The following is a 144,179-nucleotide window of genomic DNA, read 5'->3' as shown; positions in this document are numbered from 1 at the left end:
TGGGAAAGGCAGATGAGACAAACAGCAAGAGCTTTGGTCAATGTAAGGTCGAGGTAAAATGCAAGTTGACTTGGTGCAAGTGACTTGCTTTCGATTCTCTTCAATACTATATGTCCCCGCTAAGAAAAAGTTCTTCTCCTAAAGATGACTGCAACTGTCACCAGCCTATCATTGTGTCCTCCATCCGTTTTAGCGCCAAACCCTCTGTTATCCATACCATGATATAAAAACAACAGCGTTATAGGTTCCATCTCCCAGAAACAACCAGTGGCCATCTCATGAAATGATCATAACATTATGCCATGACAAACAATACAGTCACCCAGTTGTTTCCGAGCTTACATTTCAGTTATAACCCACACTGTAACACAGCAACACCTCAGATTTGGAGTCCACCTCCTGGAGACACCAAACGCACATCTCAAGATCACGTCACACACAATATCAACAAAACAAAAAATTCAGCAGAATAAAAAGACCTCTTAGCAACAGATACACATTATGCAAGGTTGCAGACAGGCATTTCTCGGGTGGGGATAACTTTAAGAGATTGAGCTGATGAGGCAATTCTGATGACAAATGAAGCAAGTTTACCTTGTTCTCAGACTCTTATGCTTGAGTTCAGACATTGACAAGGTTTACCCAAGGCATTTTGAATTCCTGACCCCACTTGTACTGAAGCGGTGATCCAATATCTTACGACACCTTGTTTTGTTTGATCTGTGGGCTTGCGTGTCTCCAAGGATCCTTGATATTCTGAGCAGTCGAGATGACGTTCACATGTTTTCAGGGAACGATCTGTGGGATTCGGTCTGCACTTTTGGGCTACCCAGTCATCTTCATTAGAGAATCATGGACCACCAGCTCGGTGTAATTCCTTAAACCATCCAATATGGTTCTTACATGTATTTCTACAAATTAAAAAGTTGCTTCCGGAGGAACTTGATACCTTGCAGACAACTTCACTCATCTTAGCAAACAAAAGCACCCCTATTTACAAGTTAGTGTGACAGAGTGACTTTTAGGTCCACCTTGGTAACTCCTGTCGATCAGTTGTTGTGTAGCCATCCCAGACGCTCTCAACATACATGGACTTCATGGGAACATCAATTCTGAATGAAAAAGTCTGGTCTATTCTGATCGGTGAGGAGGATTGGATAGATCACTCTGTGTTATACTGTACTTGAAATGTACTGAGCATGACGGAGTGTTTGTTGATGGGGCCAGGTTACAAGGGAAACTTGTTGATTGGAGATGGGCAGAAATATTTTATGATGTCATAGTCAATGTTCCAATGTTGTGTTTCAGATTTATAGCCTCTGATGCTTGAGATCTCAGACTGGCTGTTACCATCCTGACAATATCAGGCCATTTCACTCGATATATACTTACTCCCTCGGAAACATAGGTAAGGAGAAGTCGTGTTGTAGGCCCTGTTTGCAAGAGGATGGGCTTTTACTGCATCACTCTTGTAGAAGCATTCATACATAGTGTACTTGGATTAGAGAATCAAGTGTCTCTTGTGCCTTGACCGCTTGCTACCCCTCACTAAAGACTTGCATTAACAGTGAATAGCATGAAAGTCATGGGGTGTACCCAATAGCTATTTCTGATTTCTGACCCAGCCTTTCTGGACACTGAACACCGACCTGACCCCAGATCCCTTGACCATTGGGTACCTGTCACCATACCAAAGGTGATGATTGAAGCAAGCATTTATTAAATAGAATAAAGGCCAATGGGCACAATAGAAGACAGATGCTCATCACATCCATGAATGGACCAGGGTGTCTACAATCACAGACCAGACAAATACAATTCAGGTTGCAAGCTTCAGCGGTTGTCCTGTACTTCCTGCACCCTCTTTGACATCCGATGCAGGCTATTTGGCTGGACTTCCTGTGGCCAGTGTGAATAATTGGTCATCAATAGTGCTAGTGCTTCTCACGTTAATTTGTTAACTTCATGAGTCTGAACCTTTGATTTCTAGAGCAGGACGACATTTGGACAAGAGTTGAAGTTCATTCGAGAAAGATCTATCGAGTCTGTTTCAAGCTCTGAAGCAGGAATCGCAGCGTATTTTACAGTCGTGATATAAGTCTGATTTTGGCTGGTTATGATGAAATAGACTTCTCCGTTCTAGAGCAAGTTTGTAAAGTCTGTTGCATCCTTGATGTATTCAAGTACCCTGTGTATTTTATTGGTAAACTCACACCTCTATATCAGTATGACTGATTCTGGCTTAGATGGAAGACATCATCACTCTGGCAATCCTTGGACTTGACCTCAATCCTTTCAACAATTTCCATCACTATTCAGACCCTAAAGTGACTCAAAAGAGATAAAGGGCTTTTTCAAGGTGATATCTCCTCAGACATCCTTTCTTCCATAAACAAAAGTCCCCATCCCTTCTTTATTGTTTGACAAGCTTAATTAATTAAAATCTCTTGATGTCATTCCAGTGTCATGGCCCGGTCTCTGCTGAGTGACCGCTTCACCACTTTACAACCAAATTCCTTCACATCCTCAACATCAAAATTACAATACAGCTGAAAATGCGAGATCAGCGATTTCAGTCTGACATTGTGTAAAATAAATTTCAATTGCCATTGATTTAGATTGGCCCATTCTTGCTGAGTCATGACCTTGATGAGATACCCCACCCGGTAAACAATCGGTCGGAAATCACGCCTCACATTAACAAAATGGAAGTGGAAATTAAAGATGGAGGAACAAGAGGTGCTTATCATCAATACCTGATGAAATTAGTATTGGTTTCATCTCAAGTTGAAAAACGTCAGCAGTACTTTTGCTCTGTCTGATCAACATAAGATACAGTCTACATATCTCAACTTATTTTGGTATGGACTTGACCACAAAAGCTAAATCCCAGTTTAGAAATAACCTCTACCTTGGATTCTAATTAGCTCTTTACTATGCAGTTTGCTCTTGGGCTATTTGCCGGACCTCATTTTGGACCCTTCCTGGACCTCACCCTGCCTCATTAACAATTCGACCCTGACTACCTTTCAGGTTGATAATCAGTTGGGATCACCATATTATTTTGCCTCAGTCTCAGTGACAGGATGCATTTTGATGCCCGGTTTGAATGTCTTTCACGTGATCTTTGGCCGCTAGACAGGTTTCTATGGTCTTAGTTTGATCTGGTGATCTTACAAAGTTTTGAAGAGGAATCATTTTGTATATTACCATTTTAGAGTTGATATCAGTTCGATGGATGTGATTCAGAATAAATGCATATTTGGACTATACATGTATAATGATAAATATGAAATATGAAATGTTAGCCGGCGTTCTTTGCTATTGGAAGGTGGCTTATTCTTGTCTCAACATTTCTCTTTTCAGAGCAATGGAGGGAAGAAAAGGTAAAAGTAGATCGAGAGTTGCCAGCACCGCATCCTGACCTGGTTCTGAGATCACAGGGCCCTCTGAAGTCTTCAATATGCAAGATGTGACAGCACTATTGCTGGCTACAACAATTTTAAAGATTCGAGTGATGCTTTCAAGGCTCCAAACTAACTTTATAGCTCATTTGGACCCTGTATTTTTATCTGATATATCAAAAACTTAATTTAAGTTACCGTTTATTTTTTTAAATAAACTTATTTTATGGAATTATTTTAGATGTTGTTTCTTCAATAGCTTTAACAGTCAAGGCCACTCTTCTGCATAGAGATCTCAGAAATACTGAAAAAACTTTATCCTTGACTGCACAATATTGTACGTTGCTAGAAGAATCAAATTCAATCACTGGGCCTTGAAGACAAACTTTCCAATTCGCTTAAAATCTTTTATTTGAGCTCAAAGAAGAGTGACCTTTTGATATGGAATCTACACCATCTTTCATCAAGACATGGACCTTCAACTTGACCTCAAAGATTGTGACATTGCTATACTGGCAGTCGAGATGATGGCCCTCAGGAATGCTTATAAAGAAGCCCTCTCAAGATATTTCATTCTCTCAACAACGAAACCATCACCTGCCCCATCTAACAATCGAAACAAATACTTAAGACAAATAGCGGATCAAATTGAAAAGATACCAAAGACAAAAATCACAAAGCCCTTGGCAAGGCGTCCAGCATCCAGTCGACAGCTGCTGCAAAATTCGACTTGGCAAATTTCCAATGTCGCATGCCGTCCATCAGTTTGTTCCCATTTCAACATCTGAATCATTTTTTTGTTGTAAAGGGCCATTATTACCACAGGCTTTTTGTGTCCTGAAAAATGAATAGCCACTGGACCAGCAGTGATTTAATGGCATTGTATTTTGTTGCATTCTTCTGGTCAGCAGTTTTCTTTAGTTTGAAGGAACTACTACATTTCTATCAGGACAGTCTGTCGTTTTTTTTCGATGTTTAATTGCCTGCAGCAGAGAACAGGCAGATTTTTTCACAAATGATAGAAATCCTGTAGACCTGTAAATAGGGCCGAATCGGTAGACGTCGTCCCGGGTATACCTATGTATACCAGTAATGTTTAGGTATAAACATTACCCAGTAATGTTTAGGTATACCAGTAATGTTTAGGTATAAACATTACCCAGTAATGTTTAGGTATACCTAGGACTGTTTAGGTATAAACATTACCCAGTAATGTTTAGGTATACCCAGGACGACATCTACTGATTCGGCGTAAATAGGCTATGTGATGCAAGACCTTCCTCCAAGTTGTCGTGACCACATAGCACCCCTCCACCCCCAAGTGCCAACAACATATTACTGTTATTAGAAAGCGGAGTTTTACATACTACACCCCATCTGCAGCAAAGGGTTAATTTGACTTGAAATATCTTGTTTGGCTACCACCTGGAACAGTTGGGAGAGAAAAGTTGCAAAGTTCAGTGTGTCATGTTATTAGACATTGTTAAATGCTTTTCTCCCCTTAGGCAACGGTTTTTGCTTGAATCAAAGCTGTTCCACGCATTATAATGTGGTAAGGTTTCTTGATTTGACTTGTTGCCTTACATGATTGAGTTTCATGATTGGCAAAGGGGGATGTTGTGCAGGGGGTCAATCTCAAGTCCTTGAGTCAATCTCGGGTCATTATCCAGGTTGTATATTGGCATGAAGGGGAGCTAGGCCTATCTACTTTAAATTCAACATCACTGAGCAGCTGAGCATCTAGTTCACCTACAGGCAGAACATGAGTCACTTCATGCTTTACAATGTGAAGTTTAAGTTGACAGAGACAGCAAACTGTCATTAAATCCTTGCCATCCTGCCCCAAAACACAATGTTTGCTCCCATCTATTGTGTTAAATGTGGAAAATGACACGACTCTATTTGCCTTCTTCATCCAGGATCAGTGAGATGTGGTACAGTGGCCTCCGTGGCCTAGGCCATGTTCCTGTACAGCCTTCAAAGCCCGAGGCCAAGTACCTCAGACTGTGATGTTGACCCTATACAGCAGGCCTCAGCATCCTAACATAGGCACTAGGTAAACATGTTTGTTTTTATGACAAATTACCCCTTCTACCAGAATAAGCAGCTGACCAGTTCCCGTAGTGTCTTCATCTTTCATGGAGCCCATTTTTGAGAAGGCCTAACCTTACTAAGCACTAGGCACATGCCCATTGTACAAGAGGGGGTGGAGTACAGTGGCCTCACTGGTGGAAGATATTACCCCCTCTGCCAGAATAAGCAGCTGACCAATTCCCGTAGTGTCTTAATCTTTCATGGAGCCCATTTTTCAAAAAGGCCTAGTACTTACCTTACTAAGCAAAAGGCACTTGCCCATTGTACAAGAGGGGGGGGGTACAGTGGCCTCACTGGTGGGCTAGAGGCCACCTATATAGGCAGCTACCAAATCACCTGAACTGCGATGTTTACCTTGTTTGCAAAAGGCCTAATAAGCCCAAAGTAGGCACTTTGTGTATCCCGGCCCCTTAATTGCTGGAGTATGTGATGACCTTGACATAGTAATCATTCTTCATGACGGTGGTGGTGCTGGTGTATGTGTGTATGGAGGGGGGGGGGGGGGGTATATCTCAAACCACCTGCACCTCTTAGCAGAAGCACCCAGGCCACTTCCTGGATTCAACTAATTTGCATATGAATCCTTCTCCATCATTTCCTAGAACATTTCCCCTGCTCCAGGGTGAAATCTTGGATTATGTTGATGTAACCCTAATCATGCTAATACATTGGCTGAGTCCTTGGAGTTTCTAGTTACAGCCCCCCCCCCCCCCCCCCCCCCAAGTGACGTTCCTTTCATCTCTTGTTATCTTACAAGACACATGTGCGTGTGTACTTGTAGATGACCAGTTTGGTTAGAAATTAGAGGGGTCTGTCTTACAACAGGAACAGCCGGCAGAAGTTGCTGCAACAATTATCATTCTTTATTGATGCCATTGAATGGTACAAGTTCGGCAGCTGCCCCTTACCAATTAGCCGTACATGATAAGCCCGTACCCATAAGGTAAAAGCTCGGGCTCCTTTCTGGAGGTATTTAATCATAAAAGTCACCCGTGACTAAAACACTCAAGGATAATCAGCCAGGTGAACAGGTCAAGGCGGACCCGTCCTGTTGAATTTAGGCGAAGGGCTAGTTCAGCTGCTCTTGGCGTCTCGCCAAGCCCTGTCTACAGGGTTGTCCTTGGATTCCCGCCAAATATGGGCTTAGGAGAGGAGGTTGCCTTTGTGTCATGTTGGCCAAAAAGTGTCAGAATGTTGATAGGTTCATTTCAAGGGACGTCTATTCACGTCTGTACGTGTTCCTGGTTCATTTGGACCTCAACCAGAAGTTCAGAATAAAATAATTTTCGTATGTTCGCGAAACACGTGCGGACTTCCCTTCTTACATCGTTTGGCACTGAAGATCGCATTTCATCACTCTTCAAGAAGCCATCTGTTGCAAATATCAAATGCAAATTGATTTCTTCTTCTTCTTCAGCGTTCGCTCTGCACTTGGAGGGGTCATTCTCCTAGGAGTAATCCTCCTCCAAGGCGGGATGAGCGTATCCTGTGTGCCACTACGGTTAGGCGCCAATTGGGTTTATTGGCCTAGTGGTCCGACTTTGGCGAGAGAGATAGAGTCCACGCAAGCTACTCATGTTTCTCACTTGGTGGGGTCTTAGCTTGCCCTGGCATAGACACCAGGTACAAGGAACCTCGGTTTTGAGTCTCATTCGAAGGACTGTGAAGAGCCAGGAATTTTAGTTCCTTGAAAGCCACGCCGGTTCATCCAGACATACGATCCTGGGTTCTCCCCGGGATCGAACCCGGGCCCTATTGCGTGGTGGCCAGCAGTGTAAAATGCAAATTGATAAAACAATCGACAAAAGAAAGAACCCAGGCTAGTCTAATGCATTCCATGTTTCAGCGTTTTTCTGAGAGTGACTTGCGCCACGCCCATGAGAATTCGCGGTTTGGCGGGAAAACACACATGGTTCCTTGCGGCAATGAAGAAGCCATCTGCCTTGGAATTTCATGATAACCACTTAAGAACACTTTAAATTCTTAAGAAAGCGACCGTGACATTACCATAGTTTTCAATCCTTCTTTGTCTCAATGTTATCGGCAGGAATATGAACCAGTACTAAGCACAACTTTGGCGCATCTCACCTCTCCGTGTTTTTTCGGCGACAACCCGGTATTACCTTTCTAAAAAAAAGTGAGCTTATTGTCGGCGACTAAAGCTTATCTCTGCATGGATATTGAAATATTGATAAACTCAGTGATTTGGTTTATATAACCATTCGCATTTCTGATGACTGATATATTATACCGACCTATATTTCATTTTATGACTGAAAACTGCGCGACCCCATCACGATTGACGTGATAAAGGCGCAGACGGGCTTGCGATAGGCCACGGCCTCATCCACAAGGCAGCTGCTCTTCAAATACGAACATTAACCTTTTTTTCAATGAAAATTATAAATGTCTTGTTGGATGATGAAACAATAAAGCCCTGTGTGCCAGAATGGACCACTCCAGAATGCGCGAAGTTTGCGTTGTAAAGCCGCGAAGAATGGGCAATCCGACAAGACAATGGTCACGGCACGCGAGTTGAATGGGGCAGATGGCAAGGGTGAACTCATACCTCTACAGAACGTCATTAGCCGCCTGGAAATGCATGCCGTCACACCATGAGGAAATATCGCCCACAAAAGGGACACCTTGCTTTTTTCCACCCGGCGCAGGTTTTCATAACTGTTTTTCATCAGACCTTTGTTAAGGAAAACAAAAACCTGACAAACCTTTTTCACATAACATCTTTCAAGACGAATCCTCACTGACATAAGTACCCTTGAAGCGTTGTTATTTCTCGCATCGTTTTCTTGAAGATGATTAGTCAATTTTTTTGCTCCACCGGAGCTTTTCTACTTTTAAGTAAGATGTTCTCAAAATTACACATGTATACGTTGCAAATTACACCTTGCGCACTTCCTTGAGACCGGGTTCTTTCATATTTTATAAGTCAGGTTTGACGATGCGTATGATAACACGTATGTTGTTTGACGAAGCGTATGATTACGTATGTGGCGACATCACCATCACGGACCCGCAGCCAATCTCATGACATGAAATACCATTAGATGGACCAGAAGATAGCGCAGCAGACGACACAGATAACAATCATAAAAAGAATCAATATTTGCTTATGTCAAGTTCTCAAGTTCGTCATTAATTCTCCTGTGCGGAAGTGAATGTTACGTGGCATTTATCGTCTGCAAAGAAGAACAAGTTTAACGACCGTTTTCTATTTTCCACAAGCTGAGTCCAATCGTATCCGCCAATCAAAAGGCCCTATTTCTTATTCTTCAAGTAGAAGGCTTTTCATTGGCCGGTACGACCGGATGTCTGAAGAGAATATTGTGGCCGAGCGTCGACGATTGATGGCCAGAACTTGTTTCATGAAGCAGGCCCCACTTCCGCTTCCGCTATGAGAATCGCACTAACTTGATTTGTCCTATAATTCCCAACTTTATAGAAAAACTGAATAGTCAAAGAGGTAAAGACATGTGTCTTAAAAGACCAATTGACCGACCCCAAGCGGAGAATAGAAGCCACACGGCATCTTGCAGTCCTGGACGAAGCCCAATGACCCCATCCATCCCAGGGTCGGCCACATGTTTATAATTTTCGCCTCACAATCCTTCACCGGGTACCCTGCTACACCTGGATTGGCCAAACACCTTTAGAAATATCGCTCATGAAAATGATGTGAAAACATTCGGGAATATTTTACCACGCGGATGCCGATATATCGCCTGGAGCAGCTGGCGGGTTTCATTGGGAGGCTGTGCACCCAAGCGGCGATTGTCTCCCGATCAATGCCCGTGGAGTGTGCGCATGAATGGGAACGCACGCGGCGGTGACATTCTCCTATTGTTTCTTGGAGAATGCAACAATTGTTGGTCTTGAGACCGTTGTTGAGGATGCTGGCTAGTTTTATCAAGTCTTATTGACGTCAGAGATATTCTTTTGATATAAGGTTGTGATTTAGTTTGCCGTCTTCTTCACATGGGATGTTCGGTACATTTATGGCAGGACTGGGTCATTTTTATGCAGAGTGGACGTTCGCAGACTCCCAAACAAGAATTAATTCAGTCCACTGTTATTCGGATGTCATTCTATTAAGTATTGTATTCGGATGGGGGCAAACATCAAATGTCAATGAGTTCAAAGGCCTATAGGTCATTTTTATTCAGGAGAATCGGCTGCAGACACCTTTGCCAAGCTTTTCAGCTTGGTGGGAGGTGGTCGTCTGACCCCGGCGTTTTCTGGTTGCAACCAAAAGGGGTCTGCTGTTGCTGTTGTTTTCTCACTTTGCATTTTGATAGGGGATATAAAGGGGCCTAGTTGGCGAGTTCATGGACTCGGTCATCGAGAAAATGCTTTTTCAAACCAATCTTCCATTGGCTTATTGGTGACTTTGGACCTGGACTACACCATATAGGCACTTTACGAACACACCACTGAACCCTGATGGCCATTCTTCCACAGAATCTGAACACGGGATATCGGGAAATTAGCCCTTTTATAAACTGCTTCATCATCAGAAACCTTTGTAATCCATCCTCTTTACGGAGACGGCCCTAAGGTCATGAGATGCCGACCGTGATTTCCTGGTTCAATTCCTTGAGATTATCACTCACCTACAATCAACAGATCGGGACCGACCTGGCCTTTCATCACCGTCTACCCAGCTACCAAGCACCACTAAACACCCCCTAAGAAAGGCGGTGAAGGAGAATAGTTCAAGTTTGGGCCATCCGACCCGACCACGTGCTCTGTGACATTTACGAACCCGATACAGGGATTATCGCTTTTAAAACTACATTAAAGTCTTCAAAGCTTTACATAATGAATCATCAAGGAGTCTTGATCAATAATTCACATTGTGCCCCAAGTTAAGTTATCCAAATCTAAAAATGTCAACGGAGTAAAAAGAAATCTGCCAAGTTTTCACGGTGTTGTCTGGTAAAATGGGTCATGCAGCTCCAACGGCAGGGTGGGCTCGGCCCGAGGGAACGGATCGGTTCTCTTCCGTCCTGAAGAATGACGAAGGCGTGGCTAGGAAACCCTATATACAACAACCTCAAACCAAAGATGTCGGAACCTTTCCGGTGTCGACCTGTCTGACCTGTCCTGAAGGTTCAAAAAACCAGTCAAGGCCGAGAGTTCCTCATTCCGACACTCGAACACGACGCCCCATCTGCTGCTTCTGCGCTAGTTTATCATTCGAGCAATTAATTTGAGATGCGGGTCCTCGTAAAGATTCTTTGAGAGCCCTGAAAGGAACCAAAGCGAAGAGGGTGTGAGCGTGAACTAAATTTGGTGAAAGATCGTTTATACTCCAAAGGTATTGCTGAAAAATGAATGGATTAAGGAATCAAAGATGTGGAATATGGGATGAACGTCCTTGAGTAACATTCTGTCGCCTGCATCTGTCAGTTTGATTACCTTTCGCGTGTTTTCAAGTCAATTCCTTTGAGTTTTGATGAAGGTCGTTTATTTATTGATGCCTAACTTAAGAGGGTATGAGATGTTTGGATATTCACCTCTTTGAATGTCCCTCCATCTACCAACTTGTCTTTCAGTCTTTCGAAGGCATCCTTGATAGCGAACCTAGTACCCTGCCACACCATCTCAGCTATAGTGCTGATTACTTAGGATGAAGATCACAGTGGGAATTTGGGCAGGCCGCCTTTGTACATACTATATTGTTCAGCGTACTTTAGAGACGTTTACGTCAGCGACGGGCTACATCAAGCCCATCACAACAAAACTAAATCAAAGACCCGACGAAACGCTACCAACTGATAATTATGATTTATCTTTAACCTTTGTCGCAGATGCCCCACCGCGATGATAATGTACTAGGTGTTTGTGCCCAGTGGACACTGGTTCGAACGCTGTGCGTCGGGCAGACAGATGCAATGCTTGTCGCGGGGAGCAGATTGCGTGCTCGGGGTTAGAGGATCAGAAACGCGACGCTCGCTAACATATTACGTGAGTGATGCGCGATCTTTGCCCCTGCAGCCTGAAACATTGTTTAGAGAGTCCAGCCACCTGATGTTGATGTTCCCTTGCCCCATGCCCCGTCCCTTCGCCTAATCAGTGCACGCTCACCGCCCTCCCTCTCATTAGAGACGGGTCCATCGCATTGTTCCGGACTCGATCCTGCTGCGTTGTCACCTGGTCCTCTTGCTATGTTTGTACCCACATACCGATGAATGATACCCCTTGACCTGCCCTCCCAGGGTATATTTCATCATCAACACCCGGCTTAAACAAAATTCATTCGATAATTTACAAATATGCTAATACCGTATCCCCAGTGCCTTGATTTTTGAGAAGCTGTTGCCGAAGACAGATGCACACAATTGGCGTTGCGTCTGCCGTCGTCCCATTGTCGATTGCAGCCTTGCCCTTTTCAGGGGACTTCAAGCGAGGAAAATTCATGGATTTCCTCTCATGCAACGCCGCACTTTCCCTAATCGAAGTCAAAATAATAAGATCCACAGAATACCCGCATTATACCTTCAGTTGATGGGTGATATTGTCCTCGGACCCACCTCACCACAGATTCGCGCCATAATTTGTCGCAGACGTCGTTTCCTGATGGGTCAACGGAAAGATTCGCTATGAATCTCAGATTGTAATAGTCCAGGATTGAATGTACCAACGTCGCCGGATTGAAGATGCAAAACGCCTGCCAAAAAAGCTTTAATTTGAGCGAAGGTACATTCTTTTCACAGCTCCGTTCGTGTCTTGGGACTGCTTTTATTCGCCTTTCCCACCAAACGATGTCCTCAATTCGACCAACACGACTGGTCTTTACTTTTTTCGCACTTTGACCGAGATATTGTTGAAAACGATATAACTTTGTTTGGTTTACTTAATTTTCATATTGCATTAGCAGTAAGCCAGGTTCTAATCTCCATCACGTTGTCGTGGACATTCATGCACTTTGTATTACTGTTTCATGCCTGCAGGGAGTCTGCGTCAACTCACAAGACCCCGGATGGAAAAGTTCCAGGGCGCGTTTCTCGAATCCGGACTTTGGCAACTTCTGAAAATAACTCCTGTAATAATTTTTGGCAACTCCCTGATTTCGTGAACTGCCCACTGACCCAGTCCTCGTGGTAACATGTGGGGATTTTGATTACTCAGAAACTGTGAGGATTTGCAAGGCGAGACAAATTCCGTCACACGCATTGACCACTTGTTATGCACCGGATCTCCCCACTGCTTTTACACCCAAAAATACACCAATGCAGTGCACACGCAACGCTTCTAAATTCGTTGAATTGCCAACATGGCGTTTTTTAAATTGCTTACATAAAAATGGTGTGACCAACCCAACTGCTTTCAGTGTTTATAGCATAATCACGAAAAACACAAGTCTGGAGCAATTTTCTAACCGTGACGGTAGCAGCCGCTGCCGCACACATGCGAAACCTGTCCTATCTTTCCTCTTTCCAAGCTTTTTTGCTTGCACATATTTGGGTGTCTTTTCTGGATAAGCTCGTCTTCATATTGATTACTATATCAAGCCAAATTACATGCCCTTGTCATTTCAGTCCCAAGGGGTCTGCCCTACCCCTGGAGTGAGAAACGCCTCGTGATAATGAGTCAAACCCCAACAGATGACGAAATGTCACCAATGACTCGAATCACATGTCATCCAATGAACCATTATAATCAGCGATTGTCTTGAGCGGCGGTCGATGACTCGTGGATGGGGTGGAGCAATGTTGGAACGCCGCCAATGCGGCAACCGCCTGTTCAGCAATGTTAGACAAAGCATCGTGATGATAATTGCTGTGTAGAACTATTTGTAGACCTCAACCTCCTGATTTGATTTCACGGAGCAGTTGTGATCGTTTTGAGTGTCACCTGTCTCCGCCATATGCCTTTGTTTTGTCTCGGCAAGTGTCAACAGGGACGCGCGCCCTGCGCCATGTGGCCTTTGAAGGGGTTTATTTGATTTGGGATCCGTGCCATCATACAGATTGTGATATCGTAAGATACCTTGTATCAAACACTTTAATCGCACAGGCAACTTCCGCTGGTTCGAGTACCTCAATATCTGATTAAGAACTGGTTTTGTGACATCGGGTATGATAATTCCAAATAGGATATCAGGACTGTCTCGTTTTGATATTATCATGACCTTTCTTGTCCAGGTCCATAATTGTTTTAAATGGCCTCACCCAATCTAAAATCAGTGCAGCTGGGCTATTGTTCAATGAATGCACGGCACGAGCCGCGAACAATGTCACAGAACTAAAGAAATGCGTGCCCTATGGTTAAATAGACATTCCGGCGATAGGTAAAAAGTTTAATAGCACGTGGATGGGTTTTCATAAGGGCTGCTTTGATATGAATTAGAACGCCGGAACAATGGTCAGGAAGTAAAAGAGCTAGGTGGACATGTAGAACCAGCTGGGTCACCCCTGTGTGCTAGCCCACATCTCAATATCACCATTGGAGAGTCGCATTGTATCATGAGGAGAAGTCGCATTGTTCGATTTCTTCTCATTGACAAACTTCTGGTGTTTTTATTCAGAAATCATAGCACACCTTCTTCGACCCACTTCCGTACCTTAATACCCATTGTTCTGTCTCTTTAAATTGGCCTTTAAACTGCTCCTGGACATTTCATGGCAATTTGCATATAGATATCGCCGATTTTATGCTGGACGTGGTGTCCAAAGATGTTAAGTTTTGATAGCCTGTGCGGTGATCAATCTGGGTCCTCGGGTGTAGTGCTTTATTCCAGGTACAGTCCCTCCCCGAGTTTTCTCTCTTTATTGAATCCTTGGTAGATCCGTCCTGACGATCCTCGTGCTCTTCTAGTTCTACTCGTGAACAAGCCAATATCAAATATGGCACCTCAGAAAACATCCATTCCGATAAACTTATCCCAAAATGCTCTGGTCACCATACCGATGATCTCAATCACCTGCTCTACTGCGTCCGTTTCACCTCAGCTGCTCCTACCAGAATCCTCCACACCGATTTTTATCGATTTTGCCCAAATGATGCGGGCGTTAACAGTTTAATGACGATATGATGGCCTCTTGAGGTACTCACGAGAGCTGCACCATCTCTAATCATCTTTAAATTCAGCAGATGGTCTCTTGATTCGCGTTCAGCATTAGCGAAAGGACTTAGCTTAGAAAGACCGGTTGCTTCAATGACCTAGCGACATGTGTTGGTTAAACCTTCGCTTCTTATAATTAACACCTGTTGTTGGTCCCTGTCATTGCTCATACATACACATAATCCACTCCCGAGCCACATTACTTTGAGACAGATAATCGCAACTGAACGCCAGTTTTCATTATTTGATTTACCACAAAAAAACAAGCGTTTGTAATATTTTACTCTTTGGGACAATGTTTTGGCAACAGGTCTGGGCTGCACATGAAACGTCTTAGAGGAGTTGATACCTGAAATTTGATCCCTATTTCATGCGGTCAGAGGCCAAGTGCAGCTTCTCCACAAGAAAGTAATACCGGTACTTGTTAGACCACGCGTCTTCCGTCAAGAGGGCACAAGGCGCGGCATTACCCATTGAGAAAAAACTATCACAAGTGGGAACATAAGAGTACGGCAGTCCGCGAGGATATGTATGACTCTGTGACGGCTTGTGCACGACATATTGCCACTCCACCCAATTTTTGAGGCACCGTGGGGTTCCAGCCAGCCATCATTAATTTCATTCGTTCTTTTTGCTTCTTTTCGGGTTTTTTCTCTCCTCTGCTTCTTCAATTTAGGATAAAGGAATTTGAAATGCTGTTCCTCGTGCTAGCCGATCCACAGAGACTGAGAAACAGACTTTTGATAAAAGCAGAAATCTGATCGTTGGAACCAACGTCCCCATTACGATCCCCAGGCCGCAAGAGCTATCCAGAACATCAAGTAGCTCCAAGGCAGATGCCCCTTCCAAAAGAGAGGCCCACTCGAAAGCCCACTCAAATTTTGGGTCTCGTCGTGCCCCCATGTTAATTTTAGTGAGAGTTGAACTATACCAGAGAAAGTGGTTGTTGAATTCAAGGTTTGGCAATCTTTTATTGTTAAATTCAAATGAGACACATGGACAAATGTCATAGGCCTCATCACGATCGTCTGAGTGGTCCAACTCGAGAAGTCCCAGGCCTAGTCTGAAGCGTTGTGGATTGTCTTGTGGGATGTCGACCTAGAACATGAAATCGTTCAAAACGGAAGTCGGTGAGCCGGTGGCACTACTTCACGCCCGTGTCCTTAGACTGAACTGGTGGTTCACGTCAAAGTTTGTTTCATCTCACAGAGACCTGAAATTTGAGCATTTTTGTGAGGTTGGCAAAGAAAAGTCTTCAGAAAAATGCAAATGTCCGCCCTGCAGTTTTTGACCGAGATAAACATCCGTTTTCGGACATGGTGAAACCTCCAATGGTATGTCATTACGAGTCTGGTAAGCTCGGAACTTGACTGCATTCTTACTTGTATTTGCCGGACAAGACCATTGTGAAGACGACTCCGAAAAAAAGAAAAATTACACCTTAAGCAGAATTATTGATGACATTTTCGAAGTTGTAAGGAAATCGCACAGTTGGCCACAACGAATACTAATATGGACATCCAATGGGAGTAAAGCATTCCCTTTACTGGCGCCGTATCCACCTCTCACCTCTCACCAAGGACCCCCCCCCCAGCTTTTCTGTACCTGAGACTAGTTGATTTAGCAACCTCTAAACAAAAGCTAGATGAATGGACCGTGGGTCGTTGTCCCCAAGTTTGGGGTCAACTTGCTGTTGCTGGTCAACAAGGCTCCATGGCTGCAGCATCAATTGAACCCATCTACACTTCGCGAACTTTCTCCTCCGGGCTTGGAGACCTTTGACGGGTATTTGGCTGACACGAGACGCGAAGGTCATCATTTTTCCTGAGCTTTGGGAAAGGTAGAGTTTACGCTTTTTCTGATGAATCCGCGTTCTCGGAAGGACAATTCCGACAGTCAATTCTGATTTTCATTCCTCCAATTGGCGTCAACAGTTACGAAGGACTTCGAACGATTCATCTTTCAGAGATTCTATAATTCGGGTTGTTTCGGCAGGTCAAGGTCTGGGGTACACCCAAAGAGCTACCTTTCACTTTATTCATAAAAAAACCCTTTCACCTTTTGTTGCAGCAAAAAAAGATGAAATGATTTGCATTCATACATCCTTTGCCCGACGCTTTTTTTGTATAAGATGATTCAGTTCCTGAGTCAGCCTTCTGAAGGGGAATGCAGTTGACTGACCAAGCTAGCCCTCGCCGAGTTTCAGGCGTGTTCAGGCGGTATAAGCCGATGAGTCAGACGACATCCTCCGCGAAAGAGATAGAAGGGCTATGCGCGAATACTTGATCGCTGTTCCCTTACATAACTCAAAAGTGGGCCAAAGAAATGCTGTTTTCTCTCTGTCGTCAGTTTTGTTGCAATGGCTCGCAACAAAATATGACGGAGGTGGTTGATTGTGTCAGTCAGTAATTAATGGAGATGAACTCGACAGCTAAATATTTGGGGAAACTGCAGCAGATGGACACAGCTGCCTCGCATTTTTTCGAAGTAGATTTATGACAAATCTATATCCGACTCGTGTTGTCCAGACAGCATGCGCCCTGGGCGTGGTCTCATTGACTACCGAAGGATAACAAAATCGCGCAGCTTTTTCACCAGGTACTTTTTACAATCGCGCGTTCGCTTTGATGTACCTTGGCAGAAATGATAACTTTGATGACTACCGGAAAATCAGCTGAGGAGGTGGCCCTTGAGATAGAGGTTGTATCAATATCAATCGGGAGTGATATGTCAATACTGCCACATCTGCCGCAGGGACCAGACGATAAATCGGCTATGACGTCACATGGCCATGATGCATTGGGAAAATCAATCAAATATAACACAATAGTTGGTGTCAGTGCACATATGATGATTGGTACCAGCATTAAGATTTTAACATTAAAAAAAATTATGGCGGTCCATTTGTAATTTGTTCACAAAAAACATACATTTCTTATGTTTACAGTGTAATAAGGCCGAAGTCATACCCAAATGTGCAACACTCGTCATGCTTATGGGCCATGTCATTTTTGACGTGCAAGCAGTAGAAGTGACTGTATGTAGAAACGCCTGTGAGCCGTTGTATTAAGAAAAGCCTGATCTCAATATGTTCTGTTCAAAGCCAAAGAAATCAATGTTGTCATCGTTAACTGGTAGACAATAGCCGCACTTACACCACCTGAAAATGGACCACCAATCTTGGTTCAGGAACCAATGCCGCACCATCGAAAATCCACCAAGCGCTTACACCAGCGCTGCAGCTAGTTATAAAATCCGGCTACAGATGGCGCGCAAACAATAAGCAGAACGCGGAAAGCCTTGGCAGAAAGCGCCATTTCGAAAGCGCCGCCTGGAGCCGAACCATCTAACTAGCTAATTGCCGATCCATTTGCGCTTACACCACGACAAAGCCGAACTTTTAACAAGCCGGGCGAATTTGGACCATCAAGCTTGGTGGGACAAATTCGCTCGGCAATTTGTATCGGCAATGGATTGCCGAACCAATTTGTCGCGGCAATGTGGTGGTGTAAGTGCAATTGGTCCACCAATATTTCGTGGTGTAAGCGCAGCTTATATGGTGGCTGCATCCGAGTGATATCTACATATCGATATCTGGGCCTCCTGAATGGTCTGCATGCATAAAGACGGGGAACAGTCGGCACTATAATGCTCAAGAAACGGGCTATAATGATAAATGTGCCCAACTTTATCTTATGATTACAGATGTCAAGTATTCATGCTTTTGACCTTGCCTTCCATCAGCTATCTAGATCAGATCAAGTGCGTATTTGCTTATTTGTAGGACACTTAGTCCACTTTTGTAAACCAAACCCACCAAAAATATTTAGATGGCCTTTTGTTCCATGTTTAGCAAGGCTGACCTTCACACCGAATTTCGCTCCCTCATTTATTTATACACTTTGAATGCAGTTATCTTATGGGAGAAGAAAGGTAAGGACGAGGTTTGGAGCTGGTAGTTGCCTCCTGCCTCAAAGGCCAATTATCTCAACTTCGATTCGATTCCTGAAGTGAATGGACTACGTCCCCAAATCTCATTCCCAGGTATAGACCTTATAATGTTAGAATGACGTATCATTTCAGGATTCTACAGTATATGTGTGTCCAGTGGACGAGGTAGAAACATCCTTGAAGGAGGCAGCATCATCGAAACGATGTCAAGAAGTGTTTGTCTAGCAATTGATCGGCCGACTTCTTTCAATGAGCTGGTCTTGGGGTCACGCACGGACGACTTGCCTTTGGTCCAGCTGCCCAGCGGACCCTGACCCAGACTCCTTTTAAGTCTGCATCATCTTCAATTCGATACAGTCGCAGATCCCCTTGCCACCGGTGGCATAAATTTGATGGTGAAGTTACATTGTAATTTTTTGAAGTGATAGATTGGATATAGATAAAAGACCACCAAGAAGAGTTGAGAAGACGTTGCATTTAGACTAGACTTCATCTCCAAAACGAGAACCTTTTTACCGGTCAGCGGTTTCTTGCTTTGCCGGTCTAAGAGGGATGCGTTGATTTTCGCAGCCAGTTAAAATTAGAACTCATACTTCAAAATTGCATATTTTTCAGTATTTCCACGACATTGGGCCTGTGTCCGACGAACACCTGACGTGTCTGATGACCGGCGACTGCTGGTACACGGGACTCTTCAGACGTCTTCACGAATTTGTCAATTGAATTAGGTAGACTATCATACTGGCCACTGGTCAAGATGAATCGAATTGGATATGAAATTTTTTTCTTGCAAGGTGAAAAAAGTTGTCTAGCATTTTATAACTTATGAAAGGCCCCGAATGATGAAAGATGGCGGGGTCATGTATGTACCTCTCGTCTGGAAGAGATTCATACAAGAATTCAAAGGGAAACAAATAGATCCCGTTCTATACGGGTTATCTTTAGAAAAATATTGTAATAAATGTTCATGAGAATGTGTCCTGGCCTAAATATCGCCCTCATTGTGGGCCGAGCTATGCGAGATCACAGTCCCGTATCTTGATTCTTCTGCCGCTGTCGGGGGTGGCGATTGTGACTTAAACGAGGAACAAACAGCGAAGGTTGTCCGACGGTCATCTCGTCTGGCGAAATGAAAAAATCTAATACATGTACATGTCAAGATCTGAATAATATGTTTGCGTCACATATTTGATGGGATATTCAGACGCGGATCACTAGTCCGAGACCGAGACACCAGTTAATTTATGGGGCCCCAGGGAGTCCCACAGAGTCCATAAAAGGACGCCGCAAACGGCTCTTATTTAGGCACTGGATGAAATTCAAAAACAGTCTCAGCCTCTAGAATGTCGAGAGATAGATTGTAGCGTTCCAGAGTAACGTACAAGTATGAGTAGCAGATGGGGCTCGACCAAGCATGCTGGTACTCCTGTCTTTTTCAGAATCTCTCTGACTCTGTTGGGGTTTTCATGCTAGTCGTGAACACTGACAGAACCTGGCGGCGAATTTGGGTTCGCACCCGCAAAGATAAGCTTTTACAGTTTGTATACGATTCAGTACACGCTTTTTGAAAAATGGTATATGAACTGCGGAATTTTCTTTGGACATGCCAGAGTGCGTGTCTCACAGTTGGAGACGTTCTTCAGACGACTTTGTCAAATATCACTTTGAGTTTTCCCTCCAGATATGGTGGTCCCACCACGTAGTGTGTTTAGTGCGAACACATGGTCCGTCACGCCACGATTGAAAGTTAGCTGCAAGTTAGTGCAACCAGAAGACTACACAACCTATTCGAACGTTTGGGTTGATCATCTTAAAGGGTCAACTTGGGCATGGCTTCCAGCAGGCCCTCAACTTCTCCAAATTGGATCACTGAAAAATCATTGAACTGCGAAAAACAATGCAGTAGAACGGCGAGTAGCCGTTGGCCTGCCCGAAATTTGCAAGCCAAGTCCAAAACTGCCTTGCAACACCGGCGAAAATTATTAACAATGATCAGAATTAGTGTGATGCTACCAGTTGCTGCGCAGGCATAGTGTCAATATCCTCCTAGCTAGGTAAATCCCACGCCCAAGTTGTCCCTTTTACGAGACGTCCGTCTATGGTTAATTTAAACATGTCATGGCTCAAAATATCAAACTCCGGCGGGATTCCATATTTGGAAAAAGACTTTTTGATATTTTTGAAGTGTACCTACTAGGCCTATTTCACAAGTACATGCAAATAAAGGGTACCAACGCCGACGCGGGCTGTTCAATATTCATTTCGATCAAAAGATTTACAATACCGGCAATACTTCTGAAAAGCAAATATTTTCGTCAAATCATCAAAGGGTACCTACGCACATGACCAACGCATGAATGGTGTTTTTTTTCTCAAAGTTCATCTACACCTATAAGTCCTTGACCTCCCTCAGAATTCTCGACAACAAAAGGTTTCATTCTTCAGTGGAAAATCCACCACTGATTTATTTAGAAAGAAGTGCCATGAAGTACAAAACTACCCGCGACGCTTTCAATGGTTTGTCCTATTTCTTTTGATTCTTACCATCAACGTCAAAAACGTGCTCCTCCAAATTGTCAGCGCCCCACACCTCGGTAGAGTTATGATGAATGACTGTGTATGATGCCAGTACCTCAAAAACTGTTCCAATGGCCATTCAATGAATCTAGTCATGATTTCCATTGTCGAAGAAGCCTCCTCCAGAAACCTTCTTTTAGATTATGCATATATCTTGTCTACAAGTAATATTCATCGACTACTAGTATTAGGCCGTCGGCCAAATCCAAAACGGTGCATGTCTTTCGTGACACGAATTAAATAAATTGCCTCCTTTTAGATGTGGCCCATAGTTCTTACTCAGTGTCGTCATCAGTTTACTGCAAGACAGGTACCTTACACTAACTTTTACTGAAAAATGGATCTCCTGAAAATCCATTCAGGCTTTAATTTAATTAACCTTTTCCCCTGAGGATATGTATACAGTATGTCAACTGTTGAGGTCAGAATTTGAAGGTCATCAACTGTGATTTCGGATACCTTTCAGTCAGTCCTTGCCTTTTTCTTGAAGAACCCCTCAAAGAACACCCACCTTTCCAGCCCACTTTACCCACTTCATTGGGCCATAAAATTGGCGAGTATTCAGCCTTAGCCACGTCCTTGAGCATGCTGGACACTGTTGGGTCAGATCCCTACATGTCCTCTCCTTCAATTCCTCGCAAGTTTGATAGTACACCCCCGAACAGCCCTTGAGACACAATTCGTCAAGAACCGTACACATGGTTCTATGGCCCGACGAACCCTCTCCGTCTACTTCATATGCCTTTTCAATTGCTTCAATTGACTATACAGTGGACCTTTCGTCCCCCAGGCCCTTCTCTGGCTGGAACTCGCCATCCATTTCTGAGGTTTAATTCCGCCCAATTACTCAGTGACCCATAGATCGCTGAATTGGCCTTCTCTCCCCTACTCAGCTGCTCCGCCCGACTTTTCCTGTGTAACTCAATACGATATCTTTTGTTGGCCCTCAATGAATTGTCGCTGAGACATCCAGAAAAGTTGGGAATGATTACCATGGAGGAGGAGTATTAGTCGCCAAGAAAAACCCTAGCCCTGTAAATATTGGATCATTTAGCTGGAAATTATGTTTTAAAAGTACATGTATACATGTAATATCCAAATCGTTCTGACAAGGTTACTGTAACTGTTTCTCTCGATCACTTTTTTCGAATTAAAAGTGGATGCAGTCATTGCTCTGCTCTACCATGTGGTATAGGCATTATCGTTTCCCGTTTGGAATTCCCAAATCAATTCAAAGCCCCCAGCTATTTGTCCTTGATCAGAAGTCTCTAATTTCCGTGTCAAATCGCGACACGATTTCCTCTAAACGATTGACAATTTCTCACACGCTACCTTGCCATCTGGGAACCAATTTCCAGTTCGAAAAGGCCCCATTCTCATTTCCTCAAGTTCAGGTAGGGGGTTCGGCGCATTCTCCTTGCGCAGTGATAGAAGTGATGAGGCGGTATCGCGAGATTGGTCTAAATGAGGTGGTTCATTAACAGGTCAAAGCGCAACTACCCAAGCCGGACCCGAGCCGCATCATTCCCTTTTTCCCTTATCGGTCAACGCTTGAGATCAATAATTTGGTTGATGCTGAGCGGGCTGTGTGGGCAGTACATTTGTATATCACTGGTGCCATTTACTCGGCATTGTTGCGCATTCTCCCATATTCATGGACCCACTGCACCAGACCCCTTGCCCAAGGGTTAGTTTACCACTGATGAGGTCGCGTCCCATCACGTCGCCCATCAAGTGCGTGTCACTTTCATACAATCGCCCACCGTTCCTATTATACTCGCAGGCAGAGCTTCGCATCTTGCGCCTCTCCTAGTCCTACGTCCATCTGAAGTCCCAGCCCGAGCGTTAGGTAACCGCTGATGAGGTCACATCTCACCTGGTGTTAGCCACTTGCAATGCTTCTTAGCGTTTGTCTCACCGGTTGTCTTTCGTTGCCCCTTCTTCTTCACTCGCCTACAAACCCGCCCCTGCAGCTCTCCACCCTATAAGGGTTAGACAAGCAGTGGTGCAGTGATGAGGTCACATCTCACCACGTCGCCCATCAAGTGTTTGCCACTTTCATGCCAACGCCCCTTCAGGTAAAGACACCTGAAAGAACTACAAGATACACAGGTGGGGAGGGGGCTCCCAGGTTCGTACCCTTTGTATGTTGACGTCGTTCTCTTCAGGGTATGTAGCAGTTAAAGTTTACCAGAACGAACCGCACATTTTGGAGAAAGTGCGTACTTCTATGTGTTGTTGATTCCTGTCCAAGGTGAAGTGAACTCTGGTGTTCCTCAAGGTTGGATCTTTGAAGGCCCAGCCCACGTCATGGTCACCTCACAGCGTGATGTTCCGGTATATTCAAAAGTATCATTTACCATATTAGGGAAATATCCATTGTGATGTTCGTCCTACATTGAGATAAGGTTACGCAATATTCTCTGTGAAGACCTTTGTGATATTGCATTTGAGGGGGCCGTCGAATAAATGGTGAAAACCAACTTTGCTGGGCTGTGGATTCCTAATGGAACACCGAAGATATTTTCAAAGGTTTTCTATGTTGGGTTTATTCTAAACTTTAAGATATGGTTACTTCCAAAAGTAACTCTCAAGTCGGCACACGCTACGGTTCTGTTTGAGTCCAGCCACGGTATCTGATGCTTTAAAGGAACAGTCTTACCAAGTAGGGTGAACACCTCCACCGGCTCGCAGCGAAATGGTGGTCGTACAGTCATGTAACAGGAAATATGAGAAAATGTTCTGGTGTTTGTCTAAACCTGTGTTACATTGGAATTGTCTCTGGGTATCGACAGTAGGAGGTCTTCTTCCTTTCTGTAGGCGGTATAATATCGGGAAGGGGACACCTTTCGGAACATGATCGTTTCAAGAAAAGATATGCGATTGAAACGAACAACCAGCTAACAAGGCCGGAATATTGGACCTTCCTGCAGTCGTTACATACATGAGGAAGTGCAATGGTGTTTATAAACATAACACTTAGTCTACCCGAATCGAGTTCGATAAGTACAATAATAGACCACATTCCTGTCGTCTGATGTAAAACAATCGAATCATAGATTAATGGAACTGGGCTAAAATTACTGAACTCTGTCTGATGGTTCCAAATTAAATTCAATTTGTGGAGTGTGGGAGCGGAACAGCATTCAATCATTCGGTGACAGGGAAAGAAGACAGAGTGGAAAAGCTCTGCCTCATGTGATAGTTAACCAGTAGTTAACCGATTCCAAAGATTTCCTTCTGTTACCCCAATGACATGTCAGTAGTTCATCCAAGTCCTCCACGTTCTGTTCTTCACCAGCTGTAATATGCAGTCCTTTCGATCGGCGAGCTCGTCCCAACCTTGAACGATACCTTTAGGCCAAGCGGTGACAGGCACCAAGCATTTCACCAGCTTTCCTCCAATTTGGCAGCAGTCTCGATGCATGTATGATGACATACACGAATCGGTGTAACAACACTTGCTGTCCTTAGTACAAGAGCCTAAGACTTCAGGATGGATTTAAGTTTGTCGCTCCTCGTGCAGTTGCATGCGTGGGGCTCTACATCCCCTGTGGTTGGTGACACCATAAAAGGGAATTCGTTTCGGCTTCAAACTGGGTGGGAACTTGATTCTTGCGTTGCAATCAAAATGAAAGTACATATGCGAGCTTTTCACATGCTCTTTCGTCGAGGAATGGCAAAAAAATGAGAACTCGATTACGAAAGTTATAATATGGTGGGACGTGACGATTGATAAATTAGCTGTGCTGGGAAATGACCGATCTGGCGGCATCACACTTTTAAAAAAAGAATCTAGTCATTAAGCATGCATTTCACGTGATTTCTTTGCATACCGATATTCATTTCTCAGTCTGTATTTGGTTGAAGCGCAAGTATAGAACGTGATCAGTTAACCCTTAAGCATTGATTGCATGCCACTATAAATGACTTATTGGATGCCTGCAGATACCAGTAATCTAGGAAGTCTCTCATCACCGAAGGAAAACGGAAAGTTTGATCGATCTTCACCATTTCGTTTACCGCATCAGATATGACGTGACTTTGTTGTCAGATATGACACTAACTACTCTTACGACACCGCTTTCGTTAAGATCAAAGGCATTCGTGATCCTGTTAATTTCAACGTTTTTTAAACGGTAACGGACTTTTAATTGGTCACATGCGGACAAAGTGAATATTTTTCATCTAGTTTCCGGTCAATAACCCCAATCGGTCTGATCATTTCCATTGGCATCCATAATATTGATGAAAACAATCAAGTATTGGGCCGACACGATGAACCAGCACTGATTACGTCTTCTATACTTCACCAGTTCCCGACCCTCTTACCCTCGGGCAAAACATAGTCGGATTTTCACTTTCAAGACACAATTTGCTGATTTCTTTGATAAAGAGGCCTACTCTGATGGTCATCTCTTTTTTCAATATTGACCGACTACTTTGCCCGCCGCGTGGACAGTCGGTGTCCTTTCCGGCGGACAACAGCAGTCTAATTCTTTATTCCGGAAGTAGTACTGGTACTGGTACTCAAAGATGGCGCTGGATTATTTCGTAATTCACTCCATGGATTTACTCCATTGAATTACATGTAAATCGAATGGTTCGCTCGCGGGGCTCACTCGGCCTTACTTCTCTGGGTTCACTCCAAGTGTTCTTTCCGATAAATACTGATGGTGTTTCGGATTTAAAGACGTGTTTCGGTTTTTTTACCGAGAAGAGAACATCGATTGACAGTTGGCAGACAAACTGGTAAATCCACGCGCCTTCAAGCGAGAGATTAGTGATAAATGTATTTGGGTGGTCGATCTTCGAGCATTGGTGACTGGGGACGAGGCTTAGTGATGGAGACATATTGTTGCTTTCTAGCTTTCAAAGACCCTCAGTCGATAAACTAGCTGTGAAAGCGTGAATGCATGGCATATAGCTTATGCCTACATCCTTTCACTGCCGAATGTATTTTCCTCCAACCGTCCACTTTATCATATCTTGTTCGAAAAGAATGCAGTCAAGAGATATGGCGACGTAGGGAGGAATTTTCAAAATATGGTAACGCGAATCCAAATGTTATCGTTTGGAACCTATCGTCCTGTGCCAAAGTGTGGTTATCTAAGCTATGTATAAATTAGTTGTTGTATATATATTTATGACAGGGGTAATTGGTAATGATATCTATTAATATTTGTTTTGGTGCCCGACCTCTGTCGGCATACTGTGCTGTTTTGTTTTGATGTCATAAGTCTGTGTGATATGCCTTCTTTCATTGATTTTGTCGAAGATACTGCACAGTTTCATTGGAATGCAGGTATGTTACAGTGGTCAATTAAGTGATGTTGGCCCACACATAAGCGTATGTCAAAGCATTCCTGTCAAAACATGGTGTAACCACTTTTATCTCAATCATATCGGATGTCACATTTTATAGTGACAAATCATGCCACCCTGGGTAACTCAGTTCTGCCAGCGCGTACCGTTTCATCAACTTTCCGATGGACACTGCGCCTCCATGCACATCTTCGGGGGGCAGGGATCCCGAGGGCCCAAGAGAAGCTCAAGGTATGGGGAAAGACTGATCAGGTTTTTACTGCTATTAGCGGTATATATAGCGGTTTGCTCCTCCTGTTTTTTTGTCCCTCGCGAATTTTCGGCGAAGTAATTTTAAGGTTCGCATCATGGGCACGTGGATGGTTTTCATATGCTGGAATGTTTCACTGATCCATCTCCAACACAGGTTGCAACTTCTGCAACAAACACTCGTGGCATTACTATGGACAGGTGGCGTCGAGCGCTGATTGCATGTAACATTCCTCCACACCCTACGCCCAAGTACCATTGCCACTTTTCCCTGCTGCAACTTGCTCCACGCGCGCACGTGCGGCAGCGTGTCGGAGCCAGCAGACGTTCTGGTTGGTAACGCTTTCACCTTGATTTCGGGTGGTGCTACAAGGGAATTGATGTCATCCTCCTCACCAAATACGAGGACACCGCATAACCAGCTACTCTGGCCAGGTACTTCATCGCTTACCCTGTTTTCTGATTCTTTTACCACCATATGGCATTTTTTCACAGCACTTTCCAAAATACGTATCGCAATTCATCTAAAATAACCCCACACAAACACAAAGACCCACACTTCTGCGGTCGTGTTCATTTCACATACATCATTATAGCGTACATTTAGGCTTATAAATATGCACAATGCACACGTTTCAATGAGCAAACATAAGATGGAACCGATCTTTGTTTATTTCATGCTCCTGTCGTCTGCTTTACTTGTTAAAAAGGACATTGTGAGAGCCAGCCATCTTTTGTCTGAGCGCGGCCGAGAGCGCGGTATCATTTTGTAAATACCCCCAAGGTGCTGCTCTTCTTCGTTGCTGGGATCAATTAGATGAAATATATTATGCAGATTTTTGTAAGTATCTATCACAGTGACAACAAGTACTCGTCAAATACTCTCCGGATACTCCTCAAATGTGATCCCATCCCAACAGAATGACCAATCCAGCCTGCGGCGAGTGGCAATAAAACATAACTAAAACTTTCGAAAGTGACAATTGCTGGTTGAAATTGGTAAAAAAATGGATGGTTTAAATGGTGGAATTTCAGATTGATCGCTTGGCAACGGAAGTGAGGCCACATGCCAGAAAGTGGCGCGTGTTGGGCGCTACGCCATGCAACAAGTATGGGGTTGTCGACAGACCGATTGCTCGCAGCAGGTTTAGACTGTCTCGTCTGGAAAAAACACCCCAAAAAAGAAAATAAAAAGTGTGAAAAGGAACATTCGTACTTAGATTTTGATTGCACTGGTGAAGAAACTGGATGTTCATGAGTTGGAAACGTTCAAGTCAGAAAACGCTCACATCAGATTATTCATAATTTCATATTATTTGTTGCTAAAAGGTGTGACATCCGATTGAAGTGAGGTAATGTAACGTGTCCGACTTGCGCCACCTGCTCCCCTTCGCCTTCTTGCCTGGCGGGGAATCGCCCCGGACATGCAGTATATGTCGGCGATTCACCCCCACCCATGCCGATCCACCGTCGTTGTGCGTATATCCATCCTTCAAAGAGGGGACTTTAGGACTGATATTCACCGCCGATGAGTCGGCATGCCCCCCACCTAATTTCTCACGACTTTTCCCGAAGTAGGTTAGCTAATTTGTGGTTAGATATTATGCTGGAATGCAACAAAGCGAAAGTATCAATGACTTGCGTATCAATTTACACTCCCACTACAATCTATCATATGAACGAAATTGTTAAAGGTACTTCACTCACCTCTCATTATTTTTTACAATGCAGCCTGACAGTGATGGTTGAAAATGTTTTTTCGTATTCGATCTCCCACTCAGGGTATATTTTCTATTTTTCATGTTGTCGATAAAAAAAAAATCGAAGTTTGTTGCTGTACAAGTATATATAGGTCTGTATAATTTAGGTTGTAAAGTACATTCAATGGTACTTTTAATGATCTTGGGACTTACTGAAGTGATTTTTAAAGGCCTGCATGGTCCATCCGGCTTACTCGTCTTTTTCTCATTTTCGCTTATTAGCAACCGGACGATGTTCTTTACAAAGGAAGTGGGTTGGTGAAATTAACACCGACGGGGAAAAACGTAACTGGATTCTTTAAAACAGTGGTTTTTGGCCAATCAAAGCTTGCCGTGCTCATTTACAACTAATTGAGACTTCCTGGTTGGAATATTATTACCACTAGTTTTAACCCCTGGTAGATCACGAAAATCAACTTAAAGGCAGGATAAGCTATCTTTAAGAGTTACGTCCTGACCAAGTTACAGTGATTAGATAACCTGGTTTACCTAGTTTTTTCTCGACCCATCCGCCTTTCTGACAAGCTGCGTTACCGGGAAGTCTACCTTCTGCAATGGCCTCAAAAAATTTACGCGAAAGCAGGCGAAGATCACCAAAACAAACAAAAATGGTTCCTCATTAGCCAAATATAAAACGATCTTAACATGGGCATCTGTTTGAGACACTAATTGGCATCAGTCTCATTCCCATACACTCCGGACGCAGTGAATCGGCCTCGTGCCTCCCCTAACCCAACGAGGAGGTATGAATAGGATGACGAATGGACATATAGCCCCTGGAGTCTACCAGTAACGTCCCCAGTTGTCACTGGGGCCTAAAATCAGCTGTCAAGAAAACGGGGAAAATCATGGTAAATCATCAGGTGTCCGGTGATGCCAAGGTGTTCTTCCAAGTAGATTCCTAGTGAAAGAAAGGTGTTAATTTTGTAATTGCCGGAATCGCATGAATCTCGAAACGCAAGTTTTAAGGCGTGGCAGGCTAAGTATATTGGCCTTATACAGCTTTGGCAAACATGAGTCGCGAACCTTGCTACATGAAGTCAACAGATGGATGATAGGTTGGCATTTCAATTTGACTGAAAGAATATAACGCCGGGATGCGTAAAGCCGAGGCCTATTTGTTTGTCATTACGGTTAATTTTCAACTTGGTCGACCTTGAGTATAGCCTGTCTTTGGAGTATAGCTGGGCCCCCCGGATCGTCGCCGGGGAGCGGGATGCAAACTAAGGGTGAAGACCCTATTCACTAGATGACACCAGGCGTGCTAAAGAATAACTATCAGCTCACACTAATGCACGACCTTTAGGTGATCACGATTAAATTACCTTATTTTTTGTCGTTTTGTATCATTTATGAATTGTTGAACAGCAATAATGTAGCGCAGCATTCAAGGGGCGAAGGCTGCCATGTGGTTTGGAGGACTAAGATGCTTAGGGCACAAGGCGACTCTGACACAGCGAAATAATGAAGTCTAGGTCACCCAAAGTTGACTTAAAATACCATGCATTTCGTACATGGGGTCATACATCGATGCTAAGTCATTGGTAGTTTATTTAACCTGGAATAGACTGACTGGACTATAGCTGGGCGTGCCGATGTAGAACCGGTTTGATACATCCCGTTGGACCAACTGTTGCTCCGTCCGCGAGGTTTCAGTAAACAAATTATGAACCACACTAAATGAATATTCTTGAACATGGTTTAAGGTCAAAATGGTAAGCCTATCTTTAATCCACATGCACAGTATCTTTAATCCGCATAAAAGTGAAGCTCTCAGAGTTAAAATCATTTGTTCGACATCCTGTGGTATATATCTGGAACTCTCGATCAGCTGATTTCGGAGCCCTAGACCGTTTCCATGACCCAGAATGTCTAGACCATAAAAGTATTTTTCACAGTTCAGTCAGTAGTGGTCCAACAAGGTTACCTACACAATTGTTTTGCGGAAGAGACGAGGGAAAGAGCGAAAAGGGTACAGTCCAAGCGCCTCTCACGTCCACACCCGGGGTATAGCCCACTTTTCGCCCGAAGATCCCAGCACGTCCCTATATATCGATAAAGGGGACGCACAACATACAGCCCAGGCGACGAAAGCGTTGCGAATGTCTTGCCGTAGACTGGATTCGCCTGGGAGAGTGCGTGAGATGAAGCGAGAAATCAAAGCCCATCTTATTTTGCTGCGACAAGTCATGAGATTGCACGACCTGCTCGACAAGAGGGCTAGCATTGCAATCCCAGACCATCTTTTGGATCTTCTGCATGATTGTCAGCACCACGGCAAATGCAATGAGAGGCCAAGGCCTTCTAAATTATGTGCCAGTAAAGTTAGGATATTTGACTTGATCGGGAAGGATGAGTGGGGTGCATTGGTGACGGTCTGGATGTTGCGCTCATTTAGCACGACTTCGCTATGGGAGAACTCTTCAATCTGTGAAAGATGAGGTAAAGAGTTGTAATGAGGTTAATGACGTCACCAAAGAATGCATTGCATCAGTTAGTAGGTAACGGAATGATTTACAGTTGTGTGACATACTTTTTGTGAAAGACATGACATGAATGAATGAAACACATTCTTTCAAGTTTTTATACATGATGGTGTGGGTGGCCAATAAAAACTCCTTTTTCAACCAATCAGAACTCACGATACACAGAGTAAAGTTTAACACTTTTTCTGTCTGCCGAAATCACTTGCAGATCATTGAAATACAGCTTCACATATTTGCATTGTTGGTTTCGGCATACGATACACTTGGCTGAAATAGACTACAGCATGCATGCTCACATTTATACCATTATACGACGCCAACAATGATTTCCTGCTTCAAATTAGACTGGTACCCCTCTCAAATCCGCTAGATGTCGTGCAGGTCGCGGATGGGATTTAGACGGGTACTATCTATCTTCAGAGAGGGCAGAACTGCATGGGCTAAAAGCGGTCTGATATATAGGGTACTGCCGCAGTTTCCCTGTGAGGGTTAGAACCGGTCCAGGTGGTCCCCTGTTTGGTACAGTCTTTGGCCTCCTTGTTTCAATAAAGATCTAATCGGAATTCCTTCTGACGCACTTCTTTCCAATATCGTTCTCGCGTTGCATTTTCTGAAACACCCTGTGTTCAATACCGTGAACTATTTTTATGAATGAATGAAAAATGTTGACGGTGAGAATGTGTTGCGGGACATGGCCCTCTCTCATTCACCCAAAATGACATACTTATGTTATATCAATATGGAAATAGACAGGTTGATACACCCATGTTAGGTTGACATGGAACTTGAGTTACTTCACCTCTTTTTGTTATTTGCTGGAATCACAACCGTATCTCCTGCGACCAGACGACTGGCATACTTCGCCAAATATAGAGTCAAACGTCCATACCTTTGTCAATCTCCCCAGGCATCTCGATTTGTTTGTTTCTGCAGTCGGTGGAGGTCTTTCTGGACGTCAGTCCCCGTGTCCACATCATCGCAGTTTCGGGAAAATAGAACCATGCATGAGCATCCCCGACCATCGAAAAAAGATCAAGATGGCGTCCAAGATGACCGGCGTTAAATTCACATGACCAGGTCATCATTTAATTAGCATCAGGGCTATTTCACTCCATTGCAGGATCGAGGGATATGCGTATTCTTGCTATTCAGAGGCAGAGGATAATGGCTTCTGACCCGGATGGCTGCTCGGAGAGTCAACCAGTTTTAGCCGTCCCCTGAGCGGGAAATCTTTATGAATTCAAATGAGTATGGTCCGATGCTACAAACCATTCTGCTGGGCCTACTTTTTGCTATCGCTATCACATGCTAGGGATAAATTGGCAATTAGAAAAACCGAAAAAGCGACATGGTGTCCTATGAAAAAAAATGGTTAAGATTGATACCCTGTGGTTTGCAGGTGAATTCTGGCTTATTCCTCCCGGATTCGACCCTAGGTCTAATTAGGTGTCTTTGGTATCTTGTTTATTTTGGCTCATTACTTGTATTTCGACATCTCAGAGATAAAAACAAGTAATCTCGCGCCAGACCGACCACGAATTACCCAATGGGACATCGGGAAACAAAGAAAACGCGAACCAGACGCATGCCAGGCCACCGAAATGAAGCGAGTTATTGGCCCATATTGGCGATATGTCAACCTGTTGGTCGGGTAATTGCGATTCAGAATATCGTTTACACGTGCCAAGTTAATGTGTCGCCTGCTTTCTGCAACAATTCCAACTCAAAGTTACCCCTAAACCACCGCACGTTCCATGTACATTTTGCAGGGCAGACGACAAATGCTAGATTAAATACGTAAGGAAATCATGGTTCCAGACCAAATTGGCTTTTATTTGGTATGCATTTCATTCGTTGATGCTGTACAAATGAGTTACAGTTTCTCGTCAATTCAAAAAGCAACCAACTGCGGATGTATTTTCTTTGTTGGTATCTCGAGGTCATCGAAATATGTCACGCATTTGCTTAGGCATATATGGTAAAAAGGTGGAAGTGATCCAAACACAGGTATCCACATCTGTGAACACTTTTGGGGTTCCACACGGTAAACTTGGACAAAGAGATCTACGCATCTTTGAATACCATGGTCAACCGCATGCTCCTCCCCTCGACTATAAGGTTGGTGTTACCCTGAAGCTCAATATGGCAGTAATGATTAGGCTATCGAGGTATAGTGCAAGCAACTTGGGTACATTATCAATCGATGGTCCATTACGCGACAAACTGATTGCGAGGGATAACTAATTGACGGACAAAAGGGTTTCGGATGTGGGAGACCTGGAAATACCAGCACAATCAAAGAAGGACAGTCCCTGTTTTTTTTCGTAATTTTTCAAGGACGATTGGTGACAACCGCTTTCGAAGCCCGGGAGTTATAGTCGCAGCCATCATCAGCAAAGACCCGCCACAGAGAGAAACACAAGCATCATTCTCACTCTGCATCTTGAAGCAAGGGGAGGAGCATGTGAAAGCCTCTGGTACGCGACTATGTCAAGTCATGAAGATTTTTGAATCTACACGGCATGGGAGTGTGCCAACGTGGCCTGATGGGTAGCGAGCCCCGCGCACTTTTGTTTTTGCTCTCGGCTGCACATCAAGGTCAGGTCGCACGCTCCTGAAGCATGTCAGCTTCTGATGCAGCCAATCTCGGAGCAATCACGGGGAGAAAAAAAACAGGAAACGCGAACTTCGACCTTATTGAAAGAAAGAAACATCACTTGTTGAATTTGTTATTTGAGGCCATCCAGTTCGTATGCCACTTTTTCACCACCCACGGATTTGCGTCTAGGCCTAAACAAAGGTCTGGTGTTTGGCGAATGGCTCCACGTGGCTAGAGCCTTTTTTCTTTGCCGAACATAATCTGACTTGATCCCCAACACACACTTCTAAGTTTACATTTCCTGTCAATTGGAGAAGAGGAAAGCGAACAAGCTGCATGCATGCACACCGAAGGTGTTCGGTGTTGACCCACCCATTCTGTCGCTCATCAACAGAAAAACATTTAAATGTACCATTCAAGTCCAGATTTAAACGTATTAAAAGAAATTTGCCAATCATACTCTTCGGGTTGCTTTTCCACATCATTGGATGATCGTTCAACAAAAGTCAGAGAAGGAGACTTCAGGACTAACGAACAACAGCCGATAAATCAGCGTGATATTCTCCCAGCGATGGCCCGCATTCCAGACTCGGTGTCCCAGCTGAATAAGTTGTCAAAATACCTGCAACCACCCTGCTGTCCCACTTAATGAGGTAGATCGAGCTTATCATTTTGAACGATGGCTACCATCTACCATCTGATCAGTCCTGTTTTATACCGCAACTTTCACATCGTTTTTGGATAAAAGAAAAGAAGGGGTTTTCAATGGATTGCACGCCTGAGACTACCAGCCAAAAAACTTTCAGTAGAACCTCTTGACAATTAGGATTACACTTGAGACTGATAAATGCTGACCCTTTTGGGAGATGTCATGATACAGAGAGGTAAATTGAATAGAAACAATCCATTTGCGGGCCCAAAACACTGTAATTTCCCTTATTTTTCTGCTTACAGAGGTGTCCGCTGAGAAAGGTTCCACTGTATATAATTCAGAGTTTTCCAGAGGGAGGGGTTGGATCCCCTGACGACTGACACAGATGCCCTAAAGTGACACTCCACACGTGGCCATTGTTCATGCACGTACCAGCCTCACCGCCCTATATACTATCATCAAACTCTCTCATACTTATCAAAGCACTTGAAATCAACGTGTCTGATGTAAAGGAACGCGACCAATGAATACAACAGGTTTTTCCATTGAAATTTCCCAGCGAGGGCTGCTGGGTGGAAAACCACCTGACAACGCCTGAGGTTTTAGCGGCACCTGCCTCACCCGCCCAACCCGCACTGAACCCCGGGCCCACGCGTATACCGCTTTGATCCAAAAGCAAGATTCTAGATTATAGGTATTATTCGGCAGTTTTTTACAATAAATTCCTTTGCAATGAGTATGACAAAGATCTCATTGAGGTTACTGAGAACAATACAAACTTGAACATTTGATTAGTATATCCCGGTTTTACAGTAGTTTCGGGTGTCGGAGCATTAGTCGTGACGTCATGAACGCGGTGCAGATGTGCGCAGTTGTCTGCAGAGAATGACACGGTGATAATGTACTTTCTGGATCCAACTCGACTCAAGAGAAAGCCAGTCGATTACAATTTGACACAAACAGGTCCGGTTAACCCTTTTAAAGACTTTTGCAAATGGGAATCGAAGGCATCGCTTCCTCCCAAAAAGCATAAAAGGGAAAAGCGCCAGAAAAACGGGTCTTGACCATTAAGGTTGGGACGAAGACAACACTGTGTGTATTGGACTTGTCATGCTTGTAAGAGGCTGTGTGTCTCATCAAGCACGTAACAATAGAACAGCTCGAGTAGTTGGCCTTTTCCCTCTGAGACTTTTTTTAGTGACGCGATTGCGGGAAAATGGACAAAGAGAAAAAACGGTGGACTGGTAATCTGCATGTGATCGGGAAAAAAACATCCATTTCCAATAAAAACCTTGCTGGTTCATCCTATCTTCTCTGACCATATTGTAAATTCCAACACACTTTTCTATTAAAAACTAACAAAACTATTTTCTTTATCACATGGCACTCTAACAGACAATGAACACGCTCGCATCACTCATTCTCGTGGCAAACCAGAACATTGCAAACCAAATACTATTTTTTTCGACCAATATTTCACTAGCGAAGATGAGTCTCGTTTGTCCCCGAGCGAGTTGCAGCTCTGGGTGCATGGTAACCGGGCTGCAGATACGATTGAAGACAGCCGCCCATCATCAGCAACTTCGACACAGGATGTTGTGTCGCGATACCACATATCGGCTGTTAAAAGTGTTTATGGGGATAATCTAAAAAATAATTATCTCCTAAATGCGAAACTGACCCAGACGTTTTCTGAGTCTGGTAAAGTGTCTCTCCATTTCAGATTTCAGTAACGTTTGGCTCCAAAAATTGTACCTTTTGTAATATAGGAGATGGTGTTTGCCATGGATCATCGATAAGACCAAGTGTTGAAGACCACATTATTAACTCCACCACGTTTCTAAGCCATTCTTCGTCACATTCTCCGATACATACTATATAGTGCCTTCTTCACTTGATTCCAGCACGCCTAGCTGAGAATTGAGTTCAACCTTCTGGTTAGAAAGCTTAACGAAATTTAAAAGTTTAAGTCCCTTATACCATTGCTTTTTTATCTCCCTCGTGAACAAACTAAGCAGGCTGGTCGCAACACTGCGGATGACGAGCCGAAGGGACTTTTACTCTCAGTAATGCTCGTTTCTTCCACTGATAATGCAGCAATCTGTCACCCATAGGGAGACGCCCAATGGAGGAAAAACGCCGCTTTGCAAACACACTAACCATAATGGTAAAGAGGCAACGTTACGTAAGCACCACGCAACGCCGGGTAACGCATTTTTGGCTGTTGGCTGCCGCCTCCGACACCCTGATGGTGGCATTGAGGTCTACTTGTCACTAACAATACCAACACCATCAGCTCGATGGGGCGGTCAAGGAAAAATGTTGCGCTGGCTTGAGACTCAAGTGTGGTTAGACGCCAGGGATTACAAATTAAGTGGGAATTGAATTTTGTTAATTTTCGTTTTTAGCATGAAGGACACTCCTCTTCTGCTAAGGGTGCCTTTAAAATCTGTTTACCCATGAGAAGCTGGAAGGACATCAGCTTAAACAAACACTCGGAAAAATTGCCTGTTTTGGCATTTTAGCGCTTTTGCTGTTAACATTGGTAGAAAGAATAACTTGAGTAGGGAGAAAAGGCATTCAGACATTGTCGATTTCACACAGAAAATATATGTGTAGTATACATGTAGTTGAATAAAATGTTATGTTTCATCTAAAACTTCGAAATGAAGTATACTTTGCCGGAATCGAACAAACCATGACCAAAAACGAGCAAAATACCATATAATAAGGTTATATGTATAATCCTCGTTCGATGTTGCAAGCGATAGCAAAGGCAACGAAAAAAGGAAGTCCGAAGCTGTTTCGTCGAAGGGGGCTGTGGGTCGAAGTCAACACAAGACGCGGTCGGGTATTTTGAAGAAGAAGACCACAAAACGGGTCCTCAGCTCGGGAGGGCGTCTAATGTTTATGCTTGCCAAACGAGCTCAAGCCACTGCTGATCGTGACCGCTTCAAAGGCGGATGGGGGTCTCAAACCTTGCATGCTACAAACCCAACCGAATTAAAGAAAAGGACTTGCAATTTGTAATGCTTCTCAGTGACGTAATGAAAGTGACAGTCAAAACACCAAAGGAAGCGCATCTTTCTATGCCAACATTTTTGTTTTCCGCATTTTTTATTTCTAAATTTAGTAACACTTTTGCGTGGGACGTGTCTCTGAGAATTTTGACTGTGCTTTGTTTCATTGTTGTTGCATTGCTGCAGCAGACGACATTGGTGCTATTATAAGAAACACCCTAGACTTTTGGCGCGAAAATGTCAAAAGACGACCGCATCGACCCAGATCTCAGATATTTCGATTTCCAAATGTCATGTGATCTGAAATCCAATTAAACAATAATCGCTTTGATTGAATGCAATCTGAGTTATATTTAGCATGCTGGAGACCCGGATGTCCGCCATTTCTTTGATGATTTCTCCCCTTGATTGTCACGCCAAACAATACCATTAGCTCCCTGATTAGCTTGTTACGCTAGCTGTAAAACTCCTCAGATTGTCCGAGGAGCGCAAAGCCGGGATTTTCGTCACCGTTCGTTGATATTTTTCGTTATTTGTAAGAACCCAGGTCTAATTGCCTTGGTGCTATATTAGGAGACATTCTCCCCGGCGGGATGGGCAGAGAGATTACTTAATGGTGGCCTGGGCAAGCATGCGGCAAATGGCAGACATTTGAATGAAGAATGAGATCTTCCAGTCGAAAACCGTCAATTAGCATAGAAAACACACACTCGACCCTCAGCAAACTTACGTAATGTTTTTCACGGAGAAAAATGACTCTGGATGAAACCGTGTCGGACCAGGAGTTAACTACCTGTGTTATTTTATATGGCGTAACCTCAATGGGCAGGATTTGGATGACAGGCCAACAGGTACATTGTCCTTCTAAAAAAATCTCTGCTTCTCCCGGGTGGCGGTGGTCAAGGAAGCTGGGCAGCCATTGTTGTTTTAACACCAAGGGCGGGAAATCGCAAGTCGATGCCTCGGGTGTCGCGCCTCACACATGAAAGACTCGGTAAAGCGCTCCAGCGTGAGTGGACAGAGCGAAAATGAGCTGATTTTTCTGAATGAATTTGTTTTTATCAATGACTGTGCTCCCTCTCCTGGCCGACCGCTTTCATTCACATTTTTCTTGACTTGTGGAAGAAGCGGCCGAGAACTTTTTTTGATAAAATGGAAATTCTAGTTAGGCCTGTACACTAGTTCCAGATGGTGTAACATTGACTTGTCCTCGCTAGTTACATTGCCTTCCAGTCGGGCAAAACTATGTTTTGCTTTTGCAAATGCGAGGTATGATAAAGAACCAGCTAGTGCCTCAGTCCTCCTCTGATCTCCCCATCCTCAGCAACCAGTTTTCAAAAAAAGGCCAATTGCTGATTTTGGACACTTTTTCATGAAACTGGCTCCAGATAGTTTCGGACAAAGACATTTTTGCAGCTCATAAAAAATACTCCCCCGCGCTTTTTTGCTCATCGAAAATCTGATTGGTCGTTGACGACGAAATTTGGCGCGGAATATTCGGATCTCGCGCCAAAACTAAGGCGACCAATTAGCGGACCAAATATACCTGCTGCAGCTTTTCACTTTGGCCATTCACAAAGAAAACAGAAAGACCTCCCCCATGAATGTAAAATCTGAAAATAGTCCCAAAACAGTAGAAAGCAAAATGTTTTACGCAAGTCCATTCTGCTATCAGTTCTTTTCGGTCAACACCAACAAATGTCGTTGCATCACCATTCTTCCTTTGATGGCGAAAGATGCTCCGCTTCCCATATGGTTTTCGCGGAATTGCGCTGAAAATATGGTTAATTGACATTCTTCATTTGCAATCTTTTGAAGAGTTGATTGAGAATTACCACATTATCTTCTTAACGAGCAAAAAAAACTTTATTTCAAGAAAATGTTTCATGGGGTGTTCAAAAGTTTGGTTTGTAAGCCTCAGAGAACCCGATGATGGCACTGAACCATGCCACAGGTAGGCATATGGCTTGTTTCTTTGGGATAAATGAGCTTTACGAGTCCAACCCTGAAATGCCTAGTGGCAGTCATCATTTATTCCACGGCTAAGGATTTTTCAGTCATCCCAAATAATATACACGTACTAGGTAAAGGATATCATTATATAGGCCTACCAATCAGTCTACAGTCCAGCCAGCCCTTTTTTTAATATACACTCACATTTCATCATACCATTTTTGCATGCATTTGAGGTTCTGGAGTATCTAATGCTCTCCCTCTCAGCAACGAAGCTCCCGCCTTGGCCGATAGGCCTCTAGTTCCTTCAGATCACTTCTATTCGGCAACCAAGTGGGAGCACTTGTTTGATAGTCTGTAAAGGGCTCTGAAAGCTTTACGCGCCAAAATGCAGGTCAAGGAATAAAAGGGCTAAAAATAAGGATAATTTGGTAAATGATTACAAAGAAGGGTCCAGGCCTCATCTTCATGACTCCTGTCTCCTTTACTAAAAATAGGCAACAACACAGGGACATAAACAAAAAGTAGATAAAGGGACCGGAGTTTTTTGGTAAGGAAGGGTCTAAAATCACGTGATCGGGTCACATCTTTGACGAGCATTGCGTCACAATCACTTATTACGTTTTTTACCTCTGTCTCCTCTCACTTCCGCTTCCCACAATTCGGAAGAAAAAGCTTTGATATTCAAGTTAAAAATATATTTTGGCCAAAAAACGTATTGGCAATAAAACTAAAAAAACAATGCTCCGATGAGGCAATGTCCCAATGGCAAGGGTCCTTCCTGTTCACGTCATCCGAGGATGAGGATAAATGATATCAAACATTTGCACCGACAACTTGTTGACACTTTTTGGTAAACATTTAGACGCATATGACGTCACGACGGGCGCGCACTGGGCGAGGTCATTGCATCATTGCATGTGCATGCCAGAGCATGTTTAATGAAAACTGTGTTGAAACAAACACGTCATGCGGGGAGTGGCCAAAAAGGGTCATCCAGTACCTTCTGCTCGGTCATCGGCAACAATTTCCCTCTGCAAGGTCAGACTTATTTGTGCCCTCATAATGTTGCATAGTACCTATGTGCCACTTTCCTCAAGCTGACAGGTATTGACCACTCCAGAAGAGAGCTATTATGCTTGTTGGGCACAGACAGCATGGCCGTGATCACATACGGGGGCTTTGATTGGTCAAAACAAGTCACCTGACAGGAGGTCCTACTTGATTTCTGCTTGAGGAAAGTGGCAAATGGCGTCTACCATGCATCAAGTTGAAACCGCGGTTTTCATAGGAGCTGGATTAATTTCGATGTATAAGTTATTGGCTTTGCAATTGTAACTGACCACAAAGCCGGTATAAGCGGTAAGCCACGACGGTTTCCCGCTGGAGTTGAATCCGACCCCAAAGTGGTTCTGATTTCAATGCATTTACCTCAGATTGATGAGCATTGTCAGTTCCTTATCAAATCACTTCCCAAGACACACCTCTATCTCTGATCTTGTTGAGCCCGCACACCAAAAGAAATGGTCAAGTTCCGTCGTCCTAAATATACTTCTAATGGTGTAAACGCAAAGAAAAATCGCTCTCTCCCGAAACTTCAGTCGCAAGATAATATCACTTTGACTTTCTTCACCCGAGTTATGACTCAGCCGTGACATGACGTGCGCAATGGCACCTTCGCATCCGCTAGGTTTCAAGCTCGTTCGGCCCTTTAAGATTCCAATCAAGATGCGTCCCTATCTTGTCCCAACTATTTTGACATCCTATCTCCCCTGTCTCTCTGCGAGATCTCCAGCCATTCATGAGATCTCATTACGGGACTATCTTGTCTTAATCATTCTGACACATCGCAAAAATCTCAGTGGACGTTTTTCTCCCTTGTTACATCACCGCGGAACCGGGAGTAAAACAACACTTTATGGTTTGTATTCGGCGCCGAAATCTCCTCCATCGTCTGTTTGAGATTCTAAAAAAGATCTCCCAAGCGTAACTTTGTCAAAGGTCAGGAAGCAAGCGGAAAAATGAAGGATTTTCGCGAGGCGTTTGCGGGGGGAGCCGTAATTCGGCATAAGGTAGTGGGTGAGACGGAATGCGCGCTGTGCGGTCAGTCCACTTGTTGTGCCCTCTTGTTGCTCTTGAGAAGTTAAGGGACGTGGGAACCTGTCGTTGGGTTGTCTTTGAGAAGGGCTTCAAGACAGTGACATATTGCTGCCTTTTCGAAATGAAGTGATTTAACCTGGCAGTGCCAGTAGTGCACGTTGTTCGTCTCATCATCACGATGTATAAATAAGTTAATGATCTGCAAGTCTAGGAACTTAGCTGCAATTGGCAAAAGGTTCAGTCCATAATTGACAGCCTTTTCATCAATCGAGTTGCAAAAGACTAATTCACGAAAAGATCTGATAGAGGGATACATATCAGAAAATTACATTTTGTCTTTTAAAACTGAATGAATTTGGTTAGGTTTTTAACAGTTGGCTCCCTTTCCCGCAAATCTATAAAAAGCTTGCATTCACTTCCTCGTGTTTGCAAAAAGCAGCTATAGCAATGCCCTTGTCAAATACAATCTTAGGTAACTCGATGCAAGGTTAGAAGTTTTTGAGGGGGTGCGGTCTTGGGCTGTCATACTCAACCACATTGCACCCAGTAGCCTAACCACGGACCCTTGATAAGCGGGGCCCTGCATTGTGTTGCTTCCCTTGAAGTGCAAAAAATAGAAAAAAATCACTGCTCCGTGATAAGGGTTTTTTGAGGAGTTCTATGGGTCCTTTTCATGGGCAGATGCCGATTTTGCTCTAAAATAACACAAAAAGGCCACAGTTTACAAAGAAGTACGGTAGAAGAAAGAGGTTAAAAAACTGATTGCGGATAGGCCTATAGTTTAGTTTATTCGCGGATACATTTACACAACATGTTGCACCAAGAAGGAGGGGCGACAGAACGAATATTCGACGTGATGACGATATGTGCGTCCACAGCTAAGGCCCTATCATTGCAGTTGTAAAAAAATCGTTTTCACCAAACAGTATAGAAATTCTCGGTTTCTTTGGATTATTTGCTTTGATCAATGATTTCATTCTTTTCTCTGCTGTGAGTTACTGGACACAGAAAGAAGGAAAACTCCGGCCAATTTATGATAATGTCAAATATTTTCCTATCTTAAGATTTCTTCTTTTTTCACCGAGATTCATTCTCTTCTCTGCTGTGAGTTACTGGACACAGAAAGAAGGAAAACTCCGGCCAATTTATGATAATGTCAAATATTTTCCTATCTTACGATTTCTTCTTTTTTCACCGAGATCCTGTACCATTCCAACATCAGACCAATTTAGCAATGCCACCTACGGATAACTTATGCCGAAATCAAAGACATTACGTAAATGAACACAAGAATTGAAAGTAAATAAATGGAGGATGTTGGAAATTCTTCAGGTTATCTCACCCTAATGTTATTACGAGATTCATCTTTATCTGCTGAAATCCTCCCAATTTATTTAGATGCGTTACAATCCCTGCATGTTTTTACAGTTAACAGGAGCAGGATGCGATGACAATGGGTGACAATCCCAAGTTGATAACTGATTCCCTGGCGCAAACATCAGAGGGTCTAGAGTTTCCCTCCACCTCCATAACGTAACAGTGGCACGTACCATCAGAGACATGACTTGGATTCGACGGCTTGGGAGTCAAGATGCGGACTGCAGGCCCTTACCTAGTATTTTAGTTGGGGCAAAACAACCCTTTTGTCCTCCGCCAGTCTGAAAACAGGCAATAATCTGCAGGGCAAAATGCCCCCCCCCCCCCAAAAAAAAGCTATTGCCCCGGATTCGAAGGGCCAGGGTGCTGCGGGTAAAACAAGTCGGGAATCACGGAATTCTGGTCTCTGCAGTCGAACTTGTGTATGATTGCTCCCCAGACCACGCGACACTTGCTGACTCTTAACATCAACGTTTTCATTTCAACATTTTGCTTCATCTTCAACCCATTTTTTATCACAATGATTCATTGACTTGCATGAATGTGCTAAAGTCTTAAAGCAGCGTGCGATAGTTGAGTACGATACAGCATTTGGCCTTGGTACTGGCGCCATGACAAATAGAAGCTAAGAGCTTTAATCCGGTACTTTGAAGTGTAACCATCGACATGATATAGAGGTGTCGTTGCCAAGGCTCCTTGATATTATGCGCAGAAGGCGTTCCTGTATGTTGGTCCAATGGACCAGAATGAAATGCTTCAAATTGTCAAATTCGTTACTGGACAGTTAACCGAGGAATAGGGCTACCTGGACCATCGTCGCCGGAAGGCTTGTCATTCCAGCGATACCATGACAAGGGCCTAACCCTTCCGGACGTTTCATGCTCATCAGACGGAAATGGTAATACAGCGTCACTTGCATATATAGGATGATAATATGTCATCCATCTGACACTACACTTTATTAAAGGGAGAGTTTTCGTTCGTGCACTGATTGTGGTTAGATGGAAATTAGAAATGTTTATACGATATATATATATATTACTGTATCAATGCAGCACGATGAAACTTGGCATGTATATGTTAATGTACACGACAGCATTGTTCAAATTTATATCGCATTTAGTCTTACGTAACTGGAAAATCTCAAATTCAACTTCAATTTCAAATGTGAACGAAAGACCTGGCCTTTAACAGTAATTTATCGTGTCAAATTTGCTCTTGTGATGATGATGGAGTTCACTGTGAATATGTGGGAACATCCCGTTTAGAATGTACACACAATAATTATGTACGTGCTCCACATATCAATTCATTAAATGTAACATTCATTCATGTTAGCCTACATTGGTGGTTAGAATTCCAGTCTGCATTCTGTGGAATATCTCATTCAGATGCAAGGCAAGACCACCACTCTCCAGGCAGAGATGCCAACATCTTTTGGTAACAATGGTTGGAGTTTAGGACCCTATTCTAGTATACACACCGAAAGAGGGAAGTCCATTTCTTTCCTGCATCACAAAGAAATAGCTCACAGGATAAGATGGCAATATAATACAATGTGTGACAACCCCTTTGAATTATCTGGTATGCAAGGGAAGGAGCATGTGAATCAGCCATGAAAACCTGAAAACATGGATCTACGTCATGAAGCAAGATGGTACTACATCAGTGATATGTGAAATGATATGATGTCATCCGTTTCTTGCTTGTAGCCCTGTCTCGCAGTTCATTTAGCCGCAAGCAAGCTGTGCAACACGCTTTGTGTTTGACGTGATTATGGACGCTTCCTTGTCGAAGTTCCTTGTCAAGACGCCCCCAACATGCGATATGGCTTTTCTTCGAAGGTAGTCCATCAAAACTGCGTATCTCATCACCGTTGGCACCCGCGTACCCCTCTGGCCATACATTTGCCCCCCTCACCTCTTGGTGAATATGGGGTTCCTGCGGCTACAATCTCCTCCTGTGATTTTTGTGTTATACGTCCGCTGTATCTGAATTATTAACTCCCACGTAGATGGCAATGAAAACAATCCACACATTGGTTCTTTGGCTGATCTTTTCCATCCACAACATCCAGTTGACAGAATGGATAATGGGTCCTTGTTACATGAACGCATTCGTGCAAACATGGAAGGCTATGATCCACTGATCATGCTAATGAAAAGAAAGACAGTCACACCCAAGTCTAGTCACACCCTAGTCCTAATCTTTCTCCTACATCCAGGGTGTCTAAACCATCGCTATTATGGTAACGTGTTATCAAGTATAGATTAAATCTACTTTATGTTATATATGTTTGAAGTTTGAGTTATACATGTACGTCATGAAGTAAAATTACGGTATTTCTATTGATATCTTCTTACATGCTTACATTGATTCAAACATTGTGTCTCTAAGCAACGCTGTCAAGGGGGTAACTTCTACCTTTTCGGTCAGACTTACAATGCATCTGTCACATTCCTTCGGTCAAAGATCACTGTGGTACATCAAGGTGGTACATCGTTACTGCGCCAAGATATCATAAGGGAATACAGTTTATTGTATGTATACACGGAAAGGGATCCCCACAGACACCTAAGGGCAAAGAAGGGCTAAATTTACTTTCACACCTACGGACGACAGGGCACCAATGGCCCCAGGGCCTTCCCACCGCCCAGCGACTAATGCTCAGTGACCAGTGGTGGACGACAGAAACCAATCGCTAATAAAATCAAGGTGATTTGAAATGACACAAACAATTTGAAATCCAATGACATCATGAGACGTCATTGACGCATTCCATTGGCTGTCGTCTGGTCATTCGCGACCACGGAAAAGAGACAGGTGGTGATTGCGCCCAGGATCACGAGGCCACGGTCCGTGTCCTCAGAGCCCACATAAGCCCCTTCCCATTGTGTCGCACTCATTAATCTATTAGCGGGTTTCATGTTGTTCTAACGTCTCGGGTTAATAAGCTGTCATTTGGTTCACGGTTGTTTGAAGTTTCCGGCGAACCTTGGAGGAATTATAATTCCTCCAAGGGCGAACTAAGTCAATGTTTTACCCTTGACTATTAACGGGGCTACTTTTTCTTAAAATCGGAAGTCAAGTTGTTGTCGACTTAGGGTAGTGTTTTACACATCCAGTGAGAGACGTCTCATCTTGACGAACACAATATAGATGGCAACTGATCACTATAGGTATGAAGCTATAGCTTCATGCTATAGGCTTCTTCGCACGTCGTCGACTTCGACGTTCATTCGACGTATCCTGAGCTTCTGTGCCTTTCACACGGTTAAGTAATGCAGGCGAGGAAGAAGCATGCAACTGACACGAGGTGCGAGGATGTCATACTAACAAGATGGTGTAAAGACAAAGATGATGATGAATGGATTCTCCGAGACCAGGGAGTTGTAGAAGAAGCCCTTGACCACAACCTCACCAGCCGCCCTCCCTGTGGACGGATGATTTCACGGCCGGCCGAGTCCAGCACCGTGTCCCATTCAGTCAAGTGGTCAGCATTGACAATAGCTTACGTAAGCATTCATTGAAGGAGCATACCAGAACTCATGTTCCCAGACTCAACCTGTTACGGTCGACCAACATTTGGCTGATTGGTTTCTAAGGTGGACATCGTGGACTTGAGACATTGGCAAAATCAGTACTGCCGATATTTCAATATCTCTACAAAAGGCTGAGGTTTGATAGCCATGCAGGCATGTACAGATTTTAAAAACGTGTCCTTTCCGACATCGGATTATTCCTAAAGCTTTGGTGGCCTGAAGGTCGTAAAAAGGGTAATCAAATGAAACGATAAGGGGTAAGAATGACAGGAAGGTTTTGGTAAATGAAAAAGTAAGAACGACAAGAAAGTAATTGGTAATGAAAACGTGTAACAGTGTCAAGAGGTAAAAGAAAGGTCAGAAGTAAAAAGATCAAGAAACTCAAAAGCGTGACAAATTTCATGTAAAATGATAATTTTCCTAAATTAGAATGTTGATGCATGTGAAGGTTACTTCCTCCCATCATTTATCCATTGGCAATGTGCCAGGTCCTTATTCATACTCCCATCCATATCGGGCCCTTTTACTTTATGACAATATATTTCTATTATGGCCCGTAAGATGTCGGAAACAAATGGAGGGGACACATTTAGCCCTGAATTTCTTAAGTTCACCTGTTACCCTTACCCGATTGTCCGTAGGACCATCAGGTCACGAAGAATTAGGGGGTCACAGAAGTTTGTCGTAGCCTCCATAGTAACGACAACTAAAATTAAATGACCAATATAAAGGTTATGATTTCTCTGTGATGTGATATCACGATTGTCCTCGTAGTCAGGCGTGACCGACTCATCCCCACGTCGCGAAGAGAATGTCCTTGTCGGGATTATCCCCCTTGACGGCATATCGGATCGCGTCCCGACAATAGGCAAGATTCCCACCTGTCATAAGCAGGAACTTACTATTACCACGCTGAGGAATCTGGACACTGGGCCGAAAGGCTTCGCAGGTCCCTTCAAAGATTCACAGATAATCACCCATCATTCAGTCATAACACAGGACAACTTGGTACACTGATTGTTGGTGATACCTCATTGTCGTCCAGTATTGTGACGAGTGTAGGGTATATGATTTTCTCGCATTAAGATGATGGACCAATTCAGTTATGAAATTCATTGGTGACTGGGTCAGCCTCCTTGCAATTCTCAATACAGCTAAGAACCCCTTCTTTATTACGACTCTGCATTGTTTAACCCCTTGCAGACTGAAATCTCATCTCAAAGCCGCCGGTGACATACACCATTGACAAGATGGGCTGAGACGAAAAGAACCCGAATTGAATAGGAAAGCCTATATACTGTATAGCATAGTATGCAGAATACATACCGTAGCTGCGCGGATTCGGGAAACTATGTCATCATGGTATATGTACAGCCATACAGGCCCCTCTAAACCCAGGGACTGTGCCTATATACTTTGGATTTCAGGATAAAACTATGAACAGTGATAAAGTGGCGATAAAGATCTTTGGCGTGAAAACAGTCAAAGAATGAACTGAGTGACTCTTTCCTTTTTGGCCATGTTGTCATAGGAATATTTATCATTAGTATTACATTATATTTATACTCATTGCGCTTGGTGACTCAAGGTTACACAAGCTCAAGTTCTTGGGTTCATTTGTCGTGAGAATGTTTTATTAGGCTACAGGCTAATTCCAGTCATTACAAGCAAGCTGTAGAAAACGTATGTTCAATCATTGCTGTTTTGTTGCCGGCGTGTATAGGCGTTGTTCACGCTGTTGCGGACGGTAATTGCAGCGCATGCGCATGATGCAAAATACTCTCCGTTTTTGATGTTCACAGATTGGAAGAATCGACTGTTGTCATCCCATTCAGTTGTAGCCTAGAGTACGGTATATGTTGCACGATAGCAAAAGGAAGGTGGTAATTTTACAATAAAAAGCAGAACTTCCAACTTGCAATGTATCACATTCGTCACAGAGTGCTCGTACTGGGCAGAAAAGTATGCATCCTTTATTAAGCTTTTGGAATCTGATTATTGAATAAAGCCAAACTTGACGGAGTGCGCCACGGTATGCTGTGCGTCGAAATTTCAGAACATCTTGTCGACTGGACGCCAGCAGTATCACCCACCAACATGACCCACGATACTAAAACATGTCAGGGTTTACAAACGTTTGCAATAACTGCATATGTGCCATATTTTGGATCCCGTAACTACTCTAACTACACCAGTTCTAGTTTTTGATAAAGCGTCAAAGCCTTGGCGTCTGGACGCCACAGTATATCGTGATGTCCCAACGATGCTGCGTGCAATACTTGATGATATCTTGAGTTTGGCTACTAGTAGTTTTTTTAGGGCTACGTGTCAATGCCTGGGCGGTTCATGTTGTTTGCCGCGGTTTTGTCGACTTGCCGCATGCATGGATTCAGGGACTTCTGACATGTGATGCCTCCAATTTGGCTACTTAATTGGAACCAATAGGCGTAACTGTTGCAGCTGCGATACAAATATGTTTCATTAGCAAGAGATCAAATCGTCAGATACATGTATCTATTTATACCTAAATCTATCTCCGAGATCGATGAATCATTATCCTTTATTGATCCCGGGTGAATTCTCACGGTTTCGTGCTGGATACGAGCAGGGAGTTGCGCAGTTATGTACATGGATACTGCTTGTAGGAAATTAACCTCTCCCTCTGGAATACCTTTGACTGTGGGGTAAATCGTATACGCACGTAAATAGATACATAGTCCCACACTCATATCCCTGGACGCCAGGTTGTTCAAATACCTGCATTTTTTCTTATACATGTATTCTACCTCTGATCTTTTATCTCGTCCATCCTTCATGGTTACTGACTCCTCAACAAAGCTTGCTCACCGAGCGGAACAGCCTCATTGGATCGAAACTGTAGTGCAAAATGCGTCGTCATGGTATCTCTGTTTTTTGACTTGGACGTTTTTTTTTATAAGAAAAACGAATCTTTTTTTCATGCGGTGCTCTTAGGCATGCTGCGCAGCACAAATCAATCCTGTGCCAGGTCTCTGCCTCTACTGAACTTCGGCAAAGGTATTCCCTCCAAGCTCCACAGCGTCCGCCGGCTCTTGTCAAAACACGGCCTCAATGAGATGGCCTCTCACTGCTGAATTGAGTGATGCACATGACGGAGACCCGTGGTTTTTTAATGCCCGGACACAGACGTCACCACTCGGACAATGATTTTGTAAGTGGAATTTGTAACCAAGCTCTAGGAGCCGGGCAACCCCGCATGGCCTATGCCTGGGTAAACTGCAGTGTTGGATTATTGGGTGGAGCAGACTCGTTCTAAAGAGAAAAAGAGATAGACAATATTAAAGCAACAGTATTTCTCGCTCAGATGTAAATGATCAAGCATTCAGATTTACCTATTAATTTGGCCAGAACCAGAGAACTGTTTAGGAAAGAAGCCATGCCCACACACCAGGTCGTTTTCCTGATCACCAGCTTGGCAACTCGTCACTTGTCTGGCAGACAGGCTTCTTTATTCGGAGATAATGTTTCTTTTTTTAATTGGTGAGTGTTGCATCTGGTCTGTTCATCCTAGCACGGGTTATCTGTGTGTATTGACCTCAAATTATAAGACCAGGAACGTGGAAACAATATATGATACACGTGCCGAATTCCCGCCATATTTTAAGTACCTTGCTATACGTCATTGCTCTGGCGCGTGCTGATTGGATGGACAGGTGTTAAAACAAGGCTTCTGGCCAAAGTACCTCACCTGGTCCAAATTCCAATGTCATCGGCGAATCGAGCTTTATTACCATTTTCGATCCAGAATTTGGCAGAGCAAACTGATTCCCCCATTTTATTGGCCTGTTTAATACACAATGACCAAAAATAAAAATATAATTAGGCCCTATAGGCATGCAATTTTACTTTTTCTCTAACAAACGTAAAAAAAGCTTCTATAATTTAGGTGTTTTTCATATATATCAAATTGTGTAATTTTAGTGGCCCAGGATTTTAGAATTAGCTTGCTCAGGTTGGCACGCTTTTGTGTTTTATCACATGTAGCATAGCATTGAAAGTAACAAATCAGCTGAAGCTGCTAAATACAGTAGCGGCGCCTGGTGATAACAAAATTAACTATTTTGACATGAGTTCTAAAAATAGTGGAGTGGGCCAGCAACCTCACAGCCTTTCAGCTTTAGTAACTACTCACGAGAATCCGAAGCATACGATGATAAAGTTGCTAAGAATGAAATTAGTACAGAAAAATCAAGTTGCCTTGACTGGGTCTTTTGATAAAAGCATAAGTAGGGCATTGGAGTCTAGTAACAAACTTGCAAAACAATTATTAGTCATGAATTAATTGTCAGAAACTACCTGATTTGGCGATTTGTAATAATAACAGGCAATTTTTATCAAAAAAGCACAAAAAGTTATTTTCTACCAGTTTTCCTTTTCCTTCCGATACAACCCAGAGGACAACCAGTGAAGGAATGCTACTAAAGTTGCCTTGCATTCCGCCACGGTCACGACGGGTAATTGGACGTCACGTGACCAATCAAGCTGTCACCGTCGGTCTGAAGGCCTTCTCAAAAATGACCAATAAAACCTATCAAACTCATCCAAAAAGTAAGAATTTTCCGTATTGCAATCACAAGATAGTTATCAACTGTGATATAGCTCAAATCCCTTGTTCTAGGAGCATAAATGTAAGAAATTTAGTCGCAAACCGCATTCATGAATGGAACAATTACGCGGCGCTGATTGGTCAAAAGTTTGGGGAGGCGCGGCTCGAGAACAGCTGGTGCCTGGAACGACGTAAAAAGGTCCGCGCCGAGCCCATCGGAATTATTGGCCAAAGAGGCATCACATTATCAACTTCGGCACTGTACTGCTCAACAAAATTCTTCAAAATCAGGCCCTTGTTTCGGAGTTCGGCCAATCATCAATTATCAGAAGTTCGTGCCTCAGGATCTAACATCACTTACGAACGAAATAGAGCAGGAATATATCAGGGAAAACATCGCAAAAGAGGAGTTTACTTGGTTCAGAATGGACTACGGTTTGCTATGCAGCGAGGGGGAAGAGATACGAAGGGCCGTCGCCGACCCAGTTTTGCTACACGATGATCAAGTGCTACAAAAACTCTTAGAGGTTGAGGATAAATACGTGAATGCCTCATCCTATTTCAAATTTGTACAAACAGAATTAAAACCTTACATGAGAAAAATGGTAGCTACGTGGATGTTGGAAGTAAGTACTGTTTTTGCTTCAGGTTTTTCTCTGCCCTCGTCTTGGGTGGAATGGGGGTGGGGGAATGGGGCCATTGGGAGGTGGGGGGAATGGGGGTGGGTGCGAGGAGGAGGGAATCGCAAGGACGAAGATGTACTGTCTGCTTTGTGGGGTTGATGCACTGTTTCGCCACTTTTTCGTCGAGGGTCATCCTGGTATCAACCTGAACAAGTCGTTGCTTGAATGCTTATATGCCGATTGATAGTTAGCTATAACAATGTTATGTTGGTTCATTTCTTTATTTTTTTTCGATAATGTAATCTTGTAATTACATGGTTAGCATTGGGCGGTTCATTGACATCAGTAAGCCTGATGAAAGCATTGACTGATTGGTAGTTCAAGTTGTTTGCCCCCTTTCAGCCATTTTCTGGTAAACTGTTTAAAATACCATGACTTATATAGTTTTTGCCTATCTTTTACTTGCAGGTTTGCGAAGAACAGAAATGTGAAGAGGAAGTCTTACCGTTGGCATTAAATTATCTAGATCGCATTTTATCTGTGATCAACATCAAGAAGAGTCAACTACAACTCCTGGCATCAGCATGCATGTTCCTTAGTTCAAAACTCAAAGAGACAATTCCACTTACAGCGGAGAAACTTGTGATATATACGGACAGTTCAATTACATTAGAGGAATTAATGGTACATATCGTCTTATTAAGTGTTGGCCTTTACGAATAACTGGAATATAGTGTGATGATGTGGCTGTTGAACGACCTAGTAAAAAATGGATACAATTAAAACACAGCTGCATAGGCATTTTTAGGATTACGGATAATTTTCACTTGCAGTATAAGCGCATTTCAACAAACTGCGAGGTTGGCGAGGGACTTGGCTGCAGCTCAATGGCTTCAGCAGCCATGAATATGTAATCATTAGCAGTTTATACCTATTTTCTTAATCGCAAATATTGATGTTTCCTCTTTTGTTTTTCAGGAATGGGAACTTTTGTGTTTATATGTGTTGAAATGGGACTTATCCGCTATAACGCCAAACGATTTCTTAGATCATTTACTGAATAGACTACCTTTAGACAGCCATCGGCGTCAGGTGATACGAAGACATGCACAGACCTTTATTGCAATATGTTCAACAGGTAGGCAACGTTTAACAAATGAATATCACATCCGTGGACAGAAATTATTTGATTGCTGCATTTTAGAGCCTTCAGATAATAACAAAATGAGAGAGAAAACAAATGGATGGAAAAAATACTGTGTTGGAATTTGGATTAGACGTTCGTTTGTGTTCAGTCATATAATTTCTGTCCCTGTATTAATAATTATTTAAACTGTGGCCTACAGTGGCAGTGAATTACACTGCTGCAGCGAATAAGATTGAGGAAGAGGTTTTAGATGGCAAAGTAAATCTATTGCTTTCTTTTAGAGCTTGATTCTAAATGCAATGCCAATGAAATAATTGAACAAAAGTGAGTCACTGCAATGCTTCAAGATATTTGGTTTCCCTTCTATTGATATGAATATGAATCAACGAAGCATACATTCCGTCACGTGGATTAAGCCAACAATGAAAGAAGAAAAAAAACGTCTCCGCATTTCGTACTATCTCCACAGCAACTGTGTTGCCCATGCATGGAGAACGAAATGATAAATAGCCTGAATAAAGTTTGCTTTACAAAATCAAGAACAACTGTCCCATAGAATAGTCCCCACTGCATCCTATTGTGCTGTGTTCAGCTTCCGTATCTTCCGGCATGGTTGCTATTGAACTTTCCAGGTCTTGTTCGCCTTCTTTTGATGGTTTGACCCAATTCCTGTTCAAGGGGGTAAATAGTGCATTGCAAAGTGGCCGCTTTTAACTCCTTTGGTTGAAGCATATTGGCAGTGAAAAAACCCTTTAAACTCCACTTGGAGGAATATTTAAAATGTTAGTCATGTTTAAAATAGTAGTACAGTTGAACCTCTCTATTAAGGACACCCTCTGGACTGACAAGTGCTGTCCTTAATGGAGAGGTGTCCTCGTTAGAGAGGTCAAATTGAATGGAAACAACCACTTTGGGACCAGAATTAGTGTCCTTAATAGAGAGGTTGTCCTTAATAGAGAGGTGTCGGCTAAGGGAGGTTCCACTGTACTTGTACTGTACTGGTTTAATATGAAGATTGCATATTTTGAACTCCAATCATATTCATGTCATTGAAAAGTAGACAAGCGTGGTTACAGCTGGTTACTTTGTCGTTCACACCTTGAACATGTTGGAGAATTCTGCCTATAACAACTCAAGGAGAGGTAGTCGTTCCCACACTGTTTCTTTGTCACACTCTCAATTGTCTCTGTAGTGAAAACGTGAATTCATAGCCAAGCAAAAAAAAAAGCCAGGCAAAATAGAATGTTGTCGGGCCCCATACCTCTGCAGTGTTTGCTCATATTTGGCGGACGTAATTTTTCAGTGGCCTGAGAGGGTTAATCTTCATTTGTCAAAGACTGGTGCAGATTCAACCATTCAGTAGTTCAGTAGTGCCGCAGTGATAGGTTTTAGCTTAGAAATATGTTCCTTGGTCATTTTTAGCATCATTGTCAAATCGGTCAACTGATTTTCAGACTGGTCAATACATTTTGTTGGGAGAAGATGAGAATCTTTGCTGCAACAAGTGCATTTCTATTGTTATTACCCCATCATTGTTATCCTTACAAATGCGCTTGTCAGGGTGTTACAAAACAGGTTTTGTGTTTCGTTTCATAACCTAAATTCCAGGACATTTTCACGATTTTCTCACAGGAAACCTTTGGTTTTATTACTAAACTTTCCCTGAACTAATCTTGAGCCGCTATATTGAAAGTAGCAGTTGATCAGCGGCAAGCCCATCTGTTCAGTTTTGACTGTTTGTACATGTACTGACTACTGTACATTTGTCATCGTTTTATTATCTAAATCAGCTGGTGGACATCCCATATTGGTTACTGCACTTCCTGCCATTAAGATTGACCCTCTGCCTCTTACATAATATGTAAGATAATACATTTATAAATAGTACCAGTTTAGTGTATGATAGATGTCCAGCTAAATTGATACCATAATTTGAGAAATCATGAAAAAACTTTAATAATTGGATTTTACTCTAGTCTATATGATTTTTCTTGTGACATATAAAAATTGACCTAAATTCAACGTGTTTTTCACTGATTTTTGAGGCGTGGGTGGGGTCAACAAGTGCTGGGTATTTATAGATTGTCTAAAAAAGAATAGGCTACATGTAGTCAAACTGCGTGGTAATGAAGTCTTTTTTAATTGGAAATTGAAGTTTTTTGGAACTGCCAGCTCAATCCTTTATCATCAGTGAACTGTTTTCTCCCAGCTGTCATCCGTCCTGGAATGTTGATTACTCAAATACTGCTGGCATTAATTAAGAGTTCTAATTAACAGGAGTGTCTCTGTTACAGCAATTCTGTCACTTCATTCAGCAGGCATTTGAGTGGAGAACTTGCCAACATAGGGGTCGCTTATGGGCCTATGGTATTTATCATTACCATTAGCCTGATATTCAGGGGCAGTCACACACTTCATAATATGAAAAAGTGATTATGGTTATAACTGGGTCTGGAGTTGACGATTAGTATGAATAGAGCAGAAAAACTTGAGTGTATTCGTTTGATGTTGGGTAAAATGCAACCAATGTAATGTGTCTAGGCCAGTTTGAGTTTGGTGCAAACAGATGCAGCATATTTCCAATGAACACATTTCTTTTGACCCCAGGTTTGGGTTGAAGGGGGCATTTGCGTTGTTTGACTTGAGAGATCTTTCGGTTTAAATTCCCATAGAGATCGGAACAATGGCTGATATGAAAATTTCTGGGAACAATTCTTCCAGCGATATCTGCACGTGGCATGCATTGTCATTCAGATTTTGGCAGCATGCCACTTCTTTGTTGGTCCAATTTTAGAAAAGCACACCAACAGATTAGGCACATTGTAGACAGAGTTTTAAAATTATCCTCCTGAAGCTAAAAATATCAAATTATGGTGTCGACCAAATGTCCTCACTTAAGATTCAACATCTTGCATGGTCCCATTTGAAACTAAACATTTTCATTCCATAGACAGTGTAAAAAATTCGTTTCGTTTTTCATGAAAGTCTCATTAGACAAGTTTTCAACTTGATAATTCTGGGTGGGATATCATACTTGTATGCTAACCTTGAAGATCTCACAAGCTTTCGTGTTGTGCTGAAACCCTTGCACGGTGGTGTCCTCTATAGATGTTATATATTATTTCTTCTTTCGAAATCTTGTTACCCTTTTGTTAACCCTTTCTCTACATTTATCTTTTCAGATGTAGCATTCAGTATGCACCCTCCCTCCATGATAGCTAGTGCTAGTATAGCAGCAGCGATCAAGGGTGTGTTTAGTCCAATGTGGTATATGCAGAATGGAATAGCTGATCTCATCCAAAGAATAACGGGAATAGAAGCAGTAAGTGTCCAAGCGGTGTCTCATTTTTCCTCTTATCACAGAACAAAAACAATCACAAGAAGAATATCAAAATTGAAAAATCTGGTGTGGGTTACACATAAATCTTGGCCTGAAAGGGTTGAGAATAAATTCAAGTTTTGGGATAGAGAAGGTTGCAGCACTGAGCACTTTTACTCCCAATTCTTTGTCTTTCTTGTGTCTAAAGTTACATTTGGCCATTCCCAGTGAAATGTGTAAATACTTCAACAGTGGCAGTTGGTCTGTTGTTAATACCTACTTCCTGTTGTAAGTGGGTTACCAGTGAAGCACATCAGAATATTGTCTTTCATTCAATCTTCAGCTAGAAGTGTCCAGGAATTTGGTACAAAAATATACTGCATTGTATGAATGGCACGAGAAGAATATGCTCAGCTTGACCATAGCTTTGGTGGCAGTCTGTACTGGTTATTGCACCAGGATTGGTTTATGGCTATCTAAGTTGTTGTAGTGTTTGAATGAGTCCTGTGGATTCTCTCTAACACCTCACTTTTTTATACAAGACAAAATAATTATTTTACTTATAGTTCACCATGTGGTGCTGTAAACCGTTAATCTCCTAGCTATGTACCAAGAGGTACCACTACCAGCATCCAGTTGCATCTGATACAAAACCAGACTTCCGGGTTTCAGTTACCTGGACCTAATCAGCTGTGATTCCTTCATCATCTCTTTGCAAATTGAACTGACTGACCACCTTAAGACTAGAAAAATATTTAGATAAGATTAAAGTGTCTTTCAAATTAAAGCTATATCATGATCAGTGCCAGTGATTATCATCAAGAGCCTTCTTCTTTGTCCAGTTTCTACTTTCTATATGTAAATGGCTATCCCACACCTACAGGTGACCTATAACTAAATGGTCAGCATATCAATTGTTGACACAACCCCACTCAAGAACTTGACCGAAATATCAAAAACACTTCACATACCATGGCTCTCAACATTTCAACTTCCTACTCAACGGCCAATGTCTGTGACAAAACTGTTTGATATCGCAAAAGACCTGACGCCACTGTGGTAAAGATTTTGCTGGTTACCCTTAGATAAAAGTAACCTGGAGAAAAGGCTGTTCAAATAGGCTCTCCTTGAACTACAGCACTGCACCCACAACTTCTTTCTTGTCATATTTGAGATAACGCCACACCAAACTGTTGTGGGACAATTTTACATAATGCGTCTGTAGTTATAAAGTGTTGTTCGGTTGGTACTTCAAAGAGTGATTTTGATAATGTGCCCCTACATCAGGCCATAACCGACTGTGGCTGGCCTTGATCATAGTTCGGGTCCGTACTGCCACTAAAGTTGACCAAATGAATTAACCCTCTCACGTCTTCTGTCTTTTCAGGATTGCTTACATTCTTGCCAAGAACAAATCGAACAGGCCCTGTCAACAAATCTGCCTCCACCACAAGCTCAGACGCCACCATCAAAATGTCCGCCAATGGAGCAGCCCTCAACGCCAACCGACATGATCGACATACATTTCTAAGCAAAGGACGGGGAATTTAACTCGCCACCAAGATTTCTTCTGGGACTTTTTTGCCCCTGAGTGGGACCCTTGGAGATTTTCTTGGACTTGACTTGTTATCTACCTATGGGAATGTTGTCTCGTGTTGGACGAGATTGCTATTGGACATTTTTACCGAGAATGGTCTTGTTAGGTGATGTGATAAAGAAATTGTGATACTTATTTTTTTATATATTTGGAAAAGTTACGCTTGGTACTATAAGTAAAAATACTGCCAATTTTTGAAGACTGCTGTCTGTAAGCGGTTTTTGTAGATCATAGAAGTAATGCTGCAGTCATTTTGCAGTGTTGTACAATACTGCAGTAAAGGATGTAACGTATTGATCACCAAACTGTGTTCAAAGATCAGTTTCACGCTGTCCAAAACGTTAGTACGTTTTATTATATTGGGCGTTTTGGATGAAGCCTACCACTTACCTCACCCTTACTGTGATAAACTGTTGCTTTTACGTGGCAACTTTATAGCGCGGTGAAATATTGGTCTTCGATGATAACGAATTCGGACGTAACTTTTGTACATAACCTATAACTATGATACAATTTTAGTTTTTATCTGATTTGTCCAGGTTGTTGTAATTAGTATGTGCAAAAACGTTTGTGCGCTCTTTCCGTGTGTCCAAGTACCAAGCACCCTGGAGTGTGAAAACTACCTCAGCAATTTTGGACACTGTGATTAAAAACGGCGACTTTTCATATCAATGGTTGTTGTACATACTGTCAAACCTGGAGTAAAAAAGTTCAAAAGATATTCACTGCCTCTAACATATATAACTGGTTTGCATTTTAGTTTATCTTGCATCTAGCGACTCTTTTAATACTGCTTGTCTTGTTGCATTTCCAAAAAAAGTACAATATTCCAATATCATGCATTTCCGCAATTACTCCAATATTCCTGCAATCCAGAATTATATTATTCCAGAGATAAACTTTGAGTGATTTCATATATTCCAAAAACGCATTTATCAAAAGTTTAATCTGAGAAATTCTGGCATTATCCACCGACGAATATTTTGTGATCAAAAGACAAGTGTTCTTTCAGTTATAACCCAATCGAATTACCGTACAATGTGACATGGTGCTAAGTCAACGCATTTCTAAACGATATATATTTCCCCTCAACCAAACATTCCGTGTCAAATTTCCATGGAATTTTTTTGGGATGGGGAGAAAGTGGTCTCTAGGGTTATTGCCATAAAACGCGTTTTTCTTGTCTGGCTGTATTCGTAACTTATGCAAAGGGCTAGGTATAAATAGTAATTAGAGCCCGTGTATTTATTATCAATAGTACTAGTTCTGTACGCTGTGTAATGAATGATATACCTCAGTAATTGTTTGTCTCCATACATCCATTACAGTAGAACCTCCCTTAGCGGACACCTCTCTATTAAGGACAACCTCTCTATTAAGGACACTAGTTTTGTTCCCAAATTGGTTGTTTCCATTCAATTCAACATCTCTAATCAGGACACCTCTATTAAGAAGAGCACTAGTCCGTCCTGAGGGTGTCCTTAATAGAGAGGTTCTACTGTATTTAATTAATCGTTTGGTCGATCAGATGTCCGTTTTAGTTCTTGGTCAACATGCCAGTTTATTCTGTACCAAGTCGGTACAAGCCATTTGTATATTGGCTCGCAAGCTACTTTCTCTCCAGGGCTTCCTCTAAAAAAAATCAAGGGGAAATGTCCCCCTAAAATAACTTTGTTTTGTAATCTGAAGATATTATCATGATTTGTGATCTAAAGGGCATTTGGAGTCAATTTAAGGGTTTTGGGTGAAAAGCAACATCTCAGGAGGGTAATTCACCATAAATACCATTGAAAATTTGCTTTTCCAAATTTGTATGTCCCACCTCAAATTTAATCCTGGCGGAAAAACTGTCATTGTACCTCGATATTAAAACAAAGCAAGCTGATTTATATGTATTTATTGGTAGTGCATGATAAACAGATGGTCGAGTGAGAACTCAGAGAGCTCAGTGGAGAGCCCTGCAGTTTGGAATGTTCAATTCACTTTGAAGAACAAGTCAATTTGTCCTGCATACATGTTCAATGATTCAATGATTTGACTGTCTTTTTTTCATGCATTATCCATGAATCAAATGATCCAATTCCTCTGTAGTTTATTTCGTATTTATTCAAAAAGAACTGTACAGGTTGGCGTGCTTTGATTGAACTGGCTCCTGCAAATCACTGTAAGAGGTCAAATAGAATAGAGAACAAATAATGTTAATTTCATCGGTAGTCTTGGTGATTTCCTAAGCAGCTCCGTAATTTTAACAACTCTAATATTGCGGGTGATGCAAGAATTATGTTAAAAACTGTTGGCATTTGAATTTAAAAATAAATCGAGTTGAAATTTGTTTTTAAGTATGATGTTTGTTATGTGATTTGAAATTTATCAGTTGAGATTTTGCAAGTGCTGTATTCGGGCGTGAATTTCCAAAGTGGCCAAATTGTCATTTACTCCACAGGTTATTACTGAATCATTTTGTGGAGGAGTTAGCCGTCTGTTGCATGCACATTGTTGTTAAAAATAAATCCCTAGATTGAAGTTATGTTGAACTCCTCAGTGAGACAAGACCACCATTTGAATATTCATAGGTTGGAATTTCCATACCTATCAATTAGACACGAGTGTGTTTATGTTTTTAACTCTCAAGTGCATATTTGGAGAGATATTGAAAAGATATTTGGTGTGGCAAGTCTACAGATATAAAGAAATTCTTTGATGAAAAAACTAATTTTGAATTTTGCTAATTTGGCAATCGTGTTTTGAGATTTTTCTGCCAGTTGGCTGAAAAGAGTGGAAATATCAACTTCTGTCCAATTTGTCGATTATCAAAAAATTTCCGTGGTCAACTTCCAGTTTACTTTTCACCATTTACTTGCCTGACTATCCAGAAGATCATATCAAAATTTCAGATTCACAACCCCACGCAGTATTTGATGCGTCGCGGTCAAACATTGACAATTGAACTGCGAAAAGGCTTAAAAAATCAATGGTGGTCTTGTCTCCAGTAAAATCATTAGAATAGGAGCTTTGAAATTTTCTATCCTCAGTGTTGCAAAAATGAAAATTACGCTTTTTGAAATTTCTCTCTTGTTGTTCTGCATCCCAGTTATGAGAAGTTCTAAGTTACTTTGATGTTGACTCCTGAAATCATTTGAGTCAGAGTTTTAAAATTTTCGATTCTTGAAATATGTCGTGTTCTATTCAAATATTCTGAAACGTAGTTACTGTTGAACTCCTTTATAGTTATGTAATCATTCAAGTAGGAGCTTTGAAATTTTTTATGAAAAATTAGGTTTTAAAGTGTGTTTAGTTGCTCCAATTATGAACTCCTTTTAAAATCATTATTCCAGTTTAAAGCCTTGATATATTTCGTGAGTCGCAAAAGTAAACAATTAGGTTTGAATTATCTCTTGTTAAATCCCAATTATGAATAAATCAAGTTTTTAAATCTTTCACACGATTCGAGAAAAAGCTCAAATCAATTCCTCTGCAGTTTCAAAAATAAAAAATCAGCTCTCAAAAATCTCTTTTATATCAAAGTTTGTTCTGGGATTGGCATAGCCTAAGTAAGAATCATTCTGTTTTTGAAAGCATGGAATATTTCTAAATCAGTTTTTTCTCAATTTGAATTTTCTCTCCCTTTTTTCTTAAACAGAAAAAAACCCAACTATTGTAGTTCTGATTAAGATATGTGTGTGTAAAAAAATACCTCAGCAAAAAAAAACGAGATAAAAAATTATGATTCTGTAACCGTATCATATGAATATACATATATTATAAGTGTTAGGTTTGACAGAAGTTGGCTTGCTTTCGTAACCGTAAAAATATGTCAAATTAGTTAATGGATGGTTAAAATTTTATCGTATCTGCCATGTGTTCAAAGAATGCCATAACGTTAAAAAAGTAAAAAAGTTGGGACCAGGGCACGGTTGCTCTGTTGGCATAGCAGTAACAAATTTACTGAAGGAGATAACGCTTTTTGAGTTATTCCTTATATGCCGATTGAGCAACAGGTCCAAAACATATCCTACGAGTAGCGTGCACAGATGACCAAACGGACCAAATGTACATGACACAACAGTGAATTTCTTTGTTGGATTGTCAGTTCTCTAGCTTTGACCAACCGGCGAAGCCAGTTAGTGTCAGTCTGATTTTCACTCTCGTTTAGTTGCCTGTGTGCCAGATACTTTTATAGGGGACAGATAGGTTCGGATTTGATGGGCATTTCAAGTTGATTTCGCATACTTCTAAGATGGCACGTTGGTGCATCTTTCTTTCGAATGTTTTAAAAAGTTTGAAGCAAAAGGCTTACAGTTTGATGCACAGTTTCTGGCGTTATCAATTACTATTGCATGAGTTACGATATTTGCAATCTTAATTTATGAGTCAATTTTATAAGTGCTCATTGTTTGCCTTTTTCATTCGATGTTTTGATGGTATTTTTCTCACCGTTGTCCATTTGAAATTTTGTTTGAAGAAAACCGAATATTTCTAATATTAAGTGTCATCAGCAGTGTCATACCGCTGGCAGCGCAGTACCCACTTTTTTGTCAAAGTTTGGGCCTGTAAATCTGGCTATTCCAACTGCCTAATGTCAAGAAGGCTATTCTTCTGGCTGCTTCAATGGACAATATGGTTATGTCAATCAATACCACACAGTTTCTTGCTCCAAGTCGTCGCAACCACATGTCAATTCCCATAATATGTGCCCAATTCAGCGCACGTGAATTTTTTTGCTGATGCGTGCACTGTTTAGAAGCATTAACTGTAAAACCGGTGTGACAGTGATATGGGTGCGACTTGGCAATGATTCTGTCAGCAGGTTTTCAAGTCTTCTCAGTCCTTAATTCGTAGGAACAACAATGATAATTTCCAAATGAAAAAATTACCTTTTCGTAGGGTTATAGATTTTTTTCATCATTTGAGAAAGTTGTGGTCAGTTCTTGCACAGTACATTATAAGTTATATCATCATTGGTGATGATGGGTTAAAATGAGATTCATGTCACCTTATAGATGGTTATAAAGATATATTTTGTACATATTTGAGATGGGAGCAAATAAAGTCTGCACTTTTTAAATTTTTAAAATAATACTTTGTTGTTTTGTGTGACTGGAAGGCGACAGTGATGAAGTGGACACAGAACAGAGAACCAAGGAAAATGTTATTCAAGGATGCCCCCTCTCCCTCTATCAACGACAAGGGAAGTTAGCGAATTTGCTTGTTTTCACTGCAAACTCACTATTCTTCAGAAGTAGGGGGTTGATATCTGCTACCATTTGCCCGGCCCCCACTATGATTTTCTATCAAATTTAGATAGTAGTCCGACAGAAAGGGGTTACGAGGCTTTCTGGCAAATATATGACTGTTTGTGGTCAGTCAGCTTGCAAATAACTCTGCCATAATGTGGTGTAACCTTACTAAAACCAACTCAAAGGATACAGGTGAGGTCAGGTTCACAACTAAAGTACACTGTAGCAGAAGTTACATTAGATTGTATCAGGCTGTACAATTTTCTTGGCAGGACATAAGGCATTCAAGGCCATAACAAGAGTAATCAGGCAGCGTATTAGTCAGGGGAGGTCCAGACAAGAGGATTAAAAGTGATTCTGTACATGGCCAGCAATCTTTCTGTAATAATGCCTAGCCCTGGGCAGGGAAGTGGAAATTTAGGGAAGGAGTGAGATTAACCCATTTCTAGGGATCCAATCACTCACCACCGCTAATTAGCTCAGCTAACTGAAATAGTCGGACTGTGAGAATTGCAATACCCATAGAATGGTATCCTCTATCAATCTTAGGCTAATTGTGGGGCTATTGAAATTTGTGTGTGTCCGTATCTACAACGGTTTTAGTAAAATTGGACAGCAGTCAAAGGTCACTAAAATAACATGATATCTACTACGGTTGGTTAGATTATTAGGAAATACCACAGGCTTTGGAAATGAGTCGCTAGTGCCAGATTGCAGCGGATAGACTACCGGGGCAGTCCGTTTCGTCAGCCTGATCGTTGGACGAAGTCGGTCAACTGCGTCCGAAGTGTGTTGCAATTCAATGTCAAACGTTCATTCCGCCACAACTTAACATGCTCTTACATGCTGTGCATCCATAATAGTGTAGAACCATCCCGTCACGCTTGGGATGAAATCAACTTGGACAAGTCCGCTTTGATTGATAGCAACACCAAGCACACCTGAACAGATAATGCGCCGCAGAGGCCACTTCCTCCCCCGCATAATGGGGAACATCTCTCCCCGTAACCAACCAAGCGGTCAGATGGTGCAAGCGACACGGGGCACCTGTTCCGCGATGAGCTACCACTCGACTTCCTCCAGCAGTTTCTTCCATTCATTACCGATGTACCAGGCCCCTTCATTATCCCTCCCGTTGTCGAGCTTGTAGCAACTTCTGGTTTCCTACCTTTTTGCACGGTTCGTGAGTTATGGTAAACTTGTGGATAACACCTCCGGATAATTCTCATTGATCATTAATTGATTATGAAGCATTAATTGAATGAAGTACTTGCTGACCGATCAAACTCCCAAAAACTAAAAACAGCGGACAAAGTCACATCCATATTACGCCGCGCTAGAGACCGACAACCCCGTAGTACAGTGTTCTTCTCATTGTTTGTGATGAAAGATGGATAGACGCGTCTTCTCAACGGAAACACTGAAATATGGGGAGCAACCACCGATGTCACACCGGGACCGACTGAAGTTTACTATACAGAGCCTTTGTAAAGCTTGCAGAAGCTTCTGTCCTCGATTGGGACGAAGACGCGACGTGACGTCCCTGCTGCCCACCTCCTCGCGAAGACGGGAAAATATTTCTGTAGCCACCTAGGCTTCAGCTTTGTAATCTTGAGGGTGCGCCTGAGCTTTGCCAAAATCTTTTATCGACCAACAATTTCATCCCCAGCAAAGGGACGAACTGGGCCGTGCCTGACGCGAAGACGATTACAGTGAAGCATTACGTCGCGTACCGAGACTATTTCAATTTAGTCTCCTATGCAGTCTATTTCGTCATTCTGATCGTACATCATCTTGACCACCAAGGCATTGCATCTTATCAAGATTTGAATCTCGGCTATGTTTAGAGGAAGTAAAGACCGTGAGGTTCAGGATGATTGTACATGTATTTCCTTATTTTTTCCTTATACAAAAATGGTCCGTCCCATGGTCATTGCGCCGGGCGACTGTCTCGAGTGAATAGTCATCCACTACTCGGCGGCGAGCCAATCCCCTCACCCGCTGACCTCTCCTGGCTAATGAGAAGCCGATTGCTCATCCTGGTCATCAACGAAATTGGTGCACTTTTGAATGTTCGTTTGGTAGATTCAATCTCACAGTGCGCTCATGAAGGCCAACCAGCCGAACGTGACCACTGCGACTACTGCTCAAGTATTTCATGTGTCTCCGGGTTGTACAGCTAACCCAAGTACATGGCACAATATCAGGACCTTTCTGCCTTTGGTAGAGATTCAATGACTATGCTCTTGCAGACATACCCTTGGCAACCCAAGCAGCCTAATGCAAGGACAATTGAATAAATGTTCCTGTTTGGCTTTTTCAAGACACCCAAATGTAATTGTACCTGTACAGACCATGTCGTACATCAAACCCTTCTTCGTTTGGTAGAGATTCCATCTCGATGTCCTCTTGAAGACAAGCACAATACCCTTGGCAACTCTTGTAGCCTACTTGGAGTAAACCATGCACCTTGGACAGCATCAGGACCCTATACTGGTCAATGCGACAAATCATGTCACAAAATGACATCAATTCACCACAAGAATTACAGGCAGTGCAGTTCAGTCACTACCATGTCTCAATCACAACCAGGCACACATCAATACGGCATTATATGGCAAGGTCATAACTAGTCTTGGCGTCTGGGTATCAGTCACCACCTGGCTATTGGCTGATGCCTCCCCCGGGGTCCCGGGGTGTCACCTATCTGGCCTCGTTATCTGAAGTCTGGTGATTACAACATCGTTTTGGGGCAAGTACCAGATATCAGCCTAGGCCTTTTACCATAGAGGATTGGAATAATCTCATGATCTACAATGTTTGTCACAAGCTTTTGTGTAGTCTAGCATCGTAGTCACAACCTGTGGTCCTTTTCCCAAACGTTATGTGGCCAACTTTCCATCTGCACGGGGTTAAAGTCTAGGTATTTGGAATGGGTCATAGTCAAGGAGCACTCAGTCTGAAATTTTGTCATAGAGTGTAAACTAGTTCTCACTGTCCCGGTGTCTCTCAATTTGGGGGCCATCTCAAAGGTATTTGTAACAATCTTTGCCCTCCGAAGTCATTTTCTTCTTACTAAAGACCCTCATTTGGTGTCTTTGATGATGCCCATCAATACAAGGAAAAGTGATTGAATGTTCCTTCAAGATAGAAATGGTTGGCTCTATCAAAGACACCCAATTCGCTTCTGTCCTTGTGTTAAAACCACCTTTCTTACAGCACTCCTCTGCGTCGTCTGCTATGGATGTCATTTTGCCGGTGATGTCATGCCTCAGACCCTAACGAATATGCACCATGATTTCAATGCTGAGCAATAGTGGTTGGCCAATGACTTGTTTCTTAAGGTGAGCGAGGGTGGGTGGGGGGGGGGGGGTGTCTGCAGTCAAAACAAAAGCCAACGCCTATGTTCCTTTGTGAGTATAGATGCTATATATAGAAGCTCCGCCTAGTGGTGTCAAGTGAAAAACTGAGGTAAACAATGTCATGGACGAATCAAAACAACCTAAACTTGCTGTCTTCGCATTTTGTTCAGTCACAACCAGCTTGACAAGGTTGAGATTAACCAAGTAAAGTTTCAAAACAAGGCTCTTAAATAATGACTTTGATGGTGACTGGAGTGCATGAAAATGATTTGAGATGGCCCCAAATAATGTACCATAGTATTACATTCCATTCATAAAACTGCTCTATTTAGCAGACCCATTTTATGAATGGGAGGTTGCTGGTATGAATGAGTCTGGCCAGGACAATCCATATTAAACACTGCCTTTATGTTTCTGAATCAGGGTTGATGTTTAGATGTAAATTTTTTGAACAAACGCATTGAATGGCGGAATCTCAAAGAATCCTGAGCAAGACAGCTGATGGAATGAAAACTTTGGTCACCATTTTTTTGAAAAGAAGATCTTTACAAACCTAGGACATTGACTCCTTTTGACCTCCATGAAGATTTAGGTTTTCTTGTAGATATCATCTGAATTTAATTTTTTTACACGTTCCAAGAATATTTGCTGGTGTAGCAGTAAGTTGATTTTGTCCCCATTTCTCTTGATGGCCCCATCCCAGCGGCTTGGACCCTTTCGGTGGATGCAGCTGTCAGGAGAGGGACAATGATTCCATAGATTATTTTTCATAGCTGTATGGTAAACTAATTCTATCTTTGTAGGCTGCCGGTATATATACAGGGTGGCCCAGAATTATTTTTCCGCGCACAATAGAATTCTATTGTGTATCCATTGTGTGAGGGAAAATAATTATGGGGCACCCTGTAGAGAGCAGGACAAAATACCGACAGACACATGAAGGTAGGCCTGCAATTCCTAATCGGAGGATGTTAACATCCATTAGCGAATAAAAACAGTTGATAGAATGTTTGTGTACACTCTCAGATACGTACCATGACTGCCATCTACATTATGTAGACCTAGTAATAACAACTGGTAATTCCAGCTGAGAAATCCGCTTTTTAGAGGGCTTTCCACAACTGCGCAGTATACTGTGGAGGTGACATTGTCTTTACAATCACAACCAGGATGCAAGTCTGAACAGTTTTTGCTTGTCTTGTCACCAGGTAGAAAGTGTGGGTGTCATTAGAGAATAGAGATAATGTTCACCACCATAACACCTGAACGTCTCGCATGGATAGAATCCAATATGCCTCTCGTTGAGGGAGTGGTTTTGTATAAACTAAAAGCAGAATGTATGGACGTCATTTTTTCCTTGACGGATATTTGATTATGTGACTGCATTATTGCTGGTGGTCATGATGGTAGACTGAATGGATGCAATTATTACTGGAATTCGTATTGGCCCATGGCTGATCAGATTTTTTAGCCTAAATTCCAAATTTCTATCATGCTGGCCCTATTACAGTTTTCCTCCGAGTTTAACCCTTAACAGCCCAAGTTTGCAAGTCAGTGTAATGGTATCTGACCAGTTTTATTGCAATTGAATGAATGCACAGAAAAATGGTACATACATTGGTCAGCGAAATCTGCTTTTGCATGATTTTTACAATTATGACAATTTCTTCAAGTGTGTCCATCTCATTACTCCTCCAAATATTCTACATACTGAAAATGTCCCGTTTTAACTTATAGGACAAATTGTGCTTTCTTGAGATAATCTTGAACAACACTCGTTTCCATGTCAAGTAGTATAAGTTATAAGATATTTGGATAACCTTATGGACATTCTGGTACAGTTTCCATGGAAAATAGAGGTGAAAAAAATAGTCTGTTTGTCCTGTTATTAAGATATGTACCCACAACGGTGTTAAGTTGACATTACTTTTGTATTATCTTAAACTAAAGTAGGGAGACGTATCTTAGTTTGTTGACCACTAGGACAATTCTGTTATTGAGATGTAAATAAACTGATAAAAGCCCTTGTATAAAAATTTATGTAAAAACTAAGTTTCGCTTGTGTGAATGAAACGGCCAAGGGCCATTGTGCTCACCGTATGATATTTGGTGGTTGGGAATTCATCCTGGTTAAGTATAGTACATCGGCCAAACCAAAGTCGGTATGACATGTGATGTATCGTTGCTTGTAGTACTTACCATAAAAATATCTTCGAAAACAAGTCACTGATCAGCGAGATATTGCACTTTTTACCTTTTTTAGTTTTGGCCTCCTAGTGGCCAAGTCGAGAATCAAATCGGATCGAAATTCGGTGTCCGAGGTTACATGGCGTAAGGAGTCATGTGTACCAAATTTCAAGTTCATAGCTTTTGCGGTTAAGAAACGTGCCATAGTGAAAAACAGTTGAAGGAGTAAACACCGCAGAAACCATTTTCACTTCCATATTTTTTTACATTTTCTCGGGTATTAAAAGGGTCACCATGTTTCGAGTTGACGTCATGTGCAAAATGCAATAATTTTCAGGATTGACCAGGAGGCAATCTACCCTTAGTGTGACACAACATACGAGGCACACTGGCAAACGGTTTCATCAGGATTTATGCAAGAACTATCACAAATTGCGGAAGGCTCGAATTGTCCTAATTCATGAATTACAAAACTGACAAATTAAATGGTGGAGATGGGCTCTTCCTGTGTAGACAAAGTACAGGATAACCGCAGCACTGCAGATTTGTTGGAGGGAAATTAAAACAATTCAACTTTGGCTCGAGATCGATACCCAATTTCCTTTCAAAGCGGTCAGGGTCATTCCTTCCGAGGACCTGTCAGCCTGGTAACCCATATCCAATGAAACATGACCTCTTGTTTGACCTCACCATGAACATTTGTTAAATGAGGAGTACCAGTCACTTTACAAATCATGATTGAGTTCTTGAGAAGAGGATGCTGGAGGGATACAGTCTGAAAGTGTACAGCTGAAAGAATGTACGTTTTCTCTTGCAATCAAGAACCACCTTCTGTCATCTTGACCCACAAGTCTCCAAGACTGCAAAGTCCCAATAACTGGCCCTTAAGGAAGACCTTTTATTTAGGTGGGGGTTTGGCATATTTATTGGGGCAGGTTGCTATCTACAGAAACTCTGTAGAGGAACATTTGTGACAGCTGGCCCTTCCTACTGCCAGGGTTATTAGGGACCTTCAATCGGCAGGGGAAAGTGTTAACCCTTGACTGATCAAGCATCCTGGCACAACTTAAGGTAATTGATCTGGAGACAGGTTGGATAGGCTTTGCAATCTAAGAGCCTTGTGTGGCGTAGTGCAGAGCGCTGACATCACTAGAAGCCTTATGATAGTGCAAGATTGCCAATGCCGCAACATCTGGAAGAGTTATTGAAACATCTGGAAGAGTTATTGAAACATCTGGAAGAGTTATTGAAACATCTGGAAGAGTTATTGAAACATCTGGAAGAGTTATTGAAAACAATAGTGTTACAAACTAGGCCTATTTTTCAACTAATGAATTGTTTGGTAAGGGCTTAAATAAAATGGAGGTAAGAATGATATGGCAACAATCTTCCCATGATCAAAAATAAACTATAGACAGTCTTCCCAGCAACAGAATCGGGAGCATCTCAAGTAGTTGATTCAGCATTGGTTGTTATTTTCTGCAAGGGCCTATTTCCTGATACGCCCAGTATTTAATTTCATTAAACTAACATGGTAACTTTCATTCATAATTTACATTTACATCCTGGTTGGAAAGGCCAACATCCAATTGTGCATTGATTAGCATTAACTTTTCTCATCACTACTTAATCAAAGACCACGAACAATAATACTAAGGATAAAGTCAAAAATTCACACTTGGTGGGTTAATGATAGGGACATAACAAAGAGAGGGACCTAGTAACCTTCGAATGAACAGGAAAGTTTGCCTGGGGGTAGCTTGCAAGCGTCCAGGATCGTGGGGGTGGCAAAGAATTTCCTTCTTCAGTACCTGGGATAGGTTCATTCATATCATTGTTGGGACTGAATGCAACTCCTCTACACAGGAATGTAATTTTCTCCTTCAAAGGGGACTTTAGCCTGCAATTAAGTTGAGACCCTTTCGAACCCAGGTGTTTTTTTCTCTGTTTTGCAAATTCTTTGGGAAAGTTTAGTAACTGCTTGTTCGAGAAAAATGGTTTTGTCATATCAAATTGAACAATCCACATCTTATGGGCGTTGAGGGGTACTATAGTAAGTTTGACGAAGAATTTGTGGTAGTTTTAAGAAACTGAAGTTAAGAGGGCTGTGCCTTTACACCAGGAAGCTTGGGTGGGGATTTGTTTTAGATAAGACCAGGACAGCTGTATACAGCAAGATAATGAATACGGTAGGCTCCCCTGGTGTTCAGAACACTTCCAATAAACCCATACTGAAAATTCAGAAATGTGTGTAATGGGTCTTCTCCATCCAACACAATTTTTTTTAAATTGACAAAAGGTCAATGGTTCTGGTGACTGACGTGTCAGACATCACAAAACGACACCGTGATATTTATAATTGTTTTTATTACAATACAAAGTCAATCACTCAATGAAGCATTAGGTGTGAAATGTCACTTGGAATAATGTACAATGCTACAAAAGAAGTTCTTGTTTATAAATAAATTAGATATGTACAGAAATAGAGTGTCAAAATGTATATGATCTAATACTGTAATACAAACTAAATTAGAGTTTGGATTTTTTAGCATAACATTGTTTAATAAACATTTATCTTAAAGGGGGACTATAGGCAGGAGCAGAGGGGCTAATTTGGCAATCTTCAGGTGACTAATGTACACAGTGAGGGACCTGGGTCATGTCAGATTCAGCACTAAATATATTCCTCGTACAAGCGCGAATCATTTTGACGTACTGTGAGATGTGAGAGACTCCTATTGGCGACTTGATGTAACTTTTTTCTTGCCTGCCTAGCTGCTGCCTATATTATCCCTTTAACAAGTGACTCAGGGAGAGTCTCAATATTTCTGAAAGCTACCACATGGAACATATTGACTATGACCTGCAACATTTGGACACCAGACAATAATTACACTTTGGCAGTGCTTTGAGCTCTTTGGTGTGTAAAACTAATATCTCTGAATACATGAAATATAGACTTCAACCATATCAATAATACATTCATGGAACATGCATGAAAACATATTCCATTCAGATATGAGATTTTCTCTCCGGTAGTATCAGACTGCACCGACCTCCATGACGAGATTTAGGGCGTGGCAGTTGGCAGTACCTATCTATTTACAGCAGAATGAATCAGATTAAACATATTAGGCCATGGGACGAGTGTGAAAAATGTGAAGTTCCGTTTGACAAATTAGCGGGCAAATTGAAAACAGTCGTTTTTGGGTAATATGGGGGTGCTGATTTCAAAAATCTATTTTTCTCCCGCGTAAAGTTGCACATTAAGTCAGAAATGAGACCCTTAATAGGGCCTAATGGTCCCAAAGTAGGGGTCAAAAAGTTGATGTCATCGAAACATGTCAACATGGGTATCAAAATGAAGGTCTATGGGGGTACTTTAACATTGCATAGTTTTTGGCCCCCTTAACGAACCGTGGGACCCCCCAGGGAGGGTCAAAAAGGGCAAAAGTGGAAACTTTGACCGCCTCCCATGAGCTTCATGGGCACCGCATGTGGATAAAAACTGTTTTATTCGACAGTACTCACATAGACCTTTTCATAGATACCCATGACGACACCCTTGGGCAAAAGGTTTTCGAGATCTTAAATTTGGAGCCTAAAAAGGGGTCAATATTACTATCTCGGCAACCCTTACCCCGAGAGTGTTGTCATGGGTATCATTTTGAAGGTCTATACGATTACTGTCAAATAAAACAGTTTTTATCCGTTTATAGTCCCTATGAAGATCGTGGGACAGGGTCAAATTTACCACTTTTGCCCTTTTTGACCCTCCCTGGGGGGGTCCCACGGTTCGTTAAGGGGGCCAAAAACTATGCAATGTTAAAGTACCCCCATAGACCTTCATTTTGATACCCATGTTGACATGTTTCGATGACATCAACTTTTTGACCCCTACTTCTGGACCATTAGGCCCTATTAAGGGTCTCATTTCTGACTTAATGTGCAACTTTACGAGGGAGAAAAATTGATTTTTGAAATCAGCACCCCCATATTACCCAAAAACGACTGTTTTCAATTTGCCCGCTAATTTGTCAAACGGAATCCTTTTTCTAGACACATTTTTGCCACTCGTCCCATGGCCTATATTGAGTGATGACAGCTCCTGACTGATTTTACAGTCAATCAATCTACATTTGTTAAAGGGGGACTATAGGCAGGATTGATCATCTTCGAGTGAATAATATGCACAGTAATGCCACTGGGTCATGTTTAATTTGGCACTAAATATATTCTTCGTACATGTGTGAAATGTTTTGTGCATTATGGGATTGGAGAGACCCTATTGGCAACTTTGTGTAACTTTAACCTGCCTACCTAGCTGCTGCCTATAGTGTCCCTTTAAGGAATAACATTTGAAGGAAGCTCATCATTCAACTTTGCTTGTTCGGTTTCAAAATTTGTCCTACTTATTTTTGTCCCATATATATTACCAAACTTAATTTGAACATAAGTTTTTAAAATGCATGTATTGTGTGATTAGTTGAATGGTGTAAGATTATAGAAATTTTCATAAATTTCATAAATAATGACAGGTCTAACAAAACAGCATCAACCAAAAAGGTGTTGATTCCCCTTAATTTTAAGTCATTTTACCCCACCCGAAACCTGAATGGGATAAAGGTGATTAACACAGGATATTACTGAATCATATCCTAATTTTTACATCAGCATCACAATAAGTTGACCACGATTGACTGTACATTCATGTACAATCTTGTGTAAATGCATGAATAACTGCACCCAACTACTACCACGACATCCTATTCAGGTATATTGTTTGGGAGGCCGCCTCCCATAATGACTAACACCTATTGTTTGAACCCGGAAGGAAATAACGACTCAGATTTAAAACAATCATCTGAATTACAAAGTGATTATGGACCATATTATTTTTCTTGAAATAAGATGCCAAATTCAATAGAAAATAGAGATGTATTAATTCAGGTAATCGAACAGCTTCAATGGGCTTGCTCAACATTGGAGAAAACAATCACACTTACAACACTTCATCAGTATTTTTTACGCTTCCCGAACATTGACCATGTTGCAATAAGCATTTTAACTGGACATTCACAATTTGAACACAGCTTTTTATGTGGGTAGACCAACAAATTCGTAAAAAATATCACTGTGGCGTCTTTTATGATGATCCAATTGGAAGACACGGCGATATTTATTACTTATCAGATATTCACCTTTTAAAAGTTTCATTCAATCAATTATTCACATAACATTTATAACCCCATAAAATGTGGTAGCCATCATTCACATCACACTCGGTACTCAGTACAAGCAGGCTCTTGAAATTCTCTAGACATGAAAAACAAGCTGAAGATAAGGTCAAAGTGTAGGCGTTATTGAGTTCTTTACATAACACTAGACAAACCTAGATCATGAGATGATGGTAATATGTGAATTGAGACTCAAGATATGATTATGAATGGGAAAGGCTTGCTGTTTATCTGTGACAATGGCACCAGACAACACTATTTGACAGGTCAAACTTCTTTCTTATTGGGGGGTGGGGAACTGCCTCTATGACTTGCACTAAAACATGCAGGAAGGTTTCAATAACCTCCCTCTGCCCTTTGGTGATAGCAGCTGGTGATATAACTACAATAACACTTGTCACCACACCGATTACTTTTGGTCGAGTCCATTAGCCTCTGCCAATTCCCTCCTCCACATTGAACTGGCTTTCTTTTGGTCGAATCCTTGTCACGAAAAGTATCATGAATCCAGCATTTTTTTAGTAACGCTAACTGACACAAATATTCCGTTATGGGTGCCAATTACCCTCTGCCAATCCCCTCCTCCACATTGAATCGGCATTCGTGCATACATTTTTTAAGAGAAATATTTTTCTTATGGAATGCAGTGGGTGTTCTTGCATTGCAATTTGGCAGTCGTAGCATTTTACTTTTAGACACAACAAGAACATTTGTCCAGGCACTTGAATCAAATATTTTCATGACTAGGAAGGTCTACCCACTTGAAAACCAATCTGTAAACAACTACTTTACTATTCTTTTTTTCAAATCATAAAAGAAAGGATCATAAGACTGGTACTTATTTGCATTTGGACAAAAATGGATCGACACAAGGTGATCCAGGGGGTCTAAAGAAAAACATGACATCACTGAAAAAGAGGGGGAGCCTGATGGCTTTAAAACATAGGGTCAACTATAATAATTCTTGATCACTTTCAAGGATCTCTGGCACCGCCAACCCCTAGGCCTCCTCCCGAATCTGCTGCTGTGTACAGAGCTTTTTTGCCACACCTTTTTTTCATGCTGAAAGTGCAAAACTTTGGGGGTTTATGCAGTAAAAGTTATAGGAAGACAACACTGCACGTTACACCTGTTCGTCTCCTTCCTGTTCTTTAGTAATGACTTCAGCTATTTGATGTAACTGTGAGAACTTCATGACCTGAGGCGTATTGTCCTGAAGTTCGTGATTTTCGATCTCGTTCGGACCCTCTTCAAAGCCTTCCGCAGTTTCACTACTTTTGTCTATTTCTTGGTGAATTTCTTCACCATCGTCTTCAATCCCTTGATGAATTTGCCCACCCTCTTCAATCGTTTGATTAACTTGCCCACCCTCCCCAATCACTTGGTGAAACTGCCCATCCTCTCGTATCACTTGATGTATTTCTCCGCCCTCCTGCAAAACCAGATGGTGAATCTGTCCATCCTTGCCCGACACCTGAATCACGCGGCCCTGAATTTCTGCACCGTCCCGAATTCCTTCATGAATTTCGGCACCCTCCCGAATCACCCCTTGCCCCTCCTGAATCACCCCATCAATGTGTTCAATTTCCTCATTTTCCCCTTCATCCAGATCTTGACCACCTGGGTCCGTAGTATCGTTGATATCCACAATATGGACGGCACTGTCTACAATGTCTGACGAGGAGATGCGCGTTCCCGCTAACGCATTCGGATCAGCCATACTCAGTGTCGAGGTGTCGATTATCTGGCCCTGGCTGACAGAGATATGCGTCACCATTTCAACCTGAAAATATAATCAAGATATTTTTGTCAGTGTGGAGTTTTAAGCTAAAGAATCTTAATATTCATCTTAACGGCCTACGCCGTTCGTTAAACACTTTGAATTTGTAATCGAATTTAAAAATGTCCAATTGCGGAAATTATACTAAATATAAATTTCAACATTGCCGTTGTGTAGACTGATATACAAATACTGTGAATACCAAGTTTAAACAAATTTGTATTCACAATAACTGCACTACGGCATTGTGTATTAGTGGATTTCTATTTAACTGGACCACAAGTAATTACGAACGGTGTACCCCTTCAAAGCAGCAATCTTGGGTACAGCAGGATTGATTATGATATCCATAGCAAAAAAATCACATGCCTCCATTCCCCCTCTAACAGGCAAACTTTAAATTACATAAGAAATGCTCAAGAAACAGGAGTACAGTAGAACCTCTCTATTAACGACAACCTCGGGACTGACAAGTGCTGTCCTTAATTTGGGACCAAAATTGTCCTTAATAGAGAGGTTGTCCTTAATAGAGAGGTGTCTGCTAAGGGAGGTTCCACTGTCAGTGCAAATAAAACAAAGGGCCAATGAAGGTGAGATGGTATTCTTGGTTTGAATTTGAAAAATAACAATCACATGGCAACGCACAGACCAACAGATGTCTCGCTCAGGAGGCTACTTAGTACCTGTCCCAATCTCAAACAGAAAAAATCTCGGAAGTGCACAGATGTGTCCTTGAATATCAGGTGTTGGTGTTTGACAATCCAACAAATCTCTACAGCAAAGAAATAGTCTTAGATTTCAAGGGCTTAGCATGAATCAAAGTTCAGGTCTATTTGGACTCAAGTCTGCTTGCCGGCACCTTATGTAGACTTTTCCAGTGCTACCCCAAACATACTGTCAATGAGTGCATTTCTGATTTGAAGGCTACTAAATTGCTTTTTTTACCCGTTGTCTTTTTTACCGTTGCTTTTTTTACCTGTTGTCTTTTTTTCCGTTGCCTTTTTTACCGTTGCCTTTTTTACCGTTGCCTTTTTTACCTGTTGTCTTTTTTACCAGGCTTTTTTTTCCGTCGTCTTTTTTTCCGTTGCTTCTTTTACCGTATACCAGAAATGTCGTATCAATATTTTCATAATTGTGGTTTTAGCACTTTGACTATGGATGCAATTATTATTCATTACAGAATCTAACTTTCTGTATTGTTATATCGCTAAAGATTTTTACTCATCTAAAATAGACTATATTTACAAGTGTTTATCAATGTTTTCAACCAGAAATTAGGTATACAAAGGTCTTGATCAAGGTGTGAATGACGACAAACAAATGGTTGATGATTAGTTTCATTATCTTCTGTTTGAAGTATCTTTTTCATTATCATGGCAAAGTGTCATTTATCAGCCAGTCCCACATTCTATATGAAATCATTATTGACTCTGATAAGTTTTTACTAAGCACTTATAACTTGAAGTGGAATTTTTCAGAACAAACTGACTTATCTATACTGACATCCAGTCCTCAATATTTTCTTCTACAGAAAGTTGGCAACAATTATTTCAGTTGACAACACATGTGTAAAAGCTTTAGCATCATATTTCTGCTGAGGAAGTGATAGAGACAACTAAGTCACAAAAACAAACTGACATCAGTCTGGAAGGCAAGTCAAGGGGTCTGTGATTACTGACAAAACAAAAACGAAGAAGACGGATTACAGAAGTGATCCATGCAGCTATTGGAAGACAGAGCGGACAGTCTCTAACTTTAGTGGGCCAGCACCAGAGGACATTTTGCACACTGTAGTCTAGGCCTTGATTTCAATCAAAACAGTCATGTTAAAGTTATGGCCGGGTCTATTTGGCAAGCCGCTCGCCGAACAGGCATCTTTTTTTGTCCTGTTTGGAGAGCCGCTTGCCAAACAGCACTAAAAAGCCACCCTGTTCGGCCAGCCGGGCTTGCCAAACAGGTAAAAAAATCTAACCTGTTTGGCGAGCTGGAGACTTTACTTTAATATTAATGAGTTCGGCTCTCCATTCAGGACAAGAAAAAGTCGCTGTTTGGTAAGCCGGGCTTGCCAAATAGTCACTTCCTCAAGTTAAAGCTGTAATTTTTAGTCAGTGTTCTTCATTGAACTAACACCTGGAGGGAGCCGAAGTCTTAACCAACCGCAGGCATAATAAGAGTTCTGAAATGGTCCCTGAAGTTGGAACGCGTCAAAGAATTGTGGAGGTAGGCTGTTTTCCAGTGGCCTGTAATATAACAGGCCATTAACTGAACTGATGATCCTCTGAACTCAGGCAGCCTAGTTGGTGAACGATGGCCCTGCCATTCATCACTAACAGCAATAGTATCAACTTTAGGAATGAGAATGTTAGACATACAGCAGCTATCACTATGGGTGGTCCATGAAGTTGAGGAGGCTTACCACTCTGAAAGACTTCTGAGGCGATCCCTGATGTTGAGTAGCTTACTACTACTAGGCCTCGGAAAAAGACTTCTGAGATAGTCCCTAAGTTGGGAAAAGCTACAACTTTGAAAAAAGACTACTGAAGTTGATGAAGCCCACTGAAAATGATTTTTGAGGTGGTCCCTGAGGTTAAGGAGGCCTACCACTCTGAAAAAGTCCTCTGAGATGGTCCCTGAACTGCTGCAGGGACTCGTGAATGGACAGCCTAGACCATTCATAAACATTTACAAAATCATGAATGGGCTAAGTGCCAACATGCATAAGATGCTCTGCAAGAGTGTTCAGTATTATCTGATTTTGATCATTGACCAAGTCGAATTCTCGCTCAGACCACCAGCACGTGTTACGTTGATCTTGATAATAAGGTTCTCAACTGAACTACATGACCTGGGACTGCAAAAAATCATAAACAGGCTTCAATCCTGCTTTTAGGCAACAATGTGGAGGCCAATGATACTGCAGTCAACATACTGGCCTACTGACTTCTATTTCCAGTGATTCTGCAAGTTTTGAGTTACTAGAAGTCCACACCACCCAAAAGAGAAAGCAACCTGATATTATCAGCCACTTTGAGGCTGATGCCACCTTTACCATGGGGCTGGAACTAGAAAGTTGGCACAATTTTAGACAAAGGCTGTCCAGGCAGATGTTTTCCATCTCAAGTTAACCCTAGGATCCTATTTGAACTCACCACTGACCGTGGGCTCTCTTTGTTCTATTTTAATCAAATGACAAAGTGGAGGAGTGTCCAGCCGTCAAGTACATAACTTTATGATGTCTGCCATTACAAAATATCAGGGTCATCACAGTTAACCCCTTTTAGCCTAACTGATGGTTGATGAAATTATTCCCGGGAGTGATCAGCTGATCCAGAATGACAGGGTGAATATCCTGAATGATGCAGAAAAATCATTTTAAAATAATTGATCATGAATGGGCGAAGTGCCAACATGCATAAGATGCTCTGCAAGAGTGTTCAGTATTATCTGATTTTGATCATTGACCAAGTCGAATTCTCGCTTTATGATGTTAGCCATTACAAAATATCAGGGTCATCACAGTTAACCCCTTTTAGCCTAACTGATGGTTGATGAAATCAAAATAATTTTTTATCTTGATCATACCGATCGTATTGATTTCTTTGATTTTGATCACCAATAAGTTTGCCTGCGCTTGGGTTGTGCCCATAACCACAGTTTGAGTTGTTGGGGGGTGGGGGGGAGCTTGTCAACCTGGTTATGAAGCCAAAGAAATGAAAACCGTTTGTGGGGGGGGGGGGGGGTTCAAAGAAAAACACATCATGATGTCATCTTCTCGAATATTGTTTTGGAATCAATTAATAATATCTTACTAGAAGACGTTGATGGCAGAACATGGGGGTCTTGTTCATATTGTGAGACAAGACCACTAATGAATATTCATAGGTTGGAGGGTCGAGGCCTATCAATTAGACGAGTGCATGTTTTTAACTCTCAAGTACATATTTGGAGAGGTATTGAAAAAATATTTGTTGTGGCAAGTCTACAGATATAAAGAAATTATTTGATGAAAAAATTAATTTCGAATTTTGCTAGAGTGGAAATATCAAAGTCTGTCTAATTTGTCGATTATCAAAAAATTTCCGTGTTCAATCACCAGTTTATTTTTCACCATTTACTTGCCCGACTGTCCGGAATAACATAATCTAAATTTCAGATTCACAACACCACGCATTCTTTGATGCGTCGCGGTCAAACATTGACAATTTAACTGCTAAAAGGCTTAAAAAATCAATTGTGGTCTTGCCTCTTGTTCATATTTCTAGAGGGGAGGGGGTCCAGGTAGAGACCAACAGTGTTTGAGTTTGGCCATGCTTCCTTCTTGTTCATAGCCATCTATTGGCCAACAGCTGAACTGAGGAGCTCTGAGAGCATGTTGAAGTATGTACCCTGATTTCACACCTGGGGAAGTGGTCAAGCTGCTTACTCCATTAAGGTATTTTGAATGCGGTTTGCTAATTAACTTGGCTAATTGGCTTCTTAGTGTCAACAGAGAGGTGTAAATAATCTTGTTCCTGCTAAAAACAGCAATTAATGCTGGCTTATCCTCCTTAGGCTAAAGGATTGTCTTCACACCTAATTACATGGACAGTTAGCATAGTATCTCTACCAAAAAATGTTGTCTTTTGAATTTATTTGTCTCCTGTTGTATCATGCATTTTTTAAGAAAGAAACAAATACATTTGCATTTGCAGGCACACTTTAAAATACCTTGAGAAACTGTATCAAATTACCAGGAAAGTTAGTATTTTTTCGCCAAATTCATTCTACCCTCTGAATCCAAGAGAATCTCAGCTGCTCCCTTTTGTTTTTTTAGAAAGAAAAACATCTCTTGACTTACCTCAGATGGGTCAATCTGCTGGATTTCACTCACTGCTATTTGTTGTGCTTCAAGCTGTGTTTCGGTCAGATGCTGCGCCTCAGCAAGGCTGACCATAGAACCATCTAAAAGAGAGGAATGTAGGTAATAAAGGCACTGGAAAAAAATTAGTTGTTTCCATTCTATTTGACCTCTCTAATAATAATAATAATAATTTATTCTATTTAAGTGCTACATTAATGTAAAAAAGACATTTTCTAAGCACTGTACATGTGCAGGAAGGAAAAGAGCTCTCTAATCAGGTCACCTCCCTACTAAGGACAGCCTTTGTCAGTCCCGAGGGTGTCCTTAATAGAGAGGTTCTACTGTATATTGACATCACAATAATGCAGTAAAGACAGTTTCTTTTAAAGACATGTGCTATTACCGGGCTCATAAGTTTCTTTTGGATTCTCATTCTGTTGTAAGTATCACATTGTCACGATCTTCCACCAAGTTCATTGGTCGTCCTCAGGTGAATGAATGATAATACAAGATATCTATACGCTTACCTGGCATCCTAATATTCTCCACTGAGATAACTTGAGATCCATCGATAGACACTTGGCCCATCTCAGACAAGGGGATGCCTGGGACTTCCACGATTGACGTCTGCCCTGACGGGTTGGCTGCTGCTGCCGCTATTGCTTGTTCAATCATCAATAGATCACAGGTACGCTTCTGGTGTTCCTGGATACAGAAATAGAGATCTTTGCTACACTCAAGTCTAGATCCATTTTATCAAATAAGATCTTTGGAATCAACCAGTGACCTTTCAATCGTTGAATGTTTAATAAAGACCTGAAGTTAAATCAGTAACAAGTGACATTTGTGCTTGTAGATTCTGGGGATTCAGCATGGGACATATTTTAATCTAGTTAACTGGTTGTGACAACTGTCACAAGTTATTTCAGACTGGTCCCTCGATTTCATTGAATCAAACTTCACTCTAGAGTTATCTTAGTTTCTTACCCTGAGCATAATTTCTGACTTGAATGTTGAGCCACATTTTTCACAGGCAATGATCCTATTCTCAGAATGCTTCCTCTCTATATGTTTCCTGATGTCTGTGAACGTGTAGCCATAGAAGTCACACACACCACACTTGTAATCTCGTTGGCCCTTATGCCTGTAGGCAAAGAACAAAACTGTGGTAAAACTGTGTTTCATATGCAAACTACAAAGAAGTGTAGACCAAGTAATGATTACATAAATGTATTTATATTACAGGGTACCAAATGACTGGAACTGCCTGCCACAGAAATTAGTTAGTGTCGGGACCATGAGCAGTTTCAAGGCGAGGTTGGATCGGTAGTGGGGTGATAGCCCCACCGTCTTTGAGCACTATGCTTGATGGACTTCACCTGTATTTGTAAATATGTATACAGTAGAACCTCTCTATCAAGGACACCCTCGGGACTGACAAGTGCTGTCCTGATTAGAGAGGTCAAATTGAATGGAAATAACCAATTTGGGACCAAAACTAGTGTCCTTAATAGAGAGGTTGTCCTTAATAGAGAGGTGTCCGCTAAGAGAGGTTCTACTGTATATATATCGAGGACAAAAAGTTGACATTGAAGTATGTACAGAGAGGAAGAAAGCCAACTGTTTCATCTTTGCAATTTGGGAGACGAATGCAGTCATTAAACATGCTAATATTTCAACTCTAGTCTAATGCATTAACCGTTAAATTTCAGCAGCTAATAAGCTAGTCAGAGCAAGCCCATAAGCAAAGACATACCGTTTCAAATGAAGCTCCTTATTTTTTATATGCCTAAACGATTTTCCACAAACTTCGCAGCAATGTTTCGGTTCTTCATGAATCAGCAGATGCTTTGTAATATCAGACTTCTCACAGCCCCTGAAATGGAAAAGGTTTTATCAGATAATGATTTCATCGCACAGTATGAGAGGTACCCCACGAACTTGATTTAGGGACACCGACTTTATAATCACGTGTCAAAGGAGACTTCTGTGCAATTGACTGCTGCAACGAGAATGCGTGAGGAGGAATTTTTCTCTCAACATCTATATCGGATTCTTCCTTCGTTTGAATGACAGGTAAACCATGATTCCTTGTACCTGGTGCCTACTCCATCGCATTAAAAAAGGGGGTTTTCTTAGAGGACAATAGCTTGTATTAAATTCCTCCTCCCTTGAGGACAGTATCATTAAATGGCAACGAAGATTTCCGAGTTTACAGTAACAGAGGAGAATAACCTCACCTATAATCACAATGTGGACACTTGAAAGGTTTTTCTGGATCGTGTATTCGTAGGTGGCGTTTCAGATGCGCCTTCCGCGTGAACTTTTTGGCACACACTGTACACTCAAACAGCACTTCAGCGGGCATGTGTACCATCTTGATATGCATCTTCAAGATGTATGAATCCTGGAAAGAATAATGGAATGACACCAAGAGATGTAAGAAATGTTCTTGAAGGCAAAGAAGAGTCACTGATCACAACTTCCACTTTTTAAACAGGGATGGAATGAATATAAACACTGGAAGGTATAAACATATTACATGTATTTAAAATGAACTGAGCTAGATACAGTAGAACCTTCCTTAGCGGACACCTCTCTATTAAGGATAACTTCTCTGTTAAGGACATTAGTTTTGATCCAAAACTGGTTGTTTCCATTCAACCTGACCTCTCTAATCAGGACACCTCTCTGTAAAGGACAACACTTGTCATTCCCGAGGGTGTCCTTAATAGAGAGGTTTTACTGTAATTCAAATAGCAACTTCACTATACCCGCTTAATTTTACTGTGGCATTGAGCTTAGTATATGAAACAGATATGGCACAGGAAGAGCAATGGCCACACTAGTGACCTTATTGTTTAGAAAACATGAGAAAAAAACACCAGAAAATTATAATAGCATTAAGTCAAGGGGTACACCGTTCGTAATTACTTGTGGTCCAGTTAAATAGAAATGCACTAATACACAATGCCATAGTGCAGTTATTATGGATATGAATTTGTTGAAACTTTGTATAGGTAGTATTTGTCTATCTGTCTGCAGAAAGGCAATGTTGAAATTTATATTTAGCATTTATTTACGCAATTGAAAAGTTTCAAATTCGATTACAAATTCAACGTTTTTAACGAACGGCATAGGCCTTTAACAAGTCAGTTTTACAACAATTCTTACCTTATATGTCCTACCGCAGAGTTCACATTCGCAGCCCTTGGCATTATGGCGCATCATATGGCGCTTAATAACATAGGCATGTTCAGCTGTGAACTCACAGACGGCACAGATGTTCCTCGGGTGAGTTACCTGTAAGGAAAAAGGAAAAACTAGAAATTTGAAATTTGCTTGTCAGCAAATTTGATAGCCCCCACGGGCCCACACAGTACACGTATGGAGGAGTGAAGTCTATTCCGTTTCGCGGATGATCTATTTCGGGACAAACACGCTCGCGCTTTCTCAAAATCACACGCTCAGTAACATTTAAACAGCACCCTAACCTTTTCAGATGGGCAGGATGGATCATCGATAAGCATTTAAGGCTATTCCTTTATTTTATTCCTTCATTCAACCATGTCAACCGTCGTTCTTTGCTCAAAATACTCGACAGCTCGCCACTTCGGCAAAGAGATACCACCGCCATGATGCATGAGGATATGACGTCACCATTACGGGGCGGAGCTTATGCTATATACGTGTGATTGACAGAATCGTGCCGAAGATTTGAAAGCAAATCAGAAAATCGGCGCATAAAAACGCTTCAAAGTCATCAAAATTATCTGAATTTCGAAAAAATCTTTGCCAGGTGCACTAGATCGAGTTAAGTTTGATGGGACAGGGGTGACAGTTTTTCAGTTGAAATAGCAGTTTTACTGGACTACCTCTATAATATAACCTGGGAAGAATGCAGAAGCCTGGTACCTTCTCCTAGTCATCTCAATATAGACCCCACATTTGTTGTATGTGGGGTCTATAATTACAACGTCACTTACAAAAGACGATGGAGTAAATCTCATACATCATAGTAGACGGCACTTTTAGATCTTCAGATGGTTTACTTTTTGACCAGCCAAGGGCTAGGTTGGTGACCTTCAGAGACAGAGCCTCTTGCGTCACTCCCAAGCTGTGGAACCGACTGCTAATCAGCTGGCGCACACTGATACTTAAAAACCTATTTCTCTGCTCGGCATAATGTAAAATGTCACGGATCACTTTAGTGGATACTGGCACTATAAACACACTCATTTTGATTGATTTTGATTGATTAATAGTAGAACAGAACATTGACACCACCCCTGTTTTCATAAATAGATTCGTTGTGCAAAGCATGGTGCATGTAATTTCACCAACGAAGTTTTGATGCATAGACACGTCGTGGAAAGCATGGTATTTTCACTGAGACCTTTACAGATATTTTACTAACCTTGAAGTGCTTCATGAGGTCTTCTTTCTCAAACGTGGCAAAGTTACAACATTTGCATTTCTCCAGGTCGGCTTCGTGAGCAGCCCTCAAGTGGTCTTGGTACTGCTGCAGGTAATAACCTTGGAAATCACACCGTGGACACCTCAACTGACTAAGGTCGTCCTCATTTGCCTTAAGACCTGGAAATAGGATTGCCATGGTTACCAGAGGAAAGTGCAATGTCACTTGTTTTCCAAATCATTTGATGAAGAGATTAACAAGTTCCAATCAACTCAGAAATAAGCAAATGTCTTCAGGGTATATTTTTGTCAAAAACTTTGCGTGATCTGTAGTCCCTATAGGAAGTGGTGTCCTGCAATCAGGCTTGTGGTGCAATGGTAATACATTCAGTACAAAGAATACTGAGAGGCTCTAGCACCCTGAGCGACTCTCTGACCGATTGCGGGCTCCGTTTGTACTGTATTTCTATCCAGGAAATGATGAATGCCTTATAATCTCAATTGTCACGCACGACTAATTCTTACCAAGTATTATTGGTGGGGTTTTGCCAGGTTTAAATGTTGGTATCATATCCTGGGGTAACTGTACCATTGCAGCTGTGACACCTTCGGGTAGATTGTTTTCATTCCCTTTCCTTGCCCCGCCAGCATTATTGGCATCTGCTGATGAGAATCAGAATAGAGTAACACAAAAGTTTAGAGGCAATTCCTATTATTGTCACAGAAGGTTAAATAATATGAACTGATGATGACGTCTGTTGCCATGTGTGGACAATTTGTGACCCACCACAGTAAAATGAGTCGCATGTCGCTTCGAGCTTGACAGGTTGAGACGGACTGGTTGTTCATTTCACTATTGTCTGTTGTGAAGTCTGTGTGTATCAATTTCTTCTATTATGTCCAGGTGTCATTTGAGGCTTATCTTCTGTGAGACATGCGACCCATTTTGCCGTGGTCGGTCACATTTGAACATTTTCCAAGAGAATTAGACATCTGATTTCAACAGTCTTGATATACTTACCTTGAGTCTGGTCTCCATCTTCTTGTTCCGCATCATGACCATTGTCATCATCTTCAACTGACTGGCTATCAGGAGATTCAACTGGAAACAAACAAAAATGAAATATCCAGTAACTACAAGTCATATTTTTTAAAAAGGTTTAAGGTATGATCAGCCTCCAAAGTAAACCAGGCACATGTCGAAAATAAGATCAGCCTAAATGACAGCGCGAGCTATGGGAAGAAATTTTTTTTTCTTCTACTCATAATTTATCAAATTTCCCACAAAATAACCAAAGCATCTCAAAACTTACCTCGTTCGACTTTGATCTCCTGCGTAGCTCCCTCGGCCGCCAAGACAACAGCGGCCTCCTCTGTTTCCTGTAATGTTTCATCATCACTAGGATTCTCATGGCGACAAATCTGCGTCAACGCAGCCTCAATTTCAGATGTGACATCGTTTGGCTGGCTCTGGATCGAGTCCGTCCTGTTGGCTTCCTGGGTTACAGTTGGAATCATTGACTGCACTACCACATGTACAGGGGTTTTCCCTGCCTCCGTGTTAGTCGTCAATTTTGGCAAGAGAGGTGGAAGCTTTTGGAGGGTCTGGAGATTCTGGGGAAAAGGATCGATTATCAGAAAACAGTAACACCATCAGAGTAGTCTTAAGAACAATTGTTTATCTGAAGACAAATCTTTCTCCACACTAGTCATTTTAAAGGGATTCTATCTAAAGGCAGCTGCTAGTTAGGCAAGATTAAGTTACACAATGTCGCCATAGGGGTCTCTCCCATCTCACAGAACGACAAAACTATTCACGCTTGTACACTGAATATAGTTAGTGCTGAATCTAAAATGACGTAGTGCCCTTACTGTGTATATAAGTCACCTAAAGATGGCCAATTTAACCCAACTGCTCCTGCCTATTGTCCCCCTTTAATATCCCAGTTGACACCCAGCTCAGCCTTTGGAGGTTTAAACACAAAATGATGTGTGAAGACAACAAATGGGATGAGGTATGAATTCTACTTGAAGTAAGAGTCCTCATAATTGAATGATCCTAGAGCTACAAAATGTACGAGTTCCTCTCTTATTAAGAGAGGGACATAAAGATACTACCGGTACCCTGGTTTCACCACTCACTCAGTAACCACAAGTTGTCAAGATGAAAGAGAAGGAAGGAACCCAGAGAAGAACAATTGAACATAACTAACCTGTCCTGGAGCCAGCATGATTGTCTGTCCACCATTAGCATTGGCAATGATCAAGGCAGGAATGGGTCCCGTGTAGTCTGGCGGTTGATGGACTGGAGCTGGGTTCCTTCGCGGCCGACCACGACCACGCTTCACTGAAAGAATAAGACGTTGTATTGATACTGCACACCACATTCTCTACACGGAAATATCAGCGGCCATTTTATTTTGAAGTTTTGTGAAATTTCAACTTTTGATTTTGTTTGTATTGTAGCATCTCATGACCATAACAGTGTAGCTAAAGATTGCAGAATAAACCTGAAGCCAATTGTCAACAATAGACCTCCCCCAGCAACGCAGTCGATTTTGTTTGGGATCTTACCTCCAGGTGGTGCAGGGTTAGATGGCGTCCGTGCCAGGGCTGGCGACATGGATGGATCAAGATTATACTTCCTCGGTCGACCTCTCCCCCTCTTTGGTTGAGGAGCTTCTTCCGCAATCTCCTCCTCATCCTCTTCTCCGTCTTCTTCTTCATATTCGACAGCACCATCGTCAACAATCATGTCTTCCGTTTCCTCATCACTAAGTACAGCACCTAACTCATAATCTGCAATTTAAAACAAGACTACTTGATTCAAATATATCAGAATTGGTGAAGGAACGAAGATGGCAATGGTTGGGCCATGTGCTCCGAATGCCTGCAAACGCATTGCCAAGGAGAGCACTCACATGGACACCACAGGGGAGACGGAATAGAGGCAGACCAAGAGAGACCTGGCGGCGTTCCATGGCAAAGGAACTTCAAGAGAAGGGCCTAACGTGGGAGGCAGCCAGACAGCGAGCAGCCAACAGACTTGAGTGGAGGACCCTGGGGAACGCCCCATGTGCCACCTAGGGCACGAAGGGTCCTAAGTAAGTAAGTAACTTGATTCAAAGCCTTTTCCAGCAGGAGCCCGTTTTCAAAATATGCATCCCCAGGCACATAAGTCAAAATCATAAGAACTTTATGTCATCATAATGCTTATCGCAACGCAACTTATTTGACAATCGACTTTATCAAAATGACTTATTTGACAATGAACTTTATCAAAATGTATAAGATCAGTTAACTTCCTACCAATTATCCTGGCATGTACAGAGAATAAAGTAGAATCTCCCTATTAACCCGTAAAAAGCCGAATCAATCAGGATTTTTCATATTTTTTCAGAGTTAGGTAAAGCATATTTTATTTTATTTTTAGGGCAAAGCAGACTGGTTGAAATATATTAAATGTATACATTTCCTGAAAGGGCATTAGTTGTAGTCTCTGAAAAAAGTTATTTTGTTAGTAATTTACATGTTCATGCATAATTAATTAGTGCTGACCTGCTAATTAGCATAAATTGTTAACGATAAACATAAAAAAATGAATTTACTTTGATATTACTCAATCTTCTTGTCTTTTTCTTCCTGTTTTTTCACTTGAAACATATTGTAAATAATCCTGACTGTCCTGTGTAGCAAGGAAATTGTCATAGCACATCCAAAAAAAGTTTTATGAGTGTTTTATATCCACTATACTGTGACGCCCGAGGCGTCCAAAAATGTAAAATAATCCAAAACGTCAATAACATGAATTTGTCTTTGAAAACCTCACAATATTTACACCAGAATGATTAGAAACACACTCCTACTACTCCTACTGTCCATACAAAGCTCCAAACTCCTCCCTATGATAGTCATATAATACAATACAATACAATAAAAACTTGTAAGGCGCTCAAATCCAGCAATTAAATTGTTCGAGTGCGCCCCCTAGCGAGCAAAGTACTTCTGAAATAGGACCGTCTTTAGAGTGTTCCTGAAAGCAAGGAGTGACTGAGTGTCCCATAGATTACAGCTTAGAGAGTTCCACCGTTGGGGAGCCAGAAAATTGAAGGCACGCCCACCAAATGATGTAGTCTTTGAACGCGGCACAGATAGGAGGTTCTTGTCAGATGATCGGAGTGACCTCGATGGGGTGTACAACTGCAAAAGATCCTGCAGGTAATCAGGGGCAATACCATTTACCGCCTTGTAGACTAGAGTTAGCACCTTGAACTCGATACGGGCATGGACGGGGAGCCAGTGAAGATCTTCTAGAACCGGGCTGATGTGATTCCTACGTGGTGTACGGGTTATCAAACGAGCTGCATTGTTCTGGACCACTTGAAGTTTGTCGGAAAGTTCCTTGGATACCCCTAGTAGGAGACTATTGCAATAGTCCAGTCGTGATACCACCATGGCCTGAGTCAGTGTCCTGGTTGCTTCATTTGTGAGGAGGTGGCGAGCAAGTGCCACATTTCTGAGGTGGTAGTTGGCAGAACTGACAACAGCTCAAACATGGGAAGCCATCGACAGTGATGAGTCAAACAAGACCCCGAGGTTCCGAACGGGACCATCCGCAACATGAACATTGATCCCAGCTATGGAGAGAGACTCGAGTCTAAGGGCGCGAAGGCGCTGTAGTGTTCCGAACAGAGCAATTTCAGTTTTTGATGGATTACCCTTGAGAAAGTTAGCGGTTAACCAATCCTGAATGGCTAGCAAACATACCTCAAGCTTTGCGCATTTGTCCAGAACAGCAGCTGCATTCTGAAACAGCTGAATGGCGGTATACAGTTGGTTATCATCAGCATAACCATGCCGATCCATGTCATGAGCATTTATAAGATGCCCCAGTGGTATGATGTAAATCAAGAACAACAACGGACCTAGCACGGATCCTTGAGGTACACCGTATTTGAGGGAATGAGGAGTGGACCGTTTGTCCTGAACATTCACAAACTGGATTCTTCCAGTTAGATATGAACGGAACCATGCGAGCGCACTTTCGCCGATCCCAAGAACATCTCTCATTCTCTTTAGTAGCACCTCATGGTCCACCGTGTCGAAAGCCGCCGATAGATCTAAGAGGATAAGAATCCCGACACTGCCATTGTCCAACATACGTCTAATGTCATTTTGCACACGAAGTAATGCTGTTTCTGTGCTATGGTTTGCTTTATATGCAGACTGAAGAACATCGTGGAGTTGATGACGATCCATATAGTCGTTGAGGCGTGCGGCCACCACTCTCTCTAGAACCTTCGAGAGGAACGGTAAATTGTTTACCGGTCTATAGTTCTGGAGAACTTCTGGTCAAGTGATGCTTTTTTCAGGATCGGAGTTACCAGAGCTGTCTTCATCACGTTGGGGATGCTACCACTGCTAAGGGATGCATTAACGACCGCCTTGATAAATGGAACAAGTTCGTCTGTAGCACCTTTAAGCATCCATGTCGGCAATGGGTCCAATTGACACGATTTAGCGGGGGAGCGTCCAATAACTCTGCGTAATTCATCATGACATCCATCCCTGCAGAGGCGCTTCCGACATGGTTCACAACCAAAGACCGTTTCAACACGTCTGGCAGCTGCTCCATTCCCAAGACAACAAAAGTGACATCTACCCCTCTTCATAACATTCTTGTCAGCCAGGTTGACAGATTTGTGCTCTTTCCTCAACAAGAGTCCTGGTGAAGCAATCAGTGGTCTACGGCCAAGCAATTTCCTGCAAGTGAAATTGCCACACAGACTATGGATAATCTGACAACGGAACATCTTCACTGACAGGGGTTTGACAGCTTTCTGAGGCATGGGGTTGTTGATCAGAAAGAAGCTCTGCTTGTAAATGATGTAACTATTTACCAAGGCAGCATTGAGAAAGTTGAGGAAGAGCCTCACCCACCACCTTCTCGATTTCCTGTCGGTGGCATAGGACTGGCACAAGAGATCATGTTCATCAATTGCCCCCATGTTACGATTGTAGTCATTGACACATGGTGGGGCAGGCACAGGCTACCTAACTCCATTAGCATCTCTCCTCTGGACTGTATTATTTCCCCTAGCTGAGTGAGTGCTTGAGGCAAATGCAACCATGTTAGTGTCATTCCACAAAGTGCAATTTAGTTCATTCTGATCCTCAACGAAGACGTGGTATTCCCCCCTCTGCATCCGAGCTTGAAAGGCCTTCACCTTGAAAGCATTGGGGAACCCTCTTCTGTTTGATCATAGAGTTCCACATCCATATATCCCATTGGCTTTCAGGTCAATGAGGAGTTGAAATGACGTAAAAAAGTTATCCATGTACACAACATGATTGCGATCCCTGAGATTGTCCTGACACAAGTCCATAACCATGCGATGTGAGAGTCCTTGTTCAGGATCCCCCTGTGCACCTGTATAAATCTGAAAGTCATACAGGTAGGCACAGCAGGAATATCCCATTTCCCATATCTTGGTGCCCCTCTTGATTGGTTTCTTGGGCATATACTGTTTGAAGGGATTCCGTCCTTTGCCCTTCACCATATGTTCATCCACTGAGACATTTTGCCCGACATCGTAGTGTTCTCTGAATGAAGTTCTCAAAGTCTCCAGAAGGGGCCTGACCTTCCACAGCTTGTCATAGTTGGGATCATCTACAGGCAAAGCTTGGTCATTGTCCACTAAATGGATGTACCTCCATAGCTGCCTGAACCTGGCCCTGTTGAAAACTTTTTGCAAACCAGGCACACCCAAGACCCAGTCATCCGAAAAATAGTCATCGAAGTGTGGCACCTTGTGGATCCCCATAAAAAATAAAGTGCCAAGGAAAGCTCTCATTTCCTCATAAGTGGTATCATTCCATCCATCTGCATTCTTTTGGACTGCATACCTATTAGTTTCATTGACAAGTTGCAGCATGAAAACATCTGGCCACATCTGTTCAAAAAAGTCAATCAAGGATGTGCAATCGAGTGGTTCAGTAGGACCGTCATGTCCCGCGAGCCAAATAGGGTAGTCAAGATTTATCTCCTCATCCATTGCACCCCAATTAGGAACATAATCTGGTGGCCCCCTTCCCCTTCCTCTTTCTCTACCTTTACCCCTGGGCCTAGCTGGAGCAGGAGGGGGTTGATCATCATCAGAATCAGAGGGTTCTGACATGTCTTCATCATCAAGAGGCCCCCCATCACTAGCCCCATCACCATGATCACTATCACTAATGTATTGATGTACATAGTCATCCTCCGAGTCCACATCTGACTCCAATTCACCTTCACTACCGGTAAAATTCGGGTCATCACTCTCGTTACCATTGTCAGGAATGTCCATAAATATCCTGGCAACTTCATCTGCGCTAAGTTGTCCTTGTCTTGACATTTTGATGAGTAAAATGATCAAATTTTATCGAAAAACACCTCAGACTTCTGCAGAAGATCGATCAGAATGCATTGCCGATAAACATGGATTCTGCCACGGCCGTAGGATAGTCCTACGATCGTCTGGGCGCGAAATTCAAAAACCGCGCGTAAATGCGCGGTAGGCCGTTTAAGGGTTAAAGACACCATCGGGACTGACAAATGCTGTCCTTAATAGAGAGGTGTCCTGATTAGAGAGGTCAAATTAAATGGAAACAACCAATTTGGGACCAAAACTAGTGTCCTTAATAGAGAGGTTTTCCTAAATAGAGTGGTGTTTGCTAAGAGCGGTTCTACTGTAATGTTTTGATTCCTTACCACTCAATACTCTGGCTTGTTTCTTCCTTCTAGCACTACGACGAACACCATCGGGACCAACATTGCAAAGCTCAAGTAACCCTTCAGCAGCACTATTTGTCTGGTCAGTGTCACAGCCTCCTTTCTTAACTAAGGTGATGCTGGTTCCATCTGGAGCTTGCTGGTCCTCTTTATACAGGGCTAAATGAGGGTCAAACTCCCTTTCTTCTTTTCTCGGACGTCCTCTTTTCCTCTTTCCTGTTGCAAGAGAAAAAGATGTAAAGGTCTGCTTCAACAGGCAATCAAGATGATACACATAGGTTTCTTACACTTGGCAGTCCTGATGTTCTGCCATGTGAATTTATCAATAGACAATACCTTACAGACAGACTGCAGGGACCACTCCGACCAGTCACCAATTTGACAGAGCTAAACTAGCACAATAATGAAATAATTTCAGCATGTAAAGCATTTTTAATCAAAGTAAAAAGTAGCAAACTAACCAACCATCAACATGACCACCAGATTCGAAAGTCTAATTCGCTCACTGGAAATTCCAGAGCTGAAGAGATGCATGTTTCATTTAAATGTTTAATCATTCAATCTTTGTCGATTGTGCGAAACTGCAAACTCCCGACTGGATGCCCTTACCTGGTTGAACCTCCTGTTTCACGGGATAAGCCTTGAATTCACCTGTATCTGGGTTACAGCGCAGGAAACACTTCTTTCCGCCAACAACCACAATGGTCTCATCAGATAATTGAATAGGATTCTCCAGATCAGGTTTGGGTGGTGGAGGTGGTACAGGCGGAGGCTTTGGCGCTTTAGGAGGCGCCTTTTTCTTCTGAGGTTGAACCACCTTCACCCTTGGCGGTGGTTTGCTGATTGGTTTCATTCGGATGTTTGAGCTGGTAGTTAGCTTTCCTACAGGCGACTCAGTGAAAGATAGAGTAGTTTTTATGACTGGTTCCGCAGAGGGAACAGCTTGTGAATAAATTGGTTGTTCCATTGACGGTATTGATGTAATTACTTGGGATGTCTGATTCCCACTTACATCTGGCATTGAGAAAACCAATTGTCCCCCACTACTGGGTAACTGAGAATACTCCTGTGGTAATGTGATTATCTGAGTCTGTGTTGTACCATCAGGCAGATTCACTGGAAGTGTGAATACTTGGCCACTGTGTGAAGTAGGCAGGGTGATGTACTGGGTTGTTCCATCACTCTCTCCTCTCATTGTCACTATCTGTGCAGAAGACAGATCAAATTCTGTCTGTCCATCAGCCTGGACATGGATCACTTGTGGTTCACCATTCAAGGCATCAGCATCCTGCATTATAACCTGGCCTTCACCCTGTTGAATATGCTGTATCACATCCCCAGCCTCATCGGTGGTAAGGATATAAGTCTGATTGTCCTCAGTATTATCATCATCCCCTGCAACCTGTAGCATCACATTTCCCTGGTCACCAACAGCTGTTACGTAAGACACAGCGCCAGTAGTACCCTGATCCTGTATTTCAGAATCACCTCTGGCATCCTCAGAAATCAGCATGACACTTTCACCATCTGCAGATTGTGCAGTGATATACTTTGCATCACCACTGCCAGTCTCTCCGGTGTCACCCACTGCCAGAATCACTGGAGTAATACCTACTTCAGCAACTGCCTTTTCCACAACAGGGTCAACTTCATCCATGGTTATTAATCTGAAAAAGACATGAACATAATGTGAAATAATCACAAGCTTAAGGGACCAATGATTACCAAGTACGAATGATAATTAAAACTTGATACAACGACTCATTATTTTATCATCCATACTGTATCAAAAGTGTTGACAAGTCAGTAATTTGGCTATGCAACAGCCAATCCGGGTTAAACCTTTTAAACAATACTGACACCCAAGAGGAAGTGAGGATGTGTCGCTCATGGTCACTGTCAAAGTCGGCCAGTTTTATCCAATACCTATTTCATAAATTTTATCTTTTCTTGGGTGTTAATATTGGGGATTGAATTGTAGGATTGGGAGAAAAACGTCATGAGACAAATAATGCCCCGCCTAGGACGAAAGCCGTGCAGTGTAACTGCGTTGCTTTCTATTTCATGCGACGATAGTTTGGTGTGGGCGTCATGACATTTCTCTCTTCTGTCTCCACTCCATTCTATGTTCCTCAGGTACAACCAGCGGCCATGCTCAAGTCATCCTGAAGCTCAGGCCAACAGTCGGCACTAACGACCGAGCTTATGTAACGAGTGCGAGGGGAGGACGACGAGGATACGTAGATACGACCGACTCTCTCTCTCTGGATTTTCGAGGATGTGCTCAAGATAGTCAAGTCAGCTTCAGAGATATCACTATGTCACACAGACTAGGCCAAGGGAACACCAGGATGAGGATGGCGAAAGGAACAATCAGACACAAATTTCTGATAAAGAAATGACAGGAAAAAGCGTCTGCTACACATGTAAACAAATACACGTGGTCAAGATGAGGAAGAAAACACTAACAACCAAGGTGATTGGCCAACAAAATGGCGGATGTCATTCTATTTTTAGAAACATCACAACTAAATGCCTCACGCTCCTTAACAAAACTTCCACAAACCTGACTACTGACTTAATCAATACTTTAAATTAACAGCAAAGGAATGAAGTATTTGAAACAGGTGAACTGCGTTTATTAAGCACCAAATATACCCCGAAAGTTGGCCCGAAAAGGACGAATATTCACCGAATATTTATGCAAATGAGCTTGTTTCGTCGGCGCGGGACGGTTCTCTCTATTTCACTCTGTATTTCACAAAATACAGGCGTTTTTTACCAACGAACGTCGGCATAAATTCTTAAGTGTACTAAAGATTGCTTACACAATTTACCAGCTACAAGAAAATGCCACAAAGTATTGGAAAATATGGATTTTGTCCGAAAGTCCGGGATGACCTTCTTCTCGGTACTGTAATTTACCCATAATGCAAGCTTTAGTTCCACTTTTTAACGCTAGGTGGACAACAAGCGGGAAATTTGAATTCACCATGCGGCATTGAGTTAGTCGGAGAACCACTAGACCATAATTCGCCCCGAGCAAAAGCGGAGCACATCGGAGCCTATTTTAATGGTCTAGAGAACCACAAGTCCTCAACAAAGAAAAGGTTTATTTCCCACATTGCACCTAATCTGTTCAGCAGAATGAGACTATAACGCAGCAGACTGTATTATTCCGCCCAGTATTATTCAGCCCAGTATTCGCACTGGTAAAAGTCCATCACAGCTGACACCCGAACAATTTCATAAGACACAAAATAATCCCCGGCCCGTATATATCAAAACTAACTCCTTTACAAGTCCGTTTAAAAATAGCATAAGGATTCTGACAGAAATCCGGCCACATAGAATGACTAAGGCCTACATATTGGGATTCGATTTCCGTCGAAACAAATTTGAGGATGGGACAGCTTTGGGATTATTTTCAAAGTAGCCTACCTAATAGATCCATTTGAGCTGGGGAAGGTGGACCATCCCATGGGTCATCAAAATGGGAAGTATTTTGATCTCAATGATTATCCTCAAAAAGTATAATTATGACTGAGTACATTATATCAAGTCAAGTTTTCAATGATTGTTTGCCGCGAAACGAGTGGTTTTGATCATCTTTACCCTACTAAAAAAAAAAACCTTGGCTAGGGTACTGTAAGGTAGACCTATTTGAGGGGTATTCTAGCGTAAACTTGGGGGTAATTTGGCCACTAATCAGGTGGAAAAGTTCCCTGGAGTTTGGCCGTTACACTTTCTATTCCAGATGGAATAATAGACAGTAGATATCACCGGTTACCTTTATGCATGATATCAAAGAATTCGTAAAGAATATTAATATTCTGATTGATTATTTCATGGTATTTGATGTCACATACTTTAGACTTTTTATCAGTGTATGTTTCTGCTATTTAGTTAATCAATTCATCTACTAGCATCTGTTTATTGATTTATTGGTTGGCTTTTGCCATGTTGAGAGGAAAACTTTATTTCATTTCAATATAATTTGTTCAATACCATCTGATGTCATGTGCTCAAATTAGTGCATAGTATTACCGTGCGAGGGCAGGTTCGTCTAAAGTGATAGCCAATCAGAAGCGTCGTTTCAATACCTTTAATTTTCCACATTGTTCAAAATTCAAAACTTGCGGTGCATTGAAATTGGGAGGGATCTGGCCTCTTCTGATCGTTATTTTCCATCGAACTAAGCATATATTTGCCCTTGATTTTATCCCATTTTAAACATCATTGATTCAGGTAATTTTGGCTTGATGATGAATTCCCGCATTTCCATTATTTTATGTAAGATTTTGTGTTTTTTGTGATCCTCAATTCATATCAAATTTGCATGCATCGATACCCTGCATATGCATGGCTGGCATGGCCTGGTCTCGTGGGAAGCCATGCATGGCCAAGGATTTTTACTTGGCATCTGAAAAGACCGAAGTGAAGCCATTTTATCATTCTTTCATCGTTGTCTTCACTAATTAAAATCTAGAACCAGTGGCAGTGTGAGTCTGTGACTATGAGTGAGGAGTGGATGAATCGTTGAGGCAAAGGCCCAATTTCTGGGCTACAAGCCACAACGCCTAAATGATGATGATGAGTGTATGGCTCCTTCTCTTCTTTCTTCTTCCTTATTCATTCATGGACATTTTTCTTTTAACCCCTTACTGACCCCTTGATTCAGTGGCCTTGGTTGAATAAACTTCCTTGTTCATGTATACGATACGTCATGTTTTAAATTTACAAGTGGTTGAAAATAAGAAGGGGAGGCAAATTGTCACTACGTAATTAAAATGGTTGCGCAATGTTCCATCCTCTTGCAAAAAGGGTCTACATCATGCATGACTCTTCTCTACATATGTTTCTTGGAGTAAGTATGTATCAAGTGAAAGGGCCTGATATGTTGGGATGACCGTGTTCGAATCAAAGACAAAACATTTTTAACTTCAGTTCAACATCAGCCTGAAAGGAACTTGGAACGTTTTTTCTAAAGTGACCACTGACTCATCCCAAAAAATACATCATGTCTGGTGCTGGTGCAGAAAACAGTCGTCTGAAGAACTACAAGAATAAGGGAAGAGATTCTGAGGTAAAGATGGCAGTTTCACTCAGTCCCTTTTGAATATCTTGGATGGCGCAACTTATCAATATCACTCCCCTTGCCTATCAAGCAAAGACTGAAAAAGAGTCTCGATTTAATTAGACTCAGCGCCAAAGTTATTCTAATATTATATGCCAGCTGACAGATAAAAATAATGAAATGGTTCTCTGACTGAGAAGCTAGTTTTTCAAAGCTTACCAATAAAGAAATACCTTGAAAACATCATCTTTTTGTTAATAATAATGTTAACGCAACATGAAATTATCAATTCTTCGCTTGATATCGGACTTTTATTATTGTTGACATTGTTGATAGGATCTCCGAAGACGTCGAAATGAAGTCTCCGTTGAATTGCGAAGGGCCAAGAAGAATGATCAACTTGAAAAGAGAAGAAACATTGGACCAATTGAAGTTGTCAGTCCCTTGCAAGAAAAGAATGCTAATGTAAGATCTTTTAAAAGTGCATTGTCTGTTTTTTGGAAATCTTCCCTTTCCTCAAGCCCTGCAAACAAACTACATTTGAAGCAAAATTCATATTGTTGACGTTTGAAATTGACTTCATGTGCTATTAAACTTTAGTCAATGGTAACTTGCTACTACACCTTGTGGCATTTGTCATGCCATGCTCATTCTCAGTCTGATTCTGAGAGAGCGAGGAAACATTGTTTGTGAGAAGCTGCATATACGACCTGTACGTTTTGTGCTTACGACACACTGACACTATCAGTGGTGTTCTTCAGAAGCTCAGCCTTCCTTAAGACGGAGTCATTTCCCTTGGCAGAAATCTGTGTTCTTGTGCAAACCAGGCTGCATTGTCAATCCGACTCTCCTTACATTCATATGTAATTCTTTTGTTTTCAGGCCACCCCTCTCCCTTCCTTGGACAAAATTGCAGAGGGCATCCTTGGTGATGACAGCCACGCCCAGTTCTACTGCACCCAAGCTGTCAGGAAAATGTTGTCCAAGGAAATGACTCCGCCTATTGATGATGTGACTCGACTGGGAGTTGTACCCCGTCTTGTTGCGTTCTTGGCTGCAGAAGACAGGTACGTTGAAGAAAGTTCACGGAGACCAGTAGTCGGTTGATGACAAACCTTCAAAAGATATTGGAGCGCATGCTTGAACTGGGACCCTAGGTGACAGCTGGAGTGAACGACAGGAGTCAAAGAGAAACGATTAAAAAAAACTCCTCCCGAAATATCTTTGAGCTTCCCTTGCCCTTGGACTTAAGACAAGAGGGTAAAAAAATTTATTAAGCTAATTTTGACCTCCATATCTGGTGGATTCATTCTGTTTCAATCTCGAACAACATTCTTTTATTCTAGATCTGAGTTGCAGTTTGAAGCAGCCTGGGCCTTGACGAACATTGCTTCTGGAACATCGGCGCAGACGAGGTTGGTTGTGAAATACAACGCTGTGGGACCCTTCATTAGACTGCTTTCAAGCAATTCACCAAATGTTTGTGAGCAGGCTGTTTGGGCTTTAGGAAACATTGCTGGTGAGTCAAAGTGCAAAAATCCTAATTGAGTGTTGTGGAGAGTAAGCATGCTGACAGGCCTTCCACGGCTGAGAATTCATGGCGGCAAATGCGTTCCTAAATGCTTCGTGTCCTCCCTCATTGCCTTAGTGTCCTGGATTTTCCCTTCACAAAGGCAACTAGTAAAACTCTCACTTGGTGCTCAAAAATTCTCCGACTTATTGACTGCAGAATAGATGTCCATTTGCTGTCATGATACACATGATATGTATTGTGGCTTTTACTTTACACCGATTGTGATCTTTTCCTATAAATTGTAATTAGAACTCATTCTAAAAAAACTTTTATTTCAAGGTGATGGTCCTGATCTCAGAGATCTTGTCATAAACGAAGGGATCATTGTCCCACTTATCAACCTCACAAAACCAGAGAGAAATATACCTGTAAGTTTACAGATGTGAGACTGCCCTTAGCATTCAACGAATTTGTTGTAGGGTTGCCAAATAATATTTTAAGACATTCAGAAATCATAGAATTACGAGATTGTCTGATTTAGTGGATGGCTATTATGATAGAGTATTTGAAAAGGTTTGAATGAGATTGTTCAGTATTCAACTCGCTCGAATGTTTTATTTTCTAGGCTGCCTTCTTACGAAATGTCACCTGGACACTTTCTAATCTATGCCGTAACAAGAATCCTGCACCATCATTTGACACTGTGAAGAAGTGTCTTCCAGCTCTAGCAGAACTCATCAAGCACACTGACAAGGAGGTGTTGGCAGATGCCTGCTGGGCCTTATCCTACCTCACAGACGGCACTAATGACAAGATACAAGAAGTTATCAACTATGGTAAGAAGGATACTCCTGAGTTGTGAGGCACAGGCATTGTTCACCATACAGGCGTACAGTGGAACCTCTCTATTAAGGACACCCTCGGGACTGACAAGTGCTGTCCTTAATAGAGAGGTGGCCTAATAAGATAGGTGAAATTGAATGGAAACAATGAATTTGGGACCAAAACTGGTGTCCTTAATAGAGAGGTGTCCGCTAAGGGAGGTTCCACTGTAGATGTATTTTGCAATATTGTTTCATTAGACACAGAATTAGAGGCAGCTCTAGTTTCTGTCCACTATGCTGCTTGACTGAATCTACGAAGGAGATATATGATAGTGCATGTAGCCAACCTTTAAAAATGAAGAAACTTGGCACTCAAGCCAGCGTGTGTTTTCAGCTTTGGATGTGATGTTGTTGTCCTTTTACTCAATCGTTTAAACTGCAAATTGTTTTCTAGGTGTTGTTCCAAGATTAGTTGAGCTGCTGTTCAGTGACGAGGTGTCTGTCTTGACGCCTGCTCTACGAGCTGTTGGTAATGTTGTCACTGGAGATGACTCACAAACACAGGTATATATGATCACACTTCAAATTATTAAACCTTTGGTGCAGTGTCTAACGCTTTCGTTACCACACCCGGCATATACCGCGTCTACACACTGCATACTACTGCCCCCGCAGTAATCCGTTGTTCACCACAGTCCCTATAAGTTTTTGCTTGGTTACACACGAGAAAAAGAGATGGCAGCACTGCACTAAATCCAATGCAGACCTCGTCCCTAAGATTTGGTAATGCTAGCTATTTTACAATGAAACTTTCCAAAGCCGAGTTGGGATCCAGGTCGCCCGGTCCATACTGGGTTCAGGCCAGGGGTACAGTACAATGCCAAAAACCTGCAGTAGTGAAAGTGCTAATGACGACATATCCTGGGTGATTACAAATTGATCCAGTTGATGGTTGTATCACATTTTCAGTTAACACAAAACATTCTGGGACAGTTTTCTCTCTTAGTTGACTTATTAAATAAATAATAGAGCGAGAAAAGTGGTGGTGCATGTTTCCTGCGTGAGGACAGCTGCATACATTTGTGTCAGTCCTTGATACTTTGTATCTGTAGCTTGTCCTTATCGAGAAGTTGTAGAATACATGCTGAAGTTGTGTCATTGATGGCTATCAATTTTTACTCTTGTATCCTCTGTTACAGTGTGTGGTTGAATGTAACGCTCTGCCAGCCTTTGCACGATTGCTGAAGCACTCGAAGAACAACATACAGAAAGAAGCTGCCTGGGCGGTCTCCAACATCACCGCTGGCAGTGCCACTCAGATCCAGGCGGTTCTCGAAGCAAATATTCTAGAACCTGTCGTGGAGTGTCTCAAAAAGGTAAGTTTGGATTCTGTGGGTCTGTTGGGTGCGTTGAATTGGGGTGACACTGGCCAGAGGCATTGAACAGTAGAACTTGAGAGGATTGCATTTGATTAGTTGATATTTGCTCAAAAATAGAGATTCAGGTCTGGTACATGTATGTTGTTCATCTCCGTGGCATCATTAATGCACAAACCCAAACCATTGGCGAACTTGAATACGATATGAAATTCTAAGGACTTTCTCTCTGTGAACAGCTCTTTGCTTTGAACAGCACTTTTAAAGCAAGATCGCATGATAATCCATTTTGAGTACAGGGAATCAGTACTAAGTACAAATCGGTTTCCGCTTCCAGGGAGAATTCAAAACTCAGAAAGAAGCAGCGTGGATCGTCAGCAACTTGACGTCTGGCGGCACTGTTGAGCAGATGATCTACATGGTAAACTGTGGTGTTCTTGGGCCGTTCTGTTCTCTGTTGAAATCAAAGGACTCGAAACTTATCCTCCATCTGCTCCAGTCTATTGATAACTTGATGAAGGTGAGAATTTGCTTTGGCGAGATTTCAAGGACGTTCGCTCTATTTAGTATTTGGCGCTTTCAGTTATCTATCCCAAGTCTTGTCACTTGCATTGGACCTGATATCAACTGTGACACCTTCAGAGACAATTTTCGGAATGTTGCAGTGTACCTGTACCTTTGATGAGTTTGAGTGGTTTAAAGCCAAAGCAACTCGCTCTGGTGAATTCATCCCCTTGACTGAAACAAATCTTAGTAGGCCTTATGCAAAGAATCATCATGGTGAAGAAACAAGTGTTTTAAAGTAGCTATGAGACAGTTAACCCTTAAAGGGCCAACTGCGACGATCGTCGAATCTTGGCCAAGGCGCGAACTTCGACGATCATCGAATTTTCACCATGCCCAGTTCTAACACCATACGGCAACACTATCACAAATTGATGCGTGTTGTTTGCGTGTGGGACCGCTATTACACAGTGTATTTGCTATACAATGGTGCAGAACTTTTTGGTGTGTTTTGAGATCGAAATTTCTGATTGTCTTAGAGAAAATTATCATTATTAATTTGGCGGTGGGGGAGATGGCCGTATTATTATCTTGGCTTTTTAAGGGTTAAAGTACATAATTTCAAAAATGCTGAAGCTTTTCGTTGTTGTTATAGGCTGCCGAGTCCCGAGGAGAACAAGAGACCAGTGCCCTTGCCTTGATGATTGAAGAAGCTGGTGGCCTCGACATCATTGACGAGCTACAGAATCATGAGAATCCCCACGTCTATCAAGCTGCATTTGAACTGGTCACAAAGTACTTCTCTGAAGAAGGGGTAAGCTTTTCTCAAACATTTTAGCTAGAGAAGGATTGTCCGTTGAACAGTAACAAGGTTCATACCAAACTAATGTGGGAGATCTATTATCTATGCCCTCGATTTGTTCAATTCCCCAACCATAGACTCCTTAAAATTGACAACCCTTTCAATAGATTCGTAGATTGTTCTAACTAAGTAAAGAAATCAGGTTCAAATTCTTGATGAAATAATTCATATTCTGGAAGCCTTGTAAAACTGGAAAAGGACTTGACTGTCAGTGGAGAAGTGGGTCCAAGTTATCATGCTTCAAATAGACTTTAAAACCGTCTGTTACAATGAAAAAACAATTCATTTGTCTTCTTGGTATGGAGGGAATTTGGAGAAAATCCCTTCTAGCCTTACCGTCTGCTTTCTGCTTCACATTAATAATCCTGATTTTGCATTGTTCTTTAGGATGACGAAGAAAAAGAGGTGGCCCCCACCGTCGACCAGGGTGGCAATTTCCAGATGACGGCCCAGCAGGTTCCTTCAACTGGATTCAGTTTCTAGACCTGTGCTCTCGATAACGAGAATGGATCTTCACTGGAGCAATAGGACCTTGACATTGGGTGTTGTAAATAATAGGTCTTGGAGAGCTTCTGATTGCAAAGTGAACGTCTCTGTGATTACCCCAGTTTATGGAGTTCTAACTCGATATTTTTGTACGCAGTGAGGCACATTGCACAGACTTGACTTCTGTCAACATGGCAAAGTATCTGATTGTTAGTTTTGTTCACGTGATTGAATTGTTAGTCACTGTCGCACATTCCCTTTGGGGAATCCTAAGTTGGTAGTCACTTGCTTAAATGTGTATCCAAGAAAACGTACTCTAAACTGCCTGTGTGTAATGCCAGACTAATTCATCATGGCTTGTGTGTTTGGATGTTGTGCTCTTCCCTGGGCACTAATGTACGAATGTTGGACTTGAGTGCGGTGCTGGATTTCGAATATCCACCAATTGATTCTATAATCAAAATATTCCGGTCATAATATACCAACCCCTTGTATTACTATTAATCAAAGGGGCTTCATCTTGTGTAGTCAACTTAGAATAATTTGCAGATTGCGCTGTGCTATGCCTTTAACAAAATAGGTGATATTTTGTGAATAGGCTATTATTTATGTAAATAGACAATGACTAGTCCTGTGTCATTGAACTTAATAGCCATTTCATAATTCCTATGCAATTTATCTGTCTTCTGATGTGCTGATGATCTTGATGTCAAAAACAATGTGCACGCATATTTTTCTAGAAGTCGGGACACTGACCACCTGGTAATTATTTCTGTTAAACTTGAAACTGTATTTGTACTTTTCACTTGGGCGTATTTGTTGATTTGTATGGGCCGATCAAACGAATCATGTGTGCTAGGTTTCTCTTGTGTAAGTTGATGCCCAGTTTCTGGTATTGCATAAATTTGCTGTATATACATCTAATATTTGTTCTACAATAGAAATTATAGAAAACAAAAATTTGTGCATTAAGTTGTTTATTGTTATGAAAGTTCCTGCCTTGAATCAGTTGCACAACCCATTGGTCGTGACTTGACATCTTGACCAAGGCCTCCAGTCGCGATGCCAGTCTGTGCATTCCATGGAGGGATGAAGACCAGAGGCAGTTGCGATGGGAGGCCTTGATAATTCAAAGTGAGCCAATGCTTGCTATTGGCCTAATCCATAGCCTCACAGTAGTGCTGTAGTCCACTTGCTTATTTTTCTTTACTGCGGTATTTCCTGCAAGGCTCCACCCTTGACCAGAGTGACCTTGGTGCTTGCAAGAAATCATGGTATTGCATCTCCTTTGTAAGAAGAAATACAGATATTATCTACTTGATGTCCTCCTTGACAAAGCGGTAGGGTCTAAACTCCATGAGCATCTGATTTCCTTGGTGACTGAATGTGGCTGTCTTCACTCATGACATCATTTCTTTCAAGTTGTGACTTGTCCTTGCCTGTAACTGACTAGACTTGTCCTGAACAAAGAGGTGGGGTCTCAGCTCCATGAGCATCTGATTTCCTTGGTGACTGAATGTGGCTGGCTTCACTCATGATAGCATTTCTTTCAAGTTGTGACTTGTCCTTGCCTGTAACTGACTAGACTTGTCCTGGACAAAGAGGTGGGGTCTCAGCTCCATGAGCATCTGATTTCCTTGGTGACTGAATGTGGCTGTCTTTACTCATGATAGCATTTCTTTCAAGTTGTGACTTGTCCTTGCCTGTAACTGACTAGACTTGTCCTCCTGGACAAAGAGGTGGGGTCTCAACTCCATGAGCATCTGATTTCCTTGGTGACTGAATGTGGCTGTCTTCACTCATGACATCATTTCTTTCAAGTTGTGACTTGTCCTTGCCTGTAACTGACTAGACTTGTCCTGGACAAAGAGGTGGGGTCTCAGCTCCATGAGCATCTGATTTCCTTGGTGACTGAATGTGGCTGTCTTCACTCATGAAAGCATTTCTTTCGAGTTGTGACTTGTCCTTGCCTGTTACTGACTAGACTGGAGAACCAAGGACAAAAAGAACATGGTGAAATTGTGTCAAAACTGTCTTCAATGATGACAGCACTTCTCTCAAATCGGACATTATTATTAACAGTCAAGGACAAGTCACAATTGAAATAATGCTGTCATGAGTGAAGACAGTCGTGACACACTTGCAACATATTTTGGTTCTCTTGTTAAGTTACAGCCAATTACAGCTCACAACATGAAAGAAATGCTGTCATCTATAAAGACAATTGTGACTCAATGGGTGATATGAATAAAGACTAGCAAATGCTTTTACTTCAATTTTGTACGGAAAGGCCTAGTGTATATATGTACATGAAGTTTTAGATAAAAGCATTTGCTAGTCTTTATTCATATCACCCATTGTCAACCAGTTATCACAATTTTGGGTTTCATCCGTATTATGTCATTATGCCACGACTGCAGCAGGTGACTCAAAGTTGTAAATCTGGTTGTGGTGACCGATCAAAGGCATGGACTTATTGCACGTGTGGTCTGGGGAAATTCCCTAACACTAGTGTCTTTCCAAGTTGTCCGATTGTGTCCCTCAGGCGAATCAAACAATGGTTCGAACCCAGGTCGCCTCTCCAATACCAACAACAGTGTCACATCCAACTTTCCCAAGGACCATTTCTACACAGTCAAAGAGCATAATACAGACTTCACCACTATCTGCGCTGCAAGTTTGGAATTGGATAAAACGACCTCAGCCCTTGCAACACCAAGCTAATTACATGTACTGTAAACCACGTCCTGACAAAATGTCCAGAACTGGCAGCCCTGGGGAGGACTTCTGGCCACCCAAAACCTGTATCAAGGCGTGACTTAATTTTATCCCTGAGAAAACCTTCCATCTGACGATGTCATTAGCAAGCATCAATCTTTGAGGATGTCTCTTACCCTATAACAAGTTCCTGATGTCTGTTTGTGATTGAGCCTCAGGCCATTCAAACATTGGAAGAGATGTCACATCCTGTTTTGATACGAACCAATTCTCGTCTGGTTGTGATTGAGCCTCAGTCGAACCTATGTTTAAGGAATTAATACCGAGCTGGCGGTCATTGGTTGTATAATCAAGACCGCTCGGGTAGACCGAAAATGCAGTCAAAAACCCGAGGCGCTTCGCCGAGGGTTTTGGACGTAATTTTCAATACTGAAAACAGAGTCACATCCAGCTTTACCTATAGGACCATTTCTCATCCGATGGTCATTGAGCCTCGGTCAAATCCTTGGTGGTATCTCCAAAAGCTTTAACGAGGAAGCTTTCTTGACAGTCAAACTGAACATCGGAGTTGAGAATTTGCACCGTTGTAACCTCATCATTGAGGACAACTTTTGTGGTATGTTACTCGGTTTGAGCATGCTCAGAAATGACAAATTTTGGAGATGTGACTTTGTCCCCTTCAATGCCTCCGTGTGACAACGACTTTAGCAAGCATCAGTCTTTAAGGTTGTTCCGAATTGTAATAAGTGTCACCCGTTGATCTGGTTTTGATTGAGACTCGGGCAATTTAGGCAATGGTGGATATGTCACATCCAGCCTTTCCGAAGACCATTCTCGGTCAGTTGTTTTTGAGTCTTAGTTCAAACCTTAGTGGTATGTCCAATATTGAAAACAGTACCACACCCAGCTTTACCGAGGGCATTTCGTTACAATCATACTGTACATCTAAGTGCAGTCGCTGCATTGTTGCAACCTTATCCACATTCTTTCATAGAGGACAGGTATGAGTTTGCTCAGAAAGGTCAGGTTATGAACATGCGACTAACACTGTCCCATGGAAATGCCTTCAATGTGACAAGGTTTTTAGCAAGCATCCGTCCTTGAGGGTGGTTCTTTAACAATATATGGTTAGTTTCGACAGAATAGAAATGACACTGTTGAATAAGGTCAAGATGTGACTTCAGTTGTCCCGGGTAATGTCTTCAATGTAACAATTTTTTTAGCAATCATCAGTTTTACAGAGGACATTTCTTCACAGTCAAACTGAACATTTGAGTGTTCCGAGATTGGTCAGAATGGTCAGGTTATGAAGAGGCGACTTCAGTTTGTCCTCGAGAATGTCTTTACTAATGCAACAATGTCTTGGGCAAGCATCAGTCTTCAATGTCGTTTCAAACCGTCACAATGTCTTTCCTGTTGTCCAATTCTGATTGAAACTTAGGCAACCTTGGTCATATCTAGAATACTGAAAAGGTCCAGCTTTACCAAGGACCATTTCTTGTCGTCCAATGGTATCTTCTATACTGAAAACAGTGTCACATCCAGCTTTACCAAGGACCATCTCTGGATGTCCGGTTGTGATTGAGCCTCAAACAAACCCTTGCTCGTGTCTACGATACTGAAAACTATGTCACATCCAGCTTTACCAAGGACCATTTCTGGATGTCTTGTTGTGATTTAGCCTCAAACAAACCCTTGCTTGTGTTACGATACTGAAAACTGTGTCACATCTAGCTTTACCAAGGACCATCTCTGGATGTCTGGATATGATTGAGCCTTAAGCAAACCCTTGCTTGTGTCTACGATACTGAAAACTGTGTCACATCCAGCTTTACCAAGGACCATCTCTGGATGTCCGGTTGTGATTGACCCTCAAACAAACCGTTGCTTGTGTCTACGATACTGAAAACTGTGTCACATCCAGCTTTACCAAGGACCATATGACTGATCATCAGACATAACCGAGGTGGCATCTCCAACATGTCACATTCAGCTACTGAGGACCATTTCTTCAAAGTAAACATCACAGTCTAGTGGAGTTGACCAGGTTGAGAGCTAAAATAACCATAAAAAGACATATATTTTCTCGTTTCAATAAATATATTAATTCCATAGCGCAGTTTAGATAAGATAAAATCATATAAAATACAGGTTCTTGTGTCTACTTGCAGGACAAATTCAGGAGTATCAGTCTAATAATATGCTCATCTCAGAACTGACAGTAATACTCAAAGATGAAGGCGAACCTTTTAAGGGGCTCTTGTATCAGATTACATTAGAACCTCTCTATTGTGGACACCCTCGGGACTGAAAAGTACTGTCCTTAATAGAGAGGTGTCCAGATAAGAGAGGTCAAATTGAATAGAAACCACCAATTTTGGACCAAAACTAGTGTCCTTAATAGAGAGGTTGTCCTTAATAGAGAGGTTCCACTGTATAACATCATGACTGGAGTGACAAAATCTGATTTCTACTGAGCCTTAACTTTTCAGTTCCCCAGCTAATTAAGAAGATTTTAAAAACTCTCAAGATCTTTGCCCAATTGCCGATATATTTCTAAGTTTTAGCAAAGTCTTTTGCTGGCTGTCCGCCCAAAGCTGCATACTCTGGTGTACCAATCGAAGCGTGACGAGCCAGCCTTCTCAATACACTTTAAGATTATGTCTGCTTTGGAAAATACTAAACCTAGTGCTCACGGTTGCCAGGAATGATTTTCAGAGGACAGAAATCTCAGGTTGAGCTGAGTGCAGGTTTTGACTTGACCTTTTAAGAATGAAATTATTCCTTGAATTAGCTAATGACATGTCGCATTCATCAAAGGAACTGATATAGAGTTTGACCTTTTTTAAAACCCCTGTGACAGTGTTTGAAGACTACCGTCAGCTCTCAAGACATCACATCTGATATGGACTTCTACCTAAATGGCAAGCGAAACTGCACCTTCAGAAAATATTTTTTACGAGCCCCTAAAAATGATATTCTACCAAGCAAATGACCTTATCAGCAGCCAGCTAGTTTCAACATTACTTAGACCTAGTACCAAGCTTTTGACCTCGGGGTTAACACTTGTGGTAAAACATCACTTTTGAGTTCTCTCACAGACACTGAACAGTTTATACTATAAATGCAAGCTCTCATTCCCGGATAGTTTCTTAGTTTTGTGATTCTCTAATATACAGTGACCAAATGAAAAAATGACCAGTGACATGCAAGGAGATACAGTTATATAACCTATAAAGTCTTCATATTCTAAAGTTGGCAAATTTATTAGCAAGGATTCACCACCATTGGGCTTAACATAGGGAATGAATGCACAACTCTGGTTTGACAGCATAAAAAGGGGACCCTGTTCAATTTATAGGGAAATTCTAGAAAATAAGCAGTGTACTTTGATGCTGATCATTAACTTATAAATGCTTTGAAAAATCTTGCACATTATCATGACTACTAACAACATCATTGTGAAGCATCTTGTTATACACAATACATATGCATTGTGAGTATTTTTAAAGGCAGCAGCTATGCAGGCAAGATAAAGTTACACAAAGCCGCCAATAGGGGTCTCTCACATCTCACAGTAACTCGAAATAATTCACGCTTGTACGAGGGATATTTTTGGTGCTAAGTCTGACATGACCCGGTGCCCTTACTGTGTATACTAGTCACTTGGAGATGGCCAAATTAGCCCCTCTGTTCCTGCCTATAGTCCCCCTTTAAGTAAGGGCTTGGGGTCACTACATGAACATCTGAAAATTGTAATCAAAGTCATTGTAATCTTCTACTACAATCTTGTGTCGACATTGAGTGAGCAGAAGTAAGATATTTGTAAGAATTTTAACCAAGAATAGTATAATATGATAAATACAATGACACACTACAATAACACACTACAAGGCATTGTTATGGATTTGAGGTATAACAATCTACATTTGAACTCATTAGCAACTGTAGGTAGAATGCAAAATTAAACTTTTCAAAGTAAATATCTCATGGGACATACCGTACCTAGAATAAGACTATGTCATGACAAGCACTGGAAGCTCTGGATCAGCCCTACCAGTCTATTGATGTCATGATAATTTTGCTTCGAGGGGAAAATTGCAATTTCTTTCAAAATAACGGTTGTAGTCGTTAAAGGCATAATGAAAAAACAAACACCTAGGTGAAATAGTAAAAAGCACAATGCAATCAATAGATTGTGAATATAAATAATTGTTTTTGTAGACATAAATCATATCTTGGGTTCTGTACAATAAATACTTATAATATAGAGGATCTGATGGGATTTGCAAAAATACAAACAAGATGTAATCGGTCCTGACAGTTTTCCTGCCTGATTAGGCTCTGCATGGCGTAAAAGCTGAACAGTGTCAAGTTTTAGGGCAGCAAAGAATGATTAGTTCAGCAAGTAAACATAAATAGACAAGCGGATCTTGCAACGGTTTGTCTGATTTTACTAAGTGCAGCTTAAAGGATAACTCGTGTCAAATTTCACCATATAATGTTTTAACTGTTTTTGACAAATGACTACGTCACTTTCTCATAAATCGGTAAGGTTTTCGAATCGAAATGCACATTTTCTAGAAATTGATGGTTTAATCCCGCCCGGACGGCTCGCTTCGATGCCGTTTTCGTTGATGACGTCACAATATGAACATTTTCGCGGTCGCGGTGGTTTTCATTCAGCGATTTTATAATAAATCTAATCAAAAATGGAAAATTTGAGCTTTACATTTGTGATCAACAATTAAAAACGGACGTATTTCCGCAAAGTTGTAAATCACATCATAGTATCACTTTAAAGCTTAACTGTTCCATTTTGCTATGTTGCAGGTACGGATTTCGCAAACCAATCTGAAATTGTTTGCCTAGAACCCCATCCTGACGTTATCAGTGATTTTCAATATACTCCCCCTCAAGGTAGGAGTGTAGCAAAAACCTGATCTCGGGATGTTAGAACCCGGACTGATAACCTTTTAGTCTTAGCCAAATCTCTCACAATATCGGATAAGATTTCAATTTATTTATTTAACTTAAATAGCACCAAATAAATGAATATAGATATCTTTTATAAAGTCACTTCTTTCAAATCGCTGGCCAAAATTACATGTAGATGAAAATTCAAAATCAACTAATTTTGAAACAAGCAATTGAACACGAAATGCAGCAAAATCCCATCAGATCCCACAGACAATATAAATCATCGATCTACGTTTTAACACCAATACAACAAATAAACATATTTATGGACAGGTTCCAATGAATCTTGATAAATCTTAATAAATATATCACAAAACACACTCAATATAACAAGAGTTGACAGCTTTCTCCAGGACTGTTAACGTTTGAGTGATAGCAAGTTGTACAACGAAAGTCTGACCATTTTCATTTTGAAATCAGCCCCACCTAAACTGTATGCTACTCCAGTATGCCAAAGTACAGTAGAACCTCTCTATTAAGGACACCCGCGGGACTGACAAGTGCTGTCGTTAATAGAGAGGTGTCCTGATTAGAGAGGTCAAATTGAATAGAAACAACCAATTTGGGACCAAAACTAGTGTCCTTAATAGAGAGGTTGTCCTTAATAGAGGGGTGTCCTTAATAGAGAGGTTGTCCTTAATAGAGAGGTGTCCGCTAATAAAGGTTCTTCTGTATGCTGCAAATCAAACAGACACTTACTTTTAGCCACAATGAACTTGCCTCATGTAAAATAACATTGTGGTTTTCTAATTGCCTTCGTTACAGCCAGGTGAAGTATAAAGTGCCCAAGGCTTTGCAGTTGTTTGGTACACAACACCTAGTCACTTGAACAGAAACCATCCGTCAATTCACATCGTAAGCCCACTGATGAGCCTTTGCGATGCAAAATAAATGAGGCGAAACGCGTCTGGAGGTCTATTTAAAAGTATCTATGCTTTAAGGAACTGTACACAGTGGCGCCTGTTCCCATATTTTCACACAACACCTAGTTAAGCATACTACAGATTCTCCATGATGAAAAATATGACGAACATCTGCAACTTAACTAAGAGCAATTATAGTCGTGAATTCTTTTTCAATGAAACTAATTGTTGCTCTTGATCAAGTTGCACGTGTGCATGATATTTAAATTGAACTGAATTCTACAACCAATTCAGCTTCTGAACACACAACAACACAACCGCACACAACCGACCAAAAGCAAACTAATTTCTAAATGCTAATTGAAACGAATAAATGCGTTTGTACAAAAGCTATAAAATTCATCCAGATCTACATGTCCGGAGCTATTTTAGTTTATGAGTATCTGACCACTCTCCACTACCCTACTGAATTCATGGCCCAATAATCTGTTGAATTGCTCTGAATCCTGGGCAGGACACGACCAACGGACCTACACAGGGCCTCTGTAATGGATTGCACTTTACGAGAGCAACCAAACATTAGCCACACAATGTCACCCTACAAGCAAATACCCCCAAAATACTTTATTCTAAATGGAAGATAACTATTAACCCTGATTCAAATATGGGTTAGATTGTCTTAAAGCAAACTAATATGTGGGAATATTGGTACAAAATACCAACACCCATAATGAGGTGGTCAGGGTGGGGAATACTCACTTTCTTAGAATACATTTGCAGTCCTCGCAGGGAGGAAATTTCGCTGACAAGATAAAGGGACATCACAATAAAGTTCCCAACACCAACTGAATCAATATAACAATCGAAACCCTGTCTTTCACATAGCTTTCAATTCTCCACTTCCTAATCTTTCAACAACCAACTTTCACAGCGCAGCTTTTCAATCTAATCTAGATAACAGAGGAATGGTGAAAACTTTCAGAAAGACATCAGCTTTCATTTTCTGCATACATGTAAGTCATTTGTCTATATCACTTGAAATCTCCGCAGATTAGGTAAATATTTGATATAAATGACACCATCAAAGAGATTCTAACCCAAACTGGTTCAACAGAGAATGGAAAATGGGTTTACTCTTTTTGGCAATCTTTCCAATATGCTCCTGAAATAACGATTCTGCCATAGGTCTTATACTGTTCCTTACTCTTCATACGTTAAAATGATAAGTTCAGATATCTCGCCTGTCACTCGTACAAGTAGGACCTTACCAAAGCTAGGCTGGCATAAAAAATGCACAAACCGTTACCCCATGTCTACTTCCATGGACCTAAATTTGAGTGAAATCGACTTATGATATTCTGATGCCATTGCATTAGCATACAGCTTGCAAATGACAGAACAAACTCTTTTTTTTCACATGTAATGTTATCACTTCGACCAACATATGCGAATATTGCTAATTTCTAGGCTCATGATGAAAATTAAGAGGTTGATGGTCTATTTCATTCCAATGAAATTTTGAAGCTGACTTTATTTCAATGAGACAATTGGACAGACTAACTAATCGCATTTCACAACCAAGAATATGGCATAGATCATAAGGTTTCAACACATCATTACTCTCAATGCGCACAGACAATTTAATCAAGAGTGAATGTATGAGGGATAGAAATTCGTTGTCTGGGATGACATTTTGCTCGTTTTGAATAAAGAACACTAATTTATATCGCTTTTTCGATTAAGTTACCCAAATACACCATACTTAGGAGCTTGCCATTAGTCAGACAAAGACAAAGCAAAAATTCCATATATTAACTCACATGACCTACACGAATCCATGACAAGGGATTGATGCTGAAAATTGGGCGATTTTTGTCTGGAAAGTTTGCAATAGATATTGTATTTAGACTCGACTGAGAACATGGAAATATGACCGAAATATCTCACATATTGCACAGACTTTACACAATTAGAGAACATAAATACATAAGATAAAAATAAGGCAACTTTCAGCGACAAAAAGCGCATGTGCTTTCAGCATTGTGCGGCGATTCAAAACAATCGCTCGGTGAACTCGGTCCGAAAAAATCGGAAGATGGAAACCATAATTGAAGAAATGCAGGCGAAGGAAATTCCCGAGGGATACAGGCTTGTTGTTTCTGTTGTTTTATCTTATTATATCCCAACAAATGCACTTTAGCACAAGAAAGTTAGAAAGTTTATAATATATGACCACTGATTACAAAAGGCAATACTGATAAAGTCTGTCTCTTTCAAGGAAACAAAGAATAAATAAAACTTTTACGCACCCTTCTGAAAAAAACTTGAGTTTTTTTAATTTCTGAAGTTCCAAATTCTTAGCCTTAATGAATTCTTGAGGAAACTAATCTAAAATATCCCAATTTTGCCTTATTATTTTCACTGATACCAGCATTTCTACAATTATCGAAAGTAAAAGCGTTGGAAGACACAACAGTTGTGAGAAAAAGACAAATGCAAGTTGTCAGAATACATGAAGAGTTCGAATAAAACACTCAACTAAAACTCAATCCTAATTTCCACTTTATAAGGTAAGTTACAATTGTGACTACAATGTACAGCATTTACACTCAACAGTTATGTACACAAACCTTTGTCATAACAGTATCACTCAGTTCCTTATCAATGTTTAACAGTACATCAGCAGACGACCCTACCATAAACAATACGGTAGCAGACGACACTGCCATCACAAGACAGCGGAAGGAAGTTTGCCCTCCATCACAAAGACAATAATCAACAGACCTCTTTGCCAATTTAGCAAGTAAGAACCATCAAACCTTGTCCACCAACAGACGTACCTTTCATCAAAGATAGCAACACTGGCATCAGAGATTGGAGATGAGACCCTTATCACTATCTATTATCACCCACTCAGATTCTTCTTTACTCAAAGTCAAAGGTCAAGTACTCCAGCTTCCTTACCCCATCCACCGAAAGTTACAATCATTTCAATCTAATGCAAGTATCAATTCGTGTCTTGTACCCCCCCTCCTCAAGGGTACAACACCTTATCACCCTATAACGACATCTTAAGGCTCAAGCATCACCCTTTTTTCACCAATGCTACTTTTTCTTTCGTCAAGACATCACCATCAACAATATATCAGTTATCACCGTCATATAAAGTAACCGAACTAATTTTACTGGGTAAGGCTGTATGTTCGACAAGACATCGACACATTAGCATCCTTATTCTTTCCAGCTTCGCCAAATTTTCGCTAAAGGAAAAATAAATACTACTCAAGCATCGGCAAAGATTAGTGGTGATAGCTTAACTACCCTTGAGGAGGGGGGGGGGGGTACAAGAAACGAATTGATACTTGCATAAGGCCACGCCCAGCTTATCCACAACCAGATGCAAAAAGATCTGAATCCGAGTATGACAAAACACTGATGAACCAACTCTGACCAAGGGCAATAACATTTACAAAGGGCAAGACTCATCTACAAACTAGTATAGTACAAGTAACATGGCAGTTTTATTAGAAATACTGAGTTGTACTGTGGCCTACTCAGAATAAATGTCATTAGATGCTCAAGAGAAATGATTCTGGACATGGTCATGGTGATTGAGCCAGACACTGAGCTCAACAATGCATCATTGCTAAACTGTTGAATGCTCAACAGAAGGTGAAGTAGTAAGACGTATTTCATATAGGTACCATACGAGAGAAGGGACATTGCATGAATACACAGCAGTTCGGAAGCAATTCAATGATGAAATGCACAGGGCGGAAAAGCTTTATAACCTTAAAGGGGCACTATAGGCAGCAGCTAGGTAGGCAAGATAAAGTTACACAAAGATGCCAATAGGGGTCTCTCACATCTCATAGTAGGTCGAAATAATTCACGCTTGTACCAGGGATATATTTAGTGCTGAATCTGACATGACGTAGTGCCCTCACTGTGTATATTAGTCACCTGAAGATGGCCTAATTAGCCCCACTGCTCCTGCCTATAGTCCCCCTTTAAGTGATTAATGAGTGAGAGAATTTATGACGAATTCAAGAGATTCACCAATATGAGTAAATTGATGGAGCTGAAATGTCATGATTATGTATGGGCAAGGTGTGGACTGACATATTCTACACAAAATGAACAGTACACCAACTTTGCTTCAAGCATGTTCCCCATTGAAGAATGGAGAGGAATACTGGTCAAAGGACACCACCTTGAACGCAAAGCTCTGAAGCTCTGTGGCTGAACTCTCTTGGACAGCTGAATCGAATTGCAACTCTAGGAAAAGCGACATTTCTTGACAAATGGCCCTGGCCAGAAGATTTCTCAAACACAATGCAAATGACAGTCATAACAGTGGACAGAGACATCAACTTGCCCTCATAAATTGTAACATCGTTGAATAAATTGATGTTTTGGCAGTAAATATATTAAAGAGAAGAAGTTTTTAGACCAATTTGGGACAGATGAACCAAATATGAAGGAGATGAAAACATTGTTGCAAAGAGTGTCATGAGTATGACACTAAAAGTTATACCAAAAATATATAAGCTCGCCTTATATATTTTTGGTTATACTTGAAGAACACAAAGCAGAAATAACTTAACAATGGACGTACAAAATTATACCAAAATTACACAATCATGAAAAATCAACCATTGGTTAATTTTAAGAGAAATTACCAAGTGGTTATTCACGGAAAAATACCCATTTGAGTAATTTACCGAAAATAACCCGTTTAGTGTAATTTTTAAGCCGCAAATCCTCTTGCAGGTAATTCACAACTGCTCGTGAGAATGCCGAATATTTTCCCACAGTGTTTTGAAAACATACATTTTTGGCCGAATACTTCATGAATACCAGTACATGCATTATAAAATCGTGCACTTCTTCTTCTTTGGGACTTTCACAGGCTTGGCAGGTGGTCTGTCCGCATCTTTGAATTTCCTGAAATTGTAAAGGATCGAGATTTAAACAACATTTATCTCTTGAACACGATAGCCCACTCATCTCGTGTCTGCCTTTCACGTAATTCTGTTTCATCCTGGTAGTGAACATGAAACATGAAAATTTACCAAAAATATTCGGCCGTGACAATGAGCTGAATCTCAACTAGTTCAAGCCCACTTGTTTTTAGGCTATAGCTGACATTCAGCTTTCTAGTCACTATTTTTAGAATAAAATAACGCAAAATTTTTCACATCTTCGGTACAACACCTTTGACCTTAGTTATGAGGTCGCTGATGTATCAGAAATGTATAGAAAAGCAAGGCAAAAATAATATCTTCTTGATTAAACAAGCCATATTGGCATCATTGTTGTTTAAATGTCAGAAGTACCACACGACATTCTGGATTGCCTCGGGGGCGGGCCCCTAAAAACAATTATGACGCAAAACAGCTATTACTGTCATGGCAAAGTAATTGAGCAGTCACAAGGTGCTCTGATGTTCCCTTAATGATTCCGACTCAAAATTGTCACATGTTTTTCATTGTACAATGAATATTTAGGGGCTGTAGCAAGTGAAATAGAAACGAAATATTTTAGTTTCTCCTCCTCCCCCTCGAAAACTAAAAAATAATAGTTTTTGGCTTCACTTCCCATAACCTTGTGCTGCGCCTCCTTTGACTTTTGGGATATACTTCAAGGCGAGACCTTCATCTGCTTTTGTGGGCAAGTGGTTAAACAGGGGGTTTGAAAGTTCTGGTAGTAACAGGCTGCCCAGGAAAAGTAAGAGGCTATCTATGGGCATTTTGGGGGCCAGAAAATGCTTCGGATTGAAGGGTCATAAATATATGTATTTTCGTTAACTAAAACCTACATGATTCTTCGACACAGATTTTGATAAACTGAATAGAAATAGAAACTCAACTCTACGATCTGGTCACAGTAATTACAGTTCGCAGGAGACAGGACAATCTTACCACCAGGTGTGCCCGCCAACTTTACGTCGAAAAGAACATACCTTATTATTCGAACCAATTCATGGAAGGCCTGGTCGACATTTAACTTGAGTTTGGCACTCGCTTCTATATATCTAACATTTAACTGTCGTCCTAACTCCGGGCCTTCCTCCGAAGATACCTGAAACAGTTCAAGCACATTTTCACAACAATCAATTAATGACCATGCCATAAAAAATATCTCGGGTCTGTTACTCTCAAGAAAACTCCGCTCATCTTCCACAAATGTCTACCTGCTTCAATCTGAAGCAGTGTTTATGCAATCATTATAATATGTATCATGAGTCACAAGCTAACATACAAATTGTATAGGCTCCGCTGCCAAAGGGTTAAATTCCCAAGCCATATTGCAGCAGTTATGCATAAGACCAGGTTTTAGGCCTACTAGAAGTCTTACTAATTAGCCATCGTTTATAGGAAAGTGGTTGCAAAAAGGAGAATTTAAATAATATACATTCCAGATCGATTTTATTAGATTTATGGGAATGTTGAACACCTGATTGTGTGGAGCCACTCCGATCAGACTGTTTAGATCGAGACCCAGCACTCGGGTTATTAGGACTAATTTCCACTCCATTTGTTATTATTCGAGGGGCATTTTGAAACCTCTCATAATGCAATGGTGAAAACCAGAGAGTTCCTTCAGCACAGTATGAGTACAACTGCATGCTATATGCTTTTTCCCTTTTTTTAGAGATTGGCAATGACAGGATTCTTCTATTCCCGACCAGAACAGCCAAGTAGTGCTTCTGATTGCTGGAGGAATAACTAATAGAGCTTCGTCCAACATCCACAGGAGAGATCCGTCACTTGCACAGGTATCAGTGAAAGAACTAATGAAAGAAATAGCATTAACTACACTGGAGATTGCACAGCTAACCGAGGGCAGAAGAAACGGAAGCAATCTCATAATCAAAAGGCACGGAAAATCGCAGCTAAGATTCTGACGACAGTTGCAATTGTGTTTAGCTACCACTGGTCGCCATGACGACTGAAATTTCCAATTCGGCATTAGCGCGCATTTTAGCAGTTATCCTAAGCCATGGTCATGATGGTTACATATATGTCTTTGAAGCAGAGGAGGTTGGAGAGGGGGCTGGGAAAAACAAGGCATGGTCTCTTCGGAGATGCAGCTGTCTCATGAATCAAGAAAAGAATGTGGCTGTACAAAAATCACGTGACGTCTGCTAGGAACGGACTGAGAGCTTGAGGGGACCTGTGTGAACACAGCACCCCCAGTCCAAGAGAGCAAAAATGGTTATCAAGTTTGTCTATATTTTGGACACTTCAACTGTTTTATCTTTTAACTGTACTGGATTACTCTCATCTGTTTTAGATTTAGTTTCAACGTCAACAGCCACAATCATGACAAAACAATGTACATGTACTTACAATTCTTTGGTGTTCTAAATCTACTTTGTTTGCCACAAGGACCATGGGAAATTCATCTCGGTCTTTTACCCGTAAAATTTGTCGATGAAATTTGTAAACTTCGTCAAAACTGAAAATAGATGTAAATGCAATATAGCAACAATGAGAAAACAATACGTCTTTAAGGCAATTTTGTTCTGGGCAGACATTGGTCCTGTCCTAGCAACATCAGTATTCTTGATACAGAGGCTGGAACCCTCACCAATTTATGTGGCCATGTAATTTTAAGGCTTTAGAAGGTTGCCTTGATGTGTTATATTACTGCAACGGCAACATTTTCCTGTTTTTAACGTTAAGAGCAGACCACTGCTTCTACAGGTACTAATGTGCATTTTAAAGAAGCTGAATCATCTTTTGAAACCAGCCCATCCTGTCAACTCTCACATTTACATGTCATTTATCAAGTACATGGGTAACCTGTTACTTATACCAATCATGCCTGGTGATATACTACCGGGTAGTGAGTACTACTACTACAGCAATCCTCATGATTTATCCAAGTCAAAGTTGGACTAGTATTGGACTAATATTTTTAAATATTCAAACCAGCTTGATATTTTACACATTGTAGCCATTGCAGGCAGTTCCGATGACACTCTGATACAGACAAGCGATTTTTGTTGTAAGCAGCATGGGATGTGATAAAAATCGTTAGTCAATGGTGAACTTTTAATCAAAACAGACAACTCCAGACAAAACGAAAACAATGGAATACAATATGCCAACTTTGCCACTGGTTGGGTCAAATACTTTGCCTAAGGGTACATACCACTTGTAACCTTTAACCACTTATTCTAATCTAAAACACCTTGGTTGGAATGTTCAATTGATATAATGGATAACGTATCAGCCTCGGTTTGACCACAGAGGTTTTAGTGAGACAACCATAACCTCTTAGGTTGGTATCACACATGCTGAAGGAAGATTATCGGTGGATTATTCCTAAAATGTATAAAGTTTTGACGTTTTTTTAGAATAGAAATTAGCACCTCATTTTCGGTGTTGGTGATCTCATCAAACAAGGCTCGGTTGCAGCTCTCATTTCGCCCAAAACCCAGCTTGCCACCTTGGTTATCGGGCCAACATTTTACGTCCACCCTCGAGTGTTTGGTAAACAACCAATACCTTCAATTCGGTATCATTTTCTTTATGAATCGAACCACTGGGACCGATGTTGAGAGACCAACTAAATTCCACATGAACATTATAGGGGGTTAAAGATATAACTCACAACAACAATGAACATTCAGCAATAAAATCTGTGGCGACAGGTAGTGAACGTTTTTTCTCAATATAGAGCAAATTATACCAGCGTCCCGAAAACAAAGCCTATTCCGATAATACAGCAGAGAAATTATATTGCCAGTAAAGCTTCACCAGGTGTATTGTAGAATACAGTAGTTTTTTCCTTGTCTGAGTTACTGAGTCATGTTCCACAGTTGGCTTCTTGTTAACTTGCCCAAATCACTGCTGATTCCTGTGAACCCACTGCAGTACTACTTCGAGTAAACCTGAGGTGAATTTTTCGAGTACTGTGGACACACTGAGAAGCATTGTAGTAAGTAAGCTCAGGCAGCCCACAAGAACTGGGCTACAGGTGGAGGCGTTGATGTTCAATCTTAGAACACTTTTCTAACAGATTTGTTGTGCATACTAAATTACGACGCATTCTACTTATAAAATAGCTGTATGATTTCTCAGTGGCGGATCCAGAAATTTGAGAAAGGAAGGGCACCACCTCACCAAGAGAGGACCAAATGAGTGATCTTTAGTTTAAAAAGAGGGTTGTCTGGGTGCCTTTCCCCCCCAAAAAAATTGGAAATTCAAGAGTTGCATAAAGTTTTACGATAATGTATGTTTTATTTCTGCAAATACAACATAGCATGTAGAATGGGCAACTGGTGACTGGCAATGGCATGAAAACAGCAAACTTCATGATTTTTAATTACAAAATGATAAAATATAAATATGTTTTCAAATACTATGCTTTTTATTTTAATATTTGATTGGTCTGGGAGTGGCCTACTCCTATTCCTACATGTATCTGCTTTTCCTGGTGGAAATGGAGTTCACACATTTCAAGTATCTCAAATCTACTTACAGTAATTAGAGTAAAAGAATGTCACATTAGTCTTACCTGCTTCTGTCAGTGACTGAATAGACGAGAAGGAAGCCTTCCCCAGATCTCATATACTGTTCTCTCATTGCACTGAACTCCTCTTGGCCAGCAGTATCTAAAACTAAAAGGTTAGGAAAATCTTTAAAGAGGGCAAACATTATCATAAACTACAGTGGAACCTCCCTTAGCGGACACCTCTCTATTAAGGTCACTCGATTTGGTCCCAAATTGGTTCAATTCAATTTGACCTCTCTAATCAGGACACCTCTCCACTAAGGACAGCACTATTCAGTCCCGAGGTTGTACTTAATAGAGAGGTTCAACTGTACTTGTTAAGACTGAGACATCTGAAGCAAACCAACAGGTGACGTCGGAAATGTTACAAATTAAAACTATGCATGGATGCAACTTCAACCACTGCAATCCGGATAATCTACCCTGATATTGACGGCAATACATGCAGAATAGGCGAATGATTTTTTCACTCTATAAGTATAACTAAGCGGGGAATCAGTGTCACATCACAACTGAAATGACCTGCCCTTATCCACCATAGCTGTCAAATGCTGTCAGTGCTTCTTTCAAAAATTCTTCATCCAAATACTTCATCAGTACGTAGGAGACAACATGTTATTTCCAACATGTCCAATGGGGCCAAAGATTTTTATCCATACTTACTGTCCAATTTGGCTACGACTTCATCAATAACACATTGCTTGGTATAAGAGTCTTCTATCGTTGGATCATAATCTACCACAAAATATGACTGAAGTGAAAAATGAATAAAGCAGTTTTAGAGAATTATTTATTTTTGTCAATAAAAAGAATAAAGGTGGACATGATGGGGACTTCAAACCAGCTCTCCCTTTGTGCAGTCAATGTAGAACAAACACTTTTCGATCTGAAATTAAAACAAATCATTGATAGAGAGGTAGCTGTAGCACTAGCACAAGTATTTTTGGCTTGGCAGCAAAACTCTACTACTTACTACTACCATGCACTCCTGCAAAATAATGGATAAGTCAAAATCACACATGGCGACATGCTGTCTCATTTGTCTGTTAAGTGTCATGTTACATTCTTATCATAACAAAGGGTACCGGTACCTGTAGGCATTTTAAGCCACCACAGAGTTATTCCAGTCCACTGTTTTAGTTCTCAAAACGCCAAACTTCCTCCTGCAACTCAGGCAAGGCAACTGGTCATGACAAAGCTATTACATCACTGGCGTTTGTTGACTTGTTTTGCTCAGGCTTTACCAAATCCTGACAATCGCATTCTAGCACAATTGCAATGGCCCTCATCATCATTAGATCTGATCATGTCCTATTGTGCAGTGGATTTTACATAGGCCATAAGGCCCATTTAATGGGCCTTGATTTCGAAGAAGATGAATCAGCACAAAAACAAATCAAATGCACGCTCAGAACTAACAACACGTCGTCCGGTCATGCTAATTCCCGACCTACCCCGACTTTTCCCGACATTTCCCGACTTGTGGAAAATGCTGCCAAAATATAGTGTATTAATCATCAGAATATTTATATTTGTACTGTTTACATACATATACAGCACGTCTGTTAATTTCAGGACTTTTGAACGATGCTAAGTTGAGCAAATCAACTCCAATAATTAATTTATGCTGGGTTCAGACAAGGCCGTATGCATGTACAGTTTACAAGAAGCGACAACCACAACTAACCAAGATTACCGACCTGCAGAAAAATTGCGGTCGGTTGGGTGGATGTAACTTGCTTTGCTCAACTTAGCATCGTTCAAATGTCTTGAAATTAACAGACGTGCTGTATATGTATGTAAACAGTACAAATATAAATATTCTGATGATTAATACACTATATTTTGGCAGCATTTTCCGCAAGTCGGGAAACGTCGGAAAAAGTCGGGGTAGGTCGGGAATTAGCAAGACCCCACGTCGTCAGATAAAGCCGACTTCGGACAATGCCTAGAGCCTGCACAGTGATCCTTTTTTCCAGTTGAAACACATCACTGGTCAGCGCCATAACAAACTTCTTCGAAAATGAAAGTACACACACTCGATACACTGACTGATACATGGAGCATGCAGCAGCTAAAGACCGAGTCTGATCTGCTGGAGAGAGAGAGGTGACAGTAAAAAAAAATCTGCAACTTACTTGAATAAATTGAATGGTTAGTGCACTTTTCCCAACTCCCCCTCCACCAACAACAACCAATTTGTAATTACTAAATCCATTTGTTTCGTTACGAGACATCGCAACAACCTATAGAGGACATAAACCGAAGTATTTAGGAACTCTTGACCCCTCCTTCCTCCTTATTTTCATTACTCGTCGAAATTGCAAATCGGTGCATCTTCAATTCACGGATGATCACAAAATCTCGGCTGTTCTATCGACGGAATACTTCCCGCTGATTTACTGTAGTGTATCAGAGTGGTGTACTTGCGTCCTTTGACAAGCAACTGAGGTGTACTGCCAAATTTCAAATCTCTGTCAGTGTAATTATATTGTACATGCTGCTTTAGCCTAAAATAGTTATTCCAAGGTTAGGCTAAATCTGGTACCGGGAAACTTAATTGGAGCGCCCAGAATCCGGGGCCAGGATACTATAAGCCAACTCAAATTATGTAAGACCTTAGAGTAGGCTGGCTACCCTAAGGTGAGACAAATAAACTACATGTATAGCAATTTAATAGGGATGCCCTTGAGTAAGAGTAGGCCTACAATAGTGAAAAGGGATTTCAAATTAGAAGATTTGATTGATCTGCTCTTTTAGAGTAAGAAAAAACACCGGTTTGTGTTATTGATCCTACCATGAAGTTTGGAGAATGGGATTTTCCTTGGGAGAATGTCTAAGAGCACATGCAATTAATTCTTGGGGGCCAGAGGAATGCCTTCTCCCATAGCACCTTATTTAGGAACCCTATAAAATGCCTGCTGTGGGAGAATGATCATCTTGACCACCAAGGTTATCAACCCCGTCTATGTTTAAAGGGAGCATAGAACATGAGGTTCAGGATGGAGAATGATGGACAGAGATTATCAACTCCCTCATTAGTAAATCATCGGATGATGCCATAGAGTTAATTGATCCGAATTACCATGCTTCAGCAGTATTTAGGGGAATGATTCAACAGCCTAACTCAGTTTGCTTTTGGTATTTTCGAAGAATCACCAAAACGCAAGCATAATACCAGTTGATTTTAAACAGCGATGCATTATTTTTAGATTAATTGATTTTGAAGATTTTATGTCTTGAAATATAAAGATTTAGTGCAAAAACAACGTTTACGCACGAAATGAGTGTAACTCTCTCATACAATCATTTACTAAGCAGTTCAGATAAGATTGTATCGGTTATTCGAATTATAGTTCAAGTATATTTTCTCTGACGTCACATACTGCTCTCACACCATTGGTCAAGAGAAATTTGACGTCAAAATTTGAATGCGGGAAAGTGCCCAATTTTTGTGAAACCATAATTTTTATCACCTTTTAAGCGTAAGATGTTTATCAGATCGATAATATGTTAAAGTATATATATTAACCTGTATATGTTGCATCAATTTACTTGTGCCCTTTGTTTCTGTTTGCTGGTAAAATGTTGTAAAATCCGATGTAAACATTGCAGACACTGCACCCGTGAATGCGCGATCTATGCACTGTAGTCATGCATGTATACTATCTGCAGTGCATGAACATGCCACTTGTCAAGCCATTTGCGGCGTACACATCGGCCTATGTAATTTTTGCACTGAGAACGCTGAACCAAAAATATCTGTTTGTTCACTAAGCTATGACCAGTATAGGCCTATAGTTAATCGTAGTAGTACCGGTAGCAGCGGTAGGCGTACCGAAGTGCACTATAGGCGTAGAGTACCGGTAGTCTGTAGACGTGTAGTAAGAAGGCCTAGCCTAATGATTAAATGAGTAAGATCATCATGTATTCATGCCCATGGCAGCCGCCCAATGCCAATAACAACCGCATTTAAAATCCATCCAACAACCAGTAGGGCATGCAGCTAGTAGCCTGGCTAGCTAGCTGATTACGGTAACGTTAGTTACCATAATCACTGAGGGGGTTACCACTAACCCAGGCCTAAAAGTATTTATGCAAACTTATCTGAAGGCCAAAACGAGTGTCCTGATGATACTGATAGTGATACCAGTGGTGATGCAGGACTGGACAAAATGAGGATGGATGATATTGACATTCAAACTGTTTATTCGTGATAATTTTCTGAAACTTTTTGATTTTGAAGCTTTTTTTTCAATTCTTTTAGTTTTAACAGAAGATTTTTAAAAAAGGTTCCTTTTTTCCAGGGTTTCGCTTCAGGATGAACAACCCTGGAAGTGGTCTCCTAAAAACATTGACTGCAGTCAATGAGAAGAGTGAAGCGTTTGTCGACAAGAAAATTGAGGAATATAAACTTCTCGTAGAAGAACACACAACATGGTTGAATGAAATTTTGATTGAAGTGAAGAAATCATTTGTCAGGTATGAATGAATGAATGTAGTATACTATAGTACATGTACATGATGTAGTAGTAGTATGGTACCTTTTTAAATTTCAGACTTGACTTATCACTATCAGAGACAACCGTTGTACTGAGAATGAGGTTGACCTCCCAATACACTGGGTTGATCTTGCTGCTATGACCTGTTTGATTCATGTCTCGGAGTCAGATGGTGGGGAAATGATAGATCTATGCAATATGGATTGTCGAGACTCTTTTGGCAATACACATATAATGTGTATTGCCAATATACATGTAGGGTGAAAAACAGGTGGATTTACTAAAGAGTTATCCTTAAAATATGCGCACTATATTCCAAGTATTTCATAATGCTACTTTTTTCTTTTTATTATTATAAAATGTTGAAATGTTTCAGTCCAAAGATTCAAATTTTGCCAAAGACACCTTCGGCCAAACGTGCACGTAAGAGAAGAAAAGCAGCTTACACAGATACCGACAATGATGATGAAGATGAACATCATGCCCCTCCTTCAAAAACAAGGTATGTTGCAAAAAATAACACTTAGCAGTGGTGAGTTCAGATCCCTGTAAGTATCGGCTGGCTAAAAGTAAAAGAAATTTTTTGGTGGATTTTAGGGAAAATTGTTTGTTTAGGTGCAAAAATTGCAAGCCCAACTCTGTGTAGAAAAAAAATCCATGTCGAGAATGTTTTTATTGGAAAGTAGTTACTTCTGCTTTGTTTTAACTACAGTAGATGTAGTAAATGTCTCATTAGTTGAGTCACTTATCTGATGAGTGAAATGACGCGTAATCCAGTTTCTGGTTCTCATCTACACAGAGCAGAGGATAAACTGAATTAACTAATGATTGTCACATTTTGTCAGCGCCACTGATTTGTAACCAAAGATTCGACAAATCTCTTTGTTGTATTTCAGGAACACTAGAGGCAGAGTGGCCAACGATTCCGCTAGTGATTTTGAAGACTCGGCTGCTGACACTGGACGTTCGACACGCTCATCTCGAGCTAGAGGGTCTCGAAATGCTCAATCAAGATCAGCCAGGAGCTGTGCAAAATCTACCAAGAGTTCCTCCCGTAATCAGAAATCAGAAACATCTGATGAACCAGCGTCCCCCGTTATGAGTTTGATGAAAGGTCGGGACACTATCTTAGAAGTTTGTGAGCCAACACCGACACTGAAAAAAACAGTTCTTTCGGTTCTTGGTGAAGTCCCTGCTGCTAGTCCCAAGACACCAGTGACAATATCTAGCAATGATAATCAGAAAAACACTCCCATCGATGTATTTACTGGGTTAAGGGTGACGCCCAAGACGTTAGTTAAAAACGCCTCTCCAAGGAGTCCGCGATGTATTCCGAATTTTGCCACGTTAAATGTGAAAGAACAAGCTAGGGCTTATGAACACATGGTCAGTTCATCCGACGAGGCGACTCCAAAGATGGATCGTGTAAAAACATTGAAGTCGCAAACACCAAACATTGGTGGTTCGGACAGTGAATATGGTACGCCAAGTGCAGATTCCCCAATGAGAATGTCTGAGCTGAAAACGCCTCAGCAATCGTCGCTAACGCCAGCAACTCCTACGACAGTAATTCACGTGCCCCAGACACCTCCCACTGTTGTGTACACCTCTGAAGCTTCAGTTACACTATCAAATGAGAACACAAGTAAAGTAAAATCACGGATCTTGAAGCAGGTTCCTAGTGGTAGCGTATCCAGTACGGAAAAACCGGCCAGTCGGAGATCTTCCGTTCGAAAGTCTACGAGCCACCGTCTGTCGATGCGGGCTGGTCTGAAAAGGAGCAAGATGAGTTTGAGCAAGCGGAAATCATCGATCATGCATTATCAGGCTCCAAGTGCGAGTGCGGCAACGGTTTTGGAAGTCATCCAGTCACCGCTCCCGCAAGAAGATGAGATTATCACTGTGTCTCCAAAAGTGGCCCAAAAGGTAATTTATCTGGTCTGCATCTTTCCGTAGCCTTTTTTCAACTCAAAAGGTTTTTGCTTGTAAATGGTATGTATGTTTTCTTTCTAAGTGTACAATGTGTGAATGAGAAATACAACTGGAAACAACTAATTTGGGATCAAAACTAGTGTCCTTAATGGAGAGGTTGTCCTTAATAGAGAGGTGTCCGCTGAGGGAGGTTCCACTGTAATTCTAAATTGATCTACTTTTCTGTTTCAGATGTCAGCTAGTACATCTTCACTTACTGGTACTCCTAGGCAGCCAGGGTCAAGGTTGCGACTGAAGAAATCAAATAGGAACACACCTACTGAATCGCCCGTCCCTGCACCTCGACGAACAACGCGGACAAAGACGAGGCAATTGGCGTCTGCCTCCTCCGATGATAACGTTTTTTCACCAACAGCAGTGCCTAAATTGACGGGTCGATCGACGCGTACTAAATCACGGCAACAGACAACTTCGTCTTCAGCATCAAGCACGGGAGGCAGCGTCTCATCACCAGCGGGTCAAAACCGGCGGGTAACAAGATCAAAACTTCGTTCTGCGAAATCTGCCACAGACTTGTCGGATGCTAGCAAATCGGGTGAAAATGAAGTCAGTGCACCAGAGGGAACAACACGGATAACAAGGTATGTTAATGTTATGTCATAACCTTAGGTGTTACGATTCCATTCCTTGTATCTGGTACTATGCTTGGTGAGCAGTGGAACCTCCCTATTAAGGACAACCTCTCTATTAAGGACCCAAGGTCCCAAATCGGTTGTTTCCTTTCGATTTGACCTCTAATCAGGACACCTCTCTATTAAGGACAACACTTGTGAATCCCGAGGGTGTCCTTAATAGAGAGGTTCTACTGTACCTCATCAAAGTGTTAAAAATCCTGCTTCTCCCTTGCCATGATTGCACCAAACTGTGGTCGCACGCAACAAGGGTTCACTGTGGACAAAGAGGGGTTTTTTGGGCATCTTTTCTTGAATTTTCATAATGCGTTGTTCATGTTTTTTCAGAACCAAAGCTAGAAAAAGACATCACACCGAAAGTGGTGACAGTGCCTCTGGTGAAACTGTCCTTCAAGAAAATAAGAGAAGAAAGTCTGAGAAGAAAAACGACGTATCTGTTGTTCTTATTGACGACAGTGGTGATGAGCACGTAAATCACGGTGAGTCTTGTTTGGTCGAAAAAGCTAGGATAATTCTTTCCAATCTTTGTGTTATGCCTTCAAGATTTGTTGAGAATCTTAAGAATGCATACATGTAGTCATATTCGGACGATATGGTATTAGCTGCATTGAACCAGTTAATAAACCATGGGAGAAACAAGTTGTGTCACTATTAGTATTACTTAACGTTAACTTGAACTTATTGATCATTGACTATGACTTCTTTGGAGGTCCGATCTAGGATTTTAACGCAGAGGTAAAGTTGGTTTCAAAAAACTGTTGCTTTTCTTTTCAGGAAATGCTCCTGATGATGTTGAGTGCAGTGAGGAAGAAGACAGGTAAGGACAAGTCTAGTTTGTGGTTTGTTTTTGAAATTTATGGTTACCGGTTCAATAATACAAAAATTTATTACAACATGTGCCTTTCTTAGCTGCCAACTATGGTTTGTAAGAAGATTTCTATTACTGGTAGTCTTTTTAAATTCAGTTGGTCAAAAACTCAAATATTGTTTGTTTTTCCACAGTCCGAGGAAACCCGCCTTCCATACTCCAACCCACCCATCGTCGTTCCTTAATGCCCTGAAGAAAGTAAAAGGCTCCGGAGGGGGATCGGGACAGAAGATGACTGGAAATCTGAATGGCCTTGTCTCTTCCTTCATTAAACGTAATACACCGAAGAATAAAACCGCTTTGGTAAGATTCATTTTTACCTCTACCATGTTAGTAGACTTTTCAGAAGACTAGAGATTGGCTGTCGGCAAGTTTTTCAATCATTTGTAGGTCTTCTAATGTCCCTTAGCAGACACCTCTCTATTAAAGACACTAGTTTTGGTCCCAAATTGGTTGTTGCCATTCAACTCTAACTGTCTTATCAGGACACCTCTCTATTAAGGACAGCCCTTGTCAAATCCAAGGGTGTCCTTAATAAAGAGGTTCTATTGTATTAAGAAAACTACACAAGTGGCTGATCCGAGTCACCAAGATCGCACGAGATGATTTTCTCCGGCCTGGAAGCCTCTCAGGCCAATCGAGTCTGGACCGCACGAGAATGCACCTTCTTGGATGGTGCAGCTTCTGCAGCAAGTTGTCAAAAGGGCAAGAGTGTGAGAATGCACCTTCTTGGATGGTGCATCTTCTGCAGCAAGTTGTCAAAAGGGCAAGAGTGCGAGAATGCACCTTCTTGGATGGTGCAGCTTCTGCAGCAAGTTGTCAAAAGAGCAAGAGTGTGAGAATGCACCTTCTTGGATGGTGCAGCTTCTGCAGCAAGTTGTCAAAAGGGCAAGAGTGCGAGAATGCACCTTCTTGGATGGTGCATCTTCTGCAGCAAGTTGTCAAAAGGGCAAGAGTGCAATCATTCCTGTTCTTCCAGCGACCTAAATGCACAATTTGCATCCTTGCTCATTGGCCTTTTTGATTTTTTTTTCAGGAGAAGCGTGAAGAGCAGAAGAAAGAGCTCCTCAAGAAGAGACAACAGCAAGAGGATCGCATTCAAAGAATCCGAGATCAACGCAAGAAAGAGGTCGAATTTGCCAGAAAGTGAGTGTTCATGAAAATATTGGAGGCTAAAAAAGTCTCAAATTGTTTATAAAATTGTGGATGGAGGAAGTTGACTTATTGATATTCAATTCGTCTCTGGCAGAGATGGCAAACTATGAATGTTAGTCCTGAGCGCTGTATAGCTGCAGCTCGGACCTGTGATACTCCCAGAGAGTAGAGCTTGAAACATGAATGTACAAGCCAATAACTAGGGGTAATAATGTGAAGCGGTTTGAGCGACTGAAACCAGTTGGGTTTAGTGCTATATAAGTCTCATGATTATTTATTATTATTAATAATCTGAATAACTGGCTGTTCTTTTTCGCTCCAACGCTAATGTCAACTTAAACAAGAATGTCAGCACACGGGAAAATCATTCTGATGACGAACTGACGTACATGTGTCAGTTTTCCTCATGCAACTATTGTCGTATTTCTCTTGGTTTAAATGATGTTTGACATCTCAGCGATTTGTCAATATGATTTTAGAGAACGATTGTCCTATTCTTTTTGGCTTCAACGCTGATGTCAACTTAAACTGGAATGTATGCACACGGGAAAATCTTTCTGATGACAAACTGACCTACATGTATCAGTTTTCCTCATGCAACTATTGTCGTATTTCTCTTGGTTTAAATGATATTTGACATCTTATCGATTTGTAATTATATGATTTCAGAAAACGTGAAGAGCACATGAAAAAAGTTCTGGCAAAAAAACAACAGCAGGAGAAAGAATTGAAAGAAAATACAAAGCGGACTGTCGAAAAGACGAAGGAAAAAGTGGCCATCACGATCCAGGTCCGAGAACAGAAGGAGAAGGCTGAGAGAGAGAAGCTTCAAAAGATGAGGTACATGTATATCTGAGTCATCAGATTTTGTGTAGTTTCTACAGTACAGCAGAACCTCTCTATTAAGGACACCCCTCGGGACTGACAAATGTTGTCCTTGATGTAGAGGTGTCCTGATTAGAGAGGTCAAATTGAAAGGAAACGACTCATTTGAGACCGAAACTAGTGTCCTTAATAGAGAGGTTGTCCTTAATAGAGAGGTGTCTGCTGAGAGAGGTTCCACTGTAGTTGTAATCATCTAAGTTGTACTTATCACAAACTGGTTGTTCAAGATTTTTGCCTGTCATCTGTGTAGCCTATGTTTGTGTTCTGACCTTGTTAAATATGATGGACTTCATTAAGTTTCTTCAAGGTTTTCAATTTGGGATCAGGGTTTTGAAAGCCATGTACAATCCTGTTTGTTTGCTTCATGAGGTTTTTTGAGAGATTTGGGCATCAAGTTGTATAAATCTTTTGGGTCTTTTTCAGGGAGAAGAAGCTCTTGGAAATAGAGGACAGAAAGAAACAGGAAGAGTTGGTCCGGTTACAGAAACTCAAGGAGAAGGTAAGATAGATACATCAGTCATTTTCTGCAGAAGTACTTCACTATGTCAATTCGCCTCAAGAGTCATATCAGTGCTGAGATTGCATTAGGGTGAGTTTCAAGAAGAAAAATATGGTAATTCTTTAACTTTGAAAAAAATGTTCTGTCCTTTCACTACATTGTCTTTTTAAGAGCTGTAGAGATAATGGGTGATATGAATAAAGTCTAGCAAATGCTTTTACTTCCATTTTGTACAGAAAGGCCTAGTGTATATGTACATGAAGTTTTAGATAAAAGCATTTGCTAGTCTTTATTCATATCACCCATTCTCTCATTTTAAAAGCTCACCTTTTGCAAAATCCTTTATTCTGCAGGAGGAAGAGGAGAGGCACCATCAAGAAATGCTGCAGCGCAAGCGGGAGTTTGAAGAGAAAGAGAGGACACAGAAACTGCTGGAAGAACGACGACTGGCAGAGATCAAGAGGCATGAGATGGAGGAACAGAAGCTGAAGGAACAGGAACAGATGCGTAAGCAGCAGGACATCCAGGATCAACAAAGACGGAAAGAGCTAGAAGAAAAGTGAGAGCTTGTTTGTGACCCGTCACAGCAAAACCAGGCGCATCTCGCTCTGAGCTTGGCAGGTTGAGACGGACTGTTTGTTCATTTCACTATTGTCTGCCTTTTATGAAATATGAGCACATCAATTTCTTCTGTTATCTCCTGGTGTCATCAAGGCTCATCTTCTGTGCGACATGCGACTGGTTTTGCTGTGACGGGTCATATTTTGGATGTTCAGCCTTCTGATGAATTTCTCCTCAGAACTTCCGTGTCCTTTCATTGCCAGGGCCTTGGCAAATTCTTCTAATAGGCAATTCTGCAGAAATGACACGATTTACTAAAATCCCATGATGGAGTTGGGGTCCTAAAACAGTGTGTGTTATAAAGCTTTTTTGTTACTTTTTTCAGGGAGAAACAACTTGCCAAGGAAAGGGCTGAAAGGACGCAACAGGAACTGGAACGCAGGAAGGAAAAGGAAAAGAAGTTGGTAGAGGAACGTGAAAAGGTGCGTGATGTTATTTGTTGTGGCCTCCACAGATCCTAGTTGTGACGTCACGGATGTATTAAGTGACCGCCGTTGTGCTTACAGGTGTAGGTGCAGTGCAAGTAATCTAATACATTACTCATGAAGAGTATTCCATTTTGGTTATCAGATCAATATGACAAGTGCGTTCCTTGCTCAGGAATGTGGCCATTGCATCGAGAACTCTCCTCTCTCTGCAAGGTTGCCTCTGTACAAAAGTTAGAAAGCTGTAGTGTTTAACCTGCTGTGGACTAAAAACCTCAATTGTGAAGACGGAATTTCTTAGCTGTAGTTTGCATCAGATAAAATGCACCAACTAAAAACGGATGTATTTCGCCAACTCGATACAGTATTTGCCGTCAATCAATGCAGTGCTTGATTTTCTTCTTCTAGGAACGTAATCGCCTCCAACAGCAATTGGCCGACCAGAGGGTGCGCCAAGAAGAGGAGGAATGTCGCAGAAAGGAACAGGAGAAATTAAAAGCTTCCATCAAACAAACTAACCAAGCAAATATGCACTCCAGTTTGAATACTAGTGGGAATAATTCCATCTACGCCTCATCGAAAATGAATACAACTTTTGAGAAGGAAAAGAATACTTCGTGTGATAGGTGAGTGTTGTCTCATTCGTAAGCTTCTTTAACGAAATTTGAAAAGTTTGTTTGCATCAGTTCTTTTGATCGAAACGTCTTTGTAATTACACTTACAGCTACCCAATGACCCCACAGGGTAAGAAGAGATGTGATAACTACGACATTGAGGACATGAATTCTGACGACTCGACTGATGATGAAGATAAGCCAAGGAAGGAAACCCCTGCGTGGGCAAATGGTAAGTGTTTTCCATGGAGGTGTAGTCACAGTGTCTATTTTGATGAAAAGAAGATTACAGTAGATCCTCTTTATTAAGGACACCCTCAGGACTGACAAGTGCTGTCCTTAATAGAGAGGTGTCCTGATTAGAGAGGTCAAATTGAATGGAAACAACCAATTTGGGACCAAACCTAGTGTCCTTAATTGAGAGGTTGTCCTTAATAGAGAGGTGTCCGCTAAGGGAGGTTCCACTGTACATTGAAGTGTTATAGGGGACACTGTTGTAGAGAGTTGCTGTGGTGATTGAAAGATTGTGCCTCTGTGGGATCATTTCCTTAGATTGTGGGATCATTTCCTAGCCTGTTCCTATAGGTGGCACTACTATGCAGGACTAGCCTTTTGTGTTATCAGCACCTCCTCATGATAGTGGTGCATCTGTTCTTGTCTAAGTGCTTACTTACCCGTCTTCTTGTCATTTTCAGGTGCTAGTTTGAAGGCCAGTCTTCTCAACCAGTACTATCGCCCACCAGATATTGATGTCTTGTTCGGTTATTCGGATATGCCTGATCTCACAGTCATGTTCAACAGATTCAAACAGAAAAACCGTTTTAAGAAGCGAACAAGCTCGGCTGTTTGGGACTCTCCCATGTACAAATCTCCAAAATGAAGTGATATTTCGCCTTAAGTAGACATTATTTTCGGATTTGATAATGATTTTAATTTACTGAATGCTGGAATTCTCTTTTTGCTGTCACATAGAAAAATTCATAGGCCTAAGAATTTTTTTAGTGAACAGGGGAATTGAGCAATGTGTCAGCAATCCTCTTCTTTTCTGCTGAAATTTTTCTTCAGATTACTGAGAGGAAACCTCAAACCGTGCATAAAACGTGTACAGGTATATTCTGTCAAAATGACGTTTTGTTATTAATCCATTGCTTACCGAACCGGTACAATGTGTGGGCCCACAGTGGCCCTTTTGAAAACTGTGATACACTTGTTGGTTTGGAGTGTATGCGCGGTCCAATTCCCACCCAGAGGTTGGCAATCTCTTCAAAGAAAACACGGGTGTTCTTTGTCTGATGTTATTCATGATTCCCTTTTGTCATGAACTGTAAACTCCATTTTTCTTGCGAGAGGACCAGAGTAGATTGAAAGTGTCGAGTAAGTACAAATTGTTCTCGAAGACTTTCTGATTAGGGCTTGGAGGATTTTGAGAATTTTGGGGGATAGCGCAAAATGAGTGGTTGGATCAATTGAGTCATTTTGTTTTGTAAATACATTTGTAAATTCTAAATATGATGACAAATTTTACCCCGCTATGTAGCATGTATGTGTACTGGACCATCGCGGAGCAAGTTGTAACCCAGATCTTGTGGGCTTTTATGTCTAATATGTTGTCTGAGATGCATGGGAGACAAACTAATTCAAATCGGTTTTCACTAAATGCCCCGCAAACGTTATTTCTCATCATATATATTAACATGGACTGTACGTCATAGATACATGAGTATGTAATTCCGTATACCCATGTAATTTTCAAAATTGTAAATGCTTTTGTGCTTTTGTACTTAGCCCTTGAGGCCTATTACCAAACTGTGTAATAATGCAGCTTAAACTCCTTTGCACAGTAAGATTTGATGCAAACCAATAAACTGTCCGATAAGAATGTTTCGCTTTAAAATACATTCTTTTTGTGGGTACTGAAGATGCGAGTGTAGTTTCTATCACATTGTAGTATGTTTATTGTTCTGTAAATCCAGATGATGTGTGATTGATAGAGGCACAAAACTAAAATATGGAAGTGTTGAATTGTAAAATGTTTGGGAAACCATATGGACTAAGTAATTGAAAGATTGAGATGGTTCATACAATGAGAAACCTGCAGAACTAAAAATCAAGATGGCAGCACCAGTACTGAAAGGTACACTTCCAATGCATTTTCCATTAAAATTAAGTTTTGTTGATTTTCACCCTAAAACCTATCAAAATAGAATCAAGGACCAATAAAACTACATTTTTTTTGGGGGGGGGGGGGGGGGTATTTCCCCATGTAGAGTAATTAAGGGATGAAATATTCAATAATCTTTGACTGGGAAATGGCTCTCTCATTGCAACCATGGTCCACTTGCCTGCAGGGCCCCCTATTGGCAGGTTGCTCATTACTCAACCTTGGATGAGAACATTGTACACTTATATTGTTAAATTTGAGCATTAATTTGACTGCAGAAGTTTTCTCTTCTTCAGGGTACATAGATGTGTTGGAGTAAGAAATTATCTGGATTACTTCATGCTACGGTTTCTGACTCTGTATGTGATTAATTTTATAGCATTGAAGATAGAAATTGAACCTTTCACAAAGATGCTGCTTTCACTGATTCAACTGTATGATGATATGTATGAGGCTGTTGAAAATATAATGTACTGATACTCCAAATACTTTCTTTATGTTTCTCTTTTGGTAAACACCTTCAGTGCCGGTGTTTCACACACACATCCCCCCCTCTTCAGACCCCCAGCAAAAAAAGTATAAGATTGCTGCATAAGGTCTTTTGCAGTAACTTCTCCAGGTGTGACAAAATAGCCTGTATTGCTTAAGATTCCACTAGACTTGAAAAGAGGTGCAATCTGTGTTCAGGCCTTGTGTCTTTCCCCGACATCAGTCAGCCATTACTAAAACACGGAAAAATAACTTTCTTTATATCATCCCTTGCTACTTCCATTGTTTAGCTCGATAATCCCGCTAATTAGCATTCAGGGGCCTGCTCGTACGCTGACTCGCACAGTGCCGAAATTACAACCTCGTACCCAGGGTCGGCGTGCGCAAAATCCCAATGTAAAATGACACGCGAATCCCTGGGGACGAGGTTGCTAAAAATCCCTGTTGTGTCGACATCCGGATCCATGACTTGATCATCATCGACTGTACATCATTGCAATGGCGGCGTCTCGGCGTCCCAAATTTCCTTCTTCTGCTAGCTTATACAGGCGTTCTCATTTAGATAGCCTGCACATATCGTATGATCGTGCAACTGATCGTGCTGATGATGAAACCGACCCGCCACAGGCCCAGCATCTGTACCAGTGGTTTTTCAAGCGTATTGGCCAGATCAAACCCGAGTCGTATGAAGTTGAACCGAGCAACACTATCTGGTGGCAAGAATTAGATTTATATGTCTCTAACAAGCAAACTGGATTAGCCACAGGAAAACTTGTTGGCTTTGACAAAACATCCTGCAGCAGACTTCAGGACATTTTTCGCAGCAGAGCCAAGGGCCGTGCTTCTGACGAAAGTGATAACAGTTTTCTGAAGGGATTGCTCAACACTCTTTCGGATGCCAGGAGCAGTGCAGTTGCAAGTCGAGGTGTTTCATTCAATAGAGACAAGTACGAGAGGTGGGTATAAAAACAATGCAGGGGTTATTTCCACGACTGTTGTGTATCTAGCTGTGGGGTATATGATGTATCCACAACTGTCGTGTGCCTACGCCAAAATCGAGTTCTATTCACGATTGGAGTTCCACGACTGTGGTGTACCGAACGGAAAAGAACTGAGCTTGCGTCCGCTACAACTACTCCTCAATGAATGATATATTGTCAGTTATTTCATATGATAAAAGTCTGCTTGTTATGAATGACGAATGATAAACATATTGAAAATAATATGTGAAGTCACAGTCTAAACGAAGCAAATAAGTTCAGTGTGTGTTATCGGCGGTCTGTTTACATGCACGCGTAATGCAATGCACTGTCGGGTGCATGTAAACAGACTGCCGATCTCACTCGTTTGAGTTAGGCCTAATTTTCCAGTTACGCAAGAACAGAACGATGCTTGAAAGTAGTGAGTACCAGATGAACATATCAATTCTGATCTTACCTCTCCTCCTTTTCTGACAAAATTTGACATGAAAACCAGCACTCAGTCAGAAGTCAGAGCAGAAGCCATCTTCATCGGCATTATGGAAAATCCGGATCGGCCATTTGGAACGCTTCGTTCAGTTGGGGGGGGGGGGGGGCATCTCGGCAATCTGGAAAGCACTTTCGCCGGGGTGGACTTAGTGTAACATCATTGCTAGTAGTACCTAATGTCGCCTGGCAGGTCAGGGAAAGCAGAAATAGCGTCACGGCGACTCTGGCGACATCTAAAGCTTAAAAAGGCAGTGTTTCCGCCAGAGGCCAGCGGGGTGGGGATTGTCCGAAAACAGACAAAATTTGCTGTAAGTGTAAGACCCAACGCCTAATTGTTTGTAGAGATTCCTTTGTTAGCTCACCTCTTAGCAGAGGTGAGCTTATCCCATACCGTGGCGTCCGTCGTCCGTCGTCGTCGTCGTCGTCGTCGTCGTCGTCGTCGTCGTCGTCGTCGTCGTCGTCGTCGTCGTCGTCATCGTCGTCGTCCGTCGTCCGTTAGCAGGGCACGTTTCGTAACTGTTAGAGCTATTGAGTTGAAACTTGGTACACATGTACCCTTATGTAATGACACCTTGGAGACCAAGTTTCGGTCCGATTCGTTTCATAGTTTGGCCACCAGGGGGCCAAACGTTAAAAGTGAAAATATGCAATATCTCCCTTAATAGTAGTCGGGAAATTTTGAAAAAAATATGGTAGGTACTTCTAGCAAAGGTGCATCATATATCCTCCGGGTTTTTGATTTGACCTCCTTTTCAAGGTCACAGAGGTCAAATGGTGTAAATTGGCCGTTAGGATGTAACGATGGCACGTTTCTAAACTGCAATGACTATTGATACCAAATTTGGTACACATTTACCCCTTAGTCAGGTGATCTCAGGGACCGAAGTTTGGTCCAATATGATATACCACTTGACCACCAGGGGGCAAAATCCAAAAACCTTAAAAATGTGATTATTCCTTAACTTCTTGCCCGATTGCCACCAATTTGATATCATGGGTACATCTAACCACCATACAGTATATGTCACACAGGTTTTTAATTTGACCTTCTTGTCAAGGTCACAGAGGTCAAATGGCGTAAATTTGCCGTCAGGCCGTAACAATGGCACGTTTCTTAACTGCAATGACTATTGATCACAAATTAAGTACACATGTACCCCTTGGTCAGGTGATCTTAGGTACCGAAGTTTGGTGCGATCTGATTTGCCGTTTGGCCTCCAGGCAGGGGGCCAAATCCTAAATTCTTCAAAATGCCATTATTCCTAGTAATGACTTGCCCGTTTGGCACCAATTTTATATCATAGGTACATCTAATTCTAACAACCATTCAATGTGTCACCCGGGTCTTCTTTGATTTGACCTACTTTTCAAGGTCACAGAGGTCGAATGTACTGTAAATTTGCCATTTTGGGGAAATTGTAATTGCTTGGACCTACATCAAACCTAACACTACATGACACAATACCATGCTCTTTATCCATCTTTCCTCCACATGAGGTGAGCACAATGGCCCTGGCCATTTCATTTTCCACTTATACCATAGATCGTGTCCATTTGCTCTATGGAAAGTACGTTGCTACGCATTGCTGGGAAATCAGATACGCACACAAAAAGTGGCAAATCGCAACATAACGTGACTCATTTTGTGTACTTTAGACGTATACATTCTGCCACTCGGCAAAACTGTGATTTGTAGTTTTTGGTGGGGGCTTCATTCATGTACCCAATAGTACACCAGTTGCAAATTGCACTGCCTAAGACTATGATGTTTTTTCTTTTTTCAGTCTTGGGAAAGTCATTAGGTTCATGGAAAATCTAAATATGATGATTCGCAAAATGGTCGTGGATAGTAGTGAGGCTCCAAATGAAGCAGCATTTGTAAATCTCTTTGAACGCTTTGCATATTTGTGTGAACTGGACATAAGGTAAGCTGACCATGATTACATTGAGATTGGTCACGTTGAACTGTGCCTGTGGGCTGCTTCCAAAAAAGGTCAAGAGCCAGCTTTTGGCTCACCGTAGGGGAGTCTATACAATACCGCAGTGTCCGTCGTCGTCGTCCGTCGTCGTATCCTGTAGCACGTTTCTAAACCGCTGGGGCTATGAACTTGAAACTTTGTACACATGACCCCCTACAAATGTAGGTCATTTGACCCCCTAGGTCATTTGAACCCTGACACTGAATTTCAGTCCGATCAGATTCTCAACTTGCCAACCAGGGGGCCAAATGTGGATATCTAAAAAGTGTTAAATCTCGCTTATTAAGACCGCCCCATCAGAATGGGCGGTCATCAGAATGGGCGGTCTTACTTGTTTTCACTGTTTCTCTCTCTCTCTCTCTCTCCAGTATCCAATCTGTGGTTTCCGCAAGACAACTCCAGAAATAATACACGCATCACTCTGAAACTTTCAGGGATATTTGATGTATGCTATGACCAAAAACGATGAGATTATGGGCCCAATTGGCGATTTATTAAAGTTTTGATCATTAATCCATTGCTCTTCTATTATTCGTGCGGCACCCCGCCGCTTGGTGATCATCAAGGTTTATTCGCGGTGGAAAGTAAACGATTGACCTAATAGCTTCGTGCATGCGCATTGCGAAAAACATCTTGCATACTACACTAACGACGGTTCACGTGAACAGCAGGCAGTCAGATTGTCGATCGCGTTGCCATGACGCTAACTTCAAAGACACGCATAACCAGCCAATGGCAAATCAGAATGCCCTATTCTTTTTGGTATTCAGTGGGGGTAGTTCTAATTAATCATGCTGATGCTTGACCAATGACTGAGTTAGAATGGTTGCCGAAACACGTGGCTGCGAAACACGTGGTTCGGTTTTTGAGCTACGTTGGATACTTTTTGCGTACGGCGTGAGTGAAGTGAAGACATGATTTGACGGCGATTTTTCACCACAAATCACCAAAATATGTACGTTTCTGCATTAAAAAGACTGATAAACTCGTACACAAAGAGGTAGATAGATATTGAATAAACAATTAGGACACTTGATATGCTTTGATTGATGTACGATCGTTGGAATGGAAATACCCAGCGGTAAGTTCAAAAATATTGAAAAAATTTCATTTTGATGACGTCACGCGCACGAATCGCAATCATAAATTATCACGGAGGGGCACCGGTTCGGCGCTTTAAATGCCGTTTTACAAGTGATTTCAGCGTTGCTTCATGTTTATTTGACATTTGATGATGAATCAAGTAATGATTATAGGGTTATCTGCAATATATTGCCCAAACGACGCTATTAGATGATGACCTAGATTTAGGCATTGTGTATGATGACGAGCAAGCCTCGTTCTGGTGATTGACACAAATAATGTTTACAGCTGACCAGGTCTACGGCCAACTACTAAGTATAAGAGTCAGCTGCTTCATGACTTGGCGAGGCGGGCTTCAAATTAGCTGACAAGCTAATTCTAGTTTATGACTTGTTTTCGATTAAACTTTCGTGGTAGGCACTCAGTCATAGCAAGGATACATCATATATCATACAGGTTTTTAATTTGACGTACTTTTCAAGGTCGCAGAGGTCTAATTGCATAAATTGGCCGTTTTATTGTAACTATGGCACGTTTCTCAACCGCCGAAGCTATGAACTTGAAACTTGGTACATATAACCCCCTATATCAGATAATCTCTGGCGTTGAATTTCGGTCCGAACTGATTCTCAACTTGGCCACCAGGGGGCCGAATGTGGATATCTTAAAAGTGTGATATCTCGCTTATTAATGACTTGTTTTCGATTAAACTTTTGTGGTAGGTACCCATAACAATGATACATCATATATCACACAGGTTTTTAATTTGACCTACTTTTCAAGGTTGCAGAGGTCAAATGGCGTAAATTGGCCGTTTTATTGTAACTATGGCACATTTTCTTACCGCCAAAGCTATGAACTTGAAACTTGGTACACATAACCCCCTATATCAGATAACCTCTAAATTAGCGTTGAATATTGGTCCGATCTGATTCTCAACTTGGCCACCAGGGGGCCGAAGGTGGATTAAAAAGTGTGATCTTGCTTATTAAGAGCCATTATTTCTAAGAATCAGACACTTTCTATTAACGTGTGATACACACCGACTGGAATTTTTCTCCTTCTCTGGTCAGTTGATGTACCTGATGGGACTAGAAAAAATCCAAAGTCCCAGCCCCAAACTCCTTCTCGTTTAGGTGCTAGAGGTCACTGAAGTTCAACCCCAAAAATGGTGAAAATGGTAAAGAAGTCATTTTTTGATTTTCGATATGCATTTTTTCGCTGCGCTAACAAGATCCCATGCTTATATTGGTATGTGGAGGTTGCATAGGTAAATGTGTCTAACTTTCTCTATCATTCATGGCTGGATCTTGCAAGCGCATCCTACAGGGGGCGCTCCAATATGGTCACAAATGGGTTTTCTATCACTCAATATCCACTTTTAATTCAGTGCGCTGACAAGATCCCACAAACCTTTTTCTATCAATACCCGGGTTTTTGATTTGACCTACTTTTCAAGGTCACAGAGGTCAAACTCTATAATTTCACCGCAGGTGGCACGTTTGCTCACAATTGAGTCTAGGAGGTTGAAACTTGGTGTGTGGATGTCTTATGACAGCATGACCTGACATACCGAAAATCATCGCCATTTGACCTACTTTCTTGGCTCCAGGCGGCCATCTTTGAAAACCTTATGTTGTCAATATCTCATGAATGCTGATAGCTAGGATCTTGAATTTTTTTCTGTGGATGCCTCTGAAGAGACTACATGACGTACTTTTCAATGTTACAGAGGTCAAACTCTGTAATTTCACCGCAGGTGGCACGTTTGGTCATCACTTCTTGTAGACTCTTTTAATTTGGTATGTTGACACTTATTGAGCATCTCTACATGTTGACCAAAAAAGTAGGTCAATGTGACCAACTTTTCAGTGATAAGTAGGTCAAGTTTGTAAAATCCTATGAAATCTCTGTTAATAGTAATAAATAATAGCATATGTCCACTCTCACTCATGCGATCAGCTGCAGGCATCACATTAATTCATGTCAACTACCAAACTACAAATCTGTCATAATATCTAGGAATAAATCGACCCCAGGTGAGCACAATGTCCCAAGGACATTTCATTTATTAGCTCACCTCTCAAAAGAGGTGAGCTTATCCTATACCGTGGCGTCCGTCGTCGTTGTTGTCGTCGTCCGTCGTCCGTTAGCAGGGCACGTTTCGTAACTGTTAGAGCTATTGAGTTTAAACTTTATACACATGTACCTTTATGTAATGACACCTTGGAGACCAAGATTCGGTCCGATGCGATTCACGGTTCAGCCACCAGGGGGCTGAATGCTAAAAGTTAAAATATACAATATTTCCCTTAATACTGGTCGGAAAATTTTGAAAAAAAATATTGTCGGTACTTCCATCAAGGGTACATCATATATCCACCGGGTTTTTGAATTGACTTACATTTCAAGGTCACAGAGGTCAAACTTCATTAAATCACCGTAAGGTGGCACGTTTCGTTTCTATTTGAGCTATAGGCTTCTAAATTTGTGTGGACATGTATCTAGTGACCCTCTAATCTACACCTAAAATTTGGCGTGCTTTGACATAAAATATGGCCGCCAGGCGGCCATCTTGAAAATTAAACAAAGTCATATTACTCTGAAACCGATGATGGGATTTCAACCAAATTTCACATGTTTATTTATCTATGTACCCTTTACATTATCCCAGAATTTTAGTCAAATCTGTCACCTAATATGGCTGCCAGGCGGCCATCTTGAAAATCATTCAAAGTCCTATGACTCTAAAACTGATAATTGGATTGCAACCAAATTTCATGTGATTATGTATCTTTGTGCGTCATCCTAAATTTTCGATGCAATCTGATGACAAATATGGCCGCCTTGCTGCTATCTTGAAAATTCAACGAAACCCTGTTACTCCCTATACTGTTGATTAGATGTCAACCAATATCCATGTGACATGTGCATCCACTGCAAATGACATGCACTAACATTAACTGAGGTGAGCACATGGTCCCTGGACCATTCTTTTGACCTACTTTTCAAGGTCACAGAGATCAAATGGCAAAAATTGGCTGTTAGTGTTAGAGTGCAACTTCCGTACGTAGCTATGAACCTGAAACTGGGTATATGGCCAAATGGGTCAGATAACCTCAGATAATGCATTCCAGTCCAATCTGATTCTCAACTTAGCCACCTTGGGGGCCAAATCTGAAAGGTTTAAGAGTTGTGATTATTGCTTTACTTGCCCAATGGCCACCAGTCTGATGAACATGGGACCAGCTAACCCACCATACAGTATTACTTGCACATGTGTTTTTTGGCCTTACCTCATTAAACTTCCATTGGGCTACATGCTGTAGCACTTTCTGTTACTAGCATGAATTAATTCTTTACTAAATATACTTACGGTGAGCACAATGGCCCCTGGTCGTTTAATTTTTGTAATTTCAAATTTTATTTCAGAAAAAGGATATTTCTTAAAAAGTTCAGGATTTGTCCAGTGACCTCCACCGCCTGACTAAACTGTTTTAAACGCCCTCAAAAATGATAGTATAGACTACCAGCTTCTGGAGGTAGCTCTACCGTATTGATCAAATGTACCACCGGAAGTAAAACATCAATTTGAGCATTATTTGAGCAATAAAAGGGTTGTTACTTACTACATTACAGACCACAATCAGTTGTCGATGACAATGCTGGCCAATGCCATTTAATTGACATCTTTCCTTTCTTCAGTCCTGGTTATGTGAAAACTCGAAAAATGAATGTGTTGGGAACTCAAGTGACATCATCGCCAGATGTTCAATTTGGAAAGATATATGAAGAAAAT

General features: G+C 41.5%; 6 protein-coding genes across 7 annotated transcripts in view; 4 read left to right on the top strand and 2 right to left on the bottom strand.

The window, feature by feature from the left end:
* Window positions 1–50,996: 50,996 nt before the first annotated feature.
* On the top strand, window positions 50,997–62,513 carry LOC135487784 (G1/S-specific cyclin-D2-like). The gene is made up of 5 exons (XM_064771861.1): window positions 50,997–51,385; window positions 51,851–52,066; window positions 52,361–52,520; window positions 55,712–55,851; window positions 57,236–62,513. The coding sequence occupies exons 1-5, from the start codon at window positions 51,185–51,187 to the stop codon at window positions 57,377–57,379; spliced, it is 861 nt and encodes a 286-aa protein (XP_064627931.1). The 5' UTR covers window positions 50,997–51,184; the 3' UTR covers window positions 57,380–62,513.
* A 9,742-nt stretch (window positions 62,514–72,255) lies between these two features.
* Window positions 72,256–95,196, bottom strand: LOC135488651 (uncharacterized). Of its 2 annotated transcripts, none has more exons than XM_064773303.1 (16): window positions 95,104–95,196; window positions 92,885–93,942; window positions 92,255–92,491; window positions 87,079–87,303; window positions 86,718–86,851; window positions 85,818–86,118; window positions 85,526–85,606; window positions 85,030–85,167; window positions 84,506–84,684; window positions 83,263–83,391; window positions 82,329–82,495; window positions 81,845–81,964; window positions 81,076–81,232; window positions 80,616–80,793; window positions 80,086–80,189; window positions 72,256–75,251 (listed from the first exon to the last, which is right to left on the bottom strand). In XM_064773303.1, the coding sequence occupies exons 2-16, from the start codon at window positions 93,930–93,932 to the stop codon at window positions 74,592–74,594; spliced, it is 3,858 nt and encodes a 1,285-aa protein (XP_064629373.1). In that variant the 5' UTR covers window positions 93,933–93,942; window positions 95,104–95,196; the 3' UTR covers window positions 72,256–74,591. The 2 variants fall into 2 exon arrangements, with proteins under 2 accessions (XP_064629373.1, XP_064629375.1); XM_064773305.1 differs by having other exon boundaries at window positions 85,030–85,164.
* A 1,215-nt stretch (window positions 95,197–96,411) lies between these two features.
* LOC135487613 (importin subunit alpha-1-like) lies at window positions 96,412–103,859 on the top strand. Its single transcript, XM_064771570.1, has 12 exons — window positions 96,412–96,523; window positions 97,223–97,361; window positions 97,689–97,817; window positions 98,235–98,419; window positions 98,699–98,871; window positions 99,205–99,293; window positions 99,491–99,701; window positions 100,144–100,253; window positions 100,889–101,065; window positions 101,403–101,585; window positions 102,225–102,383; window positions 102,819–103,859. The coding sequence occupies exons 2-12, from the start codon at window positions 97,296–97,298 to the stop codon at window positions 102,912–102,914; spliced, it is 1,578 nt and encodes a 525-aa protein (XP_064627640.1). The 5' UTR covers window positions 96,412–96,523; window positions 97,223–97,295; the 3' UTR covers window positions 102,915–103,859.
* A 3,857-nt stretch (window positions 103,860–107,716) lies between these two features.
* On the bottom strand, window positions 107,717–123,334 carry LOC135487429 (ras-related protein R-Ras2-like). Its single transcript, XM_064771071.1, has 6 exons — window positions 123,145–123,334; window positions 121,670–121,757; window positions 121,010–121,112; window positions 118,834–118,942; window positions 117,444–117,562; window positions 107,717–116,425 (listed from the first exon to the last, which is right to left on the bottom strand). Exons 1-6 carry the CDS (start codon window positions 123,241–123,243, stop codon window positions 116,350–116,352), a joined length of 594 nt encoding a protein of 197 aa, XP_064627141.1. The 5' UTR covers window positions 123,244–123,334; the 3' UTR covers window positions 107,717–116,349.
* A 1,106-nt stretch (window positions 123,335–124,440) lies between these two features.
* Window positions 124,441–135,078, top strand: LOC135487531 (inner centromere protein A-like). Its single transcript, XM_064771289.1, has 16 exons — window positions 124,441–124,491; window positions 125,314–125,488; window positions 125,885–126,010; window positions 126,405–127,434; window positions 127,672–128,081; window positions 128,460–128,611; window positions 128,907–128,949; window positions 129,135–129,303; window positions 130,037–130,146; window positions 130,825–130,995; window positions 131,464–131,539; window positions 131,893–132,098; window positions 132,486–132,582; window positions 132,994–133,211; window positions 133,310–133,431; window positions 133,895–135,078. Exons 2-16 carry the CDS (start codon window positions 125,328–125,330, stop codon window positions 134,077–134,079), a joined length of 3,276 nt encoding a protein of 1,091 aa, XP_064627359.1. The 5' UTR covers window positions 124,441–124,491; window positions 125,314–125,327; the 3' UTR covers window positions 134,080–135,078.
* Window positions 135,079–136,347: 1,269 nt separating this feature from the next.
* Window positions 136,348–144,179, top strand: part of LOC135487792 (uncharacterized) — a 35,644-nt gene continuing 27,812 nt past the window's right edge. The window contains exons 1-3 of the mRNA XM_064771873.1: window positions 136,348–136,805; window positions 139,103–139,243; window positions 144,086–144,179. The exon at window positions 144,086–144,179 is cut by the window's right edge and continues 27 nt beyond it. Coding sequence (XP_064627943.1) covers window positions 136,348–136,805; window positions 139,103–139,243; window positions 144,086–144,179 — 693 coding nt within the window. The remainder of the gene's footprint in view (window positions 136,806–139,102; window positions 139,244–144,085) is intronic.

Source organism: Lineus longissimus, chromosome 5 (assembly GCF_910592395.1).
Source record: "Lineus longissimus chromosome 5, tnLinLong1.2, whole genome shotgun sequence".
In the NCBI taxonomy this organism is placed as follows: Eukaryota; Metazoa; Nemertea; class Pilidiophora; order Heteronemertea; family Lineidae; genus Lineus; species Lineus longissimus.
The sequence above is the reverse complement of the archived record's forward strand: the minus strand, read 5'-3'. Positions and strand labels throughout refer to the sequence as shown.

Coding starts and splice junctions, on each gene's coding strand:
- LOC135487784 (XM_064771861.1), top strand. CDS start 51,185: ATGGACTACGGTTTGCTATGCAGCGAGGGGGAAGAGATACGAAGGGCC. Junction 52,521..55,711: donor TATTGCAATATGTTCAACAG/GTAGGCAACGTT, acceptor TTATCTTTTCAG/ATGTAGCATTCAGTATGCAC. Junction 55,852..57,235: donor GAATAACGGGAATAGAAGCA/GTAAGTGTCCAA, acceptor CTGTCTTTTCAG/GATTGCTTACATTCTTGCCA.
- LOC135488651 (XM_064773303.1), bottom strand. CDS start 93,932: ATGGATGAAGTTGACCCTGTTGTGGAAAAGGCAGTTGCTGAAGTAGGT. Junction 85,168..85,525: donor AGATGGAGACCAGACTCAAG/GTAAGTATATCA, acceptor GATTCTCATCAG/CAGATGCCAATAATGCTGGC. Junction 80,190..80,615: donor GGAGAATATTAGGATGCCAG/GTAAGCGTATAG, acceptor CCTCTCTTTTAG/ATGGTTCTATGGTCAGCCTT.
- LOC135487613 (XM_064771570.1), top strand. CDS start 97,296: ATGTCTGGTGCTGGTGCAGAAAACAGTCGTCTGAAGAACTACAAGAAT. Junction 99,294..99,490: donor AACCAGAGAGAAATATACCT/GTAAGTTTACAG, acceptor TTTATTTTCTAG/GCTGCCTTCTTACGAAATGT. Junction 101,586..102,224: donor CTATTGATAACTTGATGAAG/GTGAGAATTTGC, acceptor TTGTTGTTATAG/GCTGCCGAGTCCCGAGGAGA.
- LOC135487429 (XM_064771071.1), bottom strand. CDS start 123,243: ATGTCTCGTAACGAAACAAATGGATTTAGTAATTACAAATTGGTTGTT. Junction 121,113..121,669: donor AGTCGTAGCCAAATTGGACA/GTAAGTATGGAT, acceptor CTAACCTTTTAG/TTTTAGATACTGCTGGCCAA. Junction 117,563..118,833: donor ATTTAGAACACCAAAGAATT/GTAAGTACATGT, acceptor GAACTGTTTCAG/GTATCTTCGGAGGAAGGCCC.
- LOC135487531 (XM_064771289.1), top strand. CDS start 125,328: ATGAACAACCCTGGAAGTGGTCTCCTAAAAACATTGACTGCAGTCAAT. Junction 128,612..128,906: donor TGATGAGCACGTAAATCACG/GTGAGTCTTGTT, acceptor TTTTCTTTTCAG/GAAATGCTCCTGATGATGTT. Junction 133,212..133,309: donor AAGAATACTTCGTGTGATAG/GTGAGTGTTGTC, acceptor TTACACTTACAG/CTACCCAATGACCCCACAGG.